The sequence below is a fragment of the Tamandua tetradactyla genome, chromosome 10, assembly GCF_023851605.1.
Source record: "Tamandua tetradactyla isolate mTamTet1 chromosome 10, mTamTet1.pri, whole genome shotgun sequence".
Taxonomy (NCBI): Eukaryota; Metazoa; Chordata; class Mammalia; order Pilosa; family Myrmecophagidae; genus Tamandua; species Tamandua tetradactyla.
This window is the reverse complement of record NC_135336.1, coordinates 89,994,104-90,138,282: the sequence shown is the minus strand read 5'-3', so window position 1 is coordinate 90,138,282 and position 144,179 is coordinate 89,994,104. Positions and strand designations below refer to the sequence as shown.

Here is a 144,179-nt window from a genome sequence, read left to right as displayed (position 1 = left end):
ACACAAATATCAGAGGTTTTTTTTTTTTTTTTTTTGGCTTTTCAAAAGGGGAATTTAATAAGTTGCTCATTTACAGTTCTAAGGCTGAGAAAATGTCCCAATTAAAACAAGTCTATAGAAATGTCTAATCAAAGGCATCCAGGGAAAGATACCTTGGTTCAAGAAGGCCGATGAAGTTCAGGGTTTCTCTCTCAAGTGAGAAGGCACATGGCGAACACAGTCAGGGCTTCTCTCTCGGCTGGACAGGCACATGGCGAATACGGTGTCATCTGCTAGCTTGGTCTCCTGGCTTCCTGTTTCATGAAGCTCCCTGGGAGGCGTTTTCCTTCTTCATCTCCAAAGGTCGCTGGCTGGTGGACTCTCTGCTTCATGGTGCTGCAGCATTCTCTGCTCTCTCTGAGTCTCTCTCAAATATCAGAGTTTTATACTTGATACAGCAAATAGAATTTAGTAACATCAAAATGGAAACAATTTCACTTATAAAATGTTCTCTTTCAGCACAACAGTATGCCTGTCATATATTAGGACCTGGATGAATGAATAAATATATATGAAGTGAACTTTATAATAAAAAAAGTCCTATAATAAGAAGTTTTACTAAAAGACAGCCATGTTCTCAAATCTACCATAGTACTTCCTATGGCCCCTTTTTGGTTGGATATAGGCCTTTATGAATTAAATCAAGCAATTGATAAGCTTTCTTTTGATGAAGCTACCAGAAAGCAGTCAGAGAGCAGACATCCTGGAAGACTCACTGAAGCATCCCTAAAACATGGGTGTGTTTCTTTGTGCTCTGGGGAAAAAATGCAGGGAATCATTCTGTGTAGCTGTCACACATTAGGTGATCTTGGGACTCTTTTTTTTTTGTGAGTAAAAAAAAAGAAATCCAAATTATGTGATAAGGAAGTAATAATTTTGTCCACAAGAAAGCACAATTAAAAAAAGAAAAATGTTTAGGGACAAAAAATTAGAAATAAGAAAGAAGGAGAATTTTAGCATCTGAAAATTGAGAAAGGAATTATTGTCAATATTGAGTATGAGAGGCTGGACCACAACCCACTTAGGTCCTCTTTCCAAAGAACTGATAATTACAACTGATATCTTGAGGCACATCAACTTCTTGAAGTAGCAGCTAGACAGAAGTTTCCACTTACAATCATCCACATGCAAAAATGATGGTGAAAGAAAACAGAAAGCACATCATATTTTAAGAGATTAAATTTATTGAAAGATTTATTTAGATTTCAAAGGAAACATTGTGTTTCATTTTTAAAAATATTCTTTATAATCTTGCACATAGAGTCAAAGAAAGATGACATCTGTAGACATGATAGTCTAGGGTTAGAATGTTATTATTTTACAAAGTCAGGATGGGATGAACAAATTTCCATTAATCAGCAGCAGTATTAACGCTTCACAGGTGGACAGATCCAGTAGACTCAGGGGCTCGATTATATTGTTGCTATCTTGCAGACACTGGATGACATCAACAAAGCCAACAGGAGATGCTTTGTGGGTGGACAAATCCAGTAGACACAGGGGTCGATTGTATTTTTCAGTAGAATCCACATGTCGAGTATCTTCCACAGCAAGATGGGCGGTAGCAACCGTATCCATAACCTCCATAGCCACGATAGCCACAGCCATAGCCACAGCCCAGGCCTCCATAGCCACAGCCCAGGCCTCCATAGCCACAGCCCAGGCCACCATAGCCCCAGCCCAGACCTCCATAGCCACAGCCATAGCCACAGCCATAGCCAGAGCCCAGGCCACCATAGCCCCAGCCAAGGCCGCCATAGCCGCAGCCCAGGCCTCCACAGTAGTTGCCGTAATAGACCATGGTGTCAGGAGTTGTTGGTTCAAGTGTAGGAGAGGAAGAGAGTGTCCTGAATTTGAGTTTCACCATCTTCTCACAGCCTTTTATACTTCCTCCGTCGTAGGTGTGGCAAACCACAGGCAATGTTACACTAATTAAAAGGATTTTTACACTAATCTTGAACACCACCACTAACAAAACTCTCATAAATGTCTTATGTCATTGGGCATTATGAAGCCTTCATAGTCAAGATTACTGTGCTATTGTATCACGATGTTTTACAATCAAGCCGGGTGCCTTAAATGTTACATTCTTTACCTGGTTTTAAAGCCTTTGAAAACTTAGAAATCTAAGTTTTCATGATGTGATTCTACGATCACAGAAACTGTGGCATCCACAACTGATTCATATTGGTTTTTGATTTATTAATGTAATCAGTCCATTGTGTTCTAGGAAGTTACTCTGTTTTAGGGAAAATAGGAATATTAGAAGCAAGACTTACTTAAAATATGGGATCTGTACCATTCCCTATACCATTTTCTCAGATAAAATGAATCCCTCTAAATACATATTTTAGATAATATTATAGATTAAAAGTTAAACAAATACACTGCATCTTATATTCTACAAAATCTCTACCTTGAGTCAAATTAATCTTATCCCTTTCAGTAAAACTAAACCAAATTCAGTGACTCGAGCTGTCAAGGCTAAACTTCAATTTCATTAAATATTTCATAACTGTTCTTCTCCTGAGGTGAATTTTAATGTGCAGTGGTATGCCATTGATTGGGAGGGATCACTTTTATATGCTCCAGGCTAAATCTGTTGCTGGCACAGCCCATACTGCCATTTGTCCCTGTGACACATGGCCTCTGAATGAACTCATGTCTAAGTTCTCTTGTTCAACTCATCAACTCCTCACTGCAGCTCATATCATGGAAAACGAACAGTTATGGGAGTAAATTAATAATATCAGAAATTATTTTACTATACATTATATCCTAGATACTGTTCTAAGGGGTTACACACACAAACTAAACTAATTTGTTTCTCAGAATTGCTTTGGAAGGTAGATAAAATTATTACCATCCTATTTATAAATGGGGCAAATGAGGCCCAAAGATATAAAGTAACTTGATGAAGCTTAAGGTCATCCATCTAAAGGTGGTAGCTATAACATTCCATTTTGCTCTAGGAGCTCCCCAGAAAGTCATTTTACTATGAACGTTAAGTTTAGAGGGGTACTTGACTGAATCATTGAATTCAGTTGTAAAGTACACTGCTATTAAAAAAAAAGTGACTTTTAGTAATATGTTTAACACAGTCTAAGATTTTTGCCAAGAACTCCTTGATGATGGTGATAATTTACCAGCTTTCATGGAAATATATTTTGACCACTTACTTTTAAAAATAAGGATATGTGTATACTAATCTATAAGCCACACCACAAATGTCGCAAATATCTTGAAGTTTAAGCAAAATTGTTTCGTGAAAATGGGATATCATAAATGAAATAAAATTTCAACATCAATCTAGCACTGGATTCAGTACCTAAATGTGAAAGCTTAGGGGAAATATTTAGTGTGTTTAAAGAGTGATAGAAAAGATTATTGACGTGAGAAAGAAAATTCCAGTTTTCTCAGCTTTTGTGTTCCAAAATTTCAAACAATTGGCTTTCTGTCAGCACTTTTGTAAAGCTCAATGCTATCTTCTGCTTTTAATAGTAAGGCAGATGAGAATCTTTAAAAGAAAACCACAGGTTTGGAGCAGAAGGAAGCTCAAGGTTAAGTTAGACTATCTTGATCCATGGAATGTCAAGATAAAGAAGGTAAAATTATTGGTTGACTGGAGTAGGTCAGGTTTAGTCAACTGAAAATGGTGCTTACTGCCATAAACATTGGTTTAGAAAGATAATTTGAAGAGCTACTATGGGGAGGGCTTTGAAGATGGTTAGGTGATTCTCATTAATGGCCCACAATTGGTTCAGATGTGGCTAAACAAAGCAAATCTCTTCAATAACTCTGAGGTCAGGCCCTAAAACCTGGAGTCAATAATTTACTTAGGTCCTAAAAATCAGCCAATAGCATGGCAAGACAATGGATCTCACCCACAATGAGGGCATATAAAAGGCTGTCTGCAGGAAGAGTTGTCCAAACTGAAGTCACCTTCACCTACACTTCTCTACAAAAGAACAACCAAAACCATGTGTGGAAGCTACCTCGGAAACTACTATGGGGGCTGGGGCAATGGAGGCTGTGGCTACGGAGGCTGGGGCTACGGAGGCTGTGGCTATGGAGGCCTGGGCTGCGGCTATGGAGGCTGGGGCTATGGAGGCCTGGGCTGCGGCTATGGAGGCCTGGGCTATGGCTACAGAAGCTGCGGCTATGGAGGCCTGGGCTATGGCTACAGAGGCTGCGGCTATGGAGGCCTGGGCTGTGGCTATGGCTATGGCTGTGGCTCTGGATGTGGCTACTAGTATTGAGGATGCCATGGGAGACGCACATGCTACATCCCACCATCAGGCTTCGTCGATTTTATCATCATATCTTCTGGGCGTCCCCCTTAAGTGATAATTATGCTACATCTTCGAAGACTATTCTGTTATTGACCTAGAAACTGAGCTACAAATTCCCTGAATTGCTTCATGAGAAGTGCCCTTAGTGGGATTCCTCTTGTGAACTCTCAGTTCTCCAATTTTGTCGGGATGTTGCTGTCACATCAACAGCCGTGATGACTTGCCTGCTGGAGTTTCGTTTGTTAGTTTCCTCTGATGCGCTAATAAACATATTTAATGTGAAAGAGCAATCCTGGATTTATTTGAATCATTTAATGTCCAATATTACTTATTGACAGTTTTGTTTGTTTGCAGGAACAATTTCTTTGTTTGGCAGATATTTTCTCTTACTCTTTCTGCCTAAAGTTTTTAACAATGCCAAGCTCAGTTGCCGAAAGAAAGTAATAGTTTTTCTAAACTTCAGTTTCCTTATTTGCTTCTGAGTGAATGTCTCTAATTGCTGCATAGCTCTTACACGAAATAAACTATTAGAAATTAGATTAAGTTTCCTTGCACATGGTAAATAATAAATAATTAAATTCCCCAAACTATCTTATCTATATCTCTTAAAATAAATGAATTTTGTTGCTGTATCCTTCTCCATTTCTAATCTTGTTTTTCTTTTAAGGACACTGTTTTTTAAGAAATATGTAACCTAAGGATAGTTTATAGTCAATTACTTGCTAAGCTAATCAGTGGCCTATGTATTAAACCATATAATTAGTAAAAGCACTATTTTAGTTAGCTATAAGCAAGCTTTAGGCTCTCAACTAGATTGCAATTGAAGATGTCATATGGAGCTGTGTTCACATAGTTATTGCTAGAATTCAGTTTACTGTAGTTATAGGGGTCAGGGGCTCATTTTCTTGCTAACTGTTAATAGGAGACCCTTGTAGGCTATCCTGTGGAGGTTACTCTCAGCAGCAAGAGGCTTCCCATAGTTCCTGCTAAATAGGTTCTCAAACATTTGCTGCTCTCTTAAAACCAACAAGAGAAGGAAAGAGATTCCAGCAAGATGGGTTCTGCAATCTTATATAATAGAATTACATAATCACTTACAAGTAAGATATAGCTTTGCAATATTCTATTAGTTAGAAGGAAGTCAGAGCTCTCACTCATACTCACTGGGAGAGAATCACCACAGGACATTAATCTCTGGAGGCAAGGTTCATGGGGTATGGTGATTCTACCCATTACATATTCAATGCTATACTCATTTCATCCTAGAAATTAGGTAGCTGCCCTTCATTTTTAGTGCTCTGGACAATTTATAGAACACTGGAATTATCTTGCCTTAGAACGTTTGCTCAAATTCCCCTGATAAATCAGCTGGGCCTGGATAATCTTGTTTTGTGTGTTTGTGAATGGAGAAGACCTTAATAATATTTTCCAAGTGCTCTAAGGAAATTGGTTTGCCTATGATTCCTACATTTAATGGTGTGGATTTGGGTACCCTGTTCTTCCCTAGGAAATTATCCGTTTCATTTAGATTTTCAAGTTTATATGCATTAAGAGATTTGCAAAGTGTTATGTTTAAAATTTCTCCTGTTTCAAGATTTGTTTCTCTTTGTTGTTTCCTATTTTGTACAGCTTTCTGACTTTTTCCCTGAGCAAGAAATTTATACATTTTGTTAATTTCTTGAAATATCATTTCGACCTTTTAAGTCTATTGTGTGCTTTCTATTACTACCTCATTGATTTCTCCTTTTCCTTTTAATATTTTCTAAATTTGTGCTTTTTTTGACTTAGTTGCTTTTTACAGTTTTTTGAGCTGGAACATTGATTTTCTCATTTTTAATGTTAAAAGTTTTACTGTTATGATTTTCTGCTATGCACTGCTTTAAATATTTCTCACTGATTCTATGTACTATTTTGATAGCACATTTTATAGTTGAACTATTTTTAAACAGTAGTTACATTTGTTACACTTGGTAACGTATTATTGAAATAGTCTTAACTACTGTCCAAGTTTTCATTAGTTTTGTATTTTTCCCATGTACCTAGTAAAATATACATCCTAAAGGCTCCCCATTTAACCACATTCACCTACACAATTCAGTGCTGTTAGCTACACTTATAACAATACTCCACCATAACAACTATCCATTTCAAAACCTTTACTATCGGTGTAGATAAAAAATCTGTACAAGTTAAGTATCAGCTCCCAGTTCCCTAACCCAAATCTATCTCCTGGTAACCTACATTCTAGACTCTAACTCCATGAGTTTGTCAATTATAATTAGTTTATAACAGTGAAATCATATGATATTTGTCCTTTTGTATTTGGATTGTTTCTCTCAACATAAAGTCTTCAAAGTTAATTGCATGCATCAGGATTTCATACCTTTTTATAGTTGAATATTATTCCATATTATGTATATGCCACATTTGTTTATCCATTCATCAGTTGTTGGACATTTGTGTTACTTCCATCTTTTGGCAATTGTGAATCATGATGCTATGAACATCTGTGTGCAAATATCTGTTTGAGTCCCTGCTTTCAATTTTTCTGGGTTTAAGCCTAGTAGTGGGACTACTGAATCATATGGTAATTCTACACTTAGCTTGTAGAGGAACTGTCAATGTCTTCCACAGTACCATATTACATTCCCATTAGTAATGAATGAGTGTTCCTATGTCTCCAGGTTTTCTCCAAAATTTGTAGTTTCTGATCTTTTTTTTAATAATGGTCATTCTAATAGGTGTGCAATGATATCTCATTGTAGTTTTGATTTGCATTTCACTAATAGCTAGTTACATCGAGTGTCTTTTCATGCACTTTGTAGCCATTTGTATTTCCTCTTTGGAGAAATGTCTTCAAATCTTTTGACTTTTTTTTTTTTAATTGGGTCCTTATCTCTATTGTTGGGTTGTAGGATTTCTTTATATATTTTGGATATTAAACCTTATTGGATATGTGGTTTCTAATATTTTCTCCTATTAGTAGGTTGTATTTTTCATTTTTGTGAAAAGTCATTTGATACACAAAGTGTTTAAATTTTGAGGTGGTCCTGTTTATCTATTTTTTTTTCTTTCATTGCTTTTGCTTTGGATATAAAATCTAAGAAATCATTGCCTACCACAAGATCTTGAAGATGTTTCACTACATTTTCTTCTAGGCCTTTCACAGTCCTGGTTCTTATATTTAGGCTTTGATCCATTTTGAGTCAATTTTTGTATCTGGTATAAGAGAGGGGTCCTCTTTCATTATTTTACATATGGATATCCAGTTCTCCCAACACCATTTGTTCAAGATTCCCAATTGAGTAGATTTGGCGACCTTGTCAAATATCAATTGGCTATAGATATGAAGGTCTATTTCTGAACTCTCAATTTGATTCCATTGGTAAATATATCTATGTTTATGCTAGTACCATGCTGTTTTAACCACTGTAGCTTTGTAGTGTGCTTTAAAAGACAGGAAGTATCAGTTCCCTATTTTTGTTTTCCTTTTTAAAGATTTTTTTTTTTTTGCTATTTGGGGCTCCATAACTTTCAAATACATTTGATAACTTGTTTTTCCATTTTTGTGAAGTAGGCTTTTGGAATTTTGATTGGGACTGATTCTGTAAATCAATTTAAGTTGATTGGGATTGATTCTATAAATCAACTTAAGTATATTTGATATAATAACTATATTTAGCCTTCCTATCCATGGAAATGGACTATCCTTCCATTTATTTAGGTCTTTTTTGATGTTTTTTTAGCACTGCTTTGTAGTTTTCTGCATATAAGTTGTTTACATCCTTGGTTAAATTTACTTATAGATATTTGATTTTGGCGTTTTGCGTTCTCTTAAGTGTTCATCTCGGAATAGGTCTATTAGGATTTATTCTGTTTGAAGTATGCTATGCATTTTGGACACATATATTAATGTTTTTCATAAGAATTGGGACCTTTTTGGCTATTATTTCCTCAGATATTCTTCTGCCCCTTTTCCCTTCTTTTCTCCTTCTGGGACACTCATGACACATGTTTATTCACTTTGTGCTGTTGGTTAAATCTCTGATAACTTGCTCAAATTTTTACATTCTTTTCTGTCTCTCTGTCCTTCTGTCTGTAAGATTTCAATTGTCCTCTCTCCTGGCCTACTGATTTTTTTTTCTGCCAGTTCAAATTTGCTGTTGTATGTCTGTATTATATTTTTAACCTCTTCTATTATGCTTTTCATTCCCATTATTTCTGTTAGACTTCTTTTAATATTTTCAGATTTATCTTTAGGCTCACTCAATATCTTCTTATTATCCTTTATCTCTTTGTGTATATTTTCCTCCATCTTCTTGACTGGGTTTAGGAGATTTGTTTGAATATCTTTGATAGGTTTTCCAAATTCTTTCTCTCTTTCAGAATGTTAGATGGTTCTTTTGTCTGGATCATATATTCCTGTTTCTTAGTATGGCTTGTAATTTTTTGCAGATGTCTAGGCATCTTATTTTTTTATTCGTTTTCTCTGAAGGTCAGTTTCTCCCTCTTGCCTAGGATATTATGGTTGATTTGGTTTGTTAAGACTCTTCTTTGATGCTTGTTCCCACTTATTCTAGATCTGTAGAATGCCTATGTTTAACTGACCAGAGTCTTTCAGCCCTTTTTTATCTGATTCTTGCCCTGGATATGAAGTACAACTTTTATGATTGTCCTATTTGTGCATTTCTTTCGTCCCAAGGAGAAAACTTCCTTTTCTCTGCCTTTTGTCCAAAACTTTTGATCTGTTCTGTTTGTTTTTGTTTTGTCTCTATAGTTTTTTTTCAAACTCCTTTCATTGCCGTAGCTGCAAGTGAGAAAAGTTTACTGAAGAAAATGAAAGTACGCACGTGAGGGGTAAATGCCAGTATTGCTCAAGGGAGAGCTGTACCTCCTTCGCTGTTTTTGCCTGGAAGGAAAATTCTTGGAGGAGAGTCACCCAAGAGAGGACTTTCCTTTCTTGGTATTTTCTTTCAGTATTTCCCAGCCCAAACAGGGCCAGGGAGCCACAAAGGAACACAGACCAAAGAACCCGAGGGAGAGGGTCAGGAAAGATGCCAAAAGCCTTTTTAATGACTCCCTAAAGCTGCACTTTCCTGGTCTGCACAGCAGGTGGTGCCCTTCATCAAACTTTTCCCTGCAGCCCTAAGAATGCATGGTAGCTTTAAACTTCTACTGCCTCTGCCGCTTTCAGGAATGGGATTGAAACAAGGGCTGCGGCCAACTTTGTCTGAAGTATATTGAAACCGTAGCTTAGAGCTGGGACCTAGCAATCTAAATTTGCTAATTAAAAGTCATGATCATTGCTTGGCTTTTATGTCCCTTTCTATTCAAGATGCTAGCCAGGGACTAGGCTCCAAGGAGACCCACCTCAAAAATGGGACAGCCACCATTAAGCAAGCTACTTAGAGTTCTTTACCACAGTTTCTCGACTATGTCTTCTCACTCTTCCCTGAGTGATGTGCAGTGTTCTTTTAGACTCTGGAGCCCCAGAACAGATGTTTCAGATAGATCCTGCCTGTTTACTATTTTGGAGGAGAAATGAGTTCTAGAGTTCCCTACTCTGCCATCTTTTCCAGAAGTTCCTAATCTACTATCATTTGTTACTGTAGGTGTGGTATTGCACTAAAAAAAAAAAAAGCTTTCTGTAGCTTTTTTTTTGTTCAAATACAAAGCCAAAACACAAAAACCAAATTATAAGTCATTTTTTTAGATCAATACAATTCAGTTTTGACAATTTCAGGTCATATGCTAAGAACTTAGATGGCCTGGAAGAAGAATGATCAAGTTATTTCAACTAGTTTTTACTAAAAATTCTTCAAAGTTATTGTTTGATTGAACATGCAATGTGAACAAAGTGACTACTGCTACATTTTATTAAGGGAATTTTAAAATTACATGGTGAAGATATTGTCTGCTCCTAATATCACAATGCAGCAGATAGTGAATATAATGTCACAATCATGTGTCCACTTTACAAAAATGCAAATACAGATAAATACACATCTAAAGCACCTTCAAATACTCATATTGAATGAACAGGCAAATGCATTTCACATTATCATTAGCACATAAGCATTATTTTGTTTTAAAAGATGTTTTCATTTGATTCATTTGAAATAGGCATTAGATGAGATGAAATGAGTAGTTTTAAAAATTGTACATCCTTATTACAATGAACTCCAGAGGAGGGTTGACTGAAATACAGTGATTGTCCAACACCATACATTCTCTGGAAGAAAACAGCTACAAATTCTGCCCTCCAACCTTTCTTATAATGTTTAACTTAGAACTATCACTGGAATATCAGAAATCATTGTGTATAATGCCATCTTCTCCACTGAATTCTTAAAATCAGGAAAGTAAATATTTAATGATAGTATGAGATTATTTCTGCTTGTTTACCAACTGTAAACTAAAACTTAAGCCTCCCAGTAGGAATGGTTTTCAGACTGACTTGAATGAAGGCAATACTAATTCAAGGGTTATGCAAGAGATGTCAGTATGTCTGCTTATAAAGAGAAAATTTATTAGATGTCTTGGGAAAGAAACATCTATTTCTAATGCATTAATAAACACAAGTATCTGCAGCTAAGCTTATTGGATAGTTACTTAGAATATTAACTAATCAATGTAGATGAAAATATGGAGAAATTAGATTTTAGACAATAAATGTTATGTTTATGTTTGTGTTCTTGTTTTTCAGTAGAAGTTGAACATAAAGGAGAACTTGATATATTGGTGCAAGCATGGAAGTAGAAAGGATTTAACTCAGACCTGGTTCTCTTGAAATTTTAATTCGTTGGATTACTATCAATGCCATGATGTTGAAAGACACATTGTATTTTCAGTACGGAAAAAGAACTGACTCCCTGAAGAAGATAATTAAATTGAATTAAGAGGGAAGAAAGACTCATGTATCAAATGGAGTATTATTCATTGTTAAATGTTAAGAGAAAGAGTGCAGAATTATTTGGATCAGAGCAAATAAGCATGGGACTAACAAAATGTTCTTACTTGATACAAAGGATGGTTATAGAAGGTTAACAGTAACGTCTGGTTTGAGGCATACTTCTGAGACTTTATCCTATGGTCAAACAAGAACAAATTCCTTATATTAGTTATAAAGTGAGTCAATAGCATGTTGTGTATAGTAGATCCCACCTACACTGAAAGCATTCAAAGGCCCTGTGCCTGGGAAATTGTCCAAACTGAAGTCACCTTCACTCAGCTATACAATGACAACCTTAACAATCAAAATGATGTGTGGAAATTACTACAGAAATTACAGTGGGAACTGTGACTATGGAGGCTGTGGCTACAGTGGCCTGGGCTATGGGCTATGGAAGCCTGGACTGTGGCTATGGTACCCACTATGGCTACAGACTGAGCTGTGGGCATGTCTGGGCTATGGATATGGCTTCTATTCTCTCTGTGGCTGCATCTCTGGCTATGGTTACTGCTGTTGAGGCAAACAGGGTAAACTCTATGTATCTGTGACTCCATGATTTACCAATTCTAAGCCCCGCATGTTCTGAGCCTTATGCTTGAGGGATGTTCATACAATATTACAGGTTTCTGACATGATTTTGCTGAAGACTTGCCATCCCTGATCCTCTTGCCCTGACAATCCAAACTCTACCTTTACAGGAGTTAACTCATGAAAAGAAGAAGAATATAAAATTCATACCACAGAATTCCTGTATCTCCTATCATCTGGATGATGATCTCATGGGTCCTGCCTTTTGATTTTCATCCAGATGCCTTTTCTTTGTTTTTTCTTATAAACTTGTTTTATCTGGAATAGCAAATCTGATTTTTGTCTTCATTTAATGATCAGTATATATCTTTTTAGCTGTATATGTCTTTATCCTCTTTATATTAAAGGAATCAATTGCCTTCCTTGAGACATGTCTTCCCTAAATATTTCTGTCAGTTGTTCTACCAGTTCCTTAATTTTTGACTCTACAAAAGTAACAATCTTTGTAGCCTTCAGTTTTCTACTTTGTTCGTTTGTGTTACAGTGCATTATTGCCAAGATAAAAGGAGGTAATTTTTATCATTTAAGTTAAACATAGCCTGAAAACAGTATATATTACGTGCTTTGACACCAAAACCTTAATCTGCATAAAACCTCTTAGAAGATAAGATTCCAAACTTCTCACCCTTGTTTTGGGATTAAGCAAAACTTGTCTTTTACTTTCCTATGTGAGGAGATAGAGAAGTTTAAAACTCTCTTGGCTGGATTCCACCTAACTTTTACATGCCCTCATGCTTTAAGCTCTGGTTTAAATTTTTTTTAAGGTGACACCATTTCTAACATTCATTATACATTTAAGTTTAGTTTTGATGGCAATCAACAGTTTTTATTTTTTTTGAGAATTTTCTTTCCCTTGGTTTTCTGGTTTCACAATTGTAGTTCTTCAATAGTATTCTTATATGTGGACATGCTATTCATATTTACTTTATTAAGCAGAAAGTGTCTGATCTATGATTATACATTTCAAGAAACAATGGATTTTAAAACAATTTTGGTGTACCTGGTTGTCCTTAATAACTGGACACAAACAATTCTGTAGGTATAGACTCACAAACCAAGAATTTTATTGATTATAATTTTCCAACGTCTGCCCCTAACTGTCTTAATGCCATCTTAAATTGACTAATATTCTTAGTAACTCTAACAACTTGAAGTTGTCAAAAGTTCTAAGTAGCTTTAATATATTGATCCAGCTTGATCATTGCTTTAAAGTCTTCAAATTGTGTAAAACCCCAACTAAAACTCAAATGCCAAAGGATCCTTTTACACTTTATCCTTATCCCTATTTCTCTCTGTTTGTACAATGAGAACCCTTGATCCTTAATAACATCACTATATTTAATCTATCTGACAGTAAATTTAAAAATACTCCCTGAATTAATACAATAAAACATAAAATATAGGTTCTGTCACTTACACACTTGAAACCGTATTTAAACTTCTTTGATCTTTGTGTTCTTATATACAAATTAGGTATAATAATAGAACCTATACATTTGAGTTGTTAAGCGAATTGAATGTGTTAAAATATCTCAAGCACTAAATGTATTATCTTTTGCTATTATGCATATGGCTTGTTTTCTAACTCTTTGCACATAAAAGAAAAATTTTCAGTGGAACATGTCCTACTTCTGTGACTTATATGTCAATATTTTGTGTTCATAGTCTAAGCAATAATAGTTAAATATCATTTATTAATTATTATCATAGGGCAATCACTCTGCTATGTCCTTTATGTGCATAATCTCATGCAATCCTCAGAATAGTTCTATGATGTAGTAAAATTGTCTTCATTTTATAGCTGCAAAAAAGTAAAGATGATGAAATAACTTGCTCGAGAGGCAGGATTAATGTTGCATAAGAATTTCTCCTAACCATCCTTTTTTGTCTATGTGTAGATTAATATAAAATATTTTTGGCTTTACATATCTAAATAATTGCAGTTTTTCCCCTTACACAATGCAAAAGAATCTCACAGAATAAGGTTAGATATTAATAGTCGTTATTGCCGTATCCCAAATTAAAATATATCTAAAGATCAAGTTGGTTTTTACCTATCTAATAAAATAGCCTTCCGTTATTTACTTCTATGTTATTTTTTCCTTGCCTGTCATTTTGTGAAATTTCTTTTCTTTCTTGTTAGATATCTAGAATCCACACAAAATATGTCTCAATTTTTGCTGCATCATTTTTATCTTCTTATGCTTTTGCTCCAAATTCTCAAGGAATTTCTGAATTTCATGTTAAAATTTTTTCTATTTTCAATAAATATTTACTTTTGGAAATCAAATTTTTCATGGCAAATAGATATTTCCTCTTCCAATATTTTGCCATTAACACATACACCTACTGAGATTTTGTAGATTCCACACCAATGAATCACTAGTGAATTTTGTAATTAAAATTTGTAGTAAGGGTGTCTCCTTTCTCTTGCAAGAGTTCTGTTTCAAAAGGACTCACTCTGAGACCCCAGATTGGTCCTTTGATTTTGAATAACTGTTTCTTTTCATATAGTTTTACTTTTCAAAAGTTTAATCTATATGCACGTAGTACTGTAAATAAAGATTTGTGGTGTATATATTTATAAAATATATATGTGTGTGTGGATTCATACATAAACTTCATACACAAACTTTTCATACACAAATAGCTGTAAAGAAAAATGCTTAGAAATTTAATTTTATTTCACCTATTTAGCAATGTCAGTTATTATCAAGGGAGAGTTAATAGTGTGAGTCATTATTATTACTGAAGTGAGGAATTTCAAACATCATGTAAAATATTGTATTGTACAGGGTGGCTGTTTAGTTGCTCTGTGCAAGCATGTTATTGATGATCTATTGGGAATTCCTAACATCTTTTCCCTTGTGAATTTTTCTTCAGAAAAAAAAAATGTTTTCTATAGAAACTTCCAAGCTGACATTTTATTTAATACACTATTGCTGTCAATATGTTATGAAGTGATACACTCAAGAATCTTGCGTATGGATTGCAATGTTTGCATCTGTAAGGTGCCCTTTTTAGTTTTTTTCAGTGATATAGATTTTTTTTTTTTTTTTTTTTTTTTTTAAAGGAAAGACAGAGAGAAGGAAGGAAGGAAGGAAGAAAGGGAAACATTTTTAAACATTTTCTTGTTTTATTGTATTCTGTTTCTCCGTTTTTGTTACATGGGCTGGGGCCGGGAATCGAACCGAGGTCCTCCGGCATAGCAGGCAAGCACTTTGCCCGCTGAGCCACCGCGGCCCGCCCATTGTGATATAGATTTTTATTTTAATATTAGAATTACCTTTGCTTCTTTATGAAGACATTAGTGTACTTGGTAAATTGCATCATTTATAATCACACTTTTTGTTCTTGTCTATTTAATTCTATAGGCTTTAAAATATTTTAATTGAATATTTAAAATGTATATATTATAATAATGTTGATCAGTCAAGGTTTCAGGTAGCAGAAAATAAATATCAGAAATTGAATTAAATAAATTAAATATTTCAGGTAACACACAACAGAACAAATATCAGAAATTGAATTAAATAAATGAATCAGCGCTCTTAATTTTCTGAGATTTCTATGCAGCCAGGAATAATAACATATAGTTTTTTAAAAACCGCTATGAGTTTTCTAGGAAGACACCATTGAGCCTTTTCCCAGCCACAGATATTTCAGGCTGCATGGATGAAACTTGAACATAAACATCAGAAATTCTATGATTTCTTTTCCTAAAATGTTATGCATTTGCTACAATCCGCCCATGATCATTCTTCCCTTAGCTTACTTTCCCTCAGCCTCTTTCCTGAATTTAAGACCCTAAGTATATATATATATATATTCAGTTCCACTGGTAACCCCCTAAAGGTCCTTTTGCTTTTAGAAACAAAATTGCTGAAAACTGTAATATTTATATACCAGTTATTCTAAATAAGGGAAATTCCTAAATCTTTAGAGTGCTGTTGGGTACCAAGTCTGAACTGATGTTGATAGAAAGTTCCGCATACAGGAATTGGAATGGAGGTTAGGATGGAGGTCCACAGACAGGGGATGGCAATTATAGTTCTGATCCAAATATGTCTCACAATGGGATCATTCATTGTGCTCATGAAACTAAAACCAGTTCCTGTATTTATTTCCTTAAACTTGCAAAAGGAAAGGACATAGCTATGCATATTAGCTAAAAACCAAAAATCAAAAACCTCACATGGCTTCTTGACCTGTGAAGGAGCAGAGAATATTCAGTTCAAATAGAAACCCTCGGCCTGTGAATGAGCCCAATTTGAGATTGTCTCTCCACGGGGTATCAAATGATAATATAAGCAGATGATCATGATTTGGTACACTCAGATCCACCAAATTCATAAAGTTTATGTGCTCAGCAGCAGTAGTCTATTAATAGGTGGAAATTGTAAATTGAGGATAAGTTTGAGTAGATCTAAAGGATATAATGTATACTTGCTATCTGCTTCTGTAATGGCACTAAAGCCTTTCCTTAAACTTACACCTATGGCCCCATGGCAAGTTCACATCACAAAGGACAGAACAAGAAAATACCCAGGGTTGGCTATGAATGGGTCTACTCAATACATTGATGTAAACTGAAGATGGACAACTCTTGTAGCACAGCCCCACTCTAAGGTGGCTCTGAGAGAGTCACAGGCTCAAATATTCCTTGTGGGAAGAACTTCACGCAGTATACCTGGTCCTTGATATCGTGTGACAGGGGATGTTGCCTGAAGTAAGACTGTACATAGAAACCTAGACAGTTACTAATGGTTTGGTTAGTTGTTCAAGGGTCTAGAAGAAGTAAGATTAAACAAAGAGTCAGTGGAGGAATTGTATAGACGGACCTATGAGTGCAAACAAATGATATCGAAATTTTTGCCTGGGATTGCATTAGTTTCTTAGAGTTAGTGTTACAAATTATCACAAACTGGGTGATTTAAAACAACAGAAATTTTTTATCTTGCAGATCTGGAGGCCAGAATCAAGGTATAATCAGAGAATCCAAAATCAAGGTATAATCAGGGCCCTGCTCTTTCTGAAGGATCTGAGAGGATTTTTCCTTTGCTTCTGCAGTTACAGCAATCCTTGGTGTTCTTGTTTTGTGGCTGCAGAACTCCAATCTCTGCCTCAGCCTTTACATGGCCGTCTTCTTTGTGTGTTTGTGTCACTGTGTTTTTTGGACTAAGACTCACCCTACTCCCGTGTGAACTAATTTTAACTAATTACATCACAATTATCATATTCACAAAATGGTTCTGAGAGTTAGTACCTAAACATGGAAGGACACAATTCAACCCATGACAGATGTCAATTTCAACCAGAGTGCATCCACCACAAAAGTGTTACCAAACAGCCAAGTGGATAATAAATGTCTAACAGCTTCTGTTACCTATAACTCAGGCTATGAACAGTAGACTCAAGGATAAAGTAGCTATAGTGGCAGAAATGGAGTCTATGCATAGGAACGACACAATTCAACCCATGACAGATGTCAATTTCAACCAGAGTGCATCCACCACAAAAGTGTTACCAAACAACCAAGTGGATAATAAATGTCTAACAGCTTCTGTTACCTATAACTCAGGCTATGAACAGTAGACTCTACCAAACCATTGGAGTAGCTATAGTGGCAGAAATGGAGTCTATGCATAGGAACAAAGCATGAACCTTCTTTGACAAAGCTAATACAGCTAATATTGGATCTGAATATCCATCTTGAGAGTATCAGAGATGTTTTTTGAGCCCTTGATGAGATCCACACTTAGAAAATACCAACTGGTTTTTGATAGTATATTGATTATTTCAGATCTTTTCCACTAAAGTGAAAGCTTCTATATAATGGGAATGCCAGATATTTTGGGTACAGGTTTACTTTTCCTACCAGCAGTGATATAACTAACATGAGAACCTGAGATGCACAGGGCCTTATTTATCTTCATAGTGTGAACACACATTGCTTTGGACTGAGACATTCTCTATAATGAAAAAGAGATGAAATATGTCTTATAGCGCCCTGGGTCCCAGCATATGCCACATCAAATCGTTGAAATACTGGGAGAATTCTGGGGAAGATGGTGTATTAAGGAGCTCCTTAACTCAATCCTCCCACCCAAACAGCTATTTAAACAAGCAGGAACTATCTGGAACAACTATTAAGACTCCAGAGGCCAGAAAAACACTTCAGAGTATCTAAGAAGAGTGACAGTAAGAGGCTGATAAATTACAGTAAAAAATGTAAATTTCTCTCTGTCTCCACATCTCCTGGGACTCACCCCCCACTTTTGTGGTCGCCCAGTGGAGGGGCCAGTCCTGGCTATTTGCTGGTGACAGAAAGGGATATAAAAATCTTCCCCAAGAACAGTGATGGGCACAGCTGATGGTTGAGCATGGCTCTTGATTAGTATATTCAGATAGCTGATTTCCAACTCTGAGGACACCTATTGTTTTAGCCCACCCCAGGTAAAGGCAGCAGCAGATGTTGTTTCAACCTTCCCCAAACAGAGGTAGAGGCAGTGGAGATTTAAAGGTGTAGCACGTCCTCAGTGCTGCAGGGGGCAGTTAGATTAGTAACTGCATTTGTTGGCCATGCCAGGAAAATTCAACCTTGGTGAACCATCTGGAAAGTTATTGTTGTCCTTCCTCACCCCCTACTCAGGGCACTTTTGAGCTGGTCTGTGGCCCCTTTGTGGACCCTACAAAGGAAAGTCCTTTCTGAGGTGACTGTTCTCCCAGAATTTGCCAAAATATGGAAGAAACTCAAGTTTCCATCAACCAGTGAGTGGATAAATAAAATGTGGAATATACATATAATGGAATATTATTCAGTTGTAAAAAGGAATGAAGTCCTGAAATATGTGACAACATGAATGAACTTGGAATTCATGCTACATGAAATAAGTCAGACAGAAAAGGACAAATGTTGTATGTTCTGATTGTTTTGAACAATTAGAATAAGCAACACATTGAGTCAGAAGCAAGAATATAAGTAACCAGGTGATGCCAGAAGGGGGATAGTGAATGGAAACTTAAGGCTTAAAATGTACAGGGTTCTTACCTGTAATGATGGAAATGCTTTAGTAATGGATGGTGGTGATGGTAGCACAACATTGCAAATTCAGTTAACACTACTGAAATATATATCTGAATATGATTAAAAGGAGAAATGTTTGATTGTATAAAAGGTAATAGAATTAAAAGGAGAAATGTTTGATTGTATAAAAGGTAATAGAATAAGAATTTTTAAAAACCCATAGAACTACAGTATACAAACAGTGAACCCTAAGTTAATCATGGACTTTAATTAATAGGAACGTTATAAAAATGTGCTATCTCCAAATATAACAAATATTCAATACCAATACAAAATGTGATTGTGGGGTGGTATATGGAAAAACTGTATTTTATGCATGACGGTAAACCCACAACTATTTTGCGTTAGCTTGAAATTATTGTGTATTCCAGAAAAGCTATGTCCTATAAACATGACTCAATATTGTAGGGTGGGAACCTTTGATCAATTGTTTCCATGGAGAATGACATTCAATTTTGGGTATGGCCATTGGTTAGATTCCTCCATGAAGATGTGATGTGTTCAAATGTGGGTGTGGTCTTCTGGTTAGATGAGAATGTGACTATGCCCGTTCAAAGTGAGTCTTGATTGGTTTAAAGGAGTCCTTTAAAAGGGGAGACATTTTGGAGAAAACAAGAGTTACTTCATCGCTAACAGATGTGCAGACATTTGGAGATGCTTGGAGCGCTGACAGAGAGTGCATCTCCAAATTTTCCTGTTTGATCTGGCTCTTTCCTATGAAATCTTGTATTTTCCTTGAATATACCTCAAACTTTATTTTTGCCAATTCAATCTGATAGATTATTTAGGACAGACTCCCCAAAGAGAATATAATTATCTGAAGGCAGGTAAAACTATGTCTTAAACTTCCCATTACTACTCCTATTACAAAACAAGAATTCATGCATTTTAGGTATTCATTGAATTTTTTTCTACTAATGTTTATTTTTCCAAATTCTGAAGATTAAAGGAACGATAACAACAGAGAAACAGGAGAACATATCATCAAAAGAGATCTGAAATTATAAAGAATGATTCTTAAACTTTAATAAGCCAATTTAAGAATAAATCAGAGAATAATCTTCAAAATTTTGCATATGCGGCAAGGGATTCCAAAATTGGTGCCATTTACTCTCCTTGACTTAGACATGGAAAGGAAACACTTATTCTACTATACATAATAAGTTCAGAAAGTTGTTCACTTATTCTTCATATTTCTACTGTGACCTGGGGCAGGCATTGAGTTATAATCACATAGGATGGAGTAAGGAAAAGAGAGGTAATGTCCCCATTCTTATGGAATTTACAATCCTGGTTTTGTAAAGACAAGCAGTGAGAGGCATACAAACTGTAAGTAAATTCTGAGAATACAGTAAATTCTGATAGTCACAAATATTTGAAAGACAGTAAAAGTCAATGCATTTAAGAAACATTTTACTATCACTAAAGTGAGTCAATTTTAAATTGTGTTCAGTAAAGTTACATCAGAGGAGATGACACTTTAATTAATATCAGAATGAGATGTACTCAGCCATTCCTGCTGCTATTCCCACAAAGAGGAATCAACAAGTACAAAGACTTTCTTATGGAGGAGAAAAACAAGTTTCTTTTGAGCTACTGAAAAGCTAGTGTGCTTAGAGCAACACAAATGAGAAGAAAAGTGGTAAGAGAGAAAATCAGGGAGGTGGGATAAGACATTCTAGCAAGATATGTTACAGAAAGCTGTGTTTGATTTTTGCTGTGCCAAATGATTGGAGAGATCAGTAAAGAATACATTTGGTGTCAGGAGAGATTGTGGTCTCAGCTTTGTCCATGTTAGATGTCTGATGACTATTAAAGATAAAATGAAATTTACAAATAGTTTAATATAAAATAAACTCAGATTGATTGAAAAAGAACATATTTAAAGTCATGATAATCTATAAGAATATCTATAAAAAATGAAGATAAAAATATAAAACCTAGAACATAGCTCTGAGACTGAGACCAAACTGAGGAGAAGATTAAAAATAAGTCCTGAAAAGCTGAACCTTAAAGCAAAACAAGAAACTGTGGTATCATCGACCTAAAAGGAGTCTGTCAAGAAAGAAAAGAGAGATCAACTGTGCTGAGTTTTTGCTTAGAGCTTCGATGAAATGAGGACAGAGAAACAAACTATATTTGGATTTGTCAAGCCTGGAATCTTGGTAATATAGAAACATTTCCAGAGGAGTCGTAGGTCAAACAGCCAAATGTCAGCTGACAGAAAGGGAGATACAATGTGGAGATAGTAAGCTTAGAAATACATTTCTGAAATGTTGCCATGAAGAAGATAGAGAATTAAGAATGTAGCTTGGGAAACTCAAAGGAATTTTCTTAGAGAATGATTTGTTCAGTCTGTCATGGGAGATAAACAAGTATTAATTACATTTCACAACCTCATGGCATCAAATATTTTTGAAAGTGGAATACCATGGCACATACATCACTCATTGTTTGATTGGAAAAATAAATATTGGTTCTTCACAAGAGAAAAATAATTTAGTTTATTCTGGAATTCATTTTCTCTCTTCTGCCTATGATTTTCTTTTTTTTGGTTGGCTTTGTCCTATAACTGTTATTTGACATTCAGTTTGACTTATTCTAGAACTCCATCATAGTTTCTGTTTAACTGATCAGAATTTTTTAGCTCTTGTCTTCTTGCCTTGCCTAGATGGAGGTTTCTGAGATTGCCCTTTCTTGTGATGTATGCAGTTGTTTTACCCCCAAATGAAAGCTCTCTCTTCCCACCTCCTCCTCATGGAATGTTAATCTGTTATTCATTTAGTTTTGTTTGTTCTGTTTTTTTTCTGCCTCTATGTTTTTAACACTCCTTTCATTATCTCTAGCACCTTTTACCTGGAGGTCTGGGTTTGACAGAAGTGTCTTCCCAGATACGATCGACCCCTATCATCTTTTCCCAGACAAGACAAATGCAGAACACATGAAGTGGGAGTAATTAGTGCCACAGTTCTCTGTGAATGAGACACAACAGCTGGCATTCTCAGTTTTCAGCACTTCCCCAGGCAAAGGAAGAATTAAAGAATACCTGAGAGACAAAGTAGTTAATCAGATGGAGGAGGTAATTCCAAAAAGGGCATATCTTTCACTGCAAGGATTAAAACAAATATGGATAAATACACTTGAGAAGTCTTATGGTACATAAAACTCCCCTTTTGAAATATGGTTTTATGTTGCCATCAATTTTTAGAAAGAAATTAAAATGAAAATATGTTAAATAAAATTTTAAAATGCATTACCTATTGAACGTTGCAATTCTTTACAAGGGAAGTTACACTTGTATAATATATCAGTAAAATTAAATATCTAGAGGGAAAAAAATTGGATACTCAGAATGTTAAGCAATTTTGGATTGCTGTATTCCAAAAGGTGAACAAATCTCCCTGTTGACTAGTAAAGAATTACATGGTACCAAAAAAGAGTTTTAAAAGTACTGACAATTTTATGTATAAACGTACCTTGTAAGCACATAACTGGTAAAAATTCTTAAATTTCTGGAAAGTTTGAAAATTCATTATTGAGAATGGCAATTGATGGAAGCCTCATTAAAATGGAATCCATTATTATCATGATTTCTGGTGGAAAAGCCTGAACTGAAGTTGAAATTCATAGAAAAATTTATATTTAGTGACTTGAGGAAGACTTATCATTATGAAAATAAAATAGTAATTGGTGTAAGTAAGAAAGCAGAGATGCAATTGGCTCAGGTGTGCTGTTCAAGAAATTCTAATAAGCTGGTTCTTTGTTAAATGTGTTACAGCAATGAATGAGCCCTGTGATTTTCTATGCTGTATTCTTTAATATCTGGAGAAGCAGATGAAATCCTAAAGAATAAAAATTGCTTTGATACAAGGAAGAAGCAGAACTCATTGGTTAAGAACAAAAGAAGGGTTGGAGGGAAATGGTGGCATAGAGAGGTGTGAGATTTAGTTAATCCTCTAGTGCAGCTAGTAAATAGCCAGGAACTGTTTGAAACAACTGTTTGGAGGATTTCCACAATGCATATAATATACCAGCTTGGAAGGGGTAAGAGGGCCAAGATCACAACACAGAACTGTAAGTAAATTCTTCCACACTCTTGAGGCTATTGCCCCTCCCCCACTTGCATGGAAGGCTGACCTGGAGTCTCTCTGGAGTGGGAAACAGAAACCCTCTCTACTAGGAGCAAGGGAAAAGGAGCTCAACCAAGCTCCAATTGCAGGTTTGATTAACAAATTCAGACTGCTGAATACAAGCTCCAAGTACAGGTAAAGCTGAAAGAAATTGGGAGGTCATTCCTCAGCAGTGAGAGGGCTGAAATGATAAAACAACAGAGGGTCTTGGAGTTGACTGAACTCAGAATACAGTAAAAGGGCTGTGCCCCAACAAAAGGGGCACATAGAGCCAGTTAGCAACTCTGATTCATGACTGCTGAACCTGGGGACCTGCGGACTGGCTCTGAAAAGCATCCTCCTCCTCCTCCTCCTCCTCCTCCTCCTCCTTCTTATTTTTTCACTTTTTATCAGCCCATTAAAGAAAACAGCTGGCATTCTCAGTTTTCAGCACTTCCCCAGGCAAAGGAAGAATTAAAGAATACCTGAGAGACAAAGTAGTTAATCAGATGGAGGAGGTAATTCCAAAAAGGGCATATCTTTACCAAGAAAAGGATGGGGAAGGCCCAGTATAGGTGACAGCTCTTATTCAGAGAATTTAGACCCCTGAAGCTGGGATATTAGCAGCAATTTCAAACTACATAAAGCAGAGACAATCCTGTCTCAAACATGCAATAGTTTCAAACTACAATAAGTGGAACTCAGCTTATCTCAATACCTCCTGACAGGGTGTAAAAGGAGGCTTTTGAGGGGCCTATACTTTTTCAACCTGCAGGGAACAGGGGGCTGAACAAAAACTACCTCCCAAATTAAAAAAGGAAAGGTGGAGGGCAAGGTCCAGCAAAGGTGGTGACAGAGAATTCAGACCACAAGAGCTGGAAAATAGAAACAGTTAAAGCCAACTCTCAGCCTCAACCCCTTTCATAATGATGCCACTGACAGGGCCAGGGTCTGCTGAGAATTAAGGCACAGTACCACTATACACCAGTGGGGAGCAATAAGATGAAAAATGCCACCTGTTGGGCAGAACAAGAAAAACACAGAATTAAGAGGCTTCACAGGAAAGACTGGCACCCTGTTGTGTCTCATTCACAGAGAACTGTGGCACTAATTACTCCCACTTCATGTGTTCTGCATTTGTCTTGTCTGGGAAAAGATGATAGGGGTCGATCGTATCTGGGGAGACACTTCTGTCAAACCCAGACCTCCAGGTAAAAGGTGCTAGAGATAATGAAAGGAGTGTTAAAAACATAGAGGCAGAAAAAAAACAGAACAAACAAAACTAAATGAATAACAGATTAACATTCCATGAGGAGGAGGTGGGAAGAGAGAGCTTTCATTTGGGGGTAAAACAACTGCATACATCACAAGAAAGGGCAATCTCAGAAACCTCCATCTAGGCAAGGCAAGAAGACAAGAGCTAAAAAATTCTGATCAATTAAACAGAAACTATGATAGAGTTCTAGAATAAGTCAAACTGAATGTCAAATAACAGTTATAGGACAAAGCCAACCAAAAAAAAGAAAATCATAGGCAGAAGAGAGAAAATGAATTCCAGAATAAACTAATCAAGAAAATGAGATGCCTAGATACCAGCAAAAAACCTTGAGTCATACTAGGAAGCATGAAGATATGGCCCTGTCAGGAAACAAAGTAACAAATCAAATGAGACTCAGGAGTTCAAACAGCTAGTCAAGGGTAGGCCACGGTGGCTCAGCAGGCAAGAATGCTTGCCTGCCATGCCAGAGAACCCGGGTTCGATTCCTGGTGCCTGCCCATTTAAAAACAAAACAAAACAGCTAATCAACTATGTTCAATCATATCTCTAAATCAATTCAAAGAGTTGAACAAAAATGTGATGAAGGATATAAAGAAGACACTGGGTTACCATGTAGGAGAACTTGAAAGCATGCAAAGACAAATGCAGGACTTACGGAAATGAAAGGTACACTAGAGATGAAAAACACAAGGAAGATATGAAACAGCAGATTTGAAGAAGTAGAAGAAAGAAATAGTGAACTGGAGGATAGGACATCTGGAATTCTACACACAAAAAGAACAGGTAGGGACAAATGGAAAAATATAAGCAGTGTCTCATAGAATTGAATTACAACATGAAGTGAACGAATATACATGTTTATGGGTTTCCCAGAAGGAGAAAAGAAAGGAAAGGGGGTGGGAATAATAGTGGAAGAAATAATCACTAAAAAATTTCCAATTTTTATGAAAGATGTAAAATTACAGAACCAAGAAGCATAGTGTACCCTAAAAAGAATAGATCCAAATAGCCCTATTCCAAGACACTTACTATTTAGATTGCCAAATGTCAAAGACTATAGGAGATTTCTGAAAGCAGCAAGAAAAAAACAATCTGTCTCATAAAAGGGAGGTCCAATAAGACTAGGTGTGAATTTCTCAGCAGAAACCATAGATATGAGAAGCCAGTGGCATGATATCTGATAATATCTGTAAGATGCTGAAAGAGAAAAACTGCCAAACAATAATTTTATTCCCAGCAAAACACTCTTTCAAAAATGAGGGACAGTTTGAATTATTTACAGAAAACAAGGCACTGAGAAAGTTCATGAACAGGAGACCTGTTGTACAAGAAATACTAAAGGGAGTGCTAAAAGCAGATAGGAAAAGGTAGGAAAGAGAAAATTGGGAAGAGTGTAGAATGAGGATTATCAGTAGGGGTAGCAAAGAGGGTAAAAAATAAGTTATGATATATAAAATCCAAAAGACAAAGTGTTTGAAGAAAATACTGCCTTTACAGTAATGACACTAAATATTAATGGATTAGATTCCACAATGAAAATATGTAGACTGGCAGAATGGATTTAAAAAAAAAAAAAAAGTCCCCATCGAAATGCTGCATACAAAAGACTCATTTTAGACTCAGAAGCAAAAATAAGTTGAATGCAAAAGCTTGGAAAAAGTTATTTCATGCAAACAACAACCAGAAAACAATGGGCATAGCCATACTAATATCAAATTAGACTTCAAATGTAAAACAATTAAAATAAACAAAAAGAGCACTATATGTTAATAAAAGTGACAACTCTTCAGAAAGACATAACAATCATAAATATTTATGCACCAAGCCAGAGTACACAAAAATACATGAGGCCAACACTGGCAACGTGAAAGGAAGAAATAGACACCTCTACAATAATTGTTCAGGACAGCAATACACCACTCCTATCAAGGGATGGAACATATAGACAGAGAATCATTAAGGAAACAGAAATATTGAATAATATGATAAGTGAACTAGACTTAAACATTTACTGAACATTGCACCTCACAACAATAAGATACATATTTTTCCTCAAGTGCTCCTGGATCATTCTCCAGGAGAGCCCATATGTTGGGTAACAAAGGGTGTCAATAAATTTTTAAAGTTTGAAAGCATACAATCATAAGGAAAGGAAGTTGGAAATCAATAAAAGGTGTAAGACTGGAAAATTCACAAACATATGGAGGCTAAACAACACATTCTTAAACAGTGGCTTAGAGGAAGGAATTATAACAGAAATCAATAAATATCTTGAGGCAAATGAAAATAAGAACACAACATACTAAAACTTCTGGGATGCAGCAAAGCAGTGCTGAGAGGGAAATTTATTGTCTAAAATACCTATATTAAAAAAAGAAAGAGCAAAGATTGAGGCATTAACTGCTCATTAGGAGGAACTAGAGAAAGGAAAGCAAATTAACCACAAAGCAAAGGAAAGAAATAGCAAAGATTACAGAAGAAATAAATGACATTAAGAATATGAAAACAAAGGAAAGATTCAACAAAACCAGAAGTAGGTTCTCTGAGAAAATCAATAAAATTGTTGGACCCTTAGCTAGGTTGACAAAGTAAAAAAGAGAGAAGATACAAATAAAAAAAGTCATAAATGGGAATAAAGACATAACCACTGACCCCAAAGAAATAAAAGAGATAATAAGAGAATACTATGAACAATTAGCTATATGCTAACAAACCTACAACTTAGAAGAAATGGACAATTTCCTATTAAAAGATGATCAGCCAACATTGACTTGAGAAGAAATAGAACTCAGCAAACTTATCACAACAGATTAAATGAGTCATCAAAAACTTCCCAAAAAAAGAGAAGTTCAGGACCAGATGGCTTCACATGTGAATTCCACCAGCACTCATGAAAGAATTAGTTCCAATCCTGCTCAAACTATTTAAAATAATTGAAGAGGAGGGAAAGCTACCTAACTCATTCGATGAAGCCAGCATAACTCTAATGCCAAAACAAGACAGAGATACTACAACAAATGAAAATTACAGACCAATCTCTAATGAATATAGATGCAAAAATTCTCAAAAACATACTTGAAAATCAAATCAGCAGCACATTAATAGAATTATACACCATGACCAAGTAGCTTTTATTCAAAGTACATAAAGGTGATCCAATGCAAGAAAATCAGTTAATGTAATAAACCACATCAAAAGAAGAAAAAAGAGAATAATCTCAATTGATGCAGAAAAGGTATTTGACAAAATTCAGCATCTGTTCTTGATGAAAACATTTCAAAGGATAGGATTAAAAGGAAAGTTCTTCAGCATGATATAGGGAATGTATGAGAAACCCACAACTGACATCATAGTCAATGGGGAAAGAATGAAAGCTTTCCCTCTTAGATTAGATAAAGAGAAAGATGCCCACTGTCACCATTGTTATTCTCCATTGTGCTAGAAGCAAGAAAAAGAAATGAAATGCATCCAATTGGAAAGGAATAAATGAAACTTTCACTGTTTGCAGATGACATGATCCTATATGTAGAAAATTCCTGAAAATCTACGGCAAAGCTACTAGAGTTAATAAATAATTGCAGCAACGTGGCAGATTAGAAGATCAATAAACAAAAATCAGCAGTGTTTCTATAAAGTAGTAGTGAGTAATCTGAGGAGGAAATCAAGAAAAAATCCATTTACAATAACAAACAAAAAAATAAAATATTTAGAGATAAATTTAATCAAACCACATAAAATACCTATACACAGAAAACAACAAAATATTGCTAAAATAAATCATTGAAGACTTAAATAAATTGAAGAAATATTGTGTTCATGGATTGGAAAACTAAATATAGTTAAGATATCAATTCATCCAAATTGATTTATAGATTCAATGCAATACCAGGTTAAACTTCAACAACTTTTCAGAAATAGAAAAACCAATAATCTTATTTATTCGGCAGGGCAGAGTCTCACAAATAGCTAAAAATATTTTGAGGGAGAAAATGAAGTGAGAGGGCAGACCATGGTGGCTCAGAAGGCAGAGTTCGTGCCTGCCATGCCAGAGACCCAGGTTCATTTCCCAGTGCCTGCCCGTGTACAAAAAAAATGAAGTGGGGGAGGTCTTGCACTACCTGACTTTGAATCATACTACAAAGCTACAATGCCAACAGAGCATGATACCTGCATAAAGATAGAGTGACTAATGGAATTTAATGGAGTGCTCAAATAGATGCTCTCATTGATGGACATTTGATTTTAATAAGGTGGTCAAAGTCAATGCAACAGGGACAGAACAGCCTCTTCAACAAGTGATGCATGGAGAACTGGATATCCATATCCAAAAGAAAGAAAAGAGCCCTAGCTCACACCTTATAAAAAAATTGACTGAAAATGGTTCAAAGACCTAAACATTAGAGCTAAGACTATAAAACTTTTAGAAGAAAGCATAGTGAAATATCTTAAAGATCTTGTGGTAGGAGATGGTTTCTTAGACCTTACGTGAGCCAAGAAAGGAGAAATAGATAAATGGGATCTTTCAAAATTGAATAATTTTGCATGCCAAAGGACTTTGTCAGGAAAGTAAAAAGCACCAATGATATGAGAGACAATATTGGAAAACCACACATCAGATACGGGTTTAATATCCATATATATGAAAGAGATCCTACAACTCAACAACAAAAAGACAAATAACCCAATTTAAAAAATGGACAAAAACATGGATAGACAATTATCAAAAGTGAAAATACAAATGGTTCAAAAACATATAGAGAAAAGATGCTTAAGTTCACTAGCAGTTAGGAAAATGTAAATCAAAACCACAATGAAATATTATCTCATACCTACTAGAATGTCCATTTTTAAAAACAAAAACAAAGACAGACAACTATAAATGCTAATGAGACTGTGAAGAAATAGGTACAATTATTCACTATGGTAATGTAGGATATTGCAACTGTTCTGGAAAACCATTTGGTGGCTCCTCAGGAAGCTAAGTATAGAACTGCCATATGATCTAGCAATCCCATTACTAGGTGTATACTTGGAAGAACTGAAAGTAGGGACACAGATGGACATTTGCAAGCTGGTGTTTACAGAGGCATTATTCATGATTGTCAAGAGATGGAAATAGTCCAAAGATGTATCAATAGATGAGTGTATAATTTGTGGTATACAAATATGATGGGATATCATACATGTGGAAGAGGGAATAAAGTCATGACACAAATGCGTCAGTGTGGATGGAGTTTGAAGACAAAATGTTTAAAAAAGAAAACTTGAAATAAAAGGACAAATACTGTATGGTTTCATTAATATGAACTAACTATTATAATGGAACCCTGAGAGTTAAATTTGAGAACACTGGCTATCAGCAGATAGAAAAATCGTGGAAATTGGGCATTTGATACTGAAGGAATACACAATGTTCAACAGGATTGGTTGTAAAGATTCAGAATCAGATAGAACAATATTGTATGATGGTAGCACAAAATTGTAAGTTTAATGAACAAAACTGAGTGTATATTTGAAAGTGGAAGGCTAGGTTCATGTGTGACACCAGAAGTAAAGTTAGAGGATAAAAACTGGATTTAAATAATTTAGTGAAAACTACACTGGACAATAATGGTTATCAATAGTACAAATATACAAAAGTTTTTTACATAAGAAACAACGAATGAATGTCATCATTGCAAAGTGCTGAAAATAGGATGGTATATGGAAAAAATACACAGTAACATTGCAAAATTCTCTCACTAATTTATCAAAGGCAAAATAGCAAAGCTAAATATCAATAAGGGGGATATAAATGAGGAGTATGGGATTCTTGTTTTGTTTCCTTTTTCCCCTCTTCCTCGTTCTTTTGCAGAATAGATAATTACCAGGAGCCATTTATTGTACATTTAGGATGAATTATATGGTGTGGGAATAAAACTGTTTGAAAAATAAACAGAAGGAAACAAATGCTGGAGAAGATTGGTGTGAGAGATGTAACTATTATTTGTTGGTAGGGAGGTAGAATGATGCAGCCCTCCTGGAAGGCAGTGTTGTGGTTCCACAAGAGGCTGAGTATAGGGTTTACATATGCTCCTGCAACCTTGTTATTAGGCATATGCATGAAAGTACTGAAAGCAGAGACACAAGTAGACACTTGTACATTGATGTTTATTGTGGCATTATTCATGGTTTGCAATGGATGGAGGTGGCATATGGGCACAATGACTAATTAATAAATGGGCAAATGGTGATGAATACATATAATGGAATATTGAGTAGCTGCAGGAATGAATGAAATGAGGCATTACAACTAGATGAATGAAACTTGAGGACATGATTTTGAGTGAAACAAGCCAGAAACAAAATGATAAACATTGTGTGGTCTCAGTAATATAAACAAAATATAATGAACAAGCTCTGAGAATTAAATTCTAGAGCATAGTTTAATAGGGGATAGAAAGTGGGTAGATATTGGAAAATCAGTGATTAAGAAGTATAAATTGTTCAATAATGCTCATTGTGAAGGTTTTCAAATGATAAATTCTCACAGCAGTCAAATTTTTACTGAAATTTAACAGTTGTTGCTAAATATTGAGATGCTGGCTCTTTGTGTATAATTTGGTAGTTCTTCCTGGAACTTTGGCTATCTGTGTGACACCTGAGACTCAGAGTTAGATTTCTGCAGCTCTTAAATTCAGCATTATTCCATAGAGTGACTGTTCAAGAAGCTGAAAAAGAGATCAGACTTCAATTACAGTTATGAATGAAACAGATTTCGTTAGGGATAAACTAAATTGGACTACAAGGTAAGAGATGATATTACCTGTATTTCAAAACCTCAAATTCTATATGAGACCAAAGTAAGAGATGTTTACTTGTTACAAAATTTAACTTTTCCATAGCACACTATTTAATTTAACCTGTTTGATCAGTTTGTTTAAACAACATAATTACATTGGACATAGAATAGGGAATGAGATCACATTTTTCTGTACAGGTTAATGTAATACCCTAATGTATTCCAGAGTACCTTGGGAAGAAGATAAAAATTATTTGCCGAAAATAAAAATAAAAATAGATAATCATTTGCAAAGACTGGGGAAAATTGTGGAATTAAACTTCCCCACCTTGGGGAATTCCTTATATTTTTCAAGCATTAGTGAATCCCAATTTTAATAAGCCTTGATCTTCAGGCTTGCCTTTATAAAATTTATTTATGCAATGTTGAAGCTAAGCCTCCTTATAATTATTCCTAAGAGCCAAACCCAGAAAACCTCTTTTAAACCAACTGTGGAAATAAACTCACTACACTCCCTAATGCATGGGACATGATACCCAGAGTTGTAAATCTCCTGACAGCGATGACCCTGGCCTTGGCAGCATGAGATTGAAAATTCCTTCTTGTCCAAAGGTGTGTGTGTGGGGGAAATAATGAAACAAAATAAAGTTTCAGTGGCTAAAAGATTTCAAGTAAAGCTGACAGTTTATTCTGGAGGTTACTATCCTTATACAAGTTTCATCCACATATTGCAAAATTGCCACAATAAACCAAGCTCCAACAATGGTATTTCTGAAAACCCTAAAGAATTCCATGGACTTTATCTAAGACTCCATAAAAGTTTCTCTTTTTTTTTTTTTCAGGAACTTTTAGACTTCCAGATTGTTCCTATGCCAGATAAGTCCTGAAACCAAAGGTGACAGTCTCTTGAGAACATCAACCAGTTTTTTCTTCTACTCTATAAAGGTAACTCCCCTTTCCAGCATAAAAAAGTTAAAATGGTTATTGCCCGGATACCACTGAAGATTGAGAAAATGAGCAAATGAGAGAGAGGAGGTGTTACTGAGAAATTAAGATTTAACAAATGCCTGAGACTACTGACTCATTATATAGGTAGTTATTTTTAAAGTCCAGTACTCTAGAATAGCCAGAAGAAAATACCTGAAGTTCTTGAATTGTTATCCAGTAGCCTTGATCTTTGATAATGATTGTATAATTATATAACTTTTATCATGTGACCATGTGTGCTGATTTGAAACTATTATGTACCCCAGAAAAGCCATGTTCTTTTAATCTTAATCTAATCCTGTGGCAGCAGACCTATCCTTTGGCTGGAACATTTTTATTAGATTATTTCTATGGAGATGAGACCCCACCCATGCAAGCTAGGTCTTAATTAGTTTACTGTAATCCTTAAAGAGCCAATACAGAGAAAAGACACAGATATTTGGAGATGCAGACAGAAATATTCCAGATGCTAAGCAAGGACTCACATCAATAGCTAGAATCTGGGAAGAACCAAGGGAAGCTAAGAGGTGAAATTCAAAGTTTGCTCCAAAGAAACCAAGTGAGGGCCCACAGATGCCCAATGGAATGAGAAATCGAAAGCAATGAACCAAGAGCAAGGACTTCGGAAGTCAGCTATGTGCCTTTCCAATTGACAGTGGTGTTCCTGATGCTGGCTGCCTTTCCTCCAAGAAGTGTCCTCTTGTTGGTGACTTATTTTGGACATTTTCATGGCCTTAGAATTGTAACTTAACAAATCTTCTTAATGAAAGATAATCCATTTCTGTTTTATTGCATTTTGGCAGCTTTAGCTATTCAAAAACAGATTTTTGTACCAGGGAAATGGGGTGCTGTAATAAGTAAATACCAGAAATACCAGAATGCCTTTAGAAATGGATATGAGTAAGATTCAGGATGAATTTAAGAAGCATAAAAGAAAAGCCCTAGATTGCTTTGAAGAGACTGTTGTTCTCTTCACACTAAAAGTGGTTCTGATGAATTGTTAGATAGAAATGATAAATGTGTTGTTGCAAACTGGAAGGAAGGTGACCCTTGTTTTAAAGTGGCAGAGAATTTGGCAAAATTGAGTCCTGGTGTTGGATGGAAGGCAGAAATTGAAAGTGATGAGCTGGTATACTTAGCAGAATGGATCTTCAAACTAAATGTGGAAAAGGCAGCCTTGTTTCTCCTTACAGCTTTCAGTAAAATTCAACAGGAAAGCTGAGAACTGAACTCTTAGTACAAAGAAACCAGAAACTGATAGCTTGAAAAATTCTGAGCCTTTGGAAACGAGACTCCAGAGAATATTACCTCATGTTAGGATTTAACCAAACATAGAATTGTCAGCCATTACAGGACAAGCTGGAATTGGAGATGAAGTTATCCAGAAAGGATTTGTGCATAACTGTATTGACAAATGATTGTGATTTCTGTGTGCTGCAAAGAAAACCAACAATTTTTTGTGAGATTTGTATAAATAGAACCACTGCTGGTCTGTACTAAAAGGGACAGAAAAGGTACAGATTGAAAGAAAAATTACTTCAATGGTAGAACAATGAAAGCTAAGATATGAAGCCAGAAAATCCCAAGTCAGGGGACCAGATATACATATGCATGTGGAGGGTTTGCCCCTAAGGTAGGGGTAGGCCTGCCCCTTTGATGCTTAGGTAGAGTTTTCCCTCCTTGGGATGGAGCACATTTCTGAAGGATTGGAGAGACACTGTCAGATAGCCCACTGTTCTGAAGGGGTTGAGCATATGTCCCAGAGACAGCAAAGAGTCAGGGTGCTACCCAGATGCTTAAAGAGAGTGGGGCCAAAAAACAGGAGTTCTCCCCAGTGCTTGGTGATGATGGAATGTTCACTCCAGTGTTTGGAGAAAACAGGGACATTCTGCAAGCCCTTGGAAAGGGTGGGGCTGCTGCTCTTTCTAGCCCTAAAGATTAATAATCTCAAGACTTTGAAATCTAATAGTGCTTGCCTTGCAGGTTTTAGAAACTGTTTAGGACATTTGACTCTCATTTTCCTTCTGATATCACTCTTTATAAATGGGGGCATTTATCCTATGATTGTCATTCCTTTGTATATCACAGCAGGTAATTGTTCTGAGTTCCACAACTCCACAGCCAGAGGGGAATTTTGCCTTAGGACAGATCATGCCTGTAACTGACTTTGATAAGATTTTGTACTGTTTTTGAGTTGAAATTGTATTTATATTGTTATTGAAATTGTTTAAAGGTTTTGTGATATTGTGGTGGAATAATGTATTTTATATAGGGAAAGAATATGTGTTTTGGGAGTTCAGAGGGTGGAATGTGCTGATTTCAAATTGCTATGCACCCCAGTAGAGCCATATTCTTTTAACCCTAATCCAATCTTGTGGGGACAACCTGCCACTTAGGTGTGTTGTTTTGATTAGATTATTTTTATGGAGATGTGGGCCTCACCTTCAAGTTGGGTCTTTATTTGCTTACTGGAGTACCTAAAAGAACTGACACAGAAAGCAGACACAAACAATTGGGGATGCAGACAGAAATACCCTAGGTGCTAAGCAAGGACTCACAGAAATACCCAGAATCTGGAAAGAGCCAAGGGATGTTAAGAGATAAAATCCAGAGTTTGCCCCCAAAGAAGCTAATTGAGGGCCCAGAGATGCTTTTAGAGAAAGCCACTGGAATCAGAAGTTGAAAGCAATGAACGGAGAGCAAGGACCTCAGAAGCCAGACATGTGCCTTCCCACTTGACGACAGTGTCTCACATGCTGGCGTCTTTGCTTCTGAGAAGGTATCCTCTTCTTAGTGTCTTAATTTGGACATTTTTCACATCTTAGAATTGTAACTTGTAACTTGATAAATCCCCAATCTGTATATGGCATATTGCCTTCTGGCAACTTTAGCAAACCAAAACACCATGTTATTGTAAAAATATGACTGACACTTCCTTTATCCAGTGTATGGATAGAGTAATACAATAAAGACTTTTAAGATATATCATTATATCTGAAATAACTTTATTGTAAGCAGTATATAGACACATATAGTGTTTAACTTTATGGGTAGGGTATAACACCCAGTAATCAAATAGTAAACTAGGTGCTACTGTGAAAGCATTTTTGTAGATGTGGTTAACATCAACTATCAGTTAACTTCGTATAAAGGGTATCACCCTCCACAAATGTGTCTGGGTCTCATCAATCATTTAAAGACCTTAAGAGCAAAAACAGATTTCCTAGGAAAGAAGAAATTCTGCCTCAAGCAGTATTGATGCCTCAAGCATCAACTCCTTCCTGAGTTTTGTGGACTTTATTCTCCTGGATAACACTGACTGATATAGTAGGCATGATTTTAGTTAATCTGACAATGTCTGTCTTTTAATTGGTGTATTTAAACTATTTATATGCCATGTAATTGTTCTAGTTTGCTAGCTGCCAGAATGCAATATACCAGAAACAGAATGGCTTTTAAAAAGGGGAATTTAATAAATTACTAGTTTACAGTTCTAAGGCTGAGAAAATGTCCCAATTAAAACAAGTTTGTAGATATGTACAATCAAAGGCATCCAGGGAAAGATACCTTGGTTCAAGAAGGCTGATGAAGTTCAGGGTTTCTCTCTCAAGTGAGAAGGCACATGGTGAACACAGTCACAGTTTCTCTCTTGGCTGGAAGGGCACATGGCGAGCATGGCATCATCTGCTAGCTCTCTCTCCTGGCTTCTAGTTTCATGAAGCTCCACCAGAGGCTTTTCCCTTCTTCATCTCCAAAGGTCGTAGGCCCGTGGAATCTCTGCTTAGTGGCATAATTTTCACAATTAAATTCTGAGGAAATGAGTTTATGATTTAAATAAATACTACTTTTGTAGTATAAAATCTGAAATTAGTCCTTTTGTCGATGCCTAAATTTATGTGATTCTTATTTGTAAGTTTGACTATTAGCATGGGATATGGGGGACAAAGAGTTCAATAGTAAAAACAGAATAGTGCAAAACAGTATAAGAAGATGCAACTTCTAAGTAAGAAAGAAGAAGAATAATAAAATAAGAATGCAGAGGTATGCATTTGTATCTGTTTTTGTAATAAGATACCAGAGAAAAATGAAAACCATTACATATCAAGGGCAGCTAGGAATGGGGTAGAAGGAATAAATATGAGAGTGAGACTTTTCTGAGCATAATTTTTTATTGAGTTTTGGTTTTTGAATCATAAAAATATAAATATTCAACATACTCAAAAATGCAATAAATGTCCCACTACTGAATAAGAATAGAAATAAAACAACCATATATAACTTTTCTGAATTAAAAGAAGTAATTCATATAAATGTTGAGCAAAGTACCTTAATGGTACATTCTAAGTGGCATATTTCTTATTCTCTAATGAAATAGAAATTTTCTATTTCTTTTTTTTTTTTTTTTTTTTTTTTTTACATGGGCAGGCACCGGGAATCGAGCCTGGGTCCTCGGGCATGGCAGGCAAGCACTCTTACCTGCTGAACCACCGTGGCCTGCCCGAAATTTTCTATTTCTAATGACAAAAGTATTATTAAGAAATTTTAGTTTTGTCTTGGGGAGTGCTGCTAATGTTGAATTCAGAAAGTCTTTTGTGTGTAATATCAGATCAAGTACATATAATGCTAAAAGTCCAAGGATTTCACCTTTGGGGGAAAAAAAGAGACAAAATAGTAGAATAAAATAAAATGTAAAAAAAAATCTTATGGCTCTGAATATCTATTGGAGTTATTCATAATTTGAAGACTTTAAAGAAATGAACAGGGTGGGCCATGGTGGCTGGATTCGATTCCCAGTGCCTGCCCATGCAAAAAAATAATGATAATAAAATAAATAAATGAACAATCTAATGTAGATACAAACTGGATATTGTTTGGAGCTATTAATGGATTTAATATCAGTTCAATATGTTAGCACTGCTAAAATGTTAAGAAATTTTATTTAATTGCAAATGTGGAAAAATTATACTCAACAACAGTGTTGGCTTATGAGTCTCTATCTAAGCAATCATATGCATTCTATTTTTATGGTTTTCAGGAAAGCAAAATAATTTTGAAATCTACCATGTATTGAGAAGGGTAAGCACAGACCACCCATTTTCTGTTTAATATTAAAAAGTCTAAGTTTCAAGAAACAAGTAAATAAGAAAGTCAAGTCCTCATACAAACAGAGTTTCAATGAAAGAAAAAAGTTCTCTTCTAGGGTCTGAGCTTCCAAAGAGCTTAATTTGTTCTTGTGGAGTTAATTTTTCCTGACCTGAAACTGTCAACGTGAATTGAGAAATACCCATCACCTTATGGTAAATATACCACTTCAGTGCATTGTGTCCAAATCAAGGCTAGAAATCCATAGCAAGAGATGAAAACTGCCAAGTTATTCACAGTAGTCAGAGAAAATTTATGGAAAAGCAAATGATTATAACTATAACTGTGAAGCCACATAAATCACAGGAAAGAAAATTCTGAAGATGAACAAGAATGAAGAATGCCATCAAATGACTCTAAATTTAAATATCTAATGGATGTTAAAAATAATGTCACTTCTAGAAAAACATTTAAACTAGAGCTTAAAGCAAACTAAAGTTAAACGGAGGCAGGCCAGGGTAGAGTTAAACTTCTCTCTCTCTCTCCATCTGGGCAAAAATAAGAGACACTTCTTGCTTAAACACACCCAAAACAAAGATCAGAAATGTTAACATTTGTATCTTCTAATGGATTTCAAGCAGATGAAAGCTTTCCCATCAAAGCACTTGCAATATATTTCTAGGCCGTGTTTAACTTAATTTAATCTTGACAATAACCCAACATAACTCATATCACCACTGTACCAGTGTAGAAAACCAAGAAATACAAAGATTATTACTTTCTTAATGTCACAAATCAAGGATTTGGTAGCAACTGCAAGAGAAGTATTTAGGGAAGATTTGACTTAAAGAAGGACATTTATTCCTTTAATATAAAAAAGAAAGAGACAAATAGAACCAAAAAGATTTATACAGAATATTAAATGAAAACAAAATCAGGCTTGTCATTATGCAAAATTTCACAGGTTAAATGTTATATTCTCCCACTTATCATGAGTTAACACCAGGAAGGGAAGAGTTTAGGTTGTTAGATCCAGAAAGCCAAGGATGGCAAGTCTTCAGCAAAATCATGTCAAAAATCTGTAATGTAGTACAAAGTTCACCCAAGTGTGGGGCTTAGTACACATGTGGAGTTCAAAATTAGTGAATTTCGAAGTCACAGATATGTAGAGAGTTTCCCACTGTGTCCTCAATAGCAGTAACTATGGTCAGAGCCACAGCCACAGAGAGATTGAGAGCCATGTCCACAGTCACAGCCACAGCCGCAGCCCAGTCTGCAGAAGCCTCAGCCATAGCAGGAGCCATAGCCAAAGCTCAGGCATCTGTAACCACAACATCCATCGCAGCAACCCCTGCAGTATTTTCCATAATAGCTGCCACACATGGTGTTATTTGTTGAGGTTGTCCTTGAGAAGAGAAGTAATGTATGTAGGTGGCTTTAGTTTGGACAATTACCCATGGAGAAGGTCTTTTATATGCCCTTAGTGTGAGTGGGACCCACCACATGTGCCGTGCCCATGGCTAATTTTAGGACTAATTTAATGATTGATCAAATAAATGTGTTGTTTATTGACCATAGGTAAAGTCTTGGAGGTATTGAGGAAGTTGCTTATTTGACTTTTTGAATTCATCTTATCCAATTGAATGAGAGGAGACACTCACACACACAATTCTGCATCAAACTAAACTTTTTAACTTTCTATAACCATCCTTTGTATCAAGTAAGAACACTTTGTTAGTTTCACTCCTGTTTGCTCTGCCCTAAATAATTGTGCACTCTTTCTTAACATTTTGTAATGGATAACTCTTCACTTGACCCATGAGTTTTTCTTCTCCATTGATCCAAACTAATTATTTTCAGAGAATCTTTCATCCCTGATGAAAATTTTAATCCGACCAATTAAAATTTCTAGAAAATCAGATCTGAACAAAACACATTTTACTTTCCTACTTATACCAGTGAGTCCAAGACTTATTTTATGTCAACTTCTGCTGGTGGACAAGAAAACATAAGTTATTCTATGGAATCCAATTTTCTAGCTATTTTTTTTACAATGTGTATTCAGTTAGTAGTTAATATTCTAAGTGACTATCCAATAGGTTTAGCATTAGATACATATTTGTGTTGTTTATCAATGTATTGGACAGAGTTTGGTTCACTTTTAATGCATCCATTATTCTCTTTTTAACCAGGTACACTGGGCCTTCTTTCATAACCCTTGAATTGTTATTTTTTCATTCAAATAAATGTTATAAGCTTCCTATTGGGAAGCACAAGAAAAGTGGATCTATTTCAAATTACAGTTTAAAAAGGTATCTTAGTGTCTTTAAGAAAGTACATGTACAAAGGTAGCATTACCCACATATCTATGTGCAATTCATCATCAGATTTCTGGTATTCCTATTTTAATTTGAGTGAAAATACTATTTTTATGATTGCCTCAAATAACCTCAGTTATTTGAAGTGGAGATTGGAATTGGGGACTAGTATATGTAGCACTAATAAGAGTTTAAGGTAATGAGCCCCCTCTATATTTTAATAAGCCCTTCTGTGGAGATCATTGGAATGAGGACACATGAATTTAAAATCACCCATTTCTAGGATAGAATGAATATTTTATATGAATCAAAAATAAAATAGACTCAATAAAGTAAATTAATGCTTTCATGTTAATTATCAAACACATATATCTATTGATATAATACATATGTCTATTAATCTAATAAGTGTTTTTGTAAGTTCTTTCCATTTTTGTTTTCTGGTAAATTCATTTTTGCAAAGTAGGCACTCAACTGTGATGTTTAATTCACAATCTGCTGAATTGAAACATTACAAACAGAAGGTATTGTATCAGTTTGCTAAAGCTGCCAGAATGCAGTACACCAGTAATGGATTGGCTTTTATAAAGGGGATTTATTAGGTTACAAGTTACAATTCTAAGGCTATGTAAATGTCCAAATTACGGAAGAGGATAACTTCACTAAAGAGAGGCTGATTGTAGCTGGGGTTTCCCTGTTGCATGGGAAGGTTAATAGTGACACCTGCTGGCCCTTCTCTCCTGTGTTGGTTTCAAATGGCTCTCAGCTCCTGCGGGTCCTCCTGGCTTCTGCTGGTGCAAAGTTTAGATTTCATCTCTTAGCTCTCTGTATCAGCTCTCCAAGAATCAGTGCTTTCTCCAAAATGTGTCCTCTTTAAAGGACTCCAGTAAGCTGATTAAAACCCACTTTGAATGGTGGTGGTGGTAGAGGTCATATCTCCATGGAAATAACCTAATCAAAAGGTGTCACCCACAATAGGTCTGCACTTACAAGATTATATTAGAAGAATATGGCTTTTCTGGGGTACGTAATAGTTTTCAAACCAGCATGGATATCTACAAAATATCATTGTCAGATTTCCCTTATAGAATGTGAGTAGCTCATTCTATCCTTACAGTGCATAGACAATCAAACAATCATAATTAACCTGTTAGGGATTTTTGTGTTTAATTAAATTAGCTATCAAAGATGTTTTTTTGTGCAGCACAGTGTCCTTAATAATAAAATTTACACAATTCTTTATCCATAGAATTTACTTGCAGATGTTTGTTTCTCCTGGAAAATTGAGCTTTTCTCTCTCTACTTACAATGAGAGGTTTGTACCACATGGCATTCCTTTTTCTAAAAAGAAAAATCTGCTGTGATGTTCTGAACTATATTCACTTCTTAAATATATTCCATATTCCAAACAAAATAGAAGTGTCCTTCTCTGACTATTCATGTTCCTCCACTTAATGTCCCATTTCTTTATTCTTTATAGAAAAAGTTCACAAGTGTGTATCCTTGTTGGCTTTCTGATCTCCCTTTATTTTTCTGATCATACATTTTGGTTTTGGTCCATTATTCTACTGAAAGTGCTGGACACTTAAGCAAGACTGAAACCTCAAACATGCATCTCTAAAATTAAGTCTTCACTTTATGCTGGTTCTGAGCAGCATTTATTCCTCTGTTCAACATCAGTTTGTGTTTCCAGTCCTGATGTATATTGAGAGAGCCACTTGACATCTCCTTTGAATGTTAGTGTTCATCAGAAATGCAGGAAGACAAAACTAAAGTCATGATTCTCCATACCCCCAAATCATTTCTTGCCTTTTGTTCCTACAATTTCCAAGCAATGTGACACAAATCAGGTTATTACCCATCTCAAAACATAATCCTTCAATGTCTTCCCAAAGTAAGATTTCTAGTTTTTAAATACTGGATACCCAGTTAATTTTGAATTTCAGAATATTAAAAATCTGAATATAGAATTTCCCAAATATTGCATATGAAGTACTTATAATAAAAATTGTTTATTTGAAATTCGTATTTAACTGGACAATCTGGATTTGTATTCTCTACATTAAGTAACTCAAATCTTACAGAGTTTAGCTTACATGGCAGAACTTATCACAGGCTTTCCTAAAACTACAATCTTGTGCCCATCTTTTAGCTTTTTCCCACACAGATCACAATGGTCTTTTCAGCTGAGTTTGTTTCTACCTCAGTGCCTCTGTCTGAGTTTCTGACCCTCTGGAATTAACAGCTGAGTGTTGGATCCTTCTCCTCCCTTGATTCCCTTGGAGAGGATGAAGGAGTTCCCTACCAATAACTCTTTAATTTTACTTAGTGCAATAAATGAATATAAATGTATGAATATGTATTTATAGACTCATCATTTGCCAGAAATTATATAATTTACTCTTTTAATTTGCTTTCAATTTTCTTCTATGTTTCCTAGCTTTGCCCAATCTAGAAGTCAAGGTCTATAAATATAGGAACTTTGTTTCTCCATCTTCAGTGCTCATAACAGTGCACAATCCACAAGTGATTCTTAATAAAGCTGGATGTGTGAATGAAATCAATGAAATAGAATGGTATTTTATATTCTTTTCCTCTAACTTTTCATTTTGAAATAATTTTACTTATAGAATTGCAGAAATTGTTCAGAAAGGACCTATATACCCTGTACCAAATTTCCCATGTTATAGAAACATATTTCATCACCATAACACAATTATCAAAACTGGAAAATTAAATAAATTCCTGATTTTATTTGCATTTCACTTTTAAAATTAGTGTTCTTTTTCTGTTCTAGTATCCAATTCAAAATCATATACTGTTTTTCATGAATCTTTAGTCTCCTCTAATTGTTACAGCTCCTCAATCTTGAGTTTAATGACCGTGATCAGGTGGAGTTTTGTAAACCAGAAAAACATGTTCTAAAACTTAATCTATTCATGTAGATGTTAACTCATCACAAGTAGGACCTTTTGATAAGTTACTTCAGTTAAGTTATGGCCCAATTCAATCAGGATGAGTCTTAATCCTATTACTCAAAGGCCTTATGGAGAAGGCCATAGAGAGAAAAAAGCCAGAGGTAGCATCTAGAAGCTGATCACAAAGAAACAAAGAGAGGAACTAGGACAGGCCACCCTGTGTATTATCAACTGAAAGAAAAACCCATGACCAAGGATTGCTGACAGCCAGCTCAGGAAGCCACGGTCTTCTGGGAGAAAGTATCACCTTGATGATGCCTTGATTTTGAACTTCTCCCAGCCTCAAAATGATGAGCCAATATATTAGCAGTGTTTAAGTCAATCCATTGCATGGGGTTTGTTTTGGCAGCTAGGAAAGCAAAACAATGTCTTTCACAATTCATAAGAGTCAGATATTTTGGAGAAGGTCTCCCTATTTGGGGTTGACTGATGTTTTCTTATAACTAGATTGTTTTTATGCATTGTGGACAAGAATACTAGAAGGAATGAGCCTTTTCAATGCATTTTATTGGAGATACATGATGTCAATATATCTTTGAGGTTTTCTAGAATAGGTTTTTACAACTCAGGTTACTAATACAATAATTCCTTCCTTTTCTATATAACCAAGGTGTTTGAGGAAACTTCATGGACTCTGCCATGTATCTTATGCAAGCTTTGTATTATATGCAAGATGACAGACACATGTTTATGATGTGCAAACCAGGGTGAGCACAATTATTCCTCAAGAATTTGATAGAACACTTATTATTCAAAGATTAATGAGTCAATTCTGCCACCATTATTTCCCCTACACAACATTTTCAATATTTTCTATTCCTTTCAGACCACCTATGTTAGATTGAATATGTACCCTGTTCTGGTTTGAAACTGCTGTGTACCACAGAAAGCCATGTTCTTTATCTTACTCCAATCTTGTGGGGGCAGACCTATTGGTGGATGGAGGCTTTTTGATTTTTTTTCCATGGAAATGTAACACACTCAAATATGGGTTGGATCTTGTAATTAGGTGGTTTACATGGAAATGTGCCTCCACCCGTTTAAGAGGGGTCTGAATCCACTTAGTATAGTCATTTTACAGGGAACCATTTTGGCACAAGTTCAGAGCTAACACAGACAGAGACATTTGGAGACGCAGAAGGAAAATGCCTCTGGGAAGCTGTTTGAAACCAGAAGCCAAAGGAGAACAGATGCCAGCCACGTGACTTCCCACAGAAGTTTTCAGGACACCATTGGCCTTTCTAGAGTCAAAGTATCTTTATCTGGGTGCCTTAGTTTGGACGTTTTTATGGGCTTAGAACTGTAAAATTGCAACTTAATAAATCACCTTATAAAAGACAAGCCAATTTTGGTATGTTGTATTCTGGCAGCATTAGCAAACTAAAACATACTCCAACAAAATACCTATTATTTACCTTAAACAATTTTCCTGTAGGAGTGAACTCATTTGTAAGTAGTGCCCTTTGAAAAATGTATTATCAGTTAAAGTGTGGGCTCATTGTGAATAGGATCTTCTATTCAAAAATCATTTGGCCATTAACGTGAGGGTTGAATTCTGAACTCTCAATTCTATTCCATTGATTTATATATCCATCCTTATGCCAGTACTATGTTCTTTTGTTTTCCTGGATTTATAAAAATCTTTAAGATTGGAAAGTGGGAGTCCTGCAACTTCATTGCTTTTTCAAGATGGCATTGGCTATTTGTGTCCCCTTTTCCTTTAATTTAAATTTGATGATTGGCTTTTCCATTACTGTAAAAGGTTGTTGGAAGGCAGGCAATGGTGGTGCAGTGGCCGAGTTCTTGCCTGCCATGTTGGAGACCCCGGGTTCAGTTCTTGGTGCCTGCCCATGTAAAAAAAAAAAAAAAAGAAAGAAAGAAAAAAGGTTGTTGGAATTTTGAATGGGTTTGCATAAAATCTTAAATCACTTTTTGTAGTATTGCCATCTCAAAAATGCTAGCCTCCCATCCCATAAACATGGAATGCCCTTCCATTTTTTAGGTTTTTGATTTCTTTTAGCAGTGTTCTGTAGTTTTCATGAACTAGTCCTTTACATCTTTGATTAGATTTATTACTAGATATTTTTTTAAAAAAAGAATTCCTTTCAATAGTTCATTATTTTTGCACACATACATTACTAATTTGGGGTGTTGATCTTGTACCTGCCACTTTGCTGAATTAGTTAATCAGCTCCATGAGTTTTGTTAGGATTTTTCAGAATTTTCTGTTTATAGGATCATGTCATCTGCAAATAGAGAGTGTTCCATTATCTTCCTTTCCGATTTGATGCCTTTGATTTCTTTTCCTTTCCTAGTTGCTCTGGCAGAAACTTCCAGTACAATGTTGAATAACAATGGTAACAGTGGTTATCCTGGTCTTGTTCCTGATCTTAGAGGGGAATATTTCAAACTTTTCCTATTAAATAGAATGTTAGCTGTGTGGTTTTCATGTATGTGCTTTATCATGTTAAGGAAATGCCCTTTTATTCCTAGTGTTCTAAATGATTTTTATAAAGAAACAATGCTAGATCTTGACAAATGCCTTTTCTGTATCCAATGATATGACCATTTTTTTTCCTGTTTTCTGTTAATGTGATGTATTACATTAATTGATTTTCTTATGTTCCACCATGCTTGCATACCAGAGATAAATCCCACTTGATTATGGTGTGTAATTCTTTTTATGTGCTGTTGGATTTGGTTAGTTAGTATTTCGTTGAGAATTTTTGTCTTTATATTCATAGGAGATGTTGAGCTGTAAATTTTCAGGTTTATTTATTTATTTATTTATTTACTTGCATGGGTAGGCACCAAGAGTAGAACCTAGGTCTCCGGCATGGCAGGTGAGAACTCTGCCACCGTGGCACCATCGCCCGCATCGGGTATCTTTATTGACATTGGAATTCGGGTGATGTGAGCATTGTAGAATGAATTAGGAAGTGTTCCATACTCTTTAATTTTTTTGGAAGAGTTTGAACTGGATTGGCATTGAATCGGCTTGGAATGTTTGGCAAAATTCTCCTGGGCATCCATCTTGTCCTGAGCTTTTCTTTGTTGGAAGGTTTTTCATTCTGATTCAATGTTTTTATTAATTTTTGTTGTTGAAATCCTGTATTCTTGGCTCAGTGTAGGTGGTTTGTATTTTTCTAAGAATTTGACAATTTAATATAGGCTATTTCATTTATTTGTACATATTTGTTCATAGCATCCTCCTCTACTTCTTTTTATTTCACTGAAATCAGTAATAACATTCCCATTATCATTTCTGATTCTAGTTATTTGTGTTCTCACTCTTTTTCTGTCATCAACCCAAGTAAAGTTTTGTCAATCTTATTGATAGTTTTAAAAAACAATCTTTTTTTAAAATTCTTTTTATTGTTCTTTTCTTCTCTGTGTCAGTTATCATTGCTCTAATCTTTGTTATTTCCTTCTTCCTCTTTTGAGTTTAGTTTGTTCTTTTTTTACTAGTTCTTCCAGTTTTGAGGTTAGGTCTCTGATTTGAAATCTTTCTTCTTTTTTTAATATAAGCATTTAAAACTATAAATTTGTTTTTGCTGCATTCCATAGTTTTATGTTGTATTTTCATTGCCATTATCCCTAAGATATTTCCTAATTTCCCTTTTAATTTCCTCTTTATCTCATTGTATGTTTAAGATCATATTGTTTAATAGTCATGTATATGTGAATTTTCCATTTCTTCTATTATTGATTGCTAGTTTTAGTCCATTGTGGTCAGAGAAGATACATTGTATAATTTCAGCATTTTTAAATCAATTGATACTTTTCTTGTGACCTAAGATATAGTCTATCCTGGAGAATGATCCATATGCTCTTCAGAGAATGCAAATTCTGCTGCTGTTGGATAAAGTGGTCTTTATATGTCTATTAAGTCTAGTTGATTTAGGGTATTGTTCCGTTATTGAATTTCTTTATTGTTCTTCTATCTAAATATTCTATCCATTAGTAAGATTGGTATTTTAAAGTCTCCTATTATTAATATAGAAATGTCAAGATCTCCCTCCAAATCTGTCAGTATTTGCTTCATATCCTTTTGGGTTTTGCTGTTGGATGTATATATATTTATAATTAAGTCTTTTTGTTGTCTTGACCACATAACCAGTAAATCATAACCGTTTTTGTCCCTTGTAATTGTTTTTTGACTTAAAGGCTATTTTACCTGATAGTAATAGAGCTACCCTAGGACTCTTTTGGTTACTACTTGCATGGTATATTTTTTCCATCCTTTCACTTTCAGCCTGTTTGTGTCCTTGAATTTAAGGTGAGTTTCTTGCAGACATCATAAAGTTTGGTAATGCTTTTCCATCCATTCTTCCAATCTCTGCCTATTGACTGTAGAGTTTAATCTAGTTAGATATAAAGTCACTACTTCAAATGATAGTGCAAGATTTTCTCCATCATTTTGTTATTTAATGTTTATAAGTCCCATACTACTCTTTGTCCCTCAATTTGTTTTGTACCATATTGGAGGCTTATTATTTCTCTCTGGATGTATTTTCATATATTTCTCTTGAGGTTAAAATGGGGTTAAAATTTAATATCCTAAATGTATAGAAATCATATTTAGTTTCTACCAACTTGACTTTAATAGCACACATATACGCATATGCATCCATTCCAGTACCTTTCTTTTGCACTTAGTACTATTTGTATTTCTGTATGTTGAATGTTGAATGTCTACAACCATAGTTTCTTCATTAGTTTTTATAGGTTTGCATTTTAGCACCTCTAGAAATTAAGAAGTGGGTTACATACTGAAAAAAACAATACAATATTTCTGGCATTTAAAAATTATCCACCTAACTGGTTACCTTTACTTAAGGTCTTTGTTTCTTTATACCACTTTTAACCATTGTCTAGTGTCCTTTCTTTTCAGTCTGATGAATCCCCTTAAATATTGCTTATACAGCAGGATCTAGTGGTAAAGAAATACTTCAGCTTTTGTTCACCTGTGAATATGTTAATTTCTCCCTCTTTTTTTGAAAGAAAGTATAAACAGATATAAAATTCTTGTCTGGAGGTTGTTTTCTTTCAACACTTTAAGTACTTCAATCCCTTGCCCTCTTGCCTCCTTGGTTTCTGATGAGAAATAGGTGATCAGATTGGGAGTCACTAGTATATAACGCATTTTATTATCTTGCAACTTTCGGAACTTTCTCCATGTCCTTTGAATTCAACAGTTTGATCAGTATATTATAGGGTATGTATTTCTTCCTGTTTATCCTGTTTTGTGTTCTCTGAATTCTTTGGATGTCTAAATTCACATAATTTTCTAAGTTCAAGATATTTTCTGTCATACATATATTTTAATATTCCTTCTGCCTGTTTCTCTCTTCTCCTTCTGGGACTCCCATAGTGCCTATGTTCATACACATAATATTGTACTCAATGTCTCTTAAGCTATTGCTCTAGTTTGCTAGCTGCCAGAATGCGATATACTAGAACTAGAATGGCTTTTAAAAGGGAAAATTTATTAAGTTGCAAGTTTACAGTTCTAAGGCCGTGAAAATGTCCCAATTAAAGCAAGTTTATAAAAATGTCCAAGTTAAGCACCAACAAGAGGTTACCTTTACTCAAGAAAGGCTTATGAAGTTCAGGGTTTTTCTAGCTGGAAAGGCACATGGGGACATCTGCTAGCTTTCTCTCCAGGCTTCTTGTTTCCTGAAACTCCCCCAGGGAAGTTTTCCTTCTTCATCTCCAACGGTCTCTGGCTGCGTGGGTTTCCATGGTTTTTGTGGCTCTCTCGTTGTTCTGAAGCTTTCTCCAAACTGTTTCCTCTTTTAAAGGATTCCAATAAACTAATCAAGATCCACCTGGAAAGGGTGGAGTCACATGTCCCTCTAATCAAAGGTTAATACCCACAATTGTAAGAGTCACATCTCTGTGAAGATAATCTAATCAAGTTCCCAACTACAGCTTTAAGTAGGGATTAAAAGAAATGGCTGCTTCCATGGGATGGATCAGAATTAAAATATGGCTTTTCTAGGATACAGAATCCTTTCAAACTGGCACAGCTACTTTTGCTTATTCTGATTATTTTTGCATTCTGCTCCTCAGCCAGACTCATTTCAGTTGTTTTGCTTTCAAGTTTGATTATTCTTTCTTCTATTGGCTCTAATTTGCTCTTAGTACGCTCCTGGGCATTTTTCATTTCAGTTATTGTGGTCTTCAACTCCAGTAGTTCTGTTTGGTTTCTTTTTACGATTTCTAACTTATTTACCGAGATTCTCATATTGCTCATATTGCTTATTCTTTGCTGCCTTTAATTTTCTCTCTGTATTAACCTTTATCACCTTGAGTACTTTTTAGATCAATTTGTTAAAGTCTCTGTTCAGTTTGTCCACAGTTTGGTCTTCTTTACTGCTAGTCTCATATTTTTATCCTCTTCCTTTTGATGTGCAATCATATCCAGTTTCTTTACTTGTTTTGTGCTCTAATCCACATTTTAATATTTAAAAATGTTAACTCTGTGATTTATTCCCTGAGATAATCTATTTCGTGATTTTGTAACCAGCTGGTGATATGACAGAAATTTTCTTATGTGTCAGTCATCCTATCAGGAAAGTTCACTCAAAACAAATGCAAAGTGAAGAGCCCCTCTGACCTTTCCTGGACCTTTGTATTGCCCTGGACTTGTGGTTGCTAGTTGGTTTGCAGTTTCCTTGTTTATAGGAGACTGGCTGCCCCCTCTGTTTCTAAGAAGACAGGCCTTCTCCCTCTTTTGGCACTTTAAAACAAGTAATCTTTTTTCTCCAGCTGACTGCCTCAATCTTTTCTTACACTGTTTTCATTGTGGTCTCAAGTTGCTTGTCCTGAGATGCAAATTCCAGAGACAGAGGCAAACCAGAGAGGAGTTTCTCAAGTCAACTTTCCAAGCTGGAATAAGTCCAGGAACCCATGAAAGAGGTAAAAAATGGCTACAAACTTCATTGGGGAGGGAATCAGGAAGGGTACCAAGAACTTCTTCCATGAGTTCCTAAAGCTGCACTTTCTTGACCTGCCTAGCAAATGTAGCTCAGTGTAGCATCTTTAATTCCCCTGAGCTGCCTTTGTCTTGGTCAGTGCCCTCTCCTCAACTTGTGATTCAAATTTGCTAATCAAGTGTAATGATCAGAGATTGTTGTGTTCACATCTAACCTTGGGGAAGAGGATTCTTATGTCCCTTTGTGTCCGCAATGACCTAGCTAGGAGCTGGATCCTATGATGACCTGACACAACTTTGAGGGATGGGCATTAGTAGCTGTCATACAGAGAGAGCAATTTACTAGTTTTTACCCTTATTTACCAGACTCTTCCTCCCCTGTTCTTCCTACAATGCTACAAAGTGTTCTACAAGAGATTGGAGTTTTGAAATAGTTGTTTCAAACAGTTCTTGCCTATTTGATATTGTTCTAGTGTATAGAACACTAGTGGATAGAATAATCCTGAGTATTCCTTCTCCAACATCTTCCTGTAATCCTCCTAAATCCTGCAGTTTTGAGGTTAGGGACTTGAATTGAAATCTTTCTTCTTTTTAATGTAATAGTTTAGACCTATACATTTCCTTATCAGTCTTTCTTTGCTGCATCCCATAAGTTTTGATATGTTGTGTTTTCCTTTTCATTTACCTTAAGATATTTGCTTAATTTCCCTTGTGATGTCTATTTTGAGCCATTGGTTATTTAAGAGTATGTTTTTCAATTGCCACATATTTTTGAATTTTCTGTTTCTCCCTATATTATTGATTTCTACTTTCATTCCATTGTGATTGAAGAAGATACATTGATTTGTTTCAATACTTTTGAATTTATTGAAACTTTTTTATGACATAATATATGGCCTATCATGGATAATGATCCATGTACACTAGAGAAGAATGTGTATTCTGCTGTTTTGAGTGAAATGTTTTATATAACTTTATTAGGTTGAGTAATTACAGTATCATTCAAATCTTGCATTTCTTTATTGTTCTTTTGTCTATATGCTCAGAAAAAAATTTCAAAACATTATATCTAAGTCTCTACTATTAAATTTGAACTACCAATTTCTCTTTTTAAACCTGTCAATATTTACTTCATATATTTTGAAGCTTTGATAATGGGTGCATATATATCATAATCATTATGTCTTCATGTTTAATTGACCTCTTATGAAAAATACAAATACTTTTCTTTCTCCTTTTAAGTTTTTGATGGAAAGTCTATTTTATCTGATATTTCTGTAGCTACCCAACCTTCTTTTAGCTACTACTTGTATGGCCTATTTTTTTCCAAACTTTCTCTTTTCAACAGTCTCAAATATTTGAATTTCAGGTGACTGTCTTATAAGAAGCATATAGTTGGGTCATGATGCCTTTTAACTGGAAAGTTTAATCCATTTACATTTAAGGTAAATAATGATTATGCAAGATATTTTTCTGCCATTTTATTATTTAGTCTTTGTAAACCTTATACCTTATTTGACCCTCAATTCTTCCATTACTGCTTACTTTCATATTTGCATGACTTTTTTTGTATTTTACCATACTGAGTACTTTCTCATTTCTTTCTGGATGCATTTTTCATATTTTTCCTTTGTGTTAAACATGGGGTTATAGCTTAACATCCTAAAGATTCATTTTTACTTGATACAGCTTAACTTCAATACCGTACAGATGCACTGTTCTTATACCTTTAATCCCTCTACCTTTTGTGTTCTTGTTATAAATTTTATTGTTGAATGTTGTATGTCCAAAATCATAGATTTATCACTGTTTTTTTGTTTGTTTGTTTTGTTTTGTTTTGTTGTTGACATGTGCAGGCTCTGGGAACCAAACCATGGTCTCCGGCATGACAGGCGAGAATTCAACCACTGAGCTACCCTTGCACTGCCCTATCATTCCTTTTTACACATTTGCATTTTAGCACCTGTGAGAAGTAAAAAGTGGAGTCACATACTAAAAAGATACAATGGATCATACTGGCACCTACACTTACCCATATGGTTAACATTACTGGTGGTCTTTATTTCTTTATGTCTCTTTAGTCGATTGCCTACTATCTTTTCCTTACATTCTGAGCAATTCCTTATATCTTTGCCTTTATGGCAGGTCTATTAGGACAAACTTCTTCAGCTTTTGTTTACTGGGGAATATCTTAATCTCTCCCTCATGTTTGAAATAAAATCCTGCCAGATATAAATTTCTTGATTGGCAATTTTAAGCCAATCTTAAGCATTTTAAGTACTTCGACCCATTGTTTTCTTGCCTTCATGATTTGTGATGAGAAATTGGGACTTAATCTAACAGGGAGTCCCTTGCACATTACACATTGCTTTTCTCCTGCACCTTTCAGAACTCTCTCTTTGTCCTTTGTATTTGATAGTTTTACTACCATATGATTTGGCATATTTCTCTTTAATTTGTTTCATGTTTTCAGACATCTAGGATGTGCACATTCATAACTTTTACCAAATTTGGGAAGTTTTCTGTCATTATTTCTTGAATGTTCCTTTGATCTTTTCTTTCTTTCTGCCCCCTGAAATCCCATAATGTATATATAGGTATTATTAATACTGTCCCCTCAGAGTTTGCAGGCAATTAATGCTTTGTCTACTTTTTTTTTCCTCTCAGCCTGAGTCATTTCAATCATTTTGTCTTTGAGTTCACTGATTCTTTCTTCTGTTATCAACAATCTGCTCTTGAAACCCTCCTGGGAAGCTATACTATAATTAAAAGTTTTATCTTAAATCATGGAAAATAGGGTTAAAGAACATGGAGAGAAAGATCAAACAGAGCTAGTGTACTTAGAGAAGAGATATTTCACCCAAACCTTGCAAAAAGATCGGAACTAGCTCAATTAGTTGATCAAAGGCATACCAAATGCAGTGAGCAGCATATGCACTGTCATGGTGATGAAAAAGTATATATTAGATCACTATATTCAAAGATAAATAAGAGAAAACTAAATCTTGGCATTTACTATTAGATTATCAGGAAAAAAATACAGCCTTGGGGGAACTTCAAATTATAAAGCTTCTCTCAGTAGGCATATTTGAAGATTTTGAGAACTTTGATAAAGAAAAAACGATGTATCAAAAATTTTAGTTCAGATAAATTGCTGCAGCAATTTTCCTGACATTTTGTAAGTAGGTCTCCACTCCTGCACTGTGTCTTGGTTTAGTGAGTGAAATGCAGAAGAGTGGGTTTTAAGGAGACATTTCAAAAGAGTTAAAAATTGAAAATATCAGTTATGAGGGCAAATAATGCAAAATGAATCCAAGGTTTTACGTGACAATAAAGTTAAGGATGCAACAAACATAATAGTAGTGAAAACATATTTCTATGCAAATATGATGAATTGTTTTTCAGATTCTGTATTTATTCTGCCCATTATATTAATTGTCCATTATATTTTTAAGTAAATATATCATCTAGATGTATAATTTTGAACTTTATTTCTATGTAATTATTGCCTATTTATATTTTTATTTTTTTAGCTTTTTATTGTGAAAACATGTATACAAAAAAGCAATAAATATCAAAGCACACTGTAACAATTAGTAATAGAAAAGATTTCAGAGTTTGGTATAGGTTAAGGTTCCACAATTTTAGTTTTTTCCTTCTAGCTGCTCCAAGACATTGGAGACAAAAATAAATATCAATATGATTCACCAGTCATACTCATTGGTTAAATCCTATCTAATTTGTTATAACTCTACCTTCTCCCAGGCTTTAGGGGTATTTGGCTATGCTCTTTCTAACTTTTTCATATTGGAAAAGACTGTCATTAATATGGAATAAGGTGATGGAACTATTTGATGTTCTGGAGAGGGTAGTCCTTCTGGGTTTCAGGAATTATCTGGCCTAGGCATCCATCTGGAAGTTGCAGTTTTCTGGAAAGTAATCATAGCGGATAAAACTTTTGTTGAATCTCAGATAAAGCCCTAGGTGTTCTTTAGGGTTGGCAGAAATGGTTTTGATTGCGATTTGGCAAACCATGACCAATAGGAATATATAGCTGAAGCTTGCATAAGCATAGTCTCCAGAGTATGCTTATGGAGACTTGACAAACCTCTTGACTGTTTGAACTCTCTCAGCCACTGATACCTTATTTGGTATAATTCTTTACCCCTTTTTGGTCAGGAAGGCATTGTCAATTCAGTGATGACAAGGCCATGCTCATCCCTGAGAGTCATATCCCACATCGCAAGGGAAACTTTCATCCCTTCATCTATTCTACTTATAAACATATACAGCAGCACCATTTACTGAATTTTTTATTTTTGTTTATTTGTTTGTTTTGCTTTTGGGAAGCGTATGGGGCGGGAATCAAACCCGGGTCTCATGCATGGCAGGGGAGAACAGTACTGAACTACTATTGCACCCCAGTTTATTGAATTTTATCATTTGTTTACTACTTTATTCATTTCAAGAAGGAAGGAGACACCATCTTTGCACAGATTGAAATCTTATCTAAGAAAAAGTAGAGGAAACATTATTTGTGAAGACAAAATTCTCACACAAGGCCAGGAATGAGCAACTTAATGCAAAGGATCTGTTTATAATATTTAAAATATAGAATTATGTGTATTCATTAGCTTTGAACACAGAATATATTTCTTAATAAAAAGACTAATTCTTAGAAACAACAATCAAGTAAATTCGAATAAACTATGTCTCCCTACATTTTTGAACCTACCTTTAAATAATAAAGGTATGGCCTTAATGGTACTATTTTCACCAGAGATTTATTTTCAAAGATAATTGAAGCTCATGTGTTGCAGTTTGCCACACCTTTCACTGAGAATGCAAAATTCTGGTTCCATTGGCAATATTCTTATTTATATGTTCCTTTTACTGTCAAGCCAAATTGTCAAGCCCTGACATACCGAGTTACTTTGGAAACAACTATGGTGGCCTTGGCTTTAGCCTTGATAGCTTTGTGGCCTCATTTTGGGCTATAGTTCCAGATATGCCTTCAGTAGCAATGGTCTTGAGGTCTGTCGGTTCTGCTTTCCCTCTATCTATGAAGTCACTGGTCCATCGGATTCCAACGAGACCTCAGAGGCTGCTTGTTGGCATGGGTCAACTGTGCTTCTATGTTCTTTAACTTCATAGGTCCCATGTTTTATTCATCATTTTTGGCTTACATCTGCTTATTTGGCATTCAGCAAGTCTAATGATGGAGAATATGCACTCCTCAATGAATGCTAGTCCATATTTTAGTAGTAAGAGCTCATGCCTCAAAAATCTTCATGTACCTCACCATGAGGAAAACATTCTACCATGTTAGCACTGTTGGACTGTTATTAAAAATGGGATGTGCAGTGCATAACCTTTATTAGATATAAATAAAAGTCTTCAACTAACTGAGCAAAATTTTTTTCATTTTTATTAAGTCTTCTAAGTAAAGTTCACGCATGTAATGGGCTTTGAATTATAATGACATTTTGTAGTTTTCATTAAAGTTTGCTTTCTTATTCAATATCATTTTATCATTTTTCTATGATTACTGGATCCAAAGAATTAAAGTTAACTTAACTGAGAAAAATATTTTCTTGTCCTACATATAAATTCCTCAAGTCTCTTAGTATTTCTTTCTTACAGTTCACTATTTTTTTTAATTTTTTTTTTTTTTAGTTCCCTTTTTCTTGAATGAGTTTTCTTCTTCTCAGCATCTATCAATTTCCTACTGACCTCTCAAAACGCAGGTTAAATTTCTGCATATTCTAGTGGCTATTCATTAATCCTTTTAATTATAAATTACACCTTCTTCCTCTACACTTAAGTGTCTTTTTATTTATATTTCTAATAATAAGCATACCACATGCTGTCACCTATTAAATTTTATTCTCTATATATCTCCCCCTCTAGAATGAAGTGTCTTGAGATGGGACCATTATTTCAGTCATTTTTGTATTATGTTAAATTTAATACACATTTATTCCTTTTTAAAGTATTCTGAAGACAATAGTAACTAATAGGAATATTCAGGTGAACAAGCTGAAATCTTTTCTTCAATGAGGATAATACCGTTTTGAGAGGATAAAATATGTAGCCAAACAATAATTTTAATATGATAATTCTTAAAATTAAGTTTGACATGTGAAAACGCTTCACACAAAATATGAAGCCTGAATTAAATGTAGAAAAATGTGATTTATCCTTCGCAAATAAGAAGGGTGCAGGAAATTAGATGTGCTTAGAGGCATGAAAAATGATGTCCAAGCATGAGCAATGCAAATTGTTCTGTATAATTATGGTATATTATAATTTCCTTAACCAATAATTGCACCATAAAATTTAGAAAAAAATCCTTGGGATGTTATTATAAAGCCTTCCACAATTTAACACCGAGGCCCTGTACAAGCATAATTCTACAAAGGTTAAAAAATGAATTCTTATAACAAGACATAGTGAGCCTCTGCAAAGTTTTGCTTAATGCCTTAAGCAGAGAATAAGGAGAATGACAAACCTGATTCAAAGTAAAACATGAGAAGCTCATATATTTATTGTTAGTGAAAAAAGAGGAATGCTGAATTAACTTAGACACAAAATTGATTTATTTAAGCTGTGCAATGAGCAATAATCTTTATGTTTTTCTACTCTCAGTTAAAAAAATAAATCATCATATTTCCTCAATTTTATAGCTGGAAAATTCAGTGCCTGGAACTTTTGTGAAAATAAAGTTTTGCTTATCTGAAGAGTCACATGACCCTCAGGTGAGCTTATTAGAAAATGTCCTTAACATGATATTAAAATGTAGTATATAGGGCAGGCCACCGTGGCTTAGCAGGGAGAGTTCTCGCCTGCCATGCCAGAGACCTGTCTTCAGTTCCCGGTGCCTGCCCATGCAAAAAAAAAAAGTAAAAATATAGTATATAGGACTTCAATTTCACCTTTGCATGTAAGAATCTTGGAAGTCATACCTATTGTCCTTAAACCAAGAAAGAAGTGTGCAGCCTGAAAATCAGAAACTCTTCTTGGACCAATCAGAAAACTGAGGTCATTGAGTAAATCACTACCCCCAAATCAAAGAGACATGCACCTCCAGAAAGATAGAGCTTCAAAAATAGTCTTATCTGGAGCAGAAGTTGTTGGAGTTGTTAAAAGGTCACAATTCTAAAACAGTACCATTTAAGAGACTTGAGACTTAATCAGAAAAGGACAGAATATTCCTTATCCCCACATTTGACCATCAATCTAACAGAATTCCAATATAACAAAAGTGGGTAAAAGTTGAAAGAGCTGCAAGACACAAACTCTTTCTGAGGAGGATAATATGGGGAGACAAAATCAAGAGAAGAGACATAAAAAGGACACTGGAGAATTTTGAAGCCTCTGGCACATATGTCTGTAGCAAACATTAAAATGTTTATAAAAGACTGGCATAAATCCTCAAATAAAGATCTATTTACTTCAATTCTTACTACCCAATCCATCATGTCTGGCTTTCAACAAAAACTGTAATGAATTCCAAAAGGCAAGAAAAACACATCCTGAAAATACAAAGTAATTATCCGAACCAGAATCATATATGACATAGACGTTGGAATTAAGGAATTTTAAATTCTTATGTTTAGCACGTTAAGGGTTCTAATGGGAAGAGTACACAATATGCAAAAACAGTACAGTGATGTAAGCAGAGAGACAGAAACTAAGAATAAAAAAGAAATGCTAGTGGGTGGGCAATGGTGGTTCAGTGACAGGGTTCTCACCTGCCATGCTGGAGACCTAGGCTTGGTTCCCAGTGCCTGCTTATGTTAAAAAACAAACAAACAAACAAAAAAAACAGAAAGGCTAGAAATAAAATACAGCAACAGAAATAAATAAATAATACCTTTGAAGGGCTCATAAGTGGACTCAGCACAACCAAGGAAAGAATCAGTGAGCATGAAGATAGAGCAAGAAAATCACCTGAAAATGAAATGTAAAGAGAAGACAGAAAGAAAAAAATTATAAAACCTTCAAGAACTGTGGAGCAATATTAAAATGTGTGACATAAGAGCAGTTATCATACCTGAGTGAGAAGTGAAAATGCAGCAGAAAAAAATGATTTGAAGTAATAGTGGCTCAAAACTTTCCAGCATCATCAACTCTTTAAATCTCTTTAAGTTTTAATCTTTTAAAACTCTTTAAAATTTAAGTTCCAGGTATTTCAAATAGCATCAACCAGACAACAAAATAGAACAAACAAAAAACTCCAAATTTTACCATGTGTGTTAGTCAGGGACCTCTAGAACTGACAGGAGGTATCTGTAAATATGATAGGATATTTTATAAGAATTTTCTGATGCTAATATGGAGATGGGTAAGACCAAATTCTATAGGGCAAGCAGCAAGCTGGGAAGCCTGATGAAGTTTTTTTAATGATTTCCCAAGGAGGAGCTGCCTGACTGAAGTAGTGATGGAAATTTTCTCTTTATATTTTTTAATTCATCACTTCTCTTTTTGAAGCCTTCAACTGATTGGATGACACTTCTCTCATTTGTTTAAAGCAATCTCCTCAGTGGAGAGTAGACATAATCAGCCATAGATGCAATCAACTTAATGATGATTTATGTCCATGAAACAACCTCACAATAACAATCAGGCCAGAGCTTGCTTGTCAAACAACTGGACACCATAAATGGACAAACGAACTTAGTCATTACACCATATCATAAGCAAACTGCTAAAACCAAACACAATCTCTCCAGAAGTTCTCTGTAGAGGAGGAAAGTTCATCACTACAGTAAACTTGTTAAGGGACTGAAGTGAACGTATTAAATATGTTGAAAGAAAAAACCTACAACCAAATTCTATCTCACAAAAGTTATGTATATCAAAATGATATACAGTAACTACTTTCTCAGGCCAACAAAAATGGGGAATTCATGAGCAGCAGCCCTGCAGTACAAGTATTAAAAGAAGTTCCTCAGGCTTAAGGAAAATGATACAGAAACTAAAGGCTATATAAAGAAAACTAGAGTATTGGAGAAAGAATAAAGAGGCTAAACATAAAATATTTTATATTCTTAACCATAACTGATCAAAAAGATAATCATTCAGTAAAATGATTATCTGAATGATAATCAGAAAATTATCTGAAAATGTAACAATAATAATGTATTGGGTGAAATAGCATATGGATAAGTGATATGTCACAAAGGACAGGCAGGAGAATTTGGGAATACTCTGTTATTAAGTACCTATGATACACTGGAAGTGCTATAATTCTATTTGAGGATGTCCTTAGATTCGTTCAAAATTTTTATTGTTTGGCTAACCAACAATAGTAGATTTTCCTCTTTTTCAATTTCATCTTCTTGCTGGCTGGCAATCTTTACAGTTTCTTGGCTTTTCCATTACATTACATTACTTTTTTCCATTACATGGTGCTGTCTTCTTCTTTTGTCTAGTTCTGGATTTCATTGACTTCCAGCTTCTGGCTGCTACCTATGGCTTCTTTATTGTGTCTAATCTTGTGTTCAAATTCCTTCATTTATCAAGACTTCATTCACATTGGATTAAGGCACACCCTTATTCTGTTTCAGTGCAGCTTAAACTAATAATATGTTTAAAGATCCTATTTACAAGTGTGTTCATACCCAAAGTAGTAGGAGTTAGGACCTGCACATTCCTTTTGTGGGGTTTATGATCCAATCCCCAACAATTATCAAGGATAAACAAGGGAATTGCATAATGATAAAAAAAAGTTATTTCTCTATGAAGATCTAACTATTCTAAATTTCTATGCCTCTAGCAAAGAGCATAAAATATATGAGAAAAGTCTGATGAAACTGAAAATTATCAAATCCACTATTGCTTTGGAAATGTGGACATTTCTGTCAGTAATTGCTAAATCAAGAAAGCAAAAAATCATTAACTGTATAGAAGTCATGAATATGACACACAATCAATTTGATATAATTGGCATCTATAAAACACTCCATCCGGCAAGAGCAGAATATGCATTCTTTTCAAGCTCACACGGACTATTCATCAACACAGTTTACAATCTGGGCTCTAAAACACACTTTATCAAATTTAAGAAAATAGAAATCATGTAAAGTTTCAAAGTTTGTTGTTGTAGAGTCAAATAGAATTAAACTAGAACTTTACAGCAAATGCAGTACCTCAAAGAAAATTTAGAGCATTACTTATTTAAATAAAAAAAGAAGAAACATTTAAAATCAATAACGTTACTTCTATTGTTGGAAACTATAGAAAAGGAAAAATTAAATCCAAAACAAACAGAAGAAAATATATAATACTAGAACAGAACTTAATTTCCTTTTTAGGAAAAAAACATAGAAAAAATCAATGAAATAAAAGCTGTTTTTGTTTTTTAAGATCAACAATCATAGACCTCTAGGTAGGCTTGCCAAGAAAAAACAGATACATATATTATCAATATTAGAAATGAAATAGGGGTCATCACTACTTATCCTGAGGACATTAAAAGGGTAGTAAGGGAATTATGAAGAAACCTATGCCCAGAAATTCTATGCCCCATAATTTGATATTATGCCAAGAAACAGAGAAAAGGACAATTTTATTTTATGTAAACTATCAAAACTCACATAAGTCAAAAAATAGATCAGCTGAATAGCTCCATATCTATAATGTCTGTGAGATACATTCTTGTTCCATGTAGTTTTAGTTTGGTTGTTTTTATTGTAGTGAAGTAGCACATTGTATGAATATAGCATAATTATTTACAATACTACATTTCTAAAACTAATTTTAAGTAGTTTCCTTTTTTTTTAATCATGAATAAAGCTGATATATGCCTGTTTCAGTTTGCTAAAAATTTACCAGAAAGCAATATACCAGGAATGTATTGGCTTTTATAAAGTGGATTTATTGTTATGTTTATAGTTCTAAGGCCATAAAGATGTCCAAACTAAGGCATCCAGATAAGAATACCTTGACTCAAAAAAGGTCAATTACATCTGGAACACCTCTGTCAACTGGAAAGGTACAAGGCTGGCATCTGCTAGTCCTTTGGCTTCTTGTTTCAAACAGCTTCCTTGGAGGTGCTTGCTTTCTGCATCTTCAAACATCTCTGTCTGTTTGTCAACTCTGAGCTTTTTCCCTCTGCATGATCTCTCTTAAAGATTCCAATAAGCTAATTAAGACCTATGTTGAATAGGTAGAGTCACATTTCCATCTATCAAATGATCCAACCCACAATTGAGTGTGTCACATCTCCATGGAAGTATCCAATCAAAGTTTCCACCCTAAACAATAGGTCTGCCCCCACAAGATTTGATTAGGAAAAAGAGCATGGCTTTTCTGGGGTACCTATTATTTTAAACCAGAATAATGCCTTTTCATACTTTTCATTTTAGTGAACTAAGCACTCACGTTCCTTTAGTATACATAGGACAGGAATTGTTAACTCATATGGCATGTATAAATACAGGCTTACCTCACTTTATTGTGCTTTGCTTTATTGAGCTTCACAGATAGTGAGTTTTTTACAAATTGAAAGTTTGCAACAACCCTACATTAAGCAAGTCTACTAACACCTTTTTTATAAGAGTATGTGCTCACTTCATGTCTCTGTGGCACATTTTGATCATTCTCACAATATTTTAATCATCTTCATTATTCCTGTATGTATTATGGTGATTTATATTTAGTGATCTTTGATGTTACTATTACAATTGTTTTGGGGTGCCAAGAACTGCACCCATATAAGATGATGAACTTAATTGATAAATGTTGCGTGTTCTTACTGCTCCACTAGCTGTCCATTCCCTATCTCTGTTCTTCTCCTTGGGATTCTCTATTCATTGAGACACAACAATATTGAAATTAGGCTGGTTAACATCCCTACAATTGCCTCTAATAGTTCAACTAAAAAGAAGAGTCACATGTCTCTCATTTTAAATTAAAAGCTGAAAATGTTCAAGCATAGCAAAGAAGGAATGTTGAGAGCTGAGATAGGCTGAAATCTAGGCCTTTTGCATCAGCTAGCCATGTTTTGAATACAAAGGAACAACTTTTGAAGAAAATTAAAAGTGCTACTCCAATGAGCGCACGAATGTTAAGAAAGCAAAACATCTTTATTGCTGATGTAGAGAAAATTTTAGTGGTCTGGTGGAGATTAAACCAGACACAACACACCATTAAGCCAAAACCGAAGCCAGAGAAAGGCCCTAATTCTCTTCAATTTTTCATAATTGGAGAGAGTTGAGGAAACTTAAGAAGAAAAGTTTGAAATTATCAGAGGTTGATTCATGAAGTTTAAGGAAAGGAGCCATCTCTATAACATTAAAGTGCAAGGTGTTGCAGCAAGTGCCGATGTAGAAGGTACAACAAGTTACTCAGAAGATCTAACTAAGATAATTGATGAAGGAGGCTACGCTAAGCAACAAATTTTCAATGAAGAAGAAACAACCATATATTGAAGAAGATACCACTTAGGACTTTCATAGTTAGAGAAGGGAAATCAATGCCTGGTTTCAGAGCTTGAAAGGACAGACTGACTTCTTTGTTAGAGACCAATACAGCTGGTGATTTTAAGTTGAAGCCAATATTCATTTACCTTTAAGAAAATTCTAGGACCCTTAAGAATTGTGGTAAATCTACTCTGCCTGTAGCCTATAAATGGGACAATAAAGCCTAGATTGCAGCACATCTGTTTACATCATCATTTAGTGAACATTTTAAGCCCACTGTTGAGACCTACAGCTCAGAAAAAAATATTACTTTCAAAATATTACTGATCATTGACAATGTACATTTTCGAGAAAGTTGCTACAAAAGTATGTTGTGTGAGCACAGTTTCAGAGCACAACAGAAAGTTTCAGCAAATGACCTTTATATTGTAAAAAATAAAGAGTCCAGAAGGGCATATCTCCGTGACACTTACTAAGTACAATGAGTCCTAAAGAACAGGAGAAGTCATCATTTCGTGGCTGTATCTCAGAGTGGCCCAAATGGGTCTGGCTCAGGGTTACTGGATGGCAGCCCTACACGCCCCACTTCATGCCAGAGCACAGAATTTATATTATTTGAGGGTGTTTTGTTGTTGCTGTTGTTGCTTTTATCCACTGTGGGAAGAATAAGTCCTGCCATTGAGAATTTCTATTCTAATAGGTATCTATGGCTGCTTGTTTCCAGTATCTTGGCTTAAATTCTGGCTGTGATTTTCCATTAGACTTAACTTTTCCACTGTGTTTTGGAATGGCACACAATGGCAAAAGAGGTGGTGGTAGCAGAAGGCCATATTATGGATGATAAGTCTGTATTTGTGACTTCCCCAAAGAAGGAGATGGGGGTGAGGGTGTTCTAAGCAATAGTCCCTCAACAGGTGTTCTCCCTGGTCAACCAGGAGCTCTGATGGAGATGTACAATGAAATTAATGTTGCTTTTGTCCCTGCTAACACAACATCACTTCTGCAGCCCATGAATCAAGAAGTCATTTTGATTTTCAAGTCTTATAATTTAAGAAATACATTTCAGAAGGCTACAGCTGCCATCAGTAGTGATTCCTCTGATGGATCTGGGCAGAGACAATTGAAAACCTTCTGGAATGGATTGATCATTCTAATGCCATTAAGAACAATCATGAGTCATGGCAGAAGGTCAAAATACAACAGCAACAGTAGTTAGGGAGGGGTTGATTCCAAATCTCGTGAATGACTTTGAGGGGCCCATGACAGAAGTAACAGCATGTATGAAAATAGCAAGAAAGCTAGAATTAGAATTGAAGCCTGAGGATATTGACTGAATCAATGGAATTGCAAGATAAAATTTGAATGGATGAGGAGTTGCTTCTTAGCACTAAGCAAAGAATGTGGTTTCCTAAAATCAAATCTGTTGCTAGTGATGATCCAGTGAACATAGTTGAAATGACAATAAATGATTTATTATGTTACATAAACTTATTTGATAAAGCAGCAGCAGGATTTGAGAGAGCTGACACGCAGTTTGAAAAAAGTTCTGCTATGGGAAAAATGGTAAACAACATATGCTACACAGAAATCTTATGTGAAAGAGTCAATAGATGTAGAAAATTCATTGGTGTGTTATTTTAAGAAATAACCACAGCCACCCTGCCCCAACATTCAGCAACTATTACCCTGATCACTTGGCAGCTATCAGCATTGAGGCAAGACCCTACATCAGCAATAAGATCATGACTGATTGAAGCTCACATAATGGTATTTTTTAGCCATAAAGCTTTTTAATTAGAGTATGTACATTGTCTTTCTTTAGACATAATCCCGTGGCACACTTGAGTATAATATAGTATAAATGTATATTCAATGGGAAAACAAAAAAAGAAATTGTGTGATAGTCCTTATTCCAATATATACTTTATTACAGTGCTTGGGGCTCAGACCTATCTCTGAAGTAGTTCAATGTTACAGCACAAAACACTTGTTAAATTTGTAGTCCCAACAGCAATGTGTGAAAGTTCCAGTTGCTGTACATCCTTGCCAAAACTGGCCATTTTGACCACTCTTGTGGGCTTAAAGAAATATCTAAGTATTGTTTCAATTTGGAATTTGCCTGATGAGTAATGATATTGAGCAACATTACATATGTTTATTTGTCATTTGGATATTCTCTTTTTATCTATTTATTTATTTATTTATTTTTATCATAGGCAGGCACTGGGAATCGAACCTGGGTCTCCAGCATGCAGGCAAGAATTCTGCCTGCTGAGCCACCATGGCCTGCCCTGGATATCCTCTTTTTTGAAATGCCTGTTCCAGTATTTTGTCTATATTTAACTGGGCTTGTAATATTTTATTATTGATTGACATGAGCTCATTATGTACTCGCACACAGATATTTTGTCATATCTGTGTATTCAAAATTATTTCTCCCTGTACATCATTTATTTAACCACTTAAAAATGGTATCTATGGATGAACAAAATATCCTAATGTAATGAACTCATTTTAATCTTTGTCTTCTATGTTTAATGATATCTGATGCTAATTAAGAAACTTTGAATTCTTTATACCTTCTCATGTAATTAATGTGTCTGTTCTCTTCAGAACTTGTTTCATTTTTATTGATTGTCCTAAAAAATAATTGTTTTAATTATTAACAATTAAATTTGGATATTTCCTTCTGATTCAATCAGTGTAGCACATAAATAAATCAAATAGATTTAAGAATGTCACACTCTGCCTATGTAACTCTGCCCAGATCAAATGTCAGTTATAGAAGGGATGATGTTGTTGTGATGTGTCTTTGCTAAGACAAATAATAACTTTTCTCTGAAAGTAAAGATATTCTAGAGCATGAATATGAAATCACAGATCCATAGAATTCAAGTTGGAATAATATGATAATCCTATATTGTACTTGGAGTTTTAAATGATTTATCCAAGTATTTATGCTGATTATTTGTTCTTTTGTAGAAATACTACTAACTATTGAAAAAAATAGAAGAATTATTGAGACTCTTTGCCATACTAACTAACAGAGTTCTCCATTGGAGTCACTGAGTTATATCTACTTTGAACTAGTTGATCTAAACTGGCTGACAGACCTGCTTTTACAATTACTGAACAAGTCTGAGTTTTAAAATGCATCATGATATTTTTAATAATATTTGGATTTAAGACTTTTATTAGTTATTTTATTGGGCTCCAGCTAAATTAGAAAGTAATAGGTTCAATATTTTATAGTAAAAATAAAAATGCAAAATGAAAAGTGGTGGTCAGTATGGGAAGTGAGTTAATCCTTGAAATGCAGCTGGGACATACAACTAGAATTTCGAGATGCTTTATTTGAAGACACTCAAGAAGGAAAAAAAAAAGCAATTAAAAGGAGAGTCATATTGGCATAGCAGAATGCCTGGGATCCAGGAAAAGTGGGTTCTGGTCCAGGCACTACCAATAATGCTTTTGTGATCCTAAGAAAAATCATTTAATTCCTGAATTTCTTTTGGCAATAGGAGATCTGAGAAAGCATTGTATAAATTTTGTTGTATCTCTGTCAGCTCCACAATTCTATCATTAATTTTTGCTCCAGTTTTACTAAATTTGGATAACTGAAACAAAAGATATTCACTTGTGTATCAATACATAATTTATGAATTTTTTTATGTTTATGTTATGTGCCTCATATTCTAATACTTATTTGAAATATCAATAGGAAATGTCCCACTGTGACAAAACAGTGGTAAGATTAAATTCAGCTGTATTTTGGATTCATAGTGCTTCAGTCAATCAAAGGCATGAAAGGGAATTTCTAAATATGTTAACCATGATATTTAAATTTCCATATTGAATTTTAATGTATAGTGTGAAAGATGATATTGGAGAATAATCCCATATCACACCACTGCAGGACAGTGTAACAGAAGAATTTGAATAATTTGACCATGATGCATTTGAGTTAAGTAAATTTAAAGAACACATATGATAAGATTAACCAAATCGGCTAGTGATTTATGAAACATTTTGATGAAAATATCAGAAGAAATCATGATAGAAATTCATGAAAAAAAGTTGTTCACTGAAAGTTTAGAGTACGTTTTTGTTTGATTACCATTTGCTAATATCATGCAAAGGATCAACTACACATAGATTTCCAAAACCAAAACCAATAAATGTACTTATTCTTCATTTTAGACTCAATTAAGATATGCAAGAGTACAAAATTTTACTTTCAATGTTGAATTTAAAATACCCACACCCACATAAATTTTCCATGAAATAGGTGCTTAATGCATGGACAGTTGAGTAAAACTGTCAATAATTGCACTGATAGACTTTAAACAAAAAAAGAAACCATATATATTGGAAAATAAACAAAGGAATCCCACAGTTATGAAAGCACACATAAGAAACACCAGAAGACATCAGCAGACTATTGTAAAATGATAAATATTCAGAAAATTTTAGAGATTAAATGATTTTGGTTATGACATTATCCAGGGAGATCTTGATTGGTCTCTTCTTTGCAGTCATATTTAGTCAATTCCTTTTGGCCTCAGAGGTTGGTCTCTGGGGTAGGATTTCAGGAGAAGCTGGAGAAGCGGTATCCACTATAGAAGGATGGTGCATAGTAGCTGTATCCATGGCCTCCATGGATTGAGCCATATCCGTGGCCTCCCTGGACAGAGCTGTAGCCCAGACTGGGGAAGCTGCCACAGCCATAGCCCAGGCCAGTGAAGCCTCCATACCCATATCCCAGGCCTCTGTAATGGTTGCCGTAGTAGCTCATATTGTCAGGGCTGGTGGGTTTGGTTTGCTCTTGCAGGCAAATCTTGAAGGTGAATGTCAGCATGTGTACAGGGCTGCTTATACACCCTGGTCAGAACATGGGGTCAACTATGTGACCCCACCTTCTGTGCCATTTTAGTTATTCTATTTACTTGACGTCATTCATTTAATTCACTGTCCCCTGAAAGAGGGAGAGGCCCTCACACTCATTACACTGCTTGAACTTGCATTGTTGCCTAGGCAGTGTGCCCCTTACAAGTTGTTGCATCACTTTATGAGGAGGAATTGCTCTATCTTCAAAGCCTGGATAAGCCTCACCCTAAATGGAGTTCTTCCTACAAAGCATAATGTGTCAATCATATTTCATAATATTGTGTTTTTCAGTCAAACTTGTCTTTAATTCTAGCATTCCTAAGATCTCTTTGTCTCAGTCACAACTTAAATCATTGAAATGAATCATATTTAAGGACTTACAACCCATCTAGCCTTTTAAATCATCTCCTTCCTCAGGATCAGAAGTGGAGTATCTACCTCTTGAGAGATTTGGAAGCCTTTGATCATGTGGAGGTGTTACCTTAATTGTCAAGAATATCAGTATGGAACTCCAAAAAAAAAAAATGCATCTATTTTTTTCCCATAAGTTTTTAGGTCTTGGCCATTATAATCAATATGCTATTTTGCTTTGCACACTGTCTTGGAAAATAAAAGCAATTTTGATAACATGAGATGAGATTTTCAGAAATGGAGTTCAAATAACGATGATCAAAATTTTATTTCATAAGCCGCTCTATAAACTGATCAAAACTTCCCTTTTTAAATGTTTACCCTCTTCACCCGCATGTTGATTACCCAAAGGCATCCAAAAATGCAGATTGCACTTCCTTCCCTAACTTTGTATTCATCATTTACTGATAACGTTTCTCATATATATATATCTGATGTATTACACATCCTCTTTGAAAATATCACCCTGCCTTTTTCCCACCCTTTATCCATTAAGTATAGTGGCTAGGTGAATGTGAGAAATATGTAAAATTTCTCTTTCCCATCCATCAATTTTTATGTAACTTAATTGTATTCTTTCCTCTTCCTCTTGTGTCTTCACATTAATGATATTATTTAAGCGCTTGTATTTCCTTTACCAACAGTAGGCATTTTATTTCTTAAGTTTTTACTCTCAAGACATACAGTGCTAGTTTCTACCAAACTATCAAATCCTCACGGTGGTCTTAGAGGCTCAGACAGAGGGAAGAATTCCATGTGGCAACAGAAGCAGAGACTGAAGTGCCACACCTGTAAGCTAAGATTTTCAAAGGTTCTTGGAAAATCAACAGAGACTTCGAAGAAGCAGAGAGGGGTTCTCCTCTAGACCCTTCAGACAGTGTGGCCCTGCCAACACATTCTTTTCAAATCTGGGCTCCCGAACTGTGCAACAGTAAATATATGTTGTTTTAAGTAACCCAGTTTGTGTAATTTGATATGTCAGCCCTAGAAATGAAAACAGATTTTTAATAATAGGAGAAAGTTGCTGTAGGAATGTTTGGAAAGTTTCTGTACTATGTTTGTACATTTAATATAAATCTAAAAAGCTAAACTATTGTAAAATTTAAAAAGTCAATTCAAGAAAGATAATGGCAAATTTCTTAAATATAGTAAAATTTTTCTAACAGTTCCTTTTCAACTGTGTTCCATGCTTTCATGTTTTACTAATTTTAACAGAGTTGGGTGTAAGTTTACCTTTTCTTGTAAAGTTTACCTTTACCTGTGTTCCTTCCATCTGGAGCTTCCATTTTCTTTTCTTTTCCATTTTCCCTTTCTTATCTCCTACTGATCTGCTGAAGATTTGCTGAAATGACACCTCTTTTGTTATCATCCTAGATTGAATTAATCATTGCCTTTTATTTGAATCCATTTAATTTTTTACCCTTTTTAAGAACACATTGTGGGGTGCACAGCACAGGTCTTTCAGTGGTATAATATTCTCTTTCCCTGTGGGAGACCCAGGTTCGATTCCTAGACCATGAACCTGAAAAAAAAAAAAGAAAAGAAAAAAGAACACATTGCAGTTCTAAACAACTAAAAGAGTTTAGGCTTTTTCATCTTATGTTATTGTCAGCATTTTCCTTAAACAATTATTTAGGTGAAAATACTTTCTTATCTCCAAATTACAAATGAGATACACATATTATAATATTTGAAATTGGAATTATCCTAGCAAATTCAATTCAGATGATCAATATATTTATATAGGAAATTATTATAGAATCAAATGCTCTCTAATTAACTTAATTTCAAGATCTTAACTGAATCAGTGAAGTTGTTCCATGGTGCAAGGAATGTTTTATGATTCCTCTATTTTATGTGTTCAATGTGAGTTAAAATAAAGTAATAGTGAAAATATATCTGATGTCTATTAAATCCTATTGTCTCTCATTTACTGAAAAATTGTTTCTAAATTCAAGGTCATCAAAATCAGTTCTTTGTCATAACATGCCCAAAAGAGCACGGAAACCTGTGGCTAGCTATTTCAGAGATTTTAACTCAGTTATCCCGTTGAGGATTAAATGGATCCTACACTGACTTTGGATACTCACATGTTTTCCTTCCACAGAAATTTTAGCTTTGAAAAATGTTTTAAGGCATTCCTCACCAAAAAATGCCTCTGTTCAAATATGTTCCCGTCATTCACCTTGGTTACTAAACTATAGATTTGGGATATATTATTAGTTTAGCTTTAATTCTCATAGGCCTACCTAAGCAAGCAAACATAAATAAATCACTTTTACTAACTCAAAGAGACTTATTTCTCATATTCCCCAACAAATTTTGTCTCACTTGTATGTATTTCACAGAGATATGGGATAAGTTATCGAATGAAAAAATAGTTTAGAGTTGCTGCATGGCTCTCACTGAAAGGATAAAAAGGCCAAGTAATCCATGTTCTGCTCTTAGGCAGGAAACCCTCTGGGAAATTAGCAATATCTTTATCTAAATAAAAAAATGACATGAGAACAACCAAGTCCTTCCTCTTTTTGTATACCCCTGTGGACTCTCCCATTACCTAGTACAGGAATTAGCAGCAATATTTGTCTGTGAAGAGTAAGACAGTACATTTTTTATGCTTTCTGGCTGAATGGTTTCTAGCACAACTCTGCAACTCTGTTGCTGTACTAATAAAGTAGCTACAGACTATATAAACGAATGAGTGTCTATGTTCCAATAAAACTTTATTTACAAAAATAAGTGCTGGTAGGAGTTGGCCCATGGGCTATAATTAGTTACCTTCTCAACTAAAGGATATAATCAAAATTATTTAACAGGCATTTTTTTTTTGTATATTTACTCTTTTGTGTGTGTCTCTCATCTCATACTGATTCCTTACACTCTTTTTATTTCAGCAGTATTTAACTCTATTCGACATGCATACTATGAATTATTGGGTCTCTTTAGCATTCCACTTAAATTTCCCTCATGTTAAATGATATTTTACCTTTTTCACCTGTTTATTCCTACTTTTCCTAAAATATCTAATGGCTTGCTTCTTATAGATATGAGTTGCTTCTAGCATGGCCCACATCTACTGCTTGCTTGGGACGGTGGTTTTCTCAGTTATTGGCACAGTACTAGGTAAACCAGGACAGTTGGTCACCCTAGCTGCTTCCATCCTTGGAGCTCTTAAATATTGGGTTATACTCTACAACAACTACCTCAGGTTTAAATTACAATATGTGTACTTTATTTTGCATCTACTTTCCATAACCAAAGATACTATTACAATAGGAAGAGCTATAATTCATTTTTTATTGTCCAAGAATATTAGATAGCACCTAAACATTGCAGTGACTATTTTAAACAACCTAAGAACATAGAGCCTAGAATAGGGAATGAGATCTGGTGATCATATAACAATGTAATATCATGATACATTTCAGAGTATTTTGGGTAGGTAATAAGAAAAGCATTTGCAAAGTCCCTTGAAGGGCTAGAGAAAAAACATGAAACCATTAAATGTCCCCACCTGGGAAATTCCTGATATTCTCTCAAGTATTGGGACTTCCAATTTAATAAGCCAAGCCCTCAGTCTTGAGACTGGTCCTTATGAAACTTATTTATGTAATGGTGAAGCTAAACCTACTTATAGACAAGCCTACGAGTCACCCCCAGATAACTTACTTTATTACTCAGACATGGCCTCTCTCTCTCTCTCTACGCCAAACTCTACAGGTAAACTCATTATCCTGCCCCCTCAGTGGAATATGATTTTCAGGGATGTAAGTCTTCCTAGCAATGTGGGGCATGACTCCCAGGGATGAGCTGACCCTGGCATTGTGGGACTGAGAATGCCTTCTTGACCAAAAGCAGAAAAAGAAGTGTAATAAAATATGATTTTATCAGCCAAGAGATTTCAAATAGAGCCACGGGTTCATTCTGGAACTTGGCATAATGTGGCAATTTGCAATATCTGGTTGAAATTTGCCTAAGAGTTCCTCTTAGAAAGCAATATAAGGTATCAGTGGCTAAGATGTTTCAAATATAGTTGAGAAGTTATTCTGGAAGTTACTCTTATGCAAGCTTAAGTCAGATATTACAAATTGCCAGACTATCCTAAACCCTAAGAAGACCTGGGATCTATCTAGGACTCTATAGAAGTTTTACTTATTGAATTGATTTTTAAGAATATATTCTGAAACTTAGAGGTACCAGTTTTTCCCAGGATACCAAACAGTTGCATTCCACTACCCCATAATGCCAACATTTCTTTTCAACATGAAGAAGTTAGAATGGTCATTCCCCAGATATCCCTGAAGATTGAGAGAAAAATTAAAGGAGAGGAAGGAGTTGTCACAGAGAAGTTAGGATTTAACAAATGGTTATGACAATTGAATCATTATATAGATATTTACTTTTTGTTTCTTGTATATTGGAACAGTCAGAAGGAAATAGCTAGAATTACGAAATTGCAAGCCATACTATACTTTGAAATTTGCTCTATAGCTAGTTGTTAAACTGTACTTTGAAATTTATCACTTTCCTGTATATATGTTATATTTAACAATAAAAAAAATTTAAAAAAATAAGTAGCTAAAGAAACAGAATGAAATAGGAAACATTGTCTCAGGTAATTGTCACCAGAGTGCTACTCAATATCTCAATGTCTGGTGTAGAGTTATTTGGGGCATTAAGTCATGGTTGGTTCTGTAGAAACCATCAGTTCTTCTTATAAGGAAACAATAGAATTTATGAAAAACAATCTCAGCAAGAAAATTTTAAAAAATTAAGCTTCTTTAATTGGGTCTCTTCTAATTAAGAATAGTTTAATTGAATTGCTATAGTAAAATAGTCTTGTTTTGAATAAATTTAAATCATATCAATATGATTTACCACATCTCCCAATGAAGTACGAAAGCCTCGATGCAGATGTTGGTCCACAAGCAGAAGGACTTATCTATGAACTCCCACTAGACCTACAACTTTCGATACTATGAGTTAGTACCATTGTCTGGCCTTTTGGCCACAGTGGGCTGGCATCTGGCTCTAGCTGTGCTTGTAGAAGCTTCTGAGGACTAGGCAATGAATTTATCTCCAACTATGGAGATCATGGTTGTGGCTGCGGCTGTAGATGTGGATTTGGCTTCTACTGAAGGCCCTTTTGATGTTTTGCAGCCTTAAGAAGAAAGTTCAATGTCTAGATCCTTTATCCCAAAGGATTTCCTAATAATTCTTCTTGTAGTCTATGAAATGTCTTCATAACCTTGGTGGGACATTCCGTAGCAACTAGGAGTGGAAAATAGTTCAGTGGCTACAAGATTGTGAATTCTCCAGTTGAAATTAGGTTTCACCTTTGAATGACTAAACTAATAATATGTAGACTTTGTTTCCATTTCTGTAATAGTTTTTCAGTAAAGACTTTTTTCTTAAACCACAAGCCCTTTTTTTTGTTTCCCTACTGGTTAAAATTGAACATATTCAGTTGAGATAATAGGTAAATTCTTTTCTATGGCCACCCTTCCCCCACCATTGCTTTTTTAGCCAAGACCCTTTCAAGTGACTGAGGCAAGATGTTACAATAAAATTTTTTAGACTTTATTTCTCTATTATACACTAATTTTTGCTTGAAAGAATAAAAGTGCTAAACATTTCAAGTCTCTGGTTTACAATTAACAATGAAATTGACTGTATAAATGCACCTTCAGATAATGATCCTTCTTTGTTTGTGTGTATGTTTTCATTTTTTAGTATGAATTAAAAGTAAGTGGCAAAAATGGGCCACTAATCTAATTCCATTTTTGGTATATTATCAGTAGATTTAGATAAACTTTGTCTAAGGAAATCTTCTTCCCTTGTAAGTTAGTTTGAAGTTTAAAGAATAGAAAAGAAGTAAGCACATTTTCTTTTTTTAGAGCTTTATATTATTAAAGTTCATTCACTTTCTTTAAAATTTACATACAAGGAAATGCACATATAGTAAGTGTTGAGATTTAATAAACACATGTGCCTATATAACCCAAATCCCTATCAAGTTATGAAATGTGACTTTTTCACTTAAGAAGTTGCTTCATTCCTATCCCAGTCAATCCCCATCTCTGCAAAGAAACCCATTGCACTTTTTTAAAATCACTATTAACAACTTTTGCAAATTCTAGAACGTGAAATTACTGAAGTCATACAATATGTACTCTTCTGGGTTAAGCGCCTTTCATTCATCATAAGGATATTGTATGTAGATGTAGTTCATTCTTTTGATAACGTAATAGTATCCATTTGTGTGAATTAATACAAATAGTTTGCATATTTTCTATTGCTGAAAACTTGGGCTTTCTCCAGCTTGGGAATATTTACGAAAATGTTGTGTCCACACCTGTAGATACTGCTTTTGTAGGGTTTTCATAGCATTTGGATGTAAATGCTTCATTTATGTCCATTATTTATGGAGAGTCTAAGAGTAATTATTCTTGGAATGCCAGAAAGGAAGTTTGACTTTTCAGACATAGACTTTCTTTCTGCATGAAAAGCAGAAACTCATTGTGTCTAAAAGTGCCAAATATATTCTCATGTTGATATAGATTTGTGCATATAATCTAATCATATGAATGTACATTCATCCACTCAACATGCTCAAATACATACTTTACCTGTCAAATATCCAGTGGATGAAAAGATAAATTTGACACAGGCTTGATTAGGTCTACTTATCTGACACTTAGAGTAGTAGTGGCTGACCTGTCCTCAAATAACCACAAAAAAAGATATAATCCATAATAGAAGAAAAGTAGAAAAATAAATAAAAAATTATTAAACACAGCATAATGAGGCTCTTGAACATGACAAATGTGAACTCTGTACTCAAGTTGAATATGCTACAAATAGAAATAAAATCTAACAGCATTCATTAGGAAATATTGATTGATTTACCAATACCAACCAAATTTTAATAAATGTGAGGCCCCCCTTAAAAAGAAAACCAATTACTAAGGTTTTAATGTATATCAAATGTATGTTAAATATATGTAATGTATATAAAATGTATTTAATGTGTACTAAATGTATATTAATATACTAGAATAAATACACAGAGAGAGGGACTAAGGCTTGTCATGCTTATTACTGAAAATATATGTCTTTCAACATCAAACTTCAACTCTTTACACTATGAGTTACTCTGGCAACTGCTTCGTGGGCTTGAGCTCTGGTTTCAGTGACTTTGGTGTCCAGGGCTGTTTGTAATTTTTGTAGATGTGGCAACCTCTGCAGACCCAGCTATGGATATGAATTCGGTTATGGTTGTTTCAGATTTATCTGCTGCCACCCAATGTTTTATGGGGAAGATACTGAATCTCTGATCCTAGTAAAGTTTGGGTCCTAAGACTCTTGGGAGAATGATCCAATAGCAAAAATCAACTTTTCAGGTGTTTCATTCTATCAAATCTATGGCCAATTCCTAGCAGGCAGATAAGATGAATTACAGGCTTTACAAGCTTGCTGGCATAGGATTTAAGAGTTGGCTCTATATGTACAGCTATTCAATAGCAATTTGGACTTATTCTATAAATATTAGATATTTTAACATAGCAGTTATTTATCTTCTCACCCTCAAAATGCTAATTTCTCATCTGAAATGTCTTTAGTGTTTTTTACATTGGGAAATTTCTCTGTAATCATTTCCCAATAAAGGCACTGAAATATCTTAATCTTTGTGATTTATCTTAATAAGTTTCCTTCATGTTATGATATACAAAATGAAGTAATTGTATTCCTTCTTGAGGGTATCATTTATGCCTCTTATTAGATCAATGAGAAACAAGTATCATAGATTAAGTTTGAGAGAGATTGTTGATGTTTCCCAGTTGTCATTCTTCTCCATTTTATTTTGTGAGTTAGAATACAGACTTGCAGTCACAAGTAGCTTTATCACCAGTCATCCACTGATGATTATTAGATAATGAATATAGATTATTTGTGTTTTTGAATTGTTAACAAAAATTCACATTGGTATGGACACCAATATATTGCAATTACTTAGGGTACTAAAAATCCTCAGACTGAGATTTTAATTATGATTTTCCTTCATATATTTTGAAACTTTGTTATTCAGAGTATACATATTTAGGTTTGTTATATTTCCTTAATTAATGTACCTTTTTATATTATGACAAAGAACAGATGGTAAAAATAGAAAACTAATGACAAGGTATTAGATTCAAACCAAATTACATTAAAGAAAATGGTACTTCAAATTTTATATATATGTATATATATACATATATATATATATATACATATAGGAATACAAATGTATATATGTTATTTCTAAGAGAACAATTTGAATTATAAGAATAAATGTAGGTGTGCTTTTATTTGATATGGGTATTCCTAACTGGTTATAAAAAGATGAACTATGAAAAGACTAATCTATGAAATATTACATGACTTTACTAATATCAGAATAGAATACTTTAAGGAAAGAAGTATTGATAATGATGAAGATGTATATCTTAAAGTTACAAAAGGGTCATCAAAATATAAAAAATAAAAATTGACAGAATTAAATGGAAAAAGATAACATCCACAATGCAGTTATTTAACAATTTTTTTAATAACTAAGAAACATAGCTAGACAATGAGTAAGCACAGAATATTTGAAAAAGGTGATTAAACCTAAGTAAGTTTATATTTATCAAAGTATACTGAACAACTTCAGAGTACAATTCATTTCAAATGCTTGCAATTCATTTGTCAAGTAAACCATTTCTTGACTGACAGAATCTCAAAAATCTAAAAATATTAAAAATATATAAAACACATATTCTGAAGAAAATGAAATCAAGCAAGAAATCAGTGCCCAAAAAAAACTACAAATCTCCTATTTTGGAAATACAGTATCTAACCAGTTGGTTAAAGAATTGATCATGTGCAAATTAGAAAATATTTTAATGGAATAAAAATGAAAATTCAAGACATCAAAACTTGTCATATGTAGCTAAAGTAATGTTTTGCTGAAAAATGCATAGGTTTAAGCATAAATACTGGAAATAAAGAAAGATTATAAATTTAGTGATGTATGTTGTCATCTAAAGAAGCTGCAGAAAGAACAGTAAATCAAACATAATGGCACTAAAATGGAAACAGAAATACAGTAGAAATCAATAAAATAGAAAACAAAAGTATAATTAAAATTAAGAAAGTCAAATAAAATCAACAAATCACTGACAAAAGTGATACAGGTAGTAAAAGATAATAAAATAGTACGAAAAAACATTTTATCATAAATTTGACAATTTGTCTAAAATGGGTGGACTTCATTTAAAAAATTACAAGATCTGAAACCAAAAGAGATAGAAAATCTAAGTGGTTTTCTTGAAGTTATGAATCTGTGATTGAAAGTAATTGAATCTGCAATTTAAAACTTTACACAAAGAAATTTCCTATCCAGTGGTTTCACTAGTGAATTTTATCAAACATCTAAGAAAGAAATAATACCTTTCTAATACAAAATCTTCTGGAGAATTAAAAGGAGGAGACCTTTCCTAACTTGTTTAAAGAAACCAGCAAATGCCTAAAACCAAAACTTCACAAGTACATTACAAAGAAGAAAAATTAAAGCCAATATTTCACATGAATGTAGACAGAAAAATACTGAGTAACAATACAAACCAATTATATGAGACAGGTAATACATCAAAGTTACATGATGTTTATTACAGATATGCAGGATTAGGTAAAAATTTAAAAATTATATATAACATAAAACAACAAAAAGTTCACATTAGCAGAACAAAGGAAAAATAGCACAATCATCTAAATAGGTATAAAAAGTTGACGGATTTAACATCTATTCATGATAAGAGTTCAGCAAAATAGGAATGGAAGAACATTTTCTTATTCTGACAGGTTTTTTAAAAAACCTGTAGTTAACATAATATTTAAAGATAAAATATTGAAAATAAGATGCTCACTATTGCCACTCATTTCAATATGATATTTAAGATCCCAGAGAGTAAAATACACCAATTTCAAACAATGGACAGAATGATACAAAACATTCATTATTTAAGACATAGTTCCATATGTAGACTATGCAAAGTACATTACACATAAGAATAAATAGGTTAATTTAGTAAAGTCTTTAAAGCTAAGGGCAAATTAAAATCTATTGCATTTTCACACAATAGGAACAGACAATTGGAAATAAAATTTGAAACGAAACTATTTGTTACAGCAGTAAGAAAAGAAGTATTGGTTTGTAGGAAGATCATACCTTATATATATATATATATATATATATATATATATATATATATATATATATATATATATATATATATACACACATACACACATAAATGTATATATGTGTATCCATACACACACACACACAAACAGGAGCTTGGAAAATAATAATTGAGAAAGTATTTAAGTGCTAGTAAGTATTTTTCCCAAGAAGATAAGCATAGAAACAATCCTCTAATAAATTTCAAGTATAGAAATTATAATCCTTGATCCCAAAAAGCAGCGTTAAATTGCAGAATATCCTCATCACCTTTGTGAGGCCATCACTGAAAGGTATATTAACATTTATTTAACTGGGGCTCCATGTGTTTGGACTAGGTTTGAATACAGGGCACACAAAACCTTTGCGTTGTCTCTCTCTCTCCTTTTTTCTCTTTTAATCTGGAAATGCCTTTAAGGATGGCATCAAGATTTTAAATATTGCTTTGTTAAAAATTAAGAAAAAGGCTAAACCAAATAAAGCATGAGAGACACTATCATCAAGGTTAATTTCTTGTTAGCTTCAAACAGCACAAAAGTCAAGTAAAATTTGTATCTATGCATTTCTAAATATTTACTATGTAAGTGATTATAGTTTTGAATGAAACATTGCTTTAAAAGCAAAATTAATGTACTGCTTGCCACAAATGATAAGGGACAGTCATCAACACATGAAAATAAGGGCAGGAATCACATGCAAGATGGCATGCACCATCTTGATGCTGGTAGAGACCCGTACACATATTCTGAAGTCTAAATGAGGTACAGTTTATGCAATTCCTGATTTAAGAGCAATCCTTGAAGTTGCAAATAATATTTATCATTATGCACACAATTTAAACAAGAGAATCTTAATTGACCTAAAAAAAGATATTCAAAAGTTTTACTGAGTTGGGAGGTAACTCCACATATATAAAACAAAACAAAAAAGACAATAATATTTGTTATATCATTCCTTCTGAGGAATGGAAATGAGGTAAGTCTAAATTATTTACCACACCCATTACTTAGGTTATAAAAGTTTTTGCAGAGATGTTGAGATTCATAGTCAGGAAAAACCTTCGATAGCAAACCAAATCTTCAACTCCTTGTTCCATGAGCTATTTCGGCAACTACTATGGAGGTCTGGGCTATGGCCATAGACATGGCTGTGTCACCATCCTCAATCTAGTCCATTCTGTGGCCATGGAAGTTATGGATATGGCTGAGCCACCCATCCTATCATGGAAGATATGGATTCTTCAGCTTCTACTAACATTCTTACTTGTGAATATGATATCTAGGTACATGTATAGACTTGCTAAATCTGATGGCAATCATTGGACCAAGATTAAGCCAGGTCTATTTGCACAAAATAATTGCACCTAAGACTTTTGGTACATTTTCAGTTTCACAATTTTGTCACAGTAAATATCTGCTGAATTTCTCTAGTGGAATCTTTTATATTAAAATGGCAAATATAGCCTGTTTAATTTATTTAATTCATTTATGTATAAGTAACTAAGCATAAATACTACCGCACATTCAATGAGAAAATTGATATTCTTTCTTGTGTATTAAATATTTATTTCATAAATGGATTGAAAAAGATGAGTATATATATATATATATATATATATAGTTATATAAAAAAGTTGATTAATTAAGATTTAAATGAATCCCTCAAATATATCTGGTGATTTTTTTATTTCTTTGCTTTTAATTAGATCAAGTTTAGAGTTAAATTCAACAGTAAAAAAAAATCAACTCCAGCATTTTTAACTATGTATCTAAGTTATTAAATAAAGGGGATTTACATATTTCACATATTATACAATTACATTTACCAATGCCATCAAAAACCCACAAATATATTATCCATTCTTTCAAAATTTCTGTATATTCATCCCTTTTGTGTTAAGAAAGGAAGAGTGATAGATAAAGTAATTCTCTAAACCTCTAAGAAAGAAATGTATTTTTCCCCACAACTTTCTTGGTTATATATGATCTCCTTGATCTATTATCTACTGCTTATCAAACCCCATGTGCCATTCTCATAAAAATAACTATATCATAAGGTTAATAAAAGTATTTCAAATTAGACAATTAAAAACATATATAGTAATACACTTTTTAAAATTTAACTTAGTTATCTATCATGTCACTATTCCTCAGAGGCGTCAAATGATACTCTTCTTTTTGACTATGATTATCATCATCATCATAGCATTAAAACCCTTTGTCATTGCAAATGAAAGATAAACAGCTGGATATAATCAGAAAATGTTCACTCTTCAGAGTTATTTCAAGAGCATCACCATCCATCCAAAAGAGTTGTTTTGTAAAGTTAAATTTCAATTACCACCCACCAAACAGCAAGCATCCCATTGCTTGCACTTTCCCTTAATTAAAAGAAAATACAAAATATCTAAATATGAGTTAGTGTCACCAAACTGAATGACATATTCACAGAATCATATAAACTGATGTTTTTTATGTTTGAGTTAGTGAAATGCAATAATAGAAGGATAATTAACAGATTTGAAGAAGTGCAGAGTTGGACCTACTGGAGATTATCTAGCATTATAGACATTGCAAGTATCAGAGCCAAAACCAGAAAGAACTTCATATGAATCCTGGCGTTCTGTTCCACCATGCGTATTCTCTTCCACTGTATTTTTCTAAATTTGAGATCTATCTCAAAAGTTCTAATCATATTTCCATGAATAGCTACAATTTATAGCTGTGTTTACAAGGATTCATTTCTTCTCTTAGATTTACTACCTCTTTCTGTTTTCCTTTTACTTTTTATTATTAAAATTTTATTTTATACAATATTCTATTTCTCACTTTCTAGTTTAGCTATATTTGAAGGCAAATGAATATTGAATACTTTGAAAACCCAATTATCAAGATCGTGTCTTTATTAGAAAGATTTAGATTTCTTTTTTTTTATTTTTATTGATGTAATGTACAAGCACGTACTTTTTTTTTATTATTAATTAACGGGAAAAAAGAAATTAACCCAACATTTAGAAATCATACCATTCTACATATGCAATCAGTAATTCTTAACATCATCACATAGATGCATGATCATCGTTTCTTAGTACATTTGCATCGGTTTAGAAGAACTAGCAACACAACAGAAAAAGATATAGAATGTTAATATAGAGAAAAAAATAAAAGTAATAATAATAGTAAAAAAAAAAAAACCTATAGTTCAGATGCAGCTTCATTCAGTGTTTTAACATGATTACTTTACAATTAGGTATTTTTGTGCTGTCCATTTTTGAGTTTTTGTATCTAGTCCTGTTGCACAGTCTGTATCCCTTCAGCTCCAATTACCCATTATCTTACCCTGTTTCTAACTCTTGCTGGACTCTGTTACAAATTACATATTCCAAGTTTATTCTCGAATGTCAGTTCACATCAGTGGGACCATACAGTATTTTACCTTTAGTTTTTGGCTAGACTCACTCAGCATAATGTTCTCTAGGTCCATCCATGTTATTACATGCTTCATAAGTTTATCCTGTCTTAAAGCTGCATAATATTCCATCGTATGTATATACCACAGTTTGTTTATCCACTCGTCTGTTGATGGACATTTTGGTAGATTTATTTATACAAGAAGATAGGTAAAACAAAAAACTCAGTCAGGCCTTTTCACTTGCTCTTGCACTTGTATCTTCACAGCATAGAGCAAAATAGTAAGAGCTTGGGGACTTCAAATTAAAGGAACTTTAATCCATATAACTTAATTACACTTAGAACTATTATATTCTCATACAGAGCAATATCTTCACAGCCTGAGGAAGATACTACAAAGCTGAAAAAAAAGCAAGACTTATTAATTGTGATGGTTGGGTTCAAGTGTCGACTTGGCCAGATGGTGTCCAGTTGTCTGGTCAGGCAAATAGTGGCATAAACATTACTGCAAGGACATTTTGTGGCGGGTTTATCCACAGGAGAGGCTCACTGGCTGAAGAAGCAGTGAAAATTCTCTCTTCTCCCTTCCTTAAAAGTCTTCAATTGATTGAATCAAGTCCAACTGATTGGATTAAGACTAATGGAATAATGTGTTCGTACCACACTAATGAGCCTTTAATTGCAAGATTGCATTGATTTGATCAGGAATTAAGAGTACAGGTCCAGAATATGCTTCCTTCCAGGAAAAAGCTGTCACCTGGCCTGGAGAAAATGTAAGAACATATTATCCCAGGGCCATGAGCCCTACGACTGACCCAAGAGCTGTTGGAGTTTTCTAGTCAGAATGTGACATCCTTAAACCTCTTTGAAATATCTGTGATTTTAGACCCTTACATTGATTTAATGAAAATAAAATATTCATATTATGAACCATCATAATTTTTAAAGCAATCAATTAAAATGGAACAGCTTCAGAAGAGAGCAAACAAAAGAATTAAGGAATAATATGTGAGATAGTCAGAATTTCTTCATTATGATAAAAAATTAAACATAAATGGAAATGACTAAAAGATTGGGCTATCTAATTTTAAGAACTTTTGTTTATAGACACCACTTTAAAGAGAAGAAAAAAACTCCATACAGAGAGAAAATATTTTCTATATGTAGGTCTGACAAAATACCTGTACTCAACTTTGTTTTTTTTTTTATTTTTTGCATGGGCAGGTTCCAGAAATCAAACCCGGGTCTCCGGCATGGCAGGTAAGAATTCTGCCACTGAACTACCATTGCACTGCCCTGTACTCAACTTTGTAAAGAGCTTTTACAAAACAACAATAACATATTACAAAAGCAATTAAAATGGTCAAAATAATTGGATAGACACTAAAAAGGAAGATATATAAATTTCCAATAAGCATATGTAAATGTGTTCAATATCTCTGTACTTAAGAGTTTAATATTTAAACAATATTAAAATATTATTACATGTTCACAAGAATGGTCAAATTAAGGAGTCTGAAAATGACCATTAATGTCAAAGAACTTGAAATCTCATACGTTTCTGAGGGGACTGTAATTTAGAAGCAAATTTGAGAACTTATGGATACGTTCTAATGGAGCTTGTATTAGAGAAAGCGATAAAGAGTCAAGCAGGAAGGGACGAAGGGAGGGAGGGAGGGAGGGAGGAAGAAACCAAAGGAAATGAAAGGGTAGCTATATATACCTTCAAAGCCAGAAAGCCATTTCAGTTCATTCCACTGGTAAATCCTTATTGGTCAGGAACTGAGAAAGATTGTCTTCTCCCATGAGAGGCATGGCCCATACCTTTAAAACCATGTGTTTTCTACTACACAGGTGTGTTAGTTAGATTCAGTTGTCAACTTGGCCAGGTGAGCATACCTAGTCTTGTTGCTGCGGACATAAGCCAACGGTATGTGGACCTCATCTGTTGCCAATTATATCTGCAGTCAGCTAGGAGGCGTGTCTGCTGCAATGAGTGATGTTTGACTTAATTGGCTGGTGCTTAAATGAGAGATTGCAACGTAGCACTGCTAAGTAGCTCAGCATTCCTCATCTCAGCACTAGCAGCTCAGCCCAGGCCTTTGGAGATGCAGAAAGAAGTCACCCCGGGGAAAGTTGTTGGAACCCAGGGGCCTGGAGAGAAGACCAGCAGAGACCATCCTGTGCCTTCCACGTAAGAAAGAACCTCAGTGGAAAGTTAGCTGCCTTTCCTCTGAAGAACCAACAAAATAAATCCCCTTTTATTAAAAGTCAATCCGTCTCTGGTGTGTTGCATTCCCGCAGCTAGCAAACTAGAACAACAGGATGTATTAAAAACTACCGTGTTAGAGTCCTAAGGCAGTCATAATAATGTGCCACAAATTAGATGACTTAAACACAGATATTTATCATCACACATTTCTGGAGCCCAGAAATCTGAAATCAATGTTGGCAAGCCACAATTTCTGAAGGATCTACAGGAGAATCTCTCTTTGTCTGCTCTAGGTTTCTGGTGATTTTCTAGCAAACTTTGGAATATTTAGCTTGCAATTGCAGTGCTTCAATTTCTGCCTTTTCTTACACAAGGAATTCTCCCCTCTCTCCATGCTTCTAAGAACTTCATAAAAATCTGATTTTTCGGTTGAGAATAGAAATGAATTGCATGAGAGTAAAATATAAATAAATGAAGTGCATAGAATAAATAAAGGAAATACAAGAGCTAATATAACATGGTAAAAGTGAAATCATAAGAGGAAGAAAGAGAAAAGAATCAAATATAGATTGGATGAATATTGATGGATCAAAAAGAGAAATTTTAAATATTTCAAAAATTCACCTAACAACCATATCCATAACCATGGAATGGGAGTAGAGTGATATTTTCAAGGAGAATGTGTAAGAGGTCAGATACATGTGTGAGAGGACATCAGCATATGATGAACACAAAGTCTGGGTTGCAGATACAATCTGTATTTTTAGAAGCACCTTGGATAGCTACCATGGCAGTGAAGAAAATCTATATTCAAGAAGAGAATTTTTAATCACATTTTAAGGATGTTTATGAAATAAAGTAGTGATTATTTTCAGTTCAACTCAATTTCTGAGAAATCTCATGTTATGAACCAAAAATTGTGCATAGCTTATAATGTGCAAAGCAAAATAGCATTTACATTAGGATGGCCAAAGTTCTAAAATTATAGAAAAAATAGATTCATTTTTTTTTTTACTGAAATTCCTTTCTGGTGCTTATGACATTTAAATTAACACCTCCAGGCTTTCATGTGGCTTCTTATCTCTGAAAGAGATGCACAATTGTCTTTTATGCCATGGACTCAGATCATTTAAAAGGCTATGAGAGATTGCAGATCTTTAAATAAGATATATTTCATTGATTTAAATTGTGACTGAAGCCCAAAGATCTTAGGAAGGCCATAGATGATGAAAAATTTGATTGAAAAACACAATACTACCAAATATGTATTTGATACTACATATCGGAAGTATCAAATTTCCGTCAGAAGAATTCCATTTAGGGTTGGGCATATCCGGACTTTGAAGATACAACAATTTCTCCTCATAAACTGATGCAATAACTTATAAGGGGCACACTACCTAGGCAACAACATAAGCTCAAGCAGTTTAATGAGTGTGAGGGCCTCTCCCTGAGTCAGGGGACAGTGGATAAATAAGTGATGTCAAGTAGGTGGAATAATTAAAATGGCACAGAAGGTGAGGTCACATGGTTGACTCCATGCTCTGTCCAGGGTATATAAGCAGCCCTGTGCATGTGCTGACTTTCACCTTCAAGATTTGCCTGCAAGAGCCAACCAAGCCCACCGACCCTGACAATATGAGCTACTACGGCAACCACTACGGAGGCTTGGGCTATAGCTATGGAGGCTTCACAGGCCTGGGCTATGGCTGTGGTCATGGTGGCCACAGACACATCTGTGGTCCTGGAGGCCACAGATACAACTGCTACCACCCATCCAGCTTTGGTGAATACTGCTTCTCCAGCTTCTACTGAAATCCTACCCTGGAAGACCAACCTCTGAGGCCAAAAGGGATTGACCAAATCTGTCTGCAAAGAAGAGACCAATAGATCTCCCTGGACAATGTCATGATAAAAAACATTTAGTCTCTAAGATCCTAAGAATATTTATCATTTAATAACAACAGCCTGCTCATATCTTCTTTGTGCTCTCCTAAGTATAGGACTTCTTTGTTCCCTTTGCAATAAATTATCCAAATATATATAACAAACTTGGGTTTAATTTTTATTTTACCTAGAAATATCAAAATAGTGGTATATAATTGGCCAAATAGGAAAACAATCTACTCAATAAAAATCTATGTGATATATATTTATATGCATACATGCATGCATACCTGTAGAGAAATATGTGACTCTTCTATCCATTAAAATGAAATTTTTACAATCTGAACATGAGATATTTTCACTTCAATTTTTTGATAGTGTTATTTATATTCAGCACTGAAAAAGCCATTTATAGTCCAAAATTTAGAATAAATATTTTTTATTTTGTTCAAATTTCTTGTAATTTGGCCCTTTTAATGCTAAGAGCAAGAAGTGATAGATCAAAACCTCCCTCTAAACCTACAGTGAAATTAAAAATCATTTATGTGAATCTCTATCATTGTTTCTTCCTGATTCGCCATGGTATAACACAGCACTGATTTTCAATACCAACATTTTGAAGGACTTTGCAATTTTACTTGGATATTTTTAAATTTCTGTAATCACTTTTGAAGTAATCCCTGTTGAAGCTATGACTGGTCTGAAGCTTTAAACCACATCCTAGTTGAAGTCTTGTAATCCTGACCTACATTTAACAACTATTGTGCAAAAGTGGGACATTTCTTATTAGTTGTAGGACATTGCAATTACATATTTGCCTCTGAAAAGTATGCTATAAAGTATCCTTGCTAAGAAAAATAATGAATCATACATTTGGCACTGGAACAAAAGTGGATGCTTTTGCTTGAGTTCTCCCAATTCAGTACAACCATGGCAATAAAGTAATGATAGAATTTTTGAGCTAGCAAGGACATTAAAACTTTGCACGGTGTTTATGCAGAGACTACCTCAGAGGACAAAGACCTGAAAAATTAAAATGATTTAATAAGGTACCAATACCACATGAGTTTCACAGTATAAATGAGAAGAGGATTATCAATAACAGGCACTCTACCCCACCAGGCTATCTAATTCACTGCAGTGTTCTCATCTTGAGTACTGAGAAATAAACCTATAAAAAGTGCTAAATCCAAACTTTACTTTAAAAATATCACAATGCATTTGAAAAACTCAGATGTATTTATTAAAGATAAGCATTTGTTTGCTGAGTAATACACTAGTCATTTGACTCATTCTCAGTGAGAATCTATAGCATAACAATTAACAGTTCAAAGTATATATAGCTCTGTATCATCATTGGAAGATTACACATCTTATTTTTACTAAAGAAAACATAAGATTTATTTAGATATTTTGCTTCCAAACTGAGCAATAGCATCTCAATTTGAAGAAAGGCTTATTTTAGTTAAAGAAGTACAGCAATTGGTACAACTATTTGGAGAAACCATTTAAGACTACTGGGATAATGCAGTTGTATCAGAATATTATGCCTTTAATTGCTAGATTGCATTGATTTGATCTGAAATTAAGAGACTTTTCCAGAATACGTTTCTTCTATCACCTGGTCTAGAGAAATGTATCAATGTATTATTACAGGGTCATCAGTCCTACAAGTGGCAGAATATGACATAGTCAGAGAGTGAAATCATTATATCTGTTTGATTTATTTATAATGTTATAGCTTTTGGTTCGTTTAATGAGAACCAAATATTCTAATTATCTCCTCATAATTTTTAGAACAATCAATAACAATGGAACATATTCTGGAGAGAGCAAAGTATTAATGAATGAGATTTGATATAGCCAAATTTCATAATTAGGACAAAAATAATTAAGCACAAAAGGACAGGTTTTAGAAATTGGACCTCTTAAATTGAACATATTAACCTCTGTTCATTTTTAAAGAACTAAAACAAACCACATACTGAGAAAAAATATTTTCTATACATAGGTCTGGCAAAATAACTCTCTCAATAAAGAGTTTTTGTAAACCAATAATAACCTATTACAAACCAAGTAAAAATAGACAAATTAATTGACCAGCCACTTAAAAATAAGATATATAAATTTCCAATGAGCATATGTAAACATGGCCAGTATCACTACTCATTAGGTGAATATTAAAATGATCTTCAGACATTAAAACATGTTCACAAAAACATGGTCAAATTCAAGAATCTGAAAATGACTGGTCTTATCACAAATGTGAAGCAACTGGAATCTCATACGTTTCCAAAACATTTTAATTATATAATTAAAAACCATTTTGAAAGAATTTTGATAACACTTTATTGAATCTTGTGTTAAAATTTAAAAGCATGGTTGTCTCTTAGGGGCAATATTAACTGGAAAGAAGTAAAAGAGGCATGTTGGGGTGTAGAGTATGCTTACTGTTTCTGATTTTATTTTTTTAGGAAAAGAAAAAAAAGAAAACAACCAAAGCAAGTAAAGCAATGGTTCCTTCAACACCAAAAAACCACCTGAGGTCATTCCTCCTATAAATTCTTCCAAAGAGATTATCCATGCCCCTAAGATGCATGATCCATACTTTTAAGAACATTCAACAATACTCCTTGTTTTCTCCTACACAGTATATATTAAAAGTACTGTGTTAACATCCAGGAGTCACCATAACAAAGCACAACAAACTAGGTGTTTAGGAAAACAGATATTTACTTTTGCATAGTTCTCTAGCACAGAAGTCTGAAGTGTTTTGTCTCTCTGAAAGCCTAGAGGATCCCTACTTAATTCTTCTAAGTTTCTGGTGATTTTTCAGCAAACTTTGGAATCCTTAGCTTGAGATGTAGCACTTCAATAGCTGCATGTCTTCACTTGGAATTCTCCCCTCTGTATGTGTTTCAGGACTATTATAAGGATTCAATATTTTGGAAAAGATTAGTACTGTGCTTCCTGCAAGTAAAATATACATAAATAAAGTGCATGGAATTGGTAAAGGACAGAAAAATGTTCAGAATTATGGTAGAAGTGAAGACATGAGAGGAAGGAAGAGGAAATATTCAAATATACACTGGATAAAAATTGGTAGATGTCAAAGAGAAATTTTTCATATTTCTCAAACTCACCTACCTTCCATAGCCTAATGGATAAAGGATTGAATTGAATCTGCGTGAAATTTCCGAGAGAGTGTGTTAAGATGGATATATGTGTGAGAAGACCTCAGTAAATGAAGAACGTAAAGTTAGGGAAGCAGACGCAATCTGCATTTTTAAAAGCACCTTATATAGATACCATACCAGTGAAGAGGGATCAGATTTTAAAAGTGAATATTTGATCCATTTTTAAAATGGCTTATGAAATAAAATGTGATTATTATCATTTGATTATGTTTCTGAGTGATTGCATCTCATATTATTAAGCAAAAATTGTGCTTAGTTTACAAAATATTGTCCAACTCAAAATAGCATTTAGATTAGGATGGTCAAACTTCTAAAATTATAGAAAAAAAAATAGATCTAATTTCTTCCTGGAATTCCTTACTGGTGTTTATGACAATTAAACTAACACCTCTATCTTATCTCTGAAAAGAGATAGACAATTACCTTTTTTATCTGAAGGAATGAATGATTTAAAAAGTTATGATAATCTCTACCTCATGACATCAACAACAGTTTCCAGCACGAAGAAGTGAAAATAGTCATTGCCCAGGTATCCCGGAAGATTAAGAAGACATTCAAATGAGAGAGAGAAGGTGTAATGGAAAAATTCTGATTTAACAAATGATTACGAATACTGACTCATTTTATAATATATGCTATTTCTTTTTAGTTTCTTGTGTATTAGAATAGATAGAATGAAATGCCAGAAATTGTTGAACTGTAATTCAGTAGGCCTGGTCTTTGATAATGATCAAAAAAACAAGACAAAAAAGCCTGTTGCTCATGTTAGTATAGATCCAATTCTGGATGTTTTATTCTTGGTCCACTAATATATATATATATTATCACTGCCTTAGTTACCTTATCTTTATAATGTATCTGTAAATTGAATAGAATGCAAAACGAGGGGCGAATAAGGGGGGTACAATAAGGAGAAAACCAAAAAACTTTGGGTTTTTGTTTCTTTTTATTACATTTTCTGGAGGAACGAAAATATTCTTGGATTGAACACGTTGATGAATGCAACACCGTGTGATGATACTATGAACCACAAGTTGAGTAATTTGGATATTGTGTGGTATATGAATATATCTCAAAAATTACATTTCAAAAAAAAGATTACGATAGATCTTAGATCATTAATTTTGTCACAGTTCTTTGGTTTAAATTATAACTGAGGCACAGAAATCCTAGGAATGCCAGAGATGATGAAAAATTTAATTATACATTCAACTCTTATCCAATATGATTGATGTAATATGCCCTGAAGGAAGAATCCCTGTTAATGTTGGGCGTATCTAAACTTTAAAGATACAGCAATTTCTTCTCATAAAGTGATGCAATAACTTCTAACGGGCACACTGCCTAGGCAACAACACAAGCTCAAGCAGTTTAATGACTGTGAGTGCCTCTGCCTGTTTCAGGGGAAAGTGAATAAATGAGTGCTGACAAGTAGGTGGAATAATTAAAATGGCACAGAAGTGGGGTCACAATAAGGAGACCAGGGTATATAAGCAGCCCTGTACACGTGGTGACATTCACCTTCAAGATTTGCCTGCAAGAGCCAACCAAACCCACCAGCCCTGACAATATGAGCTACTACAGCAACCACCACAGAGGCCTGGGCTATGGCTGTGGTCACGGAGGCCACGGACACAGCTGCTACATCCCATCCAGCTTTCGTGGATACCACTTCTCCAGCTTCTATTGAAATCCTACCCTGGGAGCCCAACCTCTGAGGCCAAAAGGGATTGACCAAATCTGTCTTCAAAGAAAAGATCAATCAAGATCTCCCTGGAGGATGCCATGGTGAAAAGCAGTTGGTCTCTAAGATCCTCAGAATATTTATCATTTGATAACAACCTGCTCATATCTCCTTTGTGCTTTCCTAACTATGGAATTCCTCTGTTCCCTTTGCAATAAATTATCTTAATACAAATAACAAACTTGGGTTTAATTTTTATTTTACTTAGAAATGTCAAAATGGTAGTATATAATTGTCCAAATCAGAAAACAATCTACGCCATGAAAATCTATGTGATATATATTTATGCGCATATATGGATGCATACCCGCAGAGAAATGTAAATCTCAAAATCCGTTGAAATGAAGGTTTTGTCATCTGAACACTGAGATATTTTCACATCAATTTTTTTGATAGTATTATTTATATTCAGCACTGAAAAAGCCATTTATAGATCAAAATTTAGAATAAATATTTTTGGTTGGTTTTTAGAATAAAAATTTATGTTATTTGGCTCTTTCTAAATTATTATTAGTTTTTATTTGTTCTTTTTTTGCATGGCCAGTGTCCTATTTGGCCCTTTTAATAGTAAGAGCATGTGGTGATAGACCAAAACCTCCCTCTAAACCTACAGTGAAATTAAAGATCATTTATGTGAATCTCTGTCATTGTTTCTTCCAAATCTGCCATGGTATGACATGGCAATGTTCTACTGTTCTTCAACATTAACATATTGAAAGACTTTGCAATTTTACTTGGATATTTTTAAATTTCTGCAATCACTTTTAAAGTGATCCCTGTTGAAGCTATGGCTGGCCTGAAGCTTTAAACCACATCCTAGCTAGAGTCTTGTCATCCTGACCTACATGTAACAGCAATTGTGCAAAAGTAGGACATTTCTTACTAGTCGTAGGACATTGCAATTACATATTTGCCTCTGAAAAGTATGCTATAAAGTATCCTTGCTAAGAAAAATAATAAATCATACATTTGGCACTGAAACAAAAGTGGATGCTTCTGCTTGAGTTCTCCCAATTCAGTACAACCATGGCAATAAAGTAATGATAGAATTTTCGAGCTAGCAAGGACATTAAAACTTTGCACAGTGTTTATGCAAAAACTACCTCGGAGGACAAAGACCTGAAAAATTAAAATGATTGAATAAGGTACCAATACCGCATGAGTGCAGAGTAAAATGAGACCAAGATTATGAATAACAGACATTCTACTACACCAGGCTGTCTCATTCATTGCAGATTCTCATCTTGAGTGCTGCAAAGTAAAGCTATAAAAAAGTGCTAAATTCCAGCTCTCTTTTTAAAATATCACAATGCATTTGAAAAACTCAGAGGTATTTATTAAAGATAAAATATTTGTTTGCTCAGTAATATGCTAATTATTTCACATCTTTCCAGTGACAGTCTATAGCTTAACAACTGATAGTTCAGGGTAGATATAGCTCTGTATCACCATTGGAAGATTATACATCTTATTTACTTACATCTAAATAAACAGATATCATATAGACATTTTACTCCCAAACTGGTCAATAGCATCTCAAGTTGAAGAAAGACTTAGTATAGTTAAAGTAGTACAACAATCAGTATAACTACGTGAGAGACCATTTAGGACTTCTGGGATAATACAGTTGTAACATACTATTATACTTTTAATTGCTCGATTGAGTTGATTTGATCTGAAATTAAGAGACTTTTCCAGAATATGTTTCCTTCTATGCCTGGTCTAGAGAAAATGTATCAATATATTATCACAGGGTTATCAGCCCTTCAAGTGCCAAAATATGACAGCCAGAGATTGAGATCATTATATCTGTTTAATTTGTGATTTTATAGCTTTGGTTGGTTTATGAAAACCAAATAATCTAATTATCAATTTATAATTTTTAGAACAATCATTGAAAATTGAACATTTTCTGAAGAGAGCTGATGAAAATATTAATGAGTGAGATTTGAAATAGCCACATTTCAAAATCAGGACAAAAATAATTAAGTACAAAAGGAAAAGCTTTAGAAATTGGACTTTCTTATATTGACCTGTATTCATTTTTTAAAATTATTTTCCTTTTCTCATTTTTATAGACACAATTTTAAAGAGACAAAACAAATCACATATTGGGAGAAAATATTTTCTATACATTGGCCTGGTAAAATAACTCTCCTCGAGTTTGAAAAGAGTTTTTATAAACTGATAACTGCTGCAAATCCAATAAAAATGGACAAATTAACCAGCCACTTAAAAAGAAGATATTTAAATATCCAATAAGTATATGTAAACATGGTCAATATCACCACTCATTTTAGGTAAAAATATTAAAACCGTCTTCAGACATGATTACATGTTCACAAAAATATGGTCAAAATTCAAGAGTCTGAAAATGACTGGTCTTATCACAAATGTGCAGCAAATGCAATCTTATACATTTCTGAAACGTTTTTAACTATATGATTGAAAACTATTTTGGAAAACTTTTTATAACACATTATTGACTCTTCTGTTAAAATTTAAAGGGCGGGCCGCGGTGGCTCAGCGGGCAAAGTGCTTGCCTGCTATGCCGGAGGACCTCGGTTCGATTCCCGGCCCCAGCCCATGTAACAAAAACGGAGAAACAGAATACAATAAAACAAGAAAATGTTTAAAAATGTTTCCCTTTCTTCCTTCCTTCCTTCCTTCTATCCTTCCTTCCTTCTAAAAAAAAAAAAAAAAAAAAAAAAAAATTTAAAAGCATAGTTACCTCTTATGGGCAATACTGACTGGAAAGAAGTAAAAGAGGCATGTTGGGTGTAGGTATGCTTGCTGCTTATGATATATTTTTTAGGAAAAAAAGAAGAGCGAAAGCAAATGAAATGATGGTTACAAGTTCCTTCATCACAGAAAAGTCTTTTGAGCTCATTCCTCCTATAAATTCTCCCTGTTCAGGGCCAGTGAGAGATTGTCCATGCCCCTAAGATGCATGATCCATACTTTTAAGAACATTAGAAGCTGTTCATCCATTCAACATACTCCTTGTTTTCTCCTACACAGTATGTATTGAAAAGTACTATTTTAACATCCAGGGGTTACCATAACAAAACACTGCAAATGAGATGTTAAAAAAAAAAGATATTTATTCTGCATAGTCCTCTAGCACAGAAGTCTGAAGTGTTTTGTCTCTCTGAAAGCCTTGAGGGTCCCTACTTAATTCTTCTAAGTTTCTGGTGATTTTTCAGCAAACTGGAATCCTTAGCTTGCAGGTGTAGCACTTCAATAGCTGCATGTCTTCACTTGGAATTCTCCCCTCTGTCTGTGTTTCTAGACTATTATAAGGATTCAATGTTTTGGAAAAGATTAGTACTGTGTTTCCTGCAAGTAAAATACATATATACAAATAAAGTGCATGGAATTGGTAAAGGACAGACAAGTGCTAAGAATTATGGTAGAAGTGAAGACATGAGAGGAAGGAAGAGGAAATATTCAAATATACACTGGATAAAAATTGGTAGATGTCAAAGAGAAATTTTACGTACTTCTCAAATTCACCTGGCCTCTATAGTCTAATGGATAAAGGATGGAATTGAATCTGGATGAAATTTCCAAGAGAATGTGTAAGAGAGATACTGTGTGAGAGGATCTCAGTAAACGAAGAACGTAAAGTTAGGGAAGTAGATACAATCTGCATTTTCAGAAACACCTTATATAGATATCATGCCAGTGAAGAGGGTCCATTTGATCCATTTTTAAAATGACTTATGAAATAAAATGTGATAATCATTTGATCAAAGGTTCTGAGCAATTTAATCTCATGTTATTAATGAAAAATTGTGCTTAGTTTTCAAGATAGTGTCCAACTCAAAACAGCATTTAGATTAGGATGGCCAAATTTCTAAAATTATAGAAAAAATAGATCCACTTTCTTTCTGGAATTCCCTACTGAAGTTTAGGACAACTAAGCTAACACCTCCATGCTTTCAAATGATCCCTTACCTCTGAAAAGAGTTAGACAATTACCTTTTATATCTGAAGGAATGTTGTTATTTAAAAGGTTATGATAACCTCTACACAGAACGTCAATAACAGTTTCCAGCACAAAGAAGTGAAAATGGTCATTTCCCAGGTATCCCTGAAGATTAAGAGGATGATCAAATGAGAGGGAGAAGGTGTAATGGAGAAATTTAGATTTAACAAATGTTTATGAATTCTGACTCACTTTATATGTGTATATATATGAATATATGTTTGATATATATACTTCTTTTTTATTTCTTTTGTATTAGAATAGATCGAAGGAAATACCAGAAATTGTTGAACTGTAATCCAATAGCTCTGATCTTTGATAATAATTGTATAACTGTACAGCATAAAAACAAAACAAGACAGAAAATCTTGTTGTATATGTTAGTATGGATCCAATTATGGATGTTTTATTCTTGCTCCACTGATACATATATCTGACAATACTACACTGCTTTAGTTACTTTATCTTGCATGTCTTTAAATTGGGTAGAATGAAAAACTAGTGGTGAATAAGGGGGGTAGAGTAAGAGATATGGAATCTTTGGGCTTTTCCTTTTTCTTTCTATTTCATTTTCTGGAGTTATGAAAATATTCTGAGATTGAACATGTTAATGAATGTGCAAGCATGTGATGATTCTGTGAACCATAGGTTGAGTATTTTGGTTAGATTTTTATAGTATATGAATATACTTCAAAAATTACACTTGAAACAAAGAGTATGATAAATCTTAGATCATTAAATTTGACGCAGTTCTTTGATTTCAATTGTGACTGAGGCGCAGATGCTAGGAATGCCAGAGATGATGAAAAATTTAATTGCACATGCAATTCTATCAAATATGATTGATGCTGTATGCCCTGAACGAAGAATTCCTGCTAATGTTGGGCATATCTAGACTTTGAAGACAGAGCAATTGTTTCTTATAAAATGATGCAATAACTTGTAAGGGGCACACTGCATAGGCAACATTGCAAGCTCAAACAGTGTAATGAGTGTGAGGGCCTCTCCCTGTTTCAGGGGCCAGTGAATAAATGAATGACATCAAGTAAGTGTAATAATTAAAATAGCACAGAAGATGGGGTCACATGGTTTACCTCCTGCTCTAACCATTGCACTTGAGTTGCCCTGTACACATGCTGATATCCATCTTCAAGATTTGCTTGCAAAAGCAAACCAAACCCACCAGACCTGACAATATGAGCTACTACAGCAACCACTACAGAGGCCTGGGATATGGCTATGGAGGCTTCACAGACCTGGGCTATGGCTGCGGTAGCTTCCCCAGACTGGGCTACGGCTCTGTCCAGGGAGGCCACGGATACGGCTGTGGTCATGGAGGCCACGGATATGGCTGCTACCACCCATCCTGCTTTGGTGGCTGCCACTTCTCCAGCTTCTCCTGAAATCCTACCCTGGGAGCCCAACGTCTGAGGTCAAAAGGGATTGACCAGAAATGACTGCAGAGAATAGACCAAGATCTCCCTGGACAAAGTGAAGGTCAGTAGCATTTAATCTCTAAGATTCTCAGAATTTTTATCATTTCACAACAGCCTGCTCGTGTCTCCTTTGTGCTTTCTAACTGTGAGATTTCAGATCTCTTTGCAATAAATTATCCTAATTTGAAAGAACAGAGATGGCTTTTATTTTTAGTTAACTCACAAATACCAAAATGATTATTTATAATTATACCCATAAGAGAAAACAAGGTACTCCTGGAAAATCCAAATGTGCATATATAACATATATTATAAATGAAATAATTATGTGTATAGATGCATGAATCCCTATAGATATGTAAATGATAATCTCCATTGAAATTAAATTTTCTTACTCTGAACATTTGGTGAGATCTTTTTCATTTCAATTATTTTTTTATAAATAGCGTTGCTATTTATATTCCGTACTGAAATGTACATATAGATATGTAAGTATATGTATAGTCATACGTAAGTTGAGGACATCATGAAGAATAAGTATGTTTTGTGGAAAATTTATGTGTATTTGTTCATTTTAATGATAAGAGGAATGGTGAGTAGAGCAAAACACATCTCTATCTATACAGTAAAATTAAACATCATTTTGTTAATTAGCCTCTAATTTTATCCGTTATTTCCAAAGAGGAAAATGACTTTATCAGTGTGAACAAAGGCTTAGCATAGCTAAGGAAGCACAATAACCATTACAAATGTTTGGAAAGACCATTTAAGACTCCTAGGAAGTGCGTTGGCACCACACTTTATGCTCCTTTAGTTGCAAGACTACTTTGATTTCATCAGGAAAAAGAGTACAGGTCCAGAATATGTTTCCTTCCAGGGAAAAGCTGTCACCTGGTCTGGGGAAATGTATCAATGCATTATCACCAGGGCCATCAGCCCTACAACTGATGCAAGAGCTGTCAGAGTTTACTGGTCAGAGTGTGACATCCTTTAACCTGCTTGAAATATCTGTGATTTTAGAGCCTTAGGTTGATTTAATGAGAACAAAATATTCATATTATGAACTATCATAATTTTTAAAACAATCAATAAAAAATGGAACATTTTCTGAAGAGAATAGCCAAAAGAATTAAGGAGTAATACACAAGATGTCAAAATGCCTTACTTATGAAAAAAATTAAACGTAAATGGAAATGGCTAAAAAAATTAGACTAATTTTAAGAACTTTTGTTCACATAGAGACACTATTTTAAAGTGATAAAACAAACTCCATATTTGGAAAAACTATCTTCTATGTATAGATCTGATGAAATACTTGTATTCAAGGTTGTAAAGAGTCTCTACAAAACAAATGTAACATACTATGAACCCATTGAAATGAACAAAAAATTGAATATGCACTAAAAAGGAAGATATATAAATGTCCAACAAGCATATGTAAATGTGTCCAATATCTCTGAACACTTAAGTTCAAACGACATTAAATATTACTACATGTTCACAAGAATGGTCAAATTAAGGAGTCTGAAAATGACCATTAGTGTCAAATGTTGGTCACCTAAAAATTCACACATTGCTAATGGAACTGTAATTTAAAAACCAATTTTGGAAGTTATTGATATATTCTAATGAAGCTTTTGTTAAAAGTTAGAAGATGACTCTCTCCCAAGAGCGATATTATGGGGAAGAAGCAAAAGAGAAATTTGGTGCTTAGGGTAAACTAGTTATAGGAAACTATACAGTTTGAAGAAGGAGAAGGAGAAGGTAAAGAAAGCAAGAGAGAGAGAGAGACAGAGAGAGAGAAAGAGAAAAAGAAAGGAAAGGAAGAAACCAAAGGAAATGAAATGGTAGCTATATATACTTTCAAAGCCAGAAAGCCATTTCAGTCCATTCCAGTGTTAAATCCTTATTGGTCAGGAACTGAGCGAGACCGTCTCTCCCATGGAAAGCATGGTCCATACCTTTAAAAACATGCATTTTCTACTATATACAATTTATTGAAAAGTACTGTGTTAGAGTCCAAAGACAGCCATAATTACGTGTCACAAATTAAATGATTTAAAACACAGATATTTACATTGCACATTTCCAGAACCCAGAAGTCTGAACTCAATGTTGGCAAGGCCACAATTTCTGAAGGATCTACAGGTGAAGATAGCTTTGCATGCTCGAGGTTTCTGGTGATTTTCTAGCAAAATTTGGAATATTTAACTTGTAATTGCCACACTTCATCTCTGCCTCTTTCTGCAAAAGAAATTCACACCTCTCTCCTTGTTCCGAAGATCGTCATAAAGTTTTGATATTTTGGTAAAGAGTAGAAATGTATCTCCTGAGAGTAAACTGTAAGTAAACAACATATGTAGAATGAAAGCGATACGACAGCTAATACAATATGGTAAAAGTCAAGCCGTAAGAGAAAAGAAGAGGAAAGAATAAAATACAGATAGGATGAAAATTGATGGATGAAAAGAAGAAAGTTTACATCCTTCACAATTTCACCTAAATACTATAGCCTAATAGATAGCAAAAGAATTGAGGTGGGGTGATATCTTCAAAGAGAATGTGTGAGACTTCAGATACAGGCAGTGAGAGGACGTCAGTACACGATAAATGGAAAGTTAGGGTAGTATATACAATCTGCATTTTTGAAAGTACCTTGGAAAGCTACCAGGGCAGTGAAGAAGGTCAGGATTTAAAAAGATTTTAGATCACCTTTTAAGGGTGCTTATGAATAATTATGATTATTTTCATTTGAATTCAGTTTCTGAACAATATTATCTCATGCTATTATTAAGCAAAAATTGTGCTTAGTTTACAAGAAGTGTGCAAAGCAAAATATCATTCAGATTAGCATTGCCCAAGTTTTAAAAGTATAGAAAGTTTTTTCTATGCATCCAATTTTTTTTTCAGGAAATCCTTTATGACAATTAAGCTAACACATTCAGGCTTTAAAATTGTTCCTTATATCTTAAAAAAAATATGTAATTCCTTTTTCATCCTGTGGAGTGTGATGATTTTAAAGAATACATTATGTTGTAGATCCTTAAATACGATTCATTTCATTGATTTAAATTGTGGCTGGGGCAGAGAGAGCACAGGAATGCCAGAATTAAAGACAACTTTAATTGAAAACCACAATATTATGAAATGTGATTGGTGCAATATACCTTGTAAGAAGAATTCCATTTAGGGATGGGCATATTCAGACTTTGAAGATAGAGCAATTCTTCCTCATAAAGTGATGCAATAACTCCTAAGGGGCACACTGCCTAAGCAACAACGCAAGCTAAAACAGTTTAATGAGTGTGAGGGCCTCTCACTATTTCAGGGGACAGTGAATAGATGAGTGGTGACAAATAGGTGGAATAATTAGAATAACACAGAAGGTGGGGTCACATGGTTGACCCCATGCTCTGACCAGGGTATATAAGCAGCCCTGTACATGTGCCAACATTCACCTTCAAGATTTGCCTGCAAGAGCCAACCAAACCCACCAGCCCTGACAATATGAGCTACTATGGCAACCACTACAGAGGCCTGGGCTATGGCTCTGGAGGCTTCACAGGCCTGGGTTATGTCTGGGGTTGTGGCTGTGGTCACGGAGGCTATGGACACAGCTGTGGTCACGGAGGCCACGGATACGTCTGTGGCCATGGAGGCCACGTATACGACTGCTACCACCCGTCCTGCTATGGTGGACACTGCTTCTCCAGATTCTACTGAGTTCCTACCTTGGGAGACCAACCTCTGAGGCCAAAGTGAATTGATCAAACCTGTCTCCAAAGATTGAACCCATCAAGATCTACCCAGTTGGGCAGGCCATGGTGGCTCAGTGGTAGAATTCTCGCCTGGCATGCTGGAGACCTGGGTTCGATTTCTGGTGCCTGACCATGCAAAAGAAAAAAAATTCTGCCTTGTCAAAGTCACAATCAAAATCATTAATTTTTAACGTTCTCAGGATTTTTATCATTCATAATAGCTTGTATGGGATTTTTCTGTTCCCTTTGCAATAAATTATCCTAATTTCATATAATTCCTGTGTTTTTTTTTTATTTCACAAATATCAATATAATTCATAATTATACCCAAATGAGAAAACATGTTACTCCTGGAAAATCTAAATGTACATATATACACATATCATAAAGTAAATGATTGTGTACACATATGCAGGCTTATTAATAGTAGATATGTAAATCATAATTTTCATTGAAATTAAGTGTTCACTCTCTGAATATTAGATGAGATCCTCATGTCAATTATTTTTTAGATAATTTTGGTATACTTATCTGCGCTGAAATATCAACTCATTTAGATATGATGGTAATAATACTTGAATACCAAAATTGAAGCCAACAGAAAAAATAAATACTTTTCTTAATGTTTAAAATCTATGTTTATTTTACATGGTTTAGTTTGCTAAAGCTGCCAGAATGAAATATACCATAAATGGATTGGCTTTTACAAGTGGGATTTGTTAACTTAGAATTTTCAGTTCTAAGGCATGAAAATGTCCCAAGTAAGGCATCAACAAGATGATACCTGGACTCTGAGGATAGGCCACTGTCATGCCAGACACCTCTGCCACCTGGGAACTCACATGGCAATGTATCTGCTCCTTCTCTCATGGGTTTCATTGCTTACAGCTTCTGGCTTAGGTGGCTTCCTTTCAGCTTCTCTGGGCTTCCTTTTATGAGCCTGTGGGCTTTTACTGTCTCTTATCTCCCTGCAAAGGAAATCAAAAAAAGGATTAAAAGTCACCTTGAATGGGCTGGGTAATATTTCAATTGAAATAACCTAACCGAAGTTCCCACCCACAATAGGTCTGCACCCACAGGAATGTATTAAAAGAACATGGCCTTTTCTGGATACTAACAATGCCAAACCACCGCATGGCCCTTTTAATGATAAGAAAAATTGGTGATAGACCAAAATATATCTATATATCTACAGTGAAAGTAAGCATAATTTTTGTGAAACTCTATCGTGTTTTCTTCCTGATCTACCTTGGGGTGACATGGCACTGTTCTTCAATATGATCAGCATATTGAAGACTTTGCAATTCAAGATGGAAATTCTCTGTAATCACCTGTGGAGTAATCTACATGGAGTCTATGGCTGGCTGGAAGCTTTATACCACATCCTAGCTGGACTCTTGTATTGCTGAACCACATTTAACCACTGTTGTCAAAACTATGGCCATTTCTTGTTAGTAGTTCAAGTAACTATTTGTTAATGAAAAATATATTATATAGCATGTTTGTTTTAAAAAATAATAAGTTATATATTTAGGCACTGAAAGAAAAATGAATGCTTTTACTTGAGATATCCAAATTCAGTAAAACCATGATGATAATATAATGAAAGAATTTTCGAGTCGCGGTGACATTAAAAAGTTTACGCAGTGTATATCCAGACACCATCTCAGAGGAAAAAGACCTCAAAAATTGATGTGATTTAATATGGATCTAAAGCCGCATGACTGGCTGAGTCAAGATGAGAACAAGATTTTACAGAGTAGCAGGCCTTCTACGTCACCAGGATTACTATCCCATTCATTGTATTTCTCATCTTGTGTGCAGAAAAATAAAGCTGTATGTAGTGCTAGATCTAAGCTCGATTTTTTAAAAAATATATCATAATGTGTTTAAAAACTCAGTGGTATATATTGAACATATGGATGGGTTTGCTAGGTCAGATAGTATGAGGTCAGTTCAGGTGAGGTGAACATGATAGTTCAGGGTTAATATAGCTAGTGTCACCACTGGAAGATTATACATCCTAGTTTGACTAAGTATAACAGAATTTATTATGTAGACATTTTACTGCTAAACTGATTAATAAAATCTCACTCTGCAGAAAGGCTTATTATACAGTTAAAGGAGTACAGTGATCAATATAATTATTTGGAGAAACCATTTAATACTACTAGGCTAATGGATTTGTATCACACTTCGTATTTTTATTGCTAGATTGCATCAATTTGTTATAGAATTAAGAGAACAGATTAAGATTGTGTTTCCTTCCAGGGAAAAGCTGTCATGTATGCTAGAGAAAATGTATAAATGGATTGACACAGGGTCATAAACCCGGCCACAGATGCAAGATGTGGTAGGGTTAAGTAGATAGGATCTGGCATCCGTACCAGTTTGAATTACTCATGATTTATGTTTTTGGTTGATTTATGAGGGTAAAATATTCAAATGATCGACTCATTTTTAACATAATCAATAAAAATCAAATGCTTTCTGAAAGGAGCAGTCAAAAGAATCAAATAAGTTGTGAGATGTTCAGAAGATTCTTAATTTGACAAAAAGTATAAATATGAAAGGAAAGTCTAACAAATTGGACTTTCTAATAACAACTTCTGTTCATATAGGAACAGAGTTTTAAAGTGATGAAACAAACCAGGCACTGGAAGAAACTATATTTTATACGAAGATCTGACAAAATACCTGTACTCAAGTTTGTAAAGAGCTTTTGCAAACCAGTTAAAATGGACAAAATAATCGAGCAATTACTTAAAACTATCTATATATCAATGTTCAATAAGGATATGTAAATGTGCTCAATATTTAGCTGTCAGATATTATTACATGCCACAAGAATGGTCAACCTTCAAGGATGGGAAAATGACTACTCTTATCACTGATGTGGTGCAACTTGGGTGCTCATTCATTGGTGATGTGACTATTTTTGCCATCCATTTTAGAAAATTATTGCTATAATCTACAGAAGCTTGTGTTAAAAGTTAAAAAGGTAGTAACTTCTTAGGACCGATACTGACTGGAAAGAGGCAAAAGAAACATTTTGGGGTTCAGGGCATGATTGGCATAGATGACTGTGTAATTTAGGGAAAAAAAAGAACCAAAAAAAATTAATAATAGTTACATGATTCTTCAAAGTCAGAAACCCATTTGAGTCCATTCTTCCTTTAAATCCTTACTGTTCAGAACCAGTGAGAGATTTTCCATTCCCTACAGAGGCACAGTTCATACCTTTAAGGACATTAGAAGTCATTCAATCCTTGTTTTATACTATACCAGATGTACTGAAAGGTGCTGTCCTAGTATTCAAAGCCTACCATTACAAAGCACCACACACTAGGTGGTGTAAAACAACAAGATGTTTGCTGTGGCACAATTCTGGAGTCAAAAAGTCTGAAATGAATTTCTGTAGAACAACACTTTCTGAAGGATCTAGAGGAGATTCCTTCTTTGCCTCTTCGAGGCTTCTGGAGGTTTGCCAGCAACCTTTGGCATCCTTAGCTTACAGTTGCAGAACTTCAATCTCTGCCTCTGTCTTCACATGTAGTTCTCCCCTCTGTTAGTGCTTCTAAGAGCTTAATAAGGATTTGATGTTTTAGTAGAGACTAGCACTATATATCCTGAGAGTTAAAAATAAATACGGGGCCTAGAATAGGTAAAAGAAATACAAAAGCTGAAATGATAGGGTAAATATGAAGGCATAGAAAGAATAGGAAAGAATCAGATTCCATTGGATAAAAATTGATGTTTGAAGAACAGAAATTTTACATATTGAACAAACTCTCCTAGCTGCAATAGGCTAATGAATTAAGGGAGGAACAGAAGCTGAATGACATTTTCAAACAGCATATGTAAGGCATCAGATGTATGAGAAGATGACAGTACATAATAAAAGTAAATAAATTTGAATAGATAACATGCCAGTGAAGAGGGTTGGTATTTAAAAAGAACATTTCATCACTTATACAGCTGCTTATGAAATGAAAATGTGATGATTGGCATTTGATATCATTTCTGAACAGTCTTATCTTTGGTTATTAAACTAAAATTGGGTTTAGATTTCTAGATACTGTGCAAAGCAAAGTAGGATATAGATAAGGATGTCCAAAGTTCTAAAAGTACAGGAAGAATAGATCTGTTTCTGCTGTAATTCCTTACAGGTATTAAAAAAATCAAGTCAACACATTCAAGCTTTCAAATGGTTTATTTCTGAAAGGTGATACATAATTCACTTTTTACCCAGAGAAAAAAGATGATTTAAAGCATTATGATAGATTATAGATCCTTAAATATGACACATTTCTTTTATTTAAATTGTGGCTGAGGCAAAGAGAATCTAGGAATGTCAGAGATGAAGCAAATTTAATTGAAAAATGCAGTATTGTGAAATACGATTGATGCAGAATGCCTGGTTAGGAAGAATTCAACTTAGGGTTGTGCATATCCAGACTTCGAAGATAGATCAATTCCTACTCATAAAGTGATGCAATAACTTGTAAGGGACACACTACTTAGGCAGCAACACTAGCTCAAGCAGTGTAATGAGTATGAGGGCCTCTCCCTGTTTCAGGGGATGGTGCATAAATGTGACATCAAGTAGATTGAATAATTAAAATGGCACAGAAGGTGAGGTCAGATGGCTTACCCCATGCTCTGACCAGGGTGTATAAGCAGCCCTGTACACGTGTTGATATTCACCTTCATGATTTGCCTGCAAGAGCAAACCAAATCCAACCCTGACAATATGAGCTACTACAGCAACCACTACAGAGGCCTGGGCTATGGCTATGGAGGCTTCACTGGCCTGGGCTGTGGCTGTGGTTGTGGCAGCTTCCCCAGACTGGGTGATGGCCATGGTCATGGAGGCCACGGACACGGCTGTAGTCACAGGGGCCCCGGCTGCAGCTGCTGCCGCCCATCCTGCTAGGGTGGATTTCATTTCTCCAACTGCTACTGAATTCCTACCCTGGGAGCCCAACATCCTAGTCCAAAAGAGATTAACTAAGTATGACTACAAAGAGCAGACCAATCACGATATCTCTGGACAAAGTCAAGATCAATAGCATTAGTTTCTAAGATTCTCAGAATTTTTGTCATTTAATAATAGTCTGGTCCATGCCTCCTTTGTGCTTTGCTAACTATGGGATTTCTTTGTTACCTTTGCAATAATTTATACTAATTTGGCAAAGTACATTTGGTCTTTATTTTTTATTTAACTTGCAAATATCAAAATGATAATATGCAATTTGCCAAATGAGAAAACATTTTATTCCATGAAAATCTAAAAGTTCATATATACATACCTTATTATTGAAATTTTTGGTATACATGCATGCACACCTATAGATAGAAATGGAAGTATCAATATCTATTGAAATTAAGTTTTTACACACTGAACATTGAGATATTTTTACTTCAATGTTTTTTAATTAGCTAATGTTGATATTTACATTCAGCACTGAAAAAATAAACTTTTTGGAGTCCAACAAGTAGAATAATTTTTATTCAGTATTTATATTACTTGGCCCTTTTACTGAAAAGAGCAAGTAGTGATAGATCAAAACATATATCTAAATGTGCAGTGAAATAAAACATCAGGTTTGTGAATCTCCATCGTTGTTTTTTCCTGATCCACCATGGTATAACATGGCATTGTTCTTCAATATATCAGCATATTGAAGGACTTTGCAATTTTATGTGGACAGATTTCAGTAATCACTTTTGAAGCAATCCATGTTAAGACTATGATTGGTCTAATGCTTTATGCCTCATCCTAGCTGGAGTCTTGCAACCCTGACCTACATTTAACAGCTATTGTGCAAAAATGGGTCACTTCTTGTTAGTAGTAGTACATTTCAAGTATGTATTTGCCTATGAAAAAATATACTGTAAAGGAGTCTTGCCATCAAAAAAAATTATACATTTGTTACTGGAACAAAAGTAGATGCTTTTGCTAGAGTTATACAATTTCAATAAGACCATGGCAATAAATTAATGACAGAATTTTCGAGCTGACAAAGACATTAGAAAGTTTGCACAGTGTTTATCCAGATACCACCTAAGAACTGGATGAGTGGCAGCATGTAGATGAGAGCAGAATTTTACTGAATAGCAGGTCCTCTACTCACCAAGTTCACTATCCCATTCATTGTACCCTTCTCATTTTGAGTGCTGAAAAATAAAGCTATAAAAAGTGCTAAATCCAAACTCTATTTTAAAAATATCATCATGCATTTGAAATACTCAGAGCTATTTATAGAACATATGGATTGTTTAGTCAGAGTGTATGACTAGTGCTTTCATTCGTTATAGGTGAGTGTCTGTGACTTCACAACTGATAGTTCAGCACTGATACAGCTCAGTATTGCCATTGGAGGCCTCTACTATTTAATTTGACTGAGTAAAACAGAACTTCACATGAAGACATTTTACTTCCTGTCTCGTTAAATAGCATCTCAGCCTGAAGAAAAATTTAGTATGGCTATGAAAGTACAACAATCAATATAACTAATTGAAGAAAACATTTAAATCTACTAGGAAAAGGCAGTTGAACCAGACTATTATACATTTAGATGCTGTATTCGCTGATTTGTTCTGGAATTAATAGTATCAGTCCAAATTATGTTTCTTTCCAGGGAAAAGGTATCATTTGGTCCAGAAAAAAATGTATCAATACATGATAACAAGTTTATCAGCTCTACAATTGACAGAAAATCTTGCACAGTGTGACATAGGCAGAGTATGACATCTTTAAATCTTGATTTATTTGTGATTTAGTAGCTTTTAGTTGGTTTAAAGAGAACAAAATATTCAAAAACTCTGCTCATAATTTTTAGAACAATCTATAAAAATGTAACATATTCTGAAGAGGGCAGACAAAAATATCAATGAATGAGATTTGAAATAACCAAATTTCTTTATTAGGACAAAAGAGAAGTGAGCATAAAAGGAAAAGCTTTAGAAATTGGACTTTCTTATATAAAGAAACCTCTGTTCATACACAGACACAGTTTTAAAGAGCTAAAACAAACCATACTCTGGGAAAAATATGTGTATTCAAATTTATAAAGAGCTTTTACAAACTGAAAATATATTACAAACCCTATAAAAATGTACAAATTAATTGAACAGCCACTTGAAAAGACATATATAAGTGTCTTATAAGCATACATCAATGTGGTCAATATCACTACTTGTATTGAAACCATCCCCAGATATTTCTGCTGGTTCAAAAAAATGGTCAAAATTCAAGAGACTGAGAATGGCCAGTCTTATCACAGATGTGGAACACTGGAACTCTCATTCATTGCTGATAAATTTTTACGGTATGTTCCAAAACCATTTTGGAAATTTTTTTATAACACTTTACTGAATCTTGTGTGAAAACTATAAAGCATGCTTATCTCTTAAGGGCAATACTGACTGGAAAGAAACAAATGAGACATGTCGGAGTTTAGGGCACACTTGCAGTATGTGACTAGATTGCTTAGAAAAAACAGAACATAAAGCAACCAAAGCAAAATGAAATAATGGTTACATGTAACTTCAATGAGAAAAAGTCATTTGAACCCATTCCTCCTACACATTCTTACTGCTCAGGACTAATGAGAGATTATCCATACCCCTAAGATCCATGGTCCATACATTTAAGGACACTGGAAGTTGTTCAACTATAAAACATATTCCTTGTTTTTCTACTGCATGGTTGAAAAATACTGTCCTAGCATCCAAAGGCTGCCATCACAAAGGGCCACAAGCAAGGTGGTTTAAAACAATAAATATTTACCATTGTACAATTCTGGAGCCAAACATTGTGAAATGAATGTCTTAGCAGGACAACACTCTCCAAAGGGCCTAAAGGAGAATCCCACTTTGCTTCTTCTAAGTTTCTGTGATTTTCTAGCAAACTTTGGACTCTTTAGCTTACAGGTTTAGCACTTCAATTTCTGCCTCTGTCTTCACATAGAATTTCTCCCCTCTAGCCATGCTTCTAAGACCTATAAGGATTTGTTTGATATTTTGGTAGAGACTAGAACTGCATTTCCTAAGGGTAAGAAATAAATAATTAATGTGTACAGAATTGGTAAAGGAAATAAAAGTGTTAAAATAATATCATAAAAGTCAATACATAAGAAGAAGGAAGAGAAAAAAAACTCAAACAAACATTGGATAAAAATTGGTGGATGCCAAAGAGAAAGTTTACATATTTTCACATTCATCTAACCACCTAGTTAATAGTTTATCCATTAACCTAATGGATAAAGGGTGGAATGGAGGCCGTGTGAAATTTCAAAAAGAATGTTTAAGACATCTGACTTATGTGTGAAAGGACTTCAGTTGATGATGAAAGGAAATTTCAGGAAGCAGATGCAGTCTGCAGTTTTGGAAGCACCTTGGATAGATACAATGCCAGAAGAGTGCCAACATTTAAAAAAAATAATTTTCAATAAGGTTTATTTTGGGGGAAAGGGCGGGCTGCATGGTCTGGGAACTGAACTCGGGTATCCTACATGTAGTCAAGAACTGACAAACTTTAAAACCGTTTATGAAATAAAACTGTAATTATTGTCTTTTGACCCTAGTTTTTGAACAATTTCATCTGTTATTAAACAAATATTGTCTTTGTTTTTCAAGATAACATGCAAAGCAAACAGCATTGAGACTAGGATGGCTAAAGTTCTAAAATTATAAATTATATGGCAATTAAGCTAACACTTCCAAGCTCTAAAATGGTTTCTGGTTTCTGAAAGGTGATACATAACTCACTTTTTACTCTGAAAAATAATATGACTTAAAACATTATGGCAGACGGTAAGAGACCGTCCACCCGAAGACACAGGAAGTGACGTACCGATGGCGGAGGGGCGCGAGCTTTCAAGATGGCGGTGGCTGACTACCTGAACGAGGGGCTTAGGTGAAGACCCCTACGAAGTAAAAGAGGCCAGAAATCGCCCACACCCCAATTCTAGCAGTCCCGGGAATTCAGCAGAAGTGTTGCCTTTTTTTTTTTTTTTTGATGAAGAAGTAAACAATACAGATTTTAAACATGGGACGGAGATCTACGTCATCCACCAAGAGTGGAAAATTTATGAACCCCACAGACCAGGCCCGAAAGGAAGCTCGGAAGAGAGAATTAAAGAAGAACAAAAAACAGCGCATGATGGTACGAGCTGCAGTTTTGAAGATGAAGGATCCCAAACAGATTATCCGAGACATGGAGAAATTAGACAAAATGGAATTTAACCCTGTGCAACAGCCCCAGTTAAATGAGAAGGTGCTGAAAGACAAACGTAAAAAGCTGCGTGAAACCTTTGAACGTATTCTACGACTCTATGAAAAAGAGAATCCAGATATTTACAAAGAATTGAGAAAGTTAGAAGTAGAATATGAACAAAAGAGGGCTCAACTTAGTCAATATTTTGATGCTGTCAAGAATGCTCAGCACGTGGAAGTTGAGAGTATTCCTTTGCCAGATATGCCTCATGCTCCTTCCAACATCTTGATCCAGGACATTCCACTTCCTGGTGCCCAGCCACCTTCTATCCTTAAAAAGACTTCAGCCTATGGACCTCCAACTCGGGCAGTTTCTATACTTCCTCTTCTTGGACATGGTGTTCCACGTTTGCCCCCTGGTAGAAAACCTCCTGGTCCTCCCCCTGGTCCACCTCCTCCTCAAGTCTTGCAGATGTATGGCCGTAAAGTAGGCTTTGCCCTAGATCTTCCTCCTCGTAGGCGAGACGAAGATATGTTATATAGTCCTGAACTTGCTCAGCGAGGGCATGATGACGATATTTCCAGCACCAGTGAGGATGATGGCTATCCTGAGGACATGGATCAAGATAAACATGATGACAGCACTGATGACAGTGATACTGACAGGTCAGATGGAGAAAGTGAGGTAGATGAATTTGTGCACCGTGATGATAGTGAGAGAGACAACACTGAAGAAAAAAAGTCAGGTCTGAGTGTACGATTTGCAGATATGCCTGGAAAATCAAGAAAAAAAAAGAAGAACATGAAGGAACTGACTCCTCTTCAAGCCATGATGCTTCGAATGGCAGGTCAGGAAATCCCAGAGGAGGGACGAGAAGTAGAGGAATTTTCAGAGGATGATGATGAAGATGATTCTGATGATTCTGAAACAGAAAAGCAGTCACAAAAACAGCATAAAGAAGAATCTCTTTCAGATGGTACATCTGCAGCTTCTTCACAGCAGCAGGCTCCTCCACAGTCTGTTCCTCCTTCTCAGATACAAGCACCTCCCATGCCAGGACCACCTCCTCTTGGACCACCACCAGCACCACCTTTACGGCCACCTGGACCACCTACAGGCCTTCCTCCTGGGCCACCTCCAGGAGCACCTCCATTCCTGAGACCACCTGGAATGCCAGGACTCCGAGGGCCTTTGCCCCGACTTTTACCTCCAGGACCCCCACCAGGCCGACCACCTGGCCCTCCCCCAGGTCCACCTCCAGGTTTGCCCCCCGGCCCTCCTCCTCGGGGACCTCCACCAAGGCTACCTCCCCCTGCACCTCCAGGTATCCCTCCACCTCGTCCTGGCATGATGCGCCCACCTTTGGTGCATCCACTTGGACCTGCCCCACCTGGGCTTTTCCCACCAGCTCCCTTGCCAAACCCAGGGGTTTTAAGTGCCCCACCCAATTTGATTCAGCGACCCAAGGCGGATGATACAAGTGCAGCCATCATTGAGAAGAAAGCCACAGCAACCATCAGTGCCAAGCCACAGATCACTAATCCCAAGGCGGAGATTACTAGATTTGTGCCCACTGCACTGAGGGTACGTCGGGAGAATAAAGGGGCTACTGCTGCTCCCCAAAGAAAGTCAGAGGATGATTCTGCTGTACCTCTTGCCAAAGCAGCCCCCAAATCTGGTCCTTCTGTTCCTGTCTCAGTACAAACTAAGGATGATGTATATGAAGCTTTCATGAAAGAAATGGAAGGGTTACTGTGACAGCTTTTCATTCTATAACAGGTTTCTGTTCACATCAGTGGTTCATGGAGAAAGAGGCTCTTATTAAGATTAGGTGAAAGAGCTACTTCCACTGTCAAGGTATATTTTAATTTCAGTGCAAAGAATATCCTAAAGTTTAGCCTTGGTCAAAATTTACTGCATATAAGAAGGGGTATTTCACTCAGAATATATTGATTATTGAAGCAGTGCTGCTAACATCCATTCCCTTTCATATCACCATTTCCATCCCATTTCTTTCCCTTCTCCAATTCTTTTGAAACGTCATCGGGGGATCTCAGTTACTTAATCTATTTTTACTCTCTTGTATGTTGTTGGCACTGGAGTAGATTTCTGAGGAACCAGTTTATTTCACCCCATCTTGGCTTTTGTGTTTGAGTTATTTTAAATATTTTATTGTAAATATTTTGTAATATTTTACTTGTATTGAAATGGATCACAATGTCATTTCCTAATACAAAGCAGAATTTGTGGGAAGAAAATGTACAATTCTTTGATTAAAAATATTTCCCACTGACTTAAACTTTGAGTGTTTCATGGAAAAATGAATAAATGTTCTACACCAACCAAAAAAAAAAAAAAACATTATGGCAGGTTATAGAATCTTAAATATGACACATTTCTTTTATTTAAATTATGACTGAGGCAAAGAGATTCTATGAATGCCAGATATGAAGAGAAATTAATTGGAAAATGCAATATTGAAATAGGATTAATGCAATATGCCCTGTAGGAAGAATCCCATTTAGGGTTGGGCATACCTAAACCTTGAAGATACAGCAATTCCTCCTCACAAAGTGATGCAATAACTTCTAAGGGGCACACTACCTAGGCAACAACACAAGCCCAACAGTGTAATGAGTGTAAGTGCCTCTGTCTGTTTCAGGGGACAGTGAAAAAATGAATGATGTCAAGTAGGTGGAATAATTAAAATAACATGGAAGGTGGGATCACATGGCTTACCCCATGCTCTGACCAGGGTATATAAGCAGCCCTGTGCACGTGCTGACATTCACCTTGAAGATTTGCCTGCAAGAGCAAACCAAACCCACCAACCCTGACAATATGAGCTACTACGGCAACCACCTTAGAGGCCTGGGCTATGGCTATGGAGGCTTCACAGACCATGCACATGGCTGTGGTCACAGACGCCATGGACACAGCTCTCATGGAGGCCACGGACATGGCTGTGGTCATGGAGGCCACGGACACGGCTGTGGTCATGGAGGCCATGGGCACAGCTCTCATGGAGGCCACAGACATGGCTGTGGTCATGGAGGCCATGGACATGGCTGTCATGGAGGCCATGGACATGGCTGTCATGAAGGACACAGCCATGGCTCTTGTCACGGAGGCCACAGCTGTGGTCACGGAGGCCATGGATATGGCTGCTACCACCCATCCAGCTTTGGCGATACCACTTTTCCAGCTTCTCCTGAAATCCTACCCTAGGAGCCCAACCTCTGAGTCCAAAAGGGATTGACCAGATATGACTGCAAAAAAGAGACCAATCAAGATCTCCCTGGACAAAATCAAAATCAAAAGCATTTTATCTTATTTTACCTCAGCATTATTTATCAGTTTATAATAACCTGCTTCATTTCTCCTGTTGCTCCTTATTTGTGCTTTCATAAATGGAAGATGTCTTCATTTTACTTCCAATAAATTATACTAAAGTTTATCAGCAGATATGCCTTTCTGTTTTTATGTAAAATGTATCAGTGTAATTATGGCAATTGTGTACAAGGGTCCATGAGTGAAGCAAACTACTTCATGAAAATTTAAAGTAAGTTTGTGTATTTGTTTTTAAAGTCAACATTGAAAAAAACATATTCATACTCTTCTATTATTAATAGAGTTCAAAATTAAGAATAAATGCATATATTATTTTTGGTTTTGGAAATGTATGTGTAGAAATCTATGTGTGCCATTCAAAGGGTACCATGTACCCTTACTTGGTGAGACAACTGATGACAAAATTAAACATGCCTCTAGATCTCCAGTTAACATCAACATTTTTTCAAGATGCTCTATCACAATTTCCTCCAGTCTTTATTTTGATATTTTCATCAAAATACTTACTTTACAAGTCACTAGGTATCTGGACTAACCTTTTCACATTTTTTGTCATTTTACTCAAATGCATTTTAGTCAAGTTATTCAGTTTCTTCTGTTAGAGGTGGTCTGACATGGGATTGTTTTCCAATATCAGCCTAACACTGCAAAAGGCTAAAATGCAGTATGGAAGTGGAAATGTCATGGTTATCATAATGAAGAAATCCTTTTCATGCCTCTGCCTGACCTACAACTCTGTGAAAACAAAGTATAGCTGACTTTCATATTACCACTGCTTTGCAACAGCGGGACATTTCTTGTTGATAATTCTAATAAGTATTAGACTATAGGGCACATAAAATAAGTATCAAATAATTGATAAAATAAATTATGCATTTATACATAAGTGAATATCTTGTTTGAGTTAATAAAATTGAATCAAACTGGGGCAAAAATATAATGATAAAATTCAGAGCTGACAGAAATTCAGCAAAAAATGCACATTGCTTTCCCAGATCCCTTACTGCTGAAAAAGACTCAAGATTTAAATGATTTATTTTAGGATCAAAAAGACACTATTGATAGTGCCTGGACCCAGTTTTCCTGCATCTTGGGCATTCTGCCACACCAATAGGATTCTCTTTTAATTGTTCATTTCCCTCCTTGAGCTTTCTCAAGCAAAGCATCTTGAAATTCTAGTCATATGTCCCAGCTGCATTTTGAGGATTAGTTCATTTCTCATATTGACCACCACTTTTTATTTGCATTTTAATTTTTACTATAAAACATTGAACGTATTAATTTTTAATTTAGCTGGGCCTCAATACAAATAACCAGTAAAAATCCTATATTCAAATATTACTAATGATATCATGATGCATTTAAAAGACTCAGACTTGTTCACTAATCATAAAAGAGATTTGTCAGCCAACTTAGATTAAATAGTTCAGAATAGATTTAGCTCTGTGATTCCAGTGGAGAACTATATTACTTAGTATGACAAGTGTAGAAATAACTCTTCTATTGTCTCAATAGTTAAGAGCATTTCCACGAAAGAACAATAATCAGCATAAGTACTTGGAAAAATCATTTAAAACTCCAAGTAAAATATAGCATTATCATATTATTACCTTTCAATTTTATGGATCTGTATCTGGAAATGCTTTAGAATATCTTTACTTTCAGAGACAAACTATTACTTGTCTTAGCAAGAACCTATCACAATCATATCATCCTCTCTATAACTGACAGAATTAAATAGGTAAAGTGTGATATTCTTAATCTGTTGCATCCATTTGTGCTTTATGTTGATTTAATGAGAAGGAAATATTCAAATTATCATCTGCCCTTTTTTTAGAACAATCAATAAAAATATAACAAGTTCTGATGAGAGCAGACAAATTAATTAAATAGCAATTCATGAAGAAGTCAAAGTTTTTTAATTAGGGTCAGATATCATTAAACAAAAAACACAGAGATTAAGAATGAGTTCGTTACATTTGGAATATTTGTTCATTCCTAGACACCATTTTTAAGTGTATAAATAAAGCCCATATAGGGAAGGAAAATTTCAATACATGGATCTGACAAAAGTCCTGCATCAAGTATGTAAAGAGCTCCTATTAATCAATAATAAAATATACAAACCCAATTAAATATGGACAAAATCTTGAAGAAGCACTTCAAAAGAGAGAATATTTAAATGACCAATAAGCATATGGAATGGTACTTAATATCATTATTCATCAGGAAAAATTCAAATTGAAACAACACTCAGATATCCCTTTAAATCACAAGAGTGGTCAAAATGCCCAGTGCTAAGGATGTGCAGCATATAGAACTTTTAAACATTGTTGATGGAACTGCAAATGTATAAACTGCTTTGTAAAAACGTTTGGCAGGATCTACTTGCACTATCACTGGCCAAATTTTGAGATATTGCAGATCCATTTCCAGACCACTGCAATAAAGTGAATATTGAAATGATATGAGTGACACAATTTTTTTTTGCTTTTGTTTTTTGGTTTCCCAGTGTGCTATACAAGCATCTACTAAATATGCAATGACATTATGTCTAAGAAACGAATGTACATAACTAATTTAAAAATATTTTAGTATTAAAAAATGCTAACTATTCTCAGCCTTCAGTGAGTCATATTCTTTTTATTGGAGAGGGTCTTGCCTCAAGGTTGCTAACTGTTGACTGATCAGGGTGGTGGCTGCTGAAGGTTGGGGTCACTGTGATAATCTTTTAAAATAAAACATCAGTGACATCTGCCACATTGATTGACTCTTCCTTTCATGAAAGATTTCTCTGTAGCATATAATGTTGTATAATATTATCTTACCCATAGTAGAGCTTCTTTCAAACCCTGCTGCTGTTTGATCAATTATGTTTATTTAATAACTTAATAACTTGTCATTTGTTCTCATTTCAACAACATTCACAACCTCATCAGTAGGAGTAGATTTCATTTCAAGACAGCCCTTCCTTTGTTTATCCCTAAGAATTAACTCATCTGTTCAAAGGTTATCAAGACATTCCAGGAATTCAGTTGCATTTTCAGGCCTCTGCTTCTAATACTGCTTTTCTTGCTATTTCCACATCTGCAGGTACTTTCTCCACAGGAGTCTTGAGTCCCTCAAAGTCCTCCATGAGGGTTGGAACCAATTTCTTCCAAACTGCTGTTAATGCTGATATTTTGACCTTATCCCATGACTCTTAAATGTTCTTACTGGCATGTAGAATGGTGAATCCTTTCCAGAAGCTTTTCAGTTGTCTCTTCCCAGATCCATCAGAAGAATCATGATTGATGGCAGCTATAGCATTCTGAAATGTATTACTTAAATTATAAGATGTCAAAATTAAAATGACTCCTTGATCTATGGGTGCAGAATGGATTTCAGCTTAGCAGGAACTAAAACAGCATTAAATTCATTGCACATCTCCAACAGAGCTCTTGGGTGACCAGACGTAGGGAAATCATAGACACCTGTTGAGGCGCCATCACTCAGCCTTCACCTGGCCCCACCTCCTACTCTAGAAAATTCACAAACACAGGCTAAGCAGCCAACTACTGCCTTCTGCTGCTGTCACCTCCTTTACTATTGTGTGCCATTCCACAACACAGGGACAATGTTAAGTCTAATGAAAAAGCCCAGCCAGATCATAAACACTGATACCAGGAATAAGCTACCCTAGAATTTTATCAGAATAGGAATTTTTAGTGGAACAGCTTCCTTCCCCAAAGTGGATAAAAACCATCTTCAAGAATACAGACTAGTTTCTCTTCTCTGGTGTGAAGTGTAATAAGCAAAGCTGCCATCTATTGACCCTAACCTACAGCACTTTGGGGCCACACAGAGAGACCAGCCAGAATAGGGTTTCTCCCCTGCTTTTTTGACTCTTTGTACTAAATAAGTGACAGGGAGTTATGTACTTTTTGGACTCTTTATTCTGTGCAATAATAGGGTCATTTTCTAAAAGTTTCCATTGTGCCTTGAACCTGTGTTCATGCAACACAATGTTGTAGCAATTTGCTCGAAAAAGTGCATTGTCAATATTTTGAAAAGGATTCAGTAAACGATGGTAGAAACATTTCCTGTTATCCATGCTTCATTGCTCCATTTATAGGGCCTAGACAGAGTAGATTTACCATAATTCCTAGAATTTTCTTGATACTAAATTGACATTGGCTGCAACTTAAAATCACCACTTGCATTGGCCCCTAACAAGAGTCAACCTGTCCTTTCAAGCTTTGAAACCAGGCATTCATTTACTCTCTCTAGCTGTGAAAGCCCTAAATGGCATCTTCTTCTTACATAAGGTTGTTTCATTCACATTGGTGTAGTTTAGCATAGACTCCTTCATCAACAACCTTAACAGACCTTCAAGATAACCTGTCGCAGCTTCTACATCAGCGCTTGCTGCTTTACCTTGTACTTTGATGTTACAGAGATGGCTTCTTTTCTTAAACCTCATGAACTTTGCTAGCTTCAAACTTTTTTTTTTTTTTTTGAAGTGTTCTCACCTCTCTTAGATTCTATAGAACTGAAGAAGATTAGGGCCCTGATCACTTTAGGCTTTGGTTTAAGGGAATGTTGGGGCTGGTTTGATCTTCTGCCCAGACCACTGCAAATTTTCTCCATATTAGCAATAAAGTTTCTTTTCTTTCTTATTCTTGTGTTCTTTGAAGTAACACTTAATTTTCTTCAAGAACTGTTCCTTTACATTTGCAACTTGGCTAACTGATGCAAGAATCCTAGCTTCCAGCCTATCTCAGCTTTGGACATTCTTTCCCCTCTAAGCTTAAACATTTCTAACTTTTGATTTTAAATGAGAGACACGTGACTCCTCCTTTCCGTTGAATAGTTAGAAGCAATTTTAAGATTATTAACCCACCTAATTTCAATATTGTTGTGACTCAGGGAATAGGGAATCTCAAGGAAAGGGAAAGAGATAAGGAACGGCCAGCTAGCGGAGCAGTCAGAACACACACATTTATCAATTATGTTTGTCATCTTATATAGGTTCACTTCATGGCACCCCAAACAATTGTAATAGTAACATCAAAGATCACTGCATATAGATCACCATAACAGATACAAAGGTAATGAAAATGATTAAAATATTGTGAGAATTATCAAAATGTGCCACAGAGACATGAAGTGAGCACATACTCTTATAAAAATGGTGCTGATAGACACGCTTGGAGCGGGTTTTTCACAAACCTTTAATTTGTAAAAAACTCAGTATCTGTGAAGCTCAGTGAAGCAATGCACAATTAAATGAGATATGCCTGTATTTATACAGGCTGTATGAGTTAGTAATTTCTGTTCTATACATACCAAAGGGAAATGTATGCCTTGTTCAATGTAAAAAAATGTTTAAAAAGACATCGATAACTTTATTCATGATAATCAAAAAGTGAAACTATACAAATTTGGTTTTATGAAGGAAGAATTATAAAGTGTGCTATATCCACATCATATACTACTTAATAGTCATAAAAACAACCAAACTAACACTGAATGGAGCAACGGATATATATCTCACAGATATAATGATGTACAAAAGAATTAAGGCGGGAGGGCAACTATTCTGTATGCTTACATTTACATGAAGTCCAGAACAACAGGCAAAATAAATATATTTTAGAAAAGATTTCTTACTCTAAAGTATAGAAAGATGATTCTCTCTAGGAAATAATAATGACTAGGAAGGGCAAGAGAGATATTTTGGAGTCAGAGTTAACTGTACCTCCGAGAGTCATGTTACTAAACTTTAAGTACCTTAGAATGTATCATATGTTCAACACATATTTATTGAGTTTTGATGGTCATTGGAGAACAGTAAACATAGAAGGCTCCAACTGCATTTGAGAACAAATGCAGATTGGAAAATGCATCATTTGAAAATTACTTATAAACCCTACAAAAACCAAACATTATATTTGGAGCCATATGCCATTTATAAGAACCTTAAAAGTCCAAGTCTGAAGTTAAGGGAAATCTTGGTCGGGTTTAACCAGATTTTGGTCAGTTTTGTTGCAAATAGCTAAGTTCTTAGAGTCAGCTTAGGGATTCTTTGTTTTCATATATATATATTTTTCCTCCAAACTTGTATTTTAACATTATATCTACATTTTTTTTGGAGAGTCTGAAAACACTCCAATGTTTTTTTTCTGAATTCACAGGGCTTTTAGAGTTGGCAAATGTTTTTAACATCTAATATCTTAATAAATACTATCTTAGTAGAGACTAGTTAGGTGATTCCTGAAAGGAAAAATGAAAGAACACAATAAGGCAAAAGGAGTACAGGCACAAAAATATTAAGGAAAAAAGGAAGAAATGTGGGAAAAATTAAGTATGGATGAAAATAGATGGGAGGAAAAAGAGAAATTATGTATATTCCACTTAACCTAAGTCTAATAGGAATTGTAAAGAACTTATAAGGGCTGTATTTTTAAATAGATAATAAAAGAGGGCTAATAAACGCTTTAGAGAAAGGGAGAAAATGTAGTATGTAAATGTGAGAAGCAGATGCAATTTGTTTTTTTGGTAGCATCTAGATAGATGACATACCAGAAAGGTAATCAAGATGTGAAAAGGGAACTTTTGAACAGTGTTTAAGGCTATTTATGAAATATAGTTTTGATGACTGATTTTTTATTCATGTTTGGTCACTATTATCATATACTGCTAAACTAAATGATTTTTATTTTCCAAGCTAATTTACAATCCAAAAAAACAGGATGTTGGTTATGATGGAAATGTTCTGAATATGAGAAAAGGAAAGCTTTATTGAAACTTAAAATTTGTTTTAAGTTTCATATTGGTGTTCACAGCAGATAAGTTTATGGCCTCAGGCTTTCAAAGATTTATTTCGTTAGCTTTGAAAAGAGACCTTACCATGAGAAATAAGGTAATGGAATGTGTTGTGGAGAGGAGTATATGAGAACTCTGTATTTTCTGCATGATTTTTCTGTAAACCTACAATTGCACTAGCAAAATTCAAAAGTATGTGATAAATAGTAAAGCATTGAATTTAATCAATTTCTTTATTTAATTGTAAGTGAAGCATAACAATCTAAGAAGCCATAGATTAAAACAGTATATCATTTTAAAATGCGATATAAAAAATACAATATCAGATAAATTTTATCTACTATGCCTAGAATGAAGAATTAAACTTAAGATATGAAGTTCTTGCTTCATAGTCTGATATGTCTGGACTTTGAAGATACAGCAACTACTTCTCATAAAAGTGATGCAATATGTTTAACGTGAACCCTAACTAGGCAACAAAGCAAGCCCAAGCAGTTTAATGAGTTTGAGGGCTCCTCATTTGTCAGGGTTATGTCAAGAAAATGCAATGCATAGAATGACATAATGTATGGGTATGTGTTTGATCACAGGGTCTGGCCCGGTACGTGAGCATCCCTGTACACATGCTGACATTCGCAGTTAAGATCTCACCTTGAACAGCAAACCAACTCTTCACTCCTGACAACATGAGCTACGGCAACTACCACAAAGGCCTAGGCTATGGTTTGAGTGGCTTTGATGGCCTGGGCAGTGGCTGTGGCTGTGGCAGCTTCCAGAGACTGGGTCACGGCTGTGGATATGGAGGCTGCAGATATGACTGCTACCACCCATCTTGCTATGGAGACTATGGATATAGCTACTATCACCCATCTTCCTATGGAACATATGGCATCTCTGGATTCTAATGATTTAGTCTCCAATAAATTAGCATCTAACCTCAATAACTGGACAAAGCCTTGCTAGAGTTGTTTGCACAAAAATATTTAATATCCCAGAGTTTCAGAGAATTTTTCAGTTTGTATCAATGCCTCCAACATAATCCTGGAAGCCTTAACTTTTGCTTTTGTAACTGACTGGATTATCTGTTCACCTTCCAATAAAAGATTTTATTGGATTTAATAATGATTTGTGTTTTAATAATGATTTAATAGGAAATGTGTCTTTTGCTTTGTTATGATGCTCAATTATGTGTAAGTGATGATGGTTACCCTCTACTCAATTATTAACGGAAGAAGTGATTTCATGGCTGAGAATTTTTTTCATGAACCTCATAAACAAATGTATGGATCGATAGATAGATCTTGTGAATGAATAATAGCTCTATGATTATTCTCTAAGAACATATGTTTTCCATTCATACATCAACAGAATCTGAGCTTCCTAACTAGTTCATCTTCTTATTGTAGAAAGATTCCACAAATGGAATGACAAAGAAACAATTAACCAAATCTTTGCGTTCACTGAGTAAAGAGAAAAATGGAAAACTCTCAAAAGAAATATATATTCCTAAATTTCCAAAGATTATCAGTTCTGAAAGGATATTACAACTGATCTATTTTTTAACCACCTGGAAAAAATAGATAAAATTTCTAATAGATTTGTAGGTTTCATATATAAATTTGTATATGTGTATTATGTATGTATATATGGTTGTGTATGTATCTATATCTATATCTAAATCTATATCTTTATCTAAATCTATATCTATCTATATTTATAGTTGTAGCATCATCTATAGCACTATATATAGCATCATCTATCTATCTACTTATCTATCTACCTACTTGTAAATCACCATGTTATTACTTGGCAATAAATTCAGTGCACATTTTACAGTTGAAGCTTTTATTCAATTTGCATATTTACTTGGTTTTCATCTTAGGTGTACATTACTACATGCATCTAGAAATAACAATGTAAATTAGCCATTTGTTAGGATACCTAATTTAGCAGATTTACCAAAGCATTCATGAGATTCCTGAACTTGTTTAATATATTTGTGATTATTTGGCTTCAAAATGACTCACTGAGGGTAAAACAAATTCCAACTTTTTTCTTGTTCAGAATGAAGTGGATAGGTGGAATAAATTCTGGGTGAAACATAAAAGTGGATTTAACATCCATGGCAAACACTAGGCCAAATATTTCTTTGAAATTCAAAAACAATTTTGAGTCCATGTTTTGCCTTAGACGCTTGCCACCAGTTGTAACAGTTCATTATGGTTACAACTAAAGCACGTAGAATTCATTCCTTTATTCATTCACCAAATATTTATTGTTTGGAAGAGCGGTGAGCAAATTCAGTTGGGAAATGCATTATCAAAAAAGTTCCTTATGAATTAAAAAAAAAAATCATCCTCCAAAATAAAACAACAGCAATAAATACTGAACAACATGTTTAAAATCAGGCAAAGTAAATATATTCATTAAAAATCCAAACCCAAGATACGACCTCATTCGGATGGGGTTTAAATTTGGGCTATAGGCTCAAACTCCCCTGATTTACTAACTCCAAACAGTGAGATAAGGAAATCTGTTTAGTCTGCCCAATTGCCTTCACAACCTTTCTTCCTATCCTAGTCTATCTGTACCTATTTGGAGATTTTTTTTAGGATATCCAGATTTTAAGATACCTTGTATAAATATATGATTTTAAGAGTATTCATATAGAAATATTTTTAAAATTAAGAATTTAATGAATAATTCATACTTTATAGAAAAACTAGTTGGTCATTACTTGAGAAAAAAATAAAGGAGTGGAGTATACAGAATTAAAAAAGAAATATATGAGCAAAAATATTATGGTAAATGTACGGATCTGGGTTGATAAATGAAATACTGACTGGGAAAAGTCTATAAGAACAAAATAGATCACCAGTCCTAGCACATATTTGGAAAAATGAATACAGAAGGAGATTAAAGAGAGGCTTGAGACAAAGGACTAATATATGAATTATGAAGAAGGATAGAGGAAGACAAAAAAAGCTACTTTTTAGCATGGAGCCATAACCACCTGCATTTTAGTCAGTACTTTGGGTTGAGTTCATTCTGGGAGAGTGGATAAAAGTTTATGGAGAACATTTTTGAACAGTTGTTTAGGCTTACAATACAATAGACTTTTATCATTTGGAGTACCTTAGTTTCTAAACTAAGGTTTACTATGTTATTAAACCAAAAGATTATTTTGCAAGTTAACATGCAAAGTCTAAAATAGATTTTTATTGCATCAATATACATAAGCTATCATAAAATATATAGGCATAACATAATGCTAATACATATTAGTTATTCTAATATAATATGCTATTATATTATAATGCAATATGTGTATGTATGTATGTATCTATCTATGTACCTAATTGTGTGTGTGTGTGTGTGTGTGCACCACTGCTCTGTGTATAGTATAGGTGTACTGGTTTTCTAGGCTGCTCACTGCAATACCATGAAATGGTTCAGTTTAGGCAATAAGAATTAATTTGCTTATGGTTAGAGTCCAAGAAAATGTCAACATCAAGATGTTATCAAAGCAATGCTTTCTTCCTGAAGACTGGCTACTGGTGATCCTTGACTCCTCTGCCACATGACAAGGCACAAAGCAGCATTTGCTGGTCTCTCCTTTCTCTGACGGGTTTTGTTGGTTTCAGCTTCTTGCTTCCATCGCTTCTCTCTTTTTCTGTCTCTCTCTCTTCGTAGTCATTCCATTTATAAAGGACACCAGTAATACCATTAAGTTTCATCCTGAATGACGTGGGTCATATCTTAGCTGAAGTGGCCTCAACCAATGATCCTACTTACAATAGGTTTACATCCACAATAATGGATTAGATTTAAGAACCTGTTTTTCTTTCTGGGGTTTAAAAAGCTTCTTACCACCATAACAGATGATCAGAATATTTCTTTATTCAAAATATTTTATTTCTTATGAAAGGAGATATATCCTTAATTTTTCAACCTGAGAAATAAATCTGTGATTCAATGACTCTGCTTGAATGAAAAGTTTTTAATCTGATAGTAGATGGATGTAAAATGCACGAATCAATCAAAAACTGATAAATTAAAAAACATTTAGTTAGAAAACATAACACTATCAAATGTGTATGATGCAATAAGCTTCCTAATGAGGAATTTTATTTATGGATTTTTAAGATTTCATGAATTTGAAGACAGCATTTTTTTCTCATTAAACGTGCAATCAGTCCTAAAGCATTCTAATGGGCAGCTAAGAAAGCTCCAAAATTTTAATGTGTGTGCCTCACATTGTGTCAGAGAATAATTAATGCATTTCTTTAAGTAAATGAATAACTTATGTTACCAAAGAATGACCACTTGTTTCATCACACGCTGTGCTTAGAGTATAGAAGCATCTCTTTACACATGCTGACATCGTACTCAGTATCTTATTTTCAAGAACAACAAAGAAATTCATCACCCTCAACGCCATGAACTATTACAGCAACTGCCCTGGAGACCTGGGCTATGGCTATGGAGACTTCAGTGACCTGAGCAATGGCTGTGGAAGTTTCCACAGAGTGAGTTATGGCTGTGGATACAGAGGCTATGGATATGCCTCTGGTTACGGAAGCAACATATAGAGCTGCTGCCACCCATCAAACTATGGAAGATACGGATTCCCGGGCTTCTACTGATCCACTGCTCCAATAACCCAACTCCTGTCTGGCACCATGAATGAATTTTGCCAAAACATCATTGAATCAATGAACTGAGATCACCCTATTTAGCATCTATGAATGTCAGAAAACTTATCATTTATAAGCCTGTCTGCATCATGTCTCCTAATATCTTTGCATTAAGCACTCACATGTGGTTTTTGTTCAATTCCCAAAAAGTGACTTAATTTCAGATAGGAAATGTGACTTTTTTGGTTGGTTCATTTAATTCTATTTTGTGTGCTGATATACATACGATATATGCACGTTTTATTATTTGTAAACTAGAAATAAAATACATACATCAACATGTATACATGCAAATAATGTATAGGTGTGTGTAAATGGATATGTAAAAAAGAGCTGTATTTTTTAAACTAGTCCTTCAAAACACTGAAGCAATTATTCTTTTCCTTTATTATAGGTAAATAACTTTCTGGATTCAATTTGACAGTAAAAAATATAGATTTAAATATATATTTATTCAAGAAATATACTTTTTTCTTATATATTTTATATACCTATACTTCTCAATGGAGTTCTAAATTCTGATTAATTCCCCACTCGCTTCAAAAATTTTTGCATCCTTTTAAATTGTTTATACAAACACTTGGCATTGTATATGTTTGATATATTTATTTATTTATGGTAAATATCCTTATTAAAACTATTCAGAGCAAACTGTCTTTATACAAATCTTATAATCAGTATCCCTAAACATTTGAGGAAAGCAAACTCTCTTGTTCTATGAACCTTTGCATTATATACATCGTAATCATTTGTATTATACATATATATATATTGCATTTGCATTATATATCATAATCATTGGCTAGCATTTAGTTTGTTATTGAAAAAGAAGCCTGACCTAAAATCATTGATAAACTAGATAATAAAACATAAACTTTAGTCTTTTAACTCATCATACTTTTCCTCCTACGGCAACACATAGTGTTCTTCTTAATCAACATCATCATCATCATCACAGTGAAGAATTTGCAATCCACTAAGGAAAATGAAAAAACAGAAATATCACCATCAAGCAAAATATTGCATGATTTAGACTGACCAAAGTTTGACATACTCACTCTGTGTCTCTCTCTGAATATGTAAAGCATCATCCCTTCAAAAATGGCCATTTAATTGACATGTTATTAGCCTCTGTGTTTCTTTAAGATTTTGTACTGATACAGAGAATTGAACCACAAAATTTCTAGGTTATATGCTTTTTATGCAACTAAACAATGAGTGATGTTTAAACTCAACTCTAGCTCAAAACAAATCAATAATAGTTAATGCTTTCATCAATGCTATCTAAAGATTGTAGCACCACAGAGGGTTGGGCAGGGAAAACACAGCTAGAATTCCATTGAAAGAGCAGGCTATGTACTTTGACCCAGTAGGACAGGATTTCAATGGAAGTATACTCACATCAGGCCAACATCTCCACAGTCCACGGACAATCTCCATGGAATTGAAAAGTAGCAATCAATAGGCTTAATACTGCTGTGGACCTTCTTAGTATAATCAATATTATCATTATTTTGTTCTACTTAATATTGTATTCACCTGTGTCTGAAGCAAGGGAAAATGTTTTGAAGTTATTAAACAAAAAATACATTGCTAGGGAAATGTGATACCACATGTCATCATTCCATCCGTTAACATGAGAAGGAACTTTGGTAATGTATTCAAATTTCCTAAAAAATAATGATGATCCAAATTATTATGAAAGATTCAATGGATCTTTTGATCCAGTGAAATTTGGCTTAGATAGCAAAGGGATTAAAGAGCAAGTCAAATGTTGAGATAAATACTACTCAAAATCATAAAATTAATTTGATCTCATGTCCAGCTTTAAAGTATATTTTAGAAGAACCAGAGAGTTGCTCATGATGTGACAGTTGAGACCCTTGCTCTATAGTCACTGATGATACATCATTAATTCAAAATACATTTTTGAGGGCCCATACTGGCTCATGTAAGTGAACAACACTGGTGGAAAATGTTTCTTCCAAAAATTACTCATAAATCTCAACAAAAACTTAGCAGTATGGTTAAAGCTGTATAAAATAAACAAGTTGCTGGAGTCCCAAATTTCAAGATATAGGCATATTTGGGTGTTCCTTAATCTGGTATTGTATCAGCACCATATATAGTTATCTAACTCTCTGTTGATCTCAGGGACTACATGAAAATCAGGCCAATTCCCCTTAAAGACCTTCTCCTTAGCCCCTTCTTCACAACTGTTCCTTAAATTTAGAGGATTTCTGAAATTATTACAAGTTTCAGAAGTCCTTTTAAGTTTCAAATGATTAGGAATGTATTTTAAATAAGTAACAACTGTATCAATATATTAGAAGGGTCTAGCTGATATCTTGAGAAGAGTTAGTCAGAAACTGTCAGAAACAAACAAACAAAAAAATAAGTATAGAATAGGCAAAAGCGAAGTTGATGGCAAGCATATTACATTGACAATGGAGAGCCAGATGTAAGGATGTAGTGTTGACTTGAGTAAATGTATTGTAACCAAAACCACTGTACCTGCTTCATAATTTTAATTGCCTGCAGTAATGAAGAATAGAGGAAGGGAGTTTGACGATGATTGAAGTGAGATTTGAAAACAATATATGAAATATGTGAATTGGTGATTAAGAGTAAACAAAGAGAGAAAAATAGTGCATGGAAGCAGGCATGACCTTCATTTTTTGTGGCACTGAATCTAGAATCCATTATGGAGAATGGGCCCAAAGTACAGAAAAAGACCTCTTGTATTTTGCTAGCAAGGTATTTATGAGATGGATTTTTGATACCTGTGATCATCCCTCCACTTCTAACCCCATGATGTTAAAGAACAGCAAATATTTTGCATATTAGTAGTATAAAGGATTCATACGTAATGGTCAAAGTTCTAAAAATCTGAAAACGAGGTAATTCATCATTTGGTCCACACAACAGGTAAGCAACTATTTATGGATTGATTATCTTCTCTTATCTACTGAAGACAGATACAGCCTTTGCTTCTTATCCTACAAAATATAAATGCCATTTGAAGGGATTGATAAAATTAAGTCTTAACTTGATTTATTTATTGGAATTTTCTGGAGATAAATTTAATAATCCCAGGAATCCCTGTAAAGAAAGGATATTTAGTTAGAAAGTCAACAACATCCCATGTTACTGATGTTAAAATGCCTGGTGATGAAGTCTGCTATCTAGGATATGGAATATCATACTTGGAAGATACAATAATTCCTGCAAGTAAAAGAGACAGGCATGGGAACAACCTAATTAAGTAGCCAAGCAAGTTTAAACATTTTCACTGAGTAGTCTTCCCTGTGTTGTCAGGGAACAAGAGATAAATAGGTTGTTTCAGGCAAGTATAGTTCATGAAATAATACAAAAAGAGGGACCCATACATCATGATATTCCCTAACCTGAGTGTATAACTACACTGTATAGATATTACCATTCTCACTCCGAATGTTGTTTTGAGCAGCATGAAGTCTCACTCCTAACACCAAGTGCTATTACAGTAACTTTTGTGGAGGCCTGGGCTGTGGTTATGGCTCTGCTTTTGGCAATTTCCACTGACGGCTCTGGTTCTGGCCAGGGAGGCTGTGGATATGGCTGCTACCTCCCATCTTGCTACGGAAGATATAAATTCTCTGGACTCTATGAGATGAATTGCCAAAATCGCAAGCAGAGGGGAAATTTCCAAACATGTTTGGTCCTATCCTTATACTTTCATTACAGAACCATCCATCCTATTTTCTCCAGGATTAAGTGATAACTATTCATTGATGATTAAGCTGCTTCTGTGAATATTTGGTGCCTTTCTACCTCCAGGACTGATTTTCTTGATACATATTTAATATGTATAACCATTCCATTTTGTTCTCCTCATTTTGGTCTTTATTTTTTTAATCACCATTGTCATCATGTTAGTTTTCTAGCAAGATCCTAGAGACAATTTGTATTTATGTTTTTATCTAATAAATTGATTTCTTAGTGTGTAAATACCTTGGTTCCTTTCAGTGTTGTCATTTTTATTATTTTTAATATCTTTTCTATAACAGATTAAAATATACTTATGAAACTGTAAGTTTTGTGCCTGTTTTTCACCACCTATGATAGTTTGAAACTGTATGTACCTTAGAAAAATATGTTCTTAAACTTAATTCATTCCTGTGAGTGTGAACTCATTGTAAGTAGGGCCTTCTGATGATGTCACTTCATCAGAGTTGAGGATATTGTCCACCTCAATAAGGATAGTGTTAATCCTAATACTTCAGTCCCTTGTAAATAGAATGAAATTCAGAAAGACAGAGAGAAAGCCATAGGGGGCATCCAGCAGCTGAAATTCAGTGGAACCTGGAAGAAAAAGGAGAGGCAGGGAGATTCTGCCATGTGCCTTTGCCTTGTGACAACTAAGAATGGAAGATCACCAGAAGGCAGCTCCAGAGTGCCAGTCTGTGGGAGGAGAGTGTTACCAGACAAAAGTAGTGTATTCTCTGCCTGATGCACTCAAATGACCAACCCCTGTGACACCAGGGTTTCAAAGAGAGAGAGAATATATCATTAGGTGCAGACGAAACAAGAGATCAGATGGCCTATCAGCCCAAAAAATCTTTCTCCCTGCATCGCATAATTCTGATAGAGTTATAGTATCAAAAGATGGTCAGATTTTAGGATAATGAGCATAATGGCTCCAGATGATGTAACCAGAGGTGTTTTAATTATTGATCACGTGCAGATTGATTACATGTTTAGTCACAGTGCATATGTAAGAAAATGACAGCCTTAATATGATGATTAATGTGATTTTTAGCATCATGATAGGTATAGGTCACTTATAGGTTAAAGTCAAAGCTATTATGCATGTCAGGTGAGTTCATTTTGGTTATATCCAGCTTTGGTTATCAAGATAACTGTGGGGGTGGGCCACAGAGGACCCGGGTTCAATTCCCAGTGCTTACCCATGTAAAAAAAAAAAAAGAAAAACTTTGGAATTGAAGAATGTAATTTTTGGGTTGACCCAGGGTCCTTCATTAATAAAACTTAGGGGCAGTCTTTAGTGATCACAAGACTATAAAGTTGAAAAACCTGATAAAATGAGTACAAGGGTGGGCCAATCACAAGATTTTTTATAATCACAAGGGCACAAGATAAAGGCTTTACAATCTTCATCAGAGATCAAGGCAGTTGGATTACAGTTCAGAGATTTCAGATATTTTCCTCTACTATGATATACCAGAAAATAGAAAAGGAATACCTATATAATGATTCAGTAATCATAATCGTCACTTAAATTCTAACTTCTTGGTTATAAAAGCATCACCTTTGACACCATTATTTGGACTTTCTTGTGGCCTCAAAATCATAAGCAAATAACTCTCATTACTCATATGACCCTCTTCATGGGATTTGTTTGAACAATCTAGGAAACTAAAGCACCAGATTACATAAATTTAAGAATATATCAAGTGGCATATTAACAATAAATTAAAATAATGTATCACCATCCATTCCTTTAGGATATCAGCCTTCTCAAATGTCCCCCTGGTGTTCCTGGGATTACTAAGGAGGTTGTAGTCTCATATTTATGTTCAAGTACATTCTGCTATGCAACTTTGTTGTTAGCTGTATATCATCTTGGTAATGCTCTCTTGGACATGATACCTTTGCTATTTTGCCAACCTTTCTCTTTGATTGAATTAGGTTGGGGAGATGGGAAGTAACACTGATTTGCTGGGGCAGGTCAGTCTTCAGCTGGATCTACTGTGGATCATGGTTTCATGTATGGATGATCCACTCAATGCTGCAATGATGCACTGAAATCTGATGGAGCAGTGTTCTGTAGAAAACAAGAGGGAAGTTTTTTTCTCTTTTCTTTTTATAACTATTAGGGGGCTTTAATATTCTAGAGATATTTTCATGCCAGATGATGTTAGAAGGTCCAGTGTTAGTTAACACACAAGAATGCTTTATTGATAAAAATTTGTCTTTCCTGTCAACTATGGTACCATTTCTCAAAGTCAAGGAACCTGGCTCTTTCTTCCCTTAGGTTTTGTTCTCTCCCAGATAATTCCTCAGTTCCTCCAAAAAGATATTCTTTCAGGCTTGTTCCACCACCTCAACAGTTCTGGTTAAAGTTGTCGGAATATTCTCATTGAAAGCAGGCTGAAACTTTCTTTAAAGAGTTTCTGGGCCAACTTTCAAAGCAGCCAGAAAAACCTGCTCCACCGGTTAGTCTGACAGGACCACACTTGTCTGAATCCATTTAAATTCAAACTGGGACCCCTGGTATTTATCTCTTGTGATAATTTCTCTTTAAATTTCAACCAATTGTAAGTCTAAAAGGAGAACATTACCATGTGAAAAATTTCCCAAGGAAAATGGTTACATTTGTGCCCACACCATACTTTAAATTCCAAATGAGAAAACTAAAAGAATGGAAGTAAAAGAAAGGAAAAGAAAGATTCATATGTCAAGGGTTCAGTCACTTTACTTAGAAAGGCCTATGTGTTTTTTTGAGGATGATATGGAAACGAAAGAGATCATGTATTTCCAAGTGCTGTTAAACTAAAAAGCATTGCATCAAAGAATCTCTGGCATTAATTTAACCTTGCTAGTGGAATTTGAAACCTAAAGCTAAGTACGTTCTAAATCCATTGAACCATGTATGAAAGTTATTTAGATAATATTTATGCTTTAACCAAGAAGTGCAGCAGAATAATCTTTATAGATTAATAATGCTAATGCTAGTAATAATAATAATATTCTATATGAGTTTTAACTTTAATGTGTATTTTTCCATTGTTCATTCTAAAAATGTAAAAATATTTGAACTAATATTAACATATGCATTTTTCCATAAGATATTCAAATATATGTAAAGCTTGCGCTGGTAAATATGTACAATTTATTAAAAAAAAGGTGGGTGCTTTTAGGAATGTGTGCTTGGGATGTAAAATATGTGGTTGATCAATATAACTTGAGACAGACATTCCTGAGTGTGGTCTTGTACTCCGCACACAGAAGATTTAAATGTTGACCTTATTTGAAGGTCTTTTTGATTTCTTCTCTGGACTGGTCAGACACTTTTAAATTTGATTTGTCTCCAGTGATAATTAGTGTTTCTCCTGAATGTCATGCTTTTAGAAGCAGATCGCAAAAGCTATTCTTATGATCTTGGTTAGATTAGGAAAAAAAATGGAAGCAGGGAACATAAAATACATTTCTAAATTGCAGTCACTAAATAGTTCTGTTAGGAGAATGGAAATTTTGTTTGTGTCTATTTTGTCAGTAAAACATCAGAAAGACATTTTACCTGAGTGCAAATAGAGGAGAGTTCTCCTGATTAGAGATGCAAACGCTGAGAGTGAAGAAGGCATAATAATGTTTAAGTGTACCCATGGTGTGGTAGTGGATAGGGACTGTATAATTTATGATTCAGAATTAGTGTTAAAGGATAGAGTTAGAGGGTGAATAATTTCTTGAAATATAGATACTAAAAGTGTAAAGAAGGATTTTATAAAGCTTAAACAGTAGCTAACTTTTCTTATGTAAAGAAGGATTTTATAAAACTTAGCAGTAGCTAACTTTTCTTGCCTAATTTAGCTATTTACATGTATTTTAGCTTCTGAATGATAGAAATATCTAGCAAAAGGATTTGTGTCATTTTATATTCACTACTATGCATTTGGTGTGAGTTAAGGATTGTAAAGGAAAGAGTTATGGACCCCATCAGGCTAAGAAAAACAACTCGGGACCTTCCAGGGTGGTTATCTGCCTCCCCCAACCCCCATGACTCCTTGCACCAGAAATGCTTGTTGTGAAAATGATCGTTACCTGCTTCTTTCATGAAGCAGCACCTGTGACCCATGCTCGACCCCCACCCCCCTCCTCTTCCCCATTAAAAAGCTCCCCCAAACCCAGGCGAGGGGCTCTCTGTTCCTGCGTGTTCAGTGAGCCCCACGCATGTGTGGTAAATAAACCCCTTGCGTGTTGCATGAGAGAACGTCTCTTGGAGTCCTCCTTTGCGTGGCAAAACTCTCGAATTCTTACAAAAGTTAAATTTGTTGGGTTGGCCACAGTGTCTCAGAGGGCAGAGTTCTCGCCTGCCATGCCGGAGACCTGGGTTCTCAATTCTTGGTGACTGCCCATGCCAAAAAAAAAAAAAGCTAAATTTGTTGTCACCACTGAAAAAAGTTTTACAGACATAGTCATTTTAATCATATCTTATTACTGGGCTCAAATTGTTCAAGGCATTTGTGCCAGTTTGAATCTGTGGTGGACCCTAGAAAAGCCATGTCCTTTAATCCTCATTCAATATTACTATGTGGGAGCATCTTGATTGTTCCCATGGAGATGTGACCCACCCAATTGTAGGTGGTAACTCTTGATTAGATGATTTCCATGGAGATACATCTTCAGCCATTGAAGGTGGAGTTGTTTACTGGGATCCTGTAAATGAGGAAACATTTTGGAGAGAGGCCCTTTTGTAGAGCCACAAGAAAGCCAGCAGACACAGCCATGTTTGCCATGTGCCCTTCCAGCTGAGAGAGAAGTGTTGAACATCATTGGCCTTCTTGAACCAAGGTATCTTTCCCTGGATGCCTTAGATTGGACATTTCTATAGGCTTGTTTTAATTGGGACATTTTCTCGGCCATAGAACTGTAAACTAGCAACTTATTAAGTTCCCCTTTTTTAAAAGCCATTCCATTTCTGGTATATTCCATTCTGGCAGCTAGCAAACTGGAACAGCATTATAATCTAATAATGAAAATCATTTAATCAAAGAAGAATGCTCTATCAAAATGAAAATGCAGTTTAATGAATATTTATCATACATATATATGTGTGTGTGTGTATATATATATATATATGTTCACAATGGAAATTCAGGATAACTAGCCAATCTTCCATGTCTGAGTAAAAGTATTTTCTGGAAATATGTTGAACAAATATAATTGCTGTTCCCTGAAACGTGGACAACTAGGTTGAAGCTATGGATCCATGTACGGTTCTTGCTATGACTCTGGAGCTAGTGAAGCTTAAATATTATTATATATTTAGTTATATGTCAGCTGACCACCTTGCTATGGGCTCTGGAGACCGCATGGATTCTGTAGAACGGTTGGTTGATAAAGGCACTATTATCTATCCAGTTACTCAGGCCTGGAGTTGGAGAAGGTCCTCATATCTCTAAATTGGAGACTCTTTTGTGCTACTTTCTACTTCCTTCACATCTTTCATTTTACCCCTTTTCTAATGCCTCCATTCATCATTTGTCATTTCTATAACTCCCCTTGTACCCGTATCTTGTCCTTTAACTCAAGACTTGCCACTCTTTCAATTCTTTGCTAAAAGTTTGTTGTTGAAAATGACTCCTTATCTGTCTTGTTGGAATGCAACAAATGCTGTTATTATAAAGAAAACGAGTCAGCTTTCAATGTGTAGATACGGAAAAAAGTCTCAGATAATTCACTTAAGAAATGGAGTTTTAGAAAAGCATGGGTCATAGACTTGTCCTATGAGGCATAATGCTCAATAAACATTGACTGCATTAATATGTGTGCTTAAAAATAACAACATCTTTCATTATCTCCTCCTTCCACCTCAGATGGTCTTTTCTTAACTTCTCATAACCTGCCACTACTCATCTTCAAAACTCAACCTGAGTATTGTCTCTATTGAGATGTCTTTCCTGATTCCACCAGACACCTGACAGATTCGGGTGCAAATGCTTTTTCCTCATGGAGACCTTCTCTATCTACCAATTAGCCTCTAGTCCTTTTATCGCTTTTTCTTCACAGTACTCTCACCAATGCATGCTGTCAGTTTGCTTGTTTATGCAAATATTATGCATCTTCCCAACTTAATGTAAATTTCATGTGGTAAGGACTGAATCCATTTTATTTACTGCTGCATCTGCAGTGCCTAGAAATTCTTGGCACACAGAAATTATTTCACAAAATATATACTGAATAAATTTATGATGGCACCCCACAAATGGTTATTTATTTATAAGCCAAGTTCCCCATTAAATTACGAGCCTTTTTTATTTTAATAATATGATTCCATGGATAGCAATGGAAAAATAAGCTTTATTTTTTTTAAACAAACATTATACTATGCTCATCATTTCTGCAGCCATTATTTAAGCACATACAATGTTTAGATTCTCTGTTATGTCCAAGTGCATGACCATAAGCCCATTTCAATATAACCCTTGAGTATTGTTCTAGTTTGCTAGCTGCTGGGATGCAATATACCAGAAATGGAATGGCTTTTAAACAGGGGAATTTAATAAGTTGCTAGTTTATAGTTCTAAGGCCGAGAAAATGTCCCAATTAAAAAGAAGTCTATAGAAATGTCCAATCAAAGGCATCCAGGGAAAGATACCTTGGTTCAAGAAGGCCAATGAGGTTCAGGGTTTCTCTCTCATCCGAGAAGGCACATGGTGAACACAGTCATGGTTTCTCCCTCGGCTGGAAGGGCACAAAGCTAGTGTCATCTGCTAGCTTTCTCTGCTGGCTTCCTGTTTCACAAAGCTCCCCGGGAGGCATTTTCCTTCTTCATCTCCAAAGCACTGGCTGATGGACTCTCTGCTTCATGATGTTGCAGCATTCTCTGCTCTCTCTGAATCTCCCATTCTCCAAAATGTTTCCTCTTTTATAGGACCTCAGAAACCAATCAAGACCCACCCAGATGGGTGGAGACATGCCTCCAGCTAATCCAGTTTAACAACCACTCTTGATTAAATCACTCTCCTGGGAGATGATCTAATTACAGTTTCAAACATACAGTACTGAATAGGGATTAGAAGAAACAGTGGCCTTTACAAAACGGGACTACAATTAAAACACGGCTTTTTTAGGGTACATATATCATTTCAAACCAGTACAAGTATCATAGGTTCTACCCAAAAGTGTCCTATGAAAGTCATCAAAAAAGATAATACTTAATCTCTGTCTTTCACTTTCCACTGTCAAATAATAATGCATCCACCATTTTATCAACTCTTTCAGAAGAAGAGGTTTTCATTCTTCCTTTAAAAAAATGAATACATCCATTTTTCCCATTTTCCCCTTTCCTATTTTCTAGCTCATTTGAATTTTATTTCATCCTTTTTTCCCTATCTTTTATCCTCATTTTCTCCTTGCATGAAGGAACCAAAAATTGAGCCTGCCTGGCACCACCGTCTATGCCCTAGCATGCTGTGCTTTGGTCCCCACAAACTCTATGAGGAATCTGCATGTTAGAAGACTAAAGCTCAAAGTCAGACAGTTTCTATAAGACAGAGCTGGATTTTGAACTCAAGAAGTCTGAATACAGAAACCTAAACCAGAGAAAACTAAACTAAAGAAACCAAGGCTAAAACCTCAGAATCAGACTTGTCTACCTTAAAGAGATGGCCTTGCTTCACTTTTTTTTTTTTATCACTGAAAGACCTCAAGGAGTAATTTGTACACATTTTCTTCATTCTCACTTTCTCTTTATATCCCTTTCTAATGCAATCCTCTATTTTCCCCAAAATTCTGTTACTCAATTGCAGTTGATATGGCAAATGTTCCAAAAAACTTCTTGTAAATTCCAAAGCTGTCTTCTTAATTTTATTAAGAGGTGCAGTGTCACTTAGTGGTTAGTCATGTGGTTTCTGAAGGCAAACTCACATGAATTAGACTTCCAGCTCTGCCACTTCGAAGGAAGACTCTCTTTATCTCGGTTTTCTTATCTGTAAAATCGAGGTAATAATAGTAAGAACTTCATAGAGTGCTTGTGAGGATTAAATGAGTAATACATGAAAAATACTCAGAGCATTGGCATACCTCAGCATGCAATCAACATATGCTTATTATCATTTTTATTCTTATTTAGACATTTCTTTTGTATTTGGCTTTTTATCAGTTTTCACTTGTTATTATACCACTGCCTAACAAACAACCACTGTTGTCCGTATATAAAAATAAGTTTAATGTTCACCCATCCAACAACTGAGGGATGAAATGGTGTTTCTGGGTTCACTCACATGGCTGAGAGGTGGTTGGCTGTCTGTCAGCTGGGGTTAGTGGGTAACCTGGAGTCTTTTCCATGTGTATCTCATTCTCCAATAGGCTAGATGGGGTGCTCTCATAGAGATGGCAGGGGTATGAGAAAAGAATAGACACCCACAAGGGCCTTGAACATCCATCTCAAAACATGAGCACCATCAATTCTGCTCATTTTATTGACCAAAGCATGTTATATGCCAGAGCCAAGATTCCCAATGGTAGATTACTGAGTTTTAAAACATAGTAGATGAAGGGAAAGGTAAAACCTTGCATTCTACCACAGATCCCACTGCCTAGCCTCATATTCTAGACGGTAATCTCATCCATGCTAATGCAATCAATGATCTCCTCTCTGCAAGGTGATGACTCCCAAATCTACAACCCTAGTCTTCATAGATGGCAGACGAAATACAGGACGCTCTTTTTAATTTGAATTTCAGATAAACAACAAATATGTTTTTAGTGTAAACATGTCCAAGATATTGAATGGAACATACTGAAAGATTTTGTTGTTTTTTTTAATTCCAGTTTAATTTGGCCCCCTGTATATTTATTTGCTGAATATAGAATCACTATACATCTGCCTTTCTTCTGATATCTATATGCCCGAAGAATGTTTTCAAATGTGTGTCCATATAGACACCAGAGCCTCAAAATGCTCTAGGCAGTAGATTATCCTTCCCACATATATATATATCCTTCTTAAGTCTCTGCTTTCTTTTGGGACATTTCCACCCACCTACCTCAGACTCTAGGATTGAAATCTCAGGGTCATTAAAATAATTGTCAATTCCTTTCTGTCTCTTCATTCTTTTGATACTAATTCTCTTTAATACTGCCATTTGAATGTTCTTCAAAAAGATTCCATTTTCTCTATCCTCAATTTACTTTCCTTGTTTCAAGTCTGTTCATGTCTTCATCACAATAGTCTCTAATAAGGACTGTAATAAACCAACATTTACTCTCTTCACATCTTAACATGCCATTCTGTAGCAGGGGACAGACCAAGGATGGCCTGCTGCCTCTCCCTGAAACATACAAATAAACCTTGTGTTTGGGACTAGGTGTGTTAGCCTCAATCCTAGGGAAAGACGATAAATGTGGGCTGACACCCTTGTCCTTGGAAACACCTAGAGATAAAGCTCAACCCTTGCAGATAGTGGTCTGCTAGCACATTCCTTTCCTTTTTGTCCTGAGTATCTGTAAACATTCACAGGAGACTGCTTGGCTGGGCATGGGTGTTTCATGGCTTTGGGCTCATCTCCACTGCTGTATCTCTTCCTACCAGAGAGGGAACAGGTCTCTTACCCACAGCATATGAGAGAAAGTTGAATATCTCCCTATGCCAGATACAGAGGGAGATGAGCTGTCTATGGAAGACCAATGTTCATTAGTGAAGCTGACTTTGCTGTCTCTTCATTATGTGAGTAAACATTGTTTCATCCAGTGCCTTTGTAAGTTGTGTCTCTTTTTGGCATCTGTGACACCTAAGTTGGAATAGGTTGACATCTCTTTGCTATCCTCCATAGGGTAGGACTCCTAATCTGGAGGTGGTAATTGGTATTTTTCCTTTACCACGTTCTCCTGCATGTCCATCTTATTGGTTAGAAACCTAGAATTTGAAGTCACAGTGCTTGGTTCCAATATTCTTGATGAGTGAATTAACTAACATAAGGAATAACATACGGATTAACCTTTTGATCTCGGACAAGTTATTTTACCTCTAAGTCTTATTTTTGTTATCTGAAATTTGATGAAAATTTTACTGCTTTCCCTATAATAGGGTGAGGATTAAATGAGCCAATGTTTGAGAAGCACAAGTGAATGACCAAACACAAAGTAAATAATAGACATTAGCAACAATTACCATTATTAACATATAACTTTTTTTCCCTTTTTTACCCAATCTAAAAACATTCTCATCCTGTAGCACCCAATGTATAAAAACTACTTTGCTGAGTGAGTCTAGCCAAAAACTAAAAGACAAATACTGTATGGTCCCAATGATGTGAATCGACATTCGAGAATAAACTTGGAATATGTCATTGGTAACAGAGTTCAGCAGGAGTTAGAAACAGGGTAAGATAATGGGTAATTGGAGCTGATGGGATACAGACTGTGCAATAGGACTAGATACAAAAACTCAAAAATGGACAGCACAATAATACCTAATTGTAAAGTAATCATGTTAAAACACTGAATGAAGCTGCATCTGAGCTATAGGTTTTTGTTTTGTTTTGTTTTGTTCTTACTATTATTACTTTTATTTTTTTTCTCTATATTAACATTCTACATCTTTTTCGGTTATATTGCTAGTTCTTCTAAACCGATGCAAATGTACTAAGAAACGATGATCATGCATCTATGTGATGATGTTAAGAATTACTGATTGCATAAGTAGAATGGTATGATTTCTAAAAAAAAAAAAAAATGGACAGCACAATACTACCTAATTGTAATGTAATTATATTAAAACACTGAATGAAGCTGCATCTGAGCTATAGTTTTTTTTTCTTATTTATTTTTGTATTTTTTATTTTTATTTTTATTTTTTCTCTATATTATCATTTTATTTCTTTTTCTGTTGTCTTGCTATTTCTTTTTCTAAATCGATGCATATGTACTAAGAAATGATGATCATACATCTATGTGATGATATTAACAATTACTGATTGCATATGTAGAATGGAATGATTTCTAAATGTTGTGTTAGTTAATTTTTTTTAATTAATAAAAAAAAAAAACTACTTTGGCATCAGGTCCAGAAAAAATTAGTTTATCTTCAATGATATGCTTTGCACATATTTTCCTCTTTCCACGATGACCTTTATTATAAAATATGTTTATCTTTCTACCCTGCTCAGAAGTGAACTTCAGTGAACTTTTTATTTACTCAACTTTTATACATCTACATTGAACTCAGAACAGAACCAAATAGTTAAATGTGTTACTTCCTTATTTCACCTATGGCTATAATACTAGGTGTCTATAAAACTTGATATGTTTCTATTATAAGTTTCATTTCTATTATGCTGTATTTTCATGCTAACATTATAGCTGGAATAATTTGCCAAAGTTTTATATAGCCCTTATGAAACAACATAGATTACTTCCTGGGCAGAAAGCAAATGTACAATAAAAGAGCAATAAATTATTGCAACCCCATTCCAATAGTACTGTAATTATATGAAGAGGCCTGATCCCAGGGTCTCTCCAGCAGCCCAGTTACTACTTCTTTCACTTCCAAGCCTCTGCTCAGAGATCTTAGGGACAGAACTATTTAATAAGTAAGTGAACAGTTGAAGGAAACTAAGCTAGCATCACTGTTTTCTTTGTTCACTTTGTTCTAGAATAAAGAACAGGAGGAGAAATGGAAGGTATCATGTACAATTTTTTTTTTTTTCATGGGCAGGCACCAGGAATCAAACCCGGGTCCTCTAGCATCGGAGGCAAGCATTCCTGCCTGCTGAGCCACCGTGGCCCGCCCTCATGTACAATTCTTGAAATCAAGAGATGGAAATCACTTACAAAAAAGAATTGTGCTAAGAATTCGGGTAGCTCAAGGCACCTGTGGGAAGGCTGGGATATTAGACTGACATTCTGTAAAGGGCTAAGGACTGTGAAGAGAGCTAGGATAGAAACTAAGCCAATACCTTAGCAATAGGTCTTGCTAGGGCATCATTTACTCCATTGCTGCCATGTTGCTTTAAGCCACTACTAGGGCTGGTCATTGCTACCATTGGACATTGCTGGTGCCATCGATTCTGTATCTGGGCACCAAAGCTCTTGCCAAAATCTGAATGATAGTTTTTGCATCACTTTTAAAAGATCAAAGACCAGGTGAAACCCTTGATTAGTCAAGTCTAAATCACATGCATATCACATCATTACAGCAGTAATGAAAGGAATTATTTAGTCCTCTTCAGGAGTCTGTACTAGGAGTCACAATTCTTCCTATTTCTTCTAAAATGAGAACAAGGCTTAGAAACTAAGTCATTACCCCCAAAATCCATAAATGTCAATGACACAGAGGTAATTTGGAATTAAGTTACATGCTGTCTTCCATGCTAGATTCAATCCAGCAAATAATCACATGATCCTATTATCTAAGTGATATGAATGCTACTGAAAGCTAATTTATTCTTCAACCACAACACTCAACAATCCTTTCAATTTTCTGCAGGTTACTAAAATTCCCCTGCGTTAAACCATCACTTAGCACTGGTTAACACATCTGATCAGTGTTCAAATAGCAAATGTATTTCCTGGGAATTTGGGAGAAAGACAGTCCTGTCCATATCTCCCACCTTATCCCTAGCACACTAGGCACACATGTTATGGAGCAGGGGAAAAAAGTCAGAGAAAAGGAAAGGACATTATATGGAACGAAAGATGCGATATCATGAGGGTAGGTCCTTGTGGTAAGAGACCTGAAATCCAGGAGATGACAAGTGGTGCTTGACCTCCTAAGAATAGATGTGAGTGGGGTGGAGGACAGAGACAACAAGGAAATGAACAGGATGTCGCCAAAGATAAACCCCCTCTGCGAATATTATGCCCAAGATTTTAGTTGATCTAAAGTGGATTATAAGCTATACTATCAAGAGGAGTCTATTGTATTCTCCTCTGGAGGACTCTAAAGCAGCAGTGTGGTGAAATGGAGAACACCTGGGCTCTAAAATGTGCTTCCCTAAGTTCAAATCCAACATGTGCACCTATGAGCTTTGATGTCTGGAGCCTGTTTTTCCTTATGCTCTGTCAGTCATTCGTAAAATGAGGATAATAATAGCATCTACCTCATAGGATGTTTATGTTGAATCTGTTAATACATCTAAAGTTCCTAACACATAATAAATATTAATACAGGCTTACCATTATTACATTTATTATTGCCATGCTGAGAAAAGTGCTGATTTCAGGGACTCAGTTGAAGTGGTTAACCTTTTAATAGAGGTCCGTTTTGAATAATGTTGCATAGATCATGATGTTAACATAAAGTATCTTCTTACAGAGAGTATCAGAAGAAGTCATACATAATTAGTGAACCAAAATAATCGTTTGAAATACAGTTGGGGTATTACCTCATCTCATGGAGTATGTTTATTATGAATCCCAACAAGGTTTCTGTAGAAGCCAAAGCCTTGAGGAAGGAAAAATTACCTCTAATAGGCACAAAGTTGATGAAAGGAATACTAAATTAAAACATCTTAAAGTGTAGGAGGCTCTCTCTTAAAGAAAAAGGGAATATTAAAGAGTTTGGGGGGCTCAGATACTATTTGAGATTTAAAGGCTGCAGGTTTTACCAACCTTACTTCTGAGCATTTATAAAGTCCCTGTGCATATAATGACATTTAAACTGAAGTAATTTGGCTTTTACTACTCAGCTGAATACATTTCTGTAATAGAGAATAAGCTGCTGTCATTGACAACTCAGGCTGCCACAGAAGCACTGGTATGGGTACTAAATCCTCAATGTTTTAAATCATATTCTTATTCTGACTGTAGAGAAAAATAATTTGGAAGTCAAGGTAAAAATAATGTACTGGCCTGTGTCAGGTCATGGAAGTTATACGCCCTCAGTCATTAATTAAACATCCATTAGCAAGAAGATACAACATTATGCAGTCCTTGAGTTAATACCATCTTTGCCAATTGCTGGGGCCTATTTTCATCATTTGTAGACCAAAATCTTTCAAGCATGATACTTTGTCTTGAATATTTTGATAAATCACTAAGTAAATATTTAATTGTTGTAGAATAAATTCCGACTTTAATATCTTACAAATCATATTGTCATCTTCTACGCTGCTTAGTTAACAACTCAGAGATACGACACTGAAAGAAGTTTCTAAGAGAAGGAAGAAATAAACTCACGAAATACTCTCATAGCTCATAGGAGGCTTGACTGAGTTCTTTAAAGGGCATTTTTCTTCTGGTGAATACTTTGACGTTAGGGTTATGGCAAGCTATGCTTTTTGTAATGAGGATGTTTATTTTTTTTCTGAGTGGTAAGAAAAAGACACCATTAAGTTTGTGTTTTTTAATATAAAGCAGTCGTATAACTAGTACTCAGAGTAGCCCAGGATGCTGATGGAGAACTAAGTCTTTATCAATCAAAACAAGTCAATTCAATTAAACAATCAAACAAACAGATTGTGTACTGGGTAGAGTAATATGCATTATTTATTATCTATTTTTTCTAATACTTTTAGACCTTAAGGATTCAGCCTCTAGCCTCAGAAGAAAATATGTATCTATTTTTATCACTAAAGAGTTGGAAGAAGAAATGACAACCTAACCTCAATAATGACTTAGCTAGGAATGTCAGGTCTATGGCACCAAATGCAGCCTACTTTATCCTTTTGATTGCACTAATACTGCAATTTAGAAAGTTTTTTTTTTTTTTTACCAACATCTCATTTAACTGGTTGCGTTTGTACAGAAACCATTCAACATTTGCTTTTACCCCAATATTCTATTTATATCTTTCAAAAAGACTATAGGAGGTGTGATTTTTCTTTTTATAATTTTTTTTTGAATCTACTTATCATTGTTACAAAAAAAAGCAATGATCTCTGAATATCAAGCTTCTTTAGTGTTGATTGGGCCTTCCAAATGGACGGTGAATTACTTCTCATTTTTAGTAATAACCTACCACCGCTTTTTAGATTCCTGATTGTAATGAATGGGTAGATACAGAATTATTTCAAAAGCAGTTTAAATTCTGTGGCTGATAAAATAATCTTAACTCTTAACAGAAACATGTCTCTGATTTCCATTTAGAAACCCCAATATATTATCTCTGCTGACTTTAGTAGTGATCGAATAAATGGAAAATCAGACTTCTATGTTGATATTTTTCAACTTTTATTTCAATAGAGTGGCAGAGTGCAAATATCATATATCATTTACACATCATGACCGTGTCATGTATGCTGTTTCCATGTTCATCCAACCTCTCTTGCCAATGCCATAAAACAAGGGAGTTGTACAAATTTATGTCCGAGGCATTTTTACCTTCTATGATGCTTCTTTTATCATTACTATGGAGTGGAGTTTCTTTTTGAATACTAACATTTGACCCAGAAGGTAAAGCCAAATATATTTTTTTAAATGCCATTTTGTTTTAAGACAAATGACTAAGAATTCTTATTAACATTACTAAGTACAAATTATTACACGATATATGTGCCTTTAAATTTTTTATCTGAATAGAATTTCCTAAAATGTTGATTATTTGTCTGTACTAGTTATCTGATTATCTAATAGGTAGATAGTGAGATCTTAAGGAAAATACAATTTCAAACTAAAAACATGACTGCCTCTTTACCAAATACCACAGCTTTAACTTAGGCTAACTGATTTCTTATCTTCAAGACATTTCTTTCACTCTATTTGTTGATGCTTGCTGCTAAAAATAAATGGACATATGCTTTTTTATGAGCTTCAGTTATTAGTTCTTAGTTCTTATTAGTTATTAGTTCTTAACAATTAGTTGGTCTGGCTGGTTTCAAATTTAATCACCTGGGATCAATTCAATTGAATTTAACAAAAATCTCCCATCAAGCATGTCATTTCTCACTTAACATTCTATCCTCTTCACAAATATATTTTTTATGACAGATTCAGCTCCCTGTTCAAAAAACTCATTAAGCTTACTATGCCTTCATTACAAGACAATAGTTCTCACGAATTTCCTCGACCTCACCAATTTTCTTCATTTGCCCCCTTTTCTTATTTATTATCTGCTTTAGTTCTTTTTTCTTATTATGTTTATCCAAAATCTCACATCCTTTTCTCCAAAAATTTCCATTAAGCATTTCCTTCTCTGAAATAAGCAAACAAAAAAATAAATTCATTTTCAACATTTTGGTCTCCCTCAATTTTTCCTTAAGTATGCTGTATCTCTAAATTAAAGGGGAATAATAGAAAAAAAAAAAAAAAAGATGGTCAGAAAACATTCCTTGAAATAGGCAGAAAGCTACAGGGGTAAAAAAAAATACCCCCGCCCCACCCTTGTTTCGGTTTGCTAAAGCTGCTAGAATGCAATATACCAAAAATGGGCTGGCTTTATTACATTAGAAATTTAAAATTCTAAGGCCACGAAAATGTTTTTAAATTATGGAATCAAGAGGAAGATACCTTTTCTGGGGAAAGGCTGCTGATATCCAGGGTTCTTCTGTCACGTGGGAAAGTACATGGTGATGCCTGTTGGCCATTCTCTGCTGGTTCTGGTTTCAATGGCTATTTCCAAAATATCTCTGGGCATTTCTTTCTTAGCTTCTCCCAAGGCATTTTTTTCTAAGCTCTCTCTCTACCCATGAGTGCTCTTAAAGGACACCGGTAAAGGATTAAGACCCAGCTTGAATTGGGTGGGTCACATCTCCATGGAAATAACCTAATCAAATAGTCCCACACATAAGAGGTCTGTCCACATGAGAATGGATTAAAAGAACATGGTCTTTTCCGAGGTATATAACAGAGTCATATCAGCACACTCCTTATTATAAATATTCAAGCATGCTTTGCATTTGAACAAAATCATATGTGTCAACATATTTGATTCTTAACTTCCTTTCTATATGTGAGGACCATTTCTACAGGCTGTTTAAGGTCAATTTTGCATTTATCTTCATCTGCATCAATGACAAGAGAAATGTATTTATTTTATGAATGAAAAATACATAACGTTTTTAAAAATCTAAAAGCAGTCAAAACAAAGAAGATAAAGAGTAAAGTACTCTTTACACCAATTGATAAAGCATTGATAAAATATTAAAGTCAATTGTTTCAGCTGGGGTGTTCATCAATTATTGTCACTGAGGACATATTTCAAACGTATCGATGTCTTTTCTGTAAGTCTCAGAAAGAGATAATTGAGTCCTGAAAAATCAAAATGAGAAGTGGGAGAAAACAGAAAGAATGTTTTGCTAAATTGCTTTGCTCTTGGCATACAAACATTGGAAAACACTATCATGGCTAGAAGGAGTTTACAATTTTTTATATATATACCT

At 34.9% G+C, this 144,179-nt stretch overlaps 1 protein-coding gene and 1 pseudogene across 1 annotated transcript; both read left to right on the top strand.

Annotated features, from left to right (window-relative positions):
- The first annotated feature begins 31,967 nt into the window (after positions 1-31,967).
- On the top strand, positions 31,968-119,396 carry LOC143648055 (keratin-associated protein 19-7-like). The gene is made up of 3 exons (XM_077117666.1): positions 31,968-32,072; positions 82,057-82,092; positions 119,029-119,396. Exon 3 carries the CDS (start codon positions 119,125-119,127, stop codon positions 119,341-119,343), a length of 219 nt encoding a protein of 72 aa, XP_076973781.1. The 5' UTR covers positions 31,968-32,072; positions 82,057-82,092; positions 119,029-119,124; the 3' UTR covers positions 119,344-119,396.
- On the top strand, positions 107,887-110,380 carry LOC143648584 (WW domain-binding protein 11 pseudogene; annotated as a pseudogene).
- Positions 119,397-144,179: the final 24,783 nt, after the last annotated feature.

What these genes read in the sequence shown, in the direction of transcription:
- LOC143648055 (XM_077117666.1), top strand. Translation starts at nt 119,125, where the DNA reads ATGAGCTACGGCAACTACCACAAAGGCCTAGGCTATGGTTTGAGTGGC.